Genomic DNA, 144,179 nt, shown 5'->3' with positions numbered 1-144,179 from the left:
TGAAAATAGCTAAAGACTCAGCTGCTCAGGTAGAGTTAGGCAGGTCATTCCACCAGCAGGGAGCAGTCCAGGTAAAAGTCTGTGAAAATGATTGTAACACAGTTCATTTATGTGGGAAGAAGGAGACGGAAACCGGCGAACATTTAAAACACATTAATATATAAAATAAAAGCACAACTAAACTAAAGTAAAATGCACTGTCAGTCATCTCAGTTTCAGATTCAATCCACGATTTAAATAAGGTTTTCAATCCAGAAACTTTGAAATGTGCAACTAGCAGCATGACAAATGTATATACAAAAAGTGTGGAAAGAGCTCTCCCATTATAATCACTGAACTTAGCAAAAACCGCTGTTATAATCAATTAATCTTACAATACTGCAAAATTAATCTCTTATTTACATTGTCTGCATTTGTGAACGTACATTGGTTGAACTTTAAGAGCTTGCTTCTAAACAGACTTCAGCATTTTCAGTGGTCTTGAGTGGGTTTAGAGCAATCTGATTTGCCATTACGTTCACATGCTCAACAGAAAAGTCTGATTGGCTACAGTATTCAACGCTGCAAAAACACTCTTCACCAAGCACTTACACAAATACACACAGGAGCATTAATATTATATCATTATTCACGATATTCTCTTATTTAATTTAATTACTTAATTATTGTGTAGAGTGAGTTTTATCTGTCTGTTTTATTTTGTTCCTCTGTTATCATATTTACCGGTTTTGCATCAGTTTGGGTAACCTTGACGCATAGCGGTGAACTTCGGAACAGCAGCATATCAAGTACCAAAATTAGTGAAATATAATATATACTGGTATTTTTCCAGTACCAGCATACCATACAACCCTAACACACAAGTTGTGTGTCGTCATCTGGTGAAACAAATCTGTTACATGTACATCTCCTGAACATAGCTGACATGTTTGATACTTTTTTCCTCAAACACACACACACACTTTCACATGCACAGCAAACATACGGATTCCTGAAGACAAAGAAGCTGATGACATTTTCTCTAGGTGCCTTTTTATAGCCTGCTGGCGCGTCTGTGATGTCATCTGACTGCAGTAGCCAATCAAAACTGGCGTGTATCATACATGCTTCAGGCACTGGCTCAGGAAGCTTTCCCATAGCATGAACACCATGATGCAGCTTCTAAGGTCCACTTAGGATCTGTCTGTTGGAGCATCAAAATAAAGTGTTAGCAGATATTTATTTCTTCTGCTGAACATAAATGAAGATATTTTGAAGAATGTCAGTAACCAGACAGTTGACGGTAGCCACTGACTTCCACAGTTGGAAAAAAATACTAAAGTCAATGGGGCCCCATCAACTGTCTGGTTACCAACATTCTTCAAATATCTTCTTTTGTGTTCAGCAGAGGAGAGAAATTCATACAGACTTGGAACAACTTGAGGGTGAGTAAATTTTCATTTTTGGCTGAACTATCCCTTTAAGCAGACAATCTAGTGAGTGAGTGAGTAATACTGAGAGTAATAACTTGGCAAAGTTTGATAGGAATGTCACATATTTAATATAATTTTTGCTCTATTGACCGGTGGTGTCTTCCCTACAGCACTCACGTAAGTCCTGATGTCCCAAAAGGTCAAACTTAACATGTATCAGGGTTTAAAACTGGCATTAATAGAGTCAGAGAAACTCACAAAAAGAAATGAATTCCTGAGTCCCCGGAGGATATGATCTGCTGAACAGTTCATTTCCAATTTCTTTGCTCTTTATGGCCATTCCTCTTTCATCTTGAACCTAAATATAGGTAAGCACATGGCATCCCCTCTACAGAGACCTATGCCAAGATTGTATTAGATTGAAGATTGTATTCTGATGCAATCAACAAGTGATGTAATGGATGTGATTTGTGTGGTGTGCAATAGTCTGGCAATTCTGTTCTTTACTTTGAAGTCAGTATTCATTCCCATATTCACCTAGAAGTATTCCAGCACTTTTTGGCAGCGATGAATTAATTACATAAATCATTTACTTGAATCAATACACCGATACTTTTAGAATAGTACTACACTAAAAGGAGACATTTTTGAACTATTTGCTTTTAGCATATATTTGATTGTTAGTGCAAAAAGATATAAATTAGATTTGCTTTTCCTCTATTGCTTTCATCCTCTGTTAAAGCTTTAGCTTCATGTAATACAGCAGTTTACATTCATGTTCTCTAACCTGCTGAATTAGTTAAAATCACCAAACTGGAATATTCTTGTGTGTGTGTCTTGGTGTGGGGTATTTCACTACATAATTACTTAAAGGGATAGATCACCCAGAAAAGAAAATTCTGTCATCATTTACTCACCCTCATTTAGTTGTGTTTGAGTCCCTCAATTGACCCTTCGCCGGGAGTTTGATTGACAAGCGGTCTAACCAATCAGAACGCCGAATCCGCCATTTTGTCTGACAAAGCAGTTAGGAGTTAAAGATTAACCTCGATGGAATTAAACTTGAAAAATTGTGTATATTGACGTCTTCCCGCGTTTGAAACAACATTGATTCTCATGTTCATTCATGTTTATTTGATGCTATAAATGGACTAATTGGAAGAGATGATCGGTTCACGAGCCTCTTGAGCTGAGGCGCTACAGCAATCTGTCACAACCATGGTCACGACACGTTAAAGAGCAACAAAATGGTTTTTATTGTTTGAATTTCTTAAAAAAACTAAACAGTTTGAAAGCTGGGATTTTGTTTTATATCATAAGTAACCTGCTTTGTCTTGTCTGTCGATGTGTTGTCCGTATCTTTTGCTTTGCGTAGTATTTTTCACTGCATGTGCCGTGTGGCGTAAGGGGGGTGGGTCTTTGCGAAGGGTCAATTGTCCTCAGTCTGAAAACATGGATCTCAAAATCATGCAGTCACTGCTGAAAAGGGTTCAAATATGCAAAAGATGCTGGAAAACTGAAGAATCAGCAGGGCCTGAAGGATTTTTCTTAAGAACAGAGCTCAGTTTAACTGCTTAGGACAAACAAAAAACTCAAGAAAAACCATCACAAAGCAAAAAAACAGTCGTACACACACAGTATTAAGAATCAATGGCTCCCAAACTTTTGAACAGGGTTATTTTAATAAATGTAGCTATTTTTTTGTCTTGTGGACTATATGTAAACATCTTTTATGTAAAATATCTTACTCAGAACAGTACTAAATAAAAAAATAACATGCATTTTGTATGATCTCTCTTATTTTGTTAAAATTATTCACATTTTTCACAGATTCTGCAAGTGGTTCACATACTTTTTCTTGCAACTGTATATATATATATATAAATTATATTTGAGAGAGAGTTTATCTCTCTATAGAGTAGAAGCAGTGACAGGAAGTGATAAGTGACGAGCGAGGGAAACTGGATCGGGAAAGGACCAAAACTCCGGTCGCCTGAAGCACTGTTGCGCTCAACATTTTAACAGACAATTCAGTGAATGCTCTTATACAAATTAATAAAATAAAAAAAAAAGTGCTGTAAATCATTTTGTTTTTGTATTACTACTGAAGTATAAGTCTGCAAACCATCACTATCACTGCTCTACATTTTGTTCTAAAAGATTTATTCAACTCTATAGTGATGCCATTTGGAATACATGGTGCATCTGCATGACTGCATCTGTTCAGCGGCTCCTTGGTTATGTCCAGCAGAGAATGAGACACTATTGAGCCTAGAATTTTACAGTACTTGCTAGGCTGACCGTTTCAGTGACGTGTCCTAGACAAACAAGAACAGAGAGTTTAACCTTGAACACCCAGAATATGAGTGAGCTAAGTACAAGTGTAAGAGGGGGCACCTTTAACCACAAGTAGACAAAACAGACCTTAATTGCAACCAAGATTTACAACAGATGTGTTCTGGGTCTTGTTGAGTGGTATTGCTAGTTCAGTCCAAAATTTACAAGATCAATTAGCTACAGCTGTCCAGCTGACAAAACTCCTTACCATGACAGTCAATAAATCAGAAAACTTGAAAGAAAGCCCAGCAGCCATTATCACATTCCAAACTTTCTTTCTTCTGTGGAACAGAAAAGAAGATATTAAAAAATGCCTCAAATGTCTTTTGTTGATGTTTTTTTCTTTTTGTCCATACAATGCAAGTCAATGTGGTACAATGTCTTGTGTTTTGCAGAAGAAAGAGAGTCATAATACCTTTCCAATTATAACTAAGTTTTTTTTTTTTTTTTTTTAACTTAAGGGTTGTATGTATTGCAATTGGGTACAGCACAGATATCAGCAGAGAATTGATATACGGTACTTATGTACACTATATGGGGAAATGTATTGGGACACACTCCTTGATTATTGAATTAAGGTTTTTCAATCAGAAAAAAAAACAAGTCTTGTACCTGCATCAGCAAATTATACACAGAAGTTTAAGTTTGCTTGTTAGTTATTTATTTACTTAATTATTTACTCATTTATTTAATAATTGGCGAAATTTTATTATCATGGGAAATGACGTGCACGAAATGTGAATCATTGTTCATCATTTTGCGATCAACTGGTGATAAAGAAAAATGCCATGTCACAATATTGAAAATATTTCCATTTTAAACCATGAAGGCGAGCTAGTGGATATCACACAAGCAATGATCAAAATTACGTGAGAGTTACGTCAGTGAAGATGTTTCAAATGGCAGTCAATTATTCACTACAGAAACTGGAAGTAAAAACTGACCGAGCTTTAGGCATCTGACGCTGCATTAATGGCGCATATTCTCTCAGAGACGATGAGAGATGAGCCTAATCTATTTTCTTAATATTTCTCTTTTGGCCCAGAGTGAAAAAATTAGTATTTTCATGATTCGAGAAGTATTTTGTGTTAAACAAGTTCATCTTCCTCGCAGCGCATCGTTTATGCTGTGATTCGCTAAGAAAATTTTGCGAAGTAAATTAATCTTTATTTAATAATAAAAGTAGGCTAATAATAATAACTTAATATGCCCTGCGTGCCCATCTGCAATACGTGACTGTGAAGGGCTAAACGGCATCCACCAGTCGCAGCATCAAAACGATTAACTGTTGTATCCAAATCAACATGAATGGCCCGTTCAGTGTTCAGTAGACAACTGCTGCAATGTCCAAGAGTCTCTCCTGTCTCATGGTGTTATGTATGTTTTCAGTCAGTGCAAGCAAGAAAAATTTCTTTCACACGATGCAGTGTTCATTGGCAAAGTCAAGAATAACTTGAAGATGTTGCCAACATTTACAAGACTGGGGGCTAGCTTTGACTCTCTGAACAGAGTTTTATCTGGACTTGGAACTCACTCAGGACGTGTGCTGCCTGTGGAGGCCTGACTCAAGCCCAAAGTAGCCTATACTTCGGCCATCCGTATTCCACAATCCATGTACTGTCCGTGTGATGTAATCAGGAGGGTCTGCAAACTTTCTGCTGATTCCATAGCTGCCGAAGAGTTCCAGACTTCCACTGCCATTAATATCATCACAAAAACTCTGTGGCAGGAGCTTTGTGGAATGGGTTTCCATGGCTGAGAAGCTTCATGCAAGCCTCACATCACCAAGTACAATGGCAAGCGTCTGATGGAGTGGTGTAAAGTATAGCCACTGGACTCTGGAGCAGTGGAAACATGTGGAGGAGGGGTAATGTAGTGATGTTTTGCAGGGGTTGGGCTAGGCCCCTTACTTCCAGTGAAGGGAAAATATAATGCTTCAGCATATCAAGAAATTTTGAACAATGTTATGCTTCAAACTTTGTGGGAACAGTTTGGGAATGGCCCTTATCTATTCTAGCATGACTGTGCTCCAGTGCACAAAGCAAGGTCCATAAAGACATGGTTGGATGAGTCTGGTGCGGAAGAACTTGACTGGTCAACACAGAGCCCTGACTAGAGCCCTAGAATGCAATGTTATTACAATCCCTGCTGGTGTAATACTCAGGTGTCCCAATACTTTTATCCATATAGTGTACATGCTGAATGATATATAGTCATATATTGCCCAAATCATGTGGTAATTTAAGTTTGTAAAGATATTAGGTTAGGGGCACAACTTTTTCTTATATAAGGATAAGATACATAATAGAATATAATATATAAGTGTGTGTATATATATATATATATGTATATGTATATGTATATATATATATATATATATATATATATATATATATATATATATATATATATATATATATATATATATATATATATATATATATATATATATAAATATATATATATATAAATATATATAAATATAAGGTATATATATATATAAATATATATATATAAAAATATATATATATATATTAATAAATATATATATATATATATAAATATATATATATAAATATATATATATATATATATATATAATAGAATATAATACATTTATTTTTAAAACAATTTAATTAAATCATACCTGTTAATCTATAATCACAATAGTTATTTGGGTTAAAAATGTTATATTGCAATTACATGTGTGTGTGTGTATATATATATATATATATATATATATGCCTTTTAATTTGTAGTATTCTGCCTGTGTTAGTTCTTAAATGTTTCCTTTGTCCTTGTTCATTAGTTGCTATGGTTTTTGATTTGCCCTCATGTGTCACAAGTGTTTTGTCATTCATCTCATTTAACTCCTAGTTTTTCCCTGTGTATATAGACCTAATTTTTTTAGTTGATTTTGGTCGGTTCTCGTCACTACTATGTTGGTTTGCTTTTTCTCCTAGTCTCACGTGTTTAATTTGTTGCTAATTGTTAAATAAAACACTGATCCACATACTGTAGATCCTGCCTTAGCTATTCTCTTGCTGTCTGACATATAGCCTATCAAATGTTTTGGGAGATTTGTTCTGTTTTTTAAATAACATAAATTAAATATTTAACATTTTTCAACATTGATACTAATGAAAAGAAATGTTTCTTGAGCAGCAAATCCGCATGATTTCTGAAGGATCATGTGACACTGAACACTGAAGTAATGATGCTCAGCTTTGCATCACAGAAATAAATTACATTTTAAAATATATTCAAATAGAAAACATTTATTTTAAATTCACATATTAAAGTCTTGACTACAAAAAGCTATCGAACATTTCCCGTTTAAGGACATGGACAACAAAAAGTTATTTTAGCAAATACTGTATTGGTATATAGTGAGGCAAGTTGACATTAAACAGCCTCTTAAGGAAAATTTAAAGGGTAAAACAAACATCAAACACAATTTATGAAACATCAAACATGTATAAATATAGAATAAATTTGTATAAATGAATAGCATTTGAAAATGAAAAAAAAAAAAAAAAAAAATTTTCCTTTTCATTAAAATCATCTAGGTTACTTATGTAACCCTCGTTCCCTGAAGGAGGGAAAGGAGACGTTACGTCAGAGACAGACAAAATGGGGTCTCGCCCGAGAGCCCAATCACCTTCAAGTGTTAACAAGACAAGCCAATGATACAAAGAGTATCTCGGTCTGCGGAATTTGCATGCGCAAGCTCCGCTCCACTCTGTGGGTATATAAGGAGCAGCGTGAGCAACTCGATTTCAAATCTTTGCTGAGGAGCCGATCCAATTGACCCGGCCGAACAGCTGAACAGCAATTGTGGCAAGGGGACGTAACGTCTCCGTTCCCTCCTTCAGTGAACGAGGGTTACATAAGTAACCTAGACATTCCCTTTCAGTTGCTGACTTTGACGTTACATCAGAGACTGGCGAAATGGGGTCCGTACTAAAACGCCACAATAGCTGTGTAGCAACTGTGGACGAACCAGACAAATGAATCATTCAGATGATTCTTTCAAAACATAATTCTAATTCAGAATTGGGGTCCGGCTCCGGCCCGTCTGCAGATAAAGCCAGGCTGATTACTTTTACGACACATGCTTCCTGATAGCAGAAGCGACATACCAAAGGGTCACCCAAGAAGACAGAGAGACAATCCAGACCCTTTTGTCTCCTTACTTCACAGGAAAGCCAAAGAGACTGTTGAACAAATAAAACTGCTTCAAAATTGTTTCAACAATTTTAACGGACTTATCAAACATCTTTTAACTACATACATTTTGCATTATGTGTCCACAAGTACTACCTGTAAACAGTTAGGCTTTAGAACACTCACAATTCATGTAAATGTGTTAACTCTTGACTGAATGACTGAAAGTATGCCTTATTTGGACTTGATCTATTTCTTTTCATCTTTCTTAAATCATGGCTTGAATGAAATCTGTTTAAAATGTATCGTATTCCATTTAATAGAAATTATGTTAAAATGGCACTCTCTGCTGAAGCAGAAACAGGATGTAACACTTATGTTTTATTGGGGTCAGAGGAAGGCCCTCTTGAAACAGGACAATGTCTGATTGGCCAGGACTCCTCAGAGGTGTGACAAACAACTAAGTTTAAATGATCATATTGCAAGATAGTGAGGGGGAGAAGTTGGTTGGTAAACGAGAAAGGAGTTGGTCCTGTTCTGGTAAGAGAAGCCAAGACAAGTACCAAGAACAATGGAGTGACAAGAAGAACAGACAAGCCGCTCATTCAAGCCATCCAACCTTCACTCACTTTTCTTTTCTTTACTTAATTCTCCTTTACCGCTGAAAGTCTTGTGTCCTAAGTTTCGCCGCAAAGTTCAACCAACGACTTTTGCCGCTTCAACTCCAGCGACAAAGAGACTTCCTTCATTGTTCCACACGGACCTGATCTGGACCAATCGTCGACTTGGGAAACCCCTCTCTGCACGACGAGGGAAATTCACCTTAGTCAACGCAAGCAAGTACCTCCAGATGAAAACTGAACTGGTGTATTTAAATGAATGATTCATGGTTCGTTCTGGTCTTTGAAATGCATTGATAGGAATTCTGTTAATCAGATCTCTCTCTCTCTCTCTCTCTCTCTCTCTCTCTTTCAAAACTCTTTCTCTCTCATTTCCTTCTTACTGCAACGCGTATGAATGTGTGTGTGTGTATGTGCGTGCCTTTGTGTTAGATTAGTTTGTGTTAGAATAAATAAAATCTCTTGTAGATTTTAAAAGGAAAGTGTCTTGTATTATGTGCTTTATGATTTAATGTCTTAAACTGTGATCAAGTTACCGTGCTCTAATCAGTGTTTTCACGATTGTTGGATATTTATATCCGTTACAAGAGCTTATTACGGCTCGAGCAAATGAACGCTGGACGAATCAGTTGCTCGGTCGTAATCTAAACAACTCTTTATAATTCCCTAAATATTTCATTTGAGCTAATTTTACTTCCTAGGGTGTTTTCCCTACAGTAATGGTGGAGGATAATTCGGGCAGTTTAATCTAAATTTGGAGCACATATCAAGTCATTTTTCTTTTTATCAACGCAAATTATTAAACCCCTCAGTGTTCGTGTGACGTATGCAGCGCGCACGGCGCGGCCCGTTTGAACGAGTGCCTGAATGAGTGAGAGCTTTAACCCCAGTCTGCTGTCTTGTCTCTAAACTCCAGTCTGCAGTAAATTTCAGATCTATGATATCACAATAAGGTAAGAATTAAGCGTGTTCCTTAAATTCTAGAATGCCTTGTTTATAGCTATCCTGATGTCTGCGTGTTCCAGCGTCATTCAAATAGCTATAATAACGTTATTGTGTATCAGAGAGCTGAATCGAAACTAAACTGCAATAGTTAAAATACCTCAGTGTAGGACGAATACTCTCCTCACAGAACGGCAAGATTGAGCGTGTTCCTCGATCTGTTTCTAAATCAATATATTTATAGCTAAGGTGTCAGTGCGTGTTCCACTGTACTCAATCTGCTATTTTCCCTTTGTTAAACAGTAACGCTATACGCTTGCTTGTTTTATTTTTATAGCTAAAGTGTCAGTGCGTGTTCCACTGTACTTAATCTGCTATTTCCCCTCTGTTAAACAGTAACGCTATACGCTTGCTGGTTTTATATATAGCCAAACTGATTATAGTGCGTGTTCCACTGCTTTCAGTGTGCTATATTCTCCCGTTTGCTAAACGCTATACGCTTGCTTGTTTGAGCTCGTGTAACACTACGTGTGTCCGAGCGCAATTTAAGTGATTTGAAACTGACCAAGTGAAGCTTTTGAACCTGTTATATTTTGCGTGCATATAGAGACCCGCCGAGGTCGCGATTTTTCCATCTATTACAGCAGAAAGCTATCACTTAAAGTTTAAGCCCACGTCGTAAAACAGCTAACTTACGAGTGGTGTCTCTTATTTATAGAGTTGAAATGCGCCGACATTTCACGTAATGCTTGATTGTACGTGCATGTGTCTTTCATTTGTACAGTTACATGTATTTGATGTAATTCACATGTTCGCCACTATCATTTTGTTTGGTCGCCATAGTTACAGTCGTGGCACGGAAGTCTTAACCAACGCTTCCGGAAGAACGTCATTGTAAACAAACCGCACACTAACCTCTGTAGTTTTTTTACACCGAAGTTCGTATGCTAAAGCCTTTAGCCTCAAAGCTAATCTAGTTAACATCATTGTGTGAACACAGTGTCTGTTTTAGCAACTATAAAGTGATTTAACCACTTAAAACACTTCAACTTTATGTACACTTGTTGGTCTTTCCTTCATACTTTCACTTAACTTTCTCACTTATTACTTTACCTATATTTTACTTGAAAAGGAAAATATTGGTTTACAATTAATAATTGCCTTACCTGCATTTGACTTGAAAAAAGAAATACTGGTTTACAATTTTTAATTGTCAAATTTGAATTTAATAAAACCAATTAAATTCAAATTGAAATCCTACATTTTACTAGAAAGTAATTTTAAATTATTTCTACATTTCCAAATTTCCATTATTTCTAATTTCACAATTTTCATGAATCTAAAATTCTATTTTAGATCGAATTACTTTAGGTATGAATAAGCCTTGAACTTTAGAAGTTTAAGCAAACTTATTCCACCAAAGTTTTTCCTAATTTTGACTCACATTTGCTCATTGTTTTATTGCGTTATCTTTCTTTTCCTTCGTGGTTATTCACCTAACCACTCTATTTTATTTATTCATTCACCTGTGTTTAACTCCCTTTTCCTTATTTCATCCTGTTATTTTCATTGACTTCATTGTCTTATCTTTTTCCTGTCCTCTTTGTATTCTAGCTTAGGAACGACACACCTGGGCCTCAACAGGAGACTCTGATATCTTTTTACGAGTTTCAAACCAATCAGACACAACCCTCTCTTTACTAACATTTTTATTCTCATGGGTTAGTTGTCCATCAACTACCAATTATATCCTCGTAATTAGACAAAGGCTTCAGAGCCACTTGTGGATCTGGTCTCCTTTCTTCTCCTTTCCTTTTCCTCACGTCTTTCCTGTGCTCTCCTGCTTTCTTCCATCCTATTCTTCACTTTTGTAGGGATCAAGCTTGGACGAACCATCAATCAATTCTATAGAAAGAGAAACACAATCTTTCCAAAGAAACCATTCATTAGGTTTTTGATTTTAATCAAACCCTTTTGTGTTCTCCATACTCCCTGCATTTGTAAATGCAATTTAAATTTTGACATTTCCTCCAAGAACCTTTAACAGAGACAAGTGTTGAGCAACCGTTGCCTTCACAGCATCCCTGGTAAGCAGTTCAACTGAAGGTGTGTGGTGTCAATCCTGTCAAACTAAGAAAAGAGGTATCAGCATTATTATTGTATTATTGTCCTTGCGAACATAAACAATAATATATATTTTCTTTTCTTTTATTTTTAGAAACAGCTTTTCATTAATAGAAAATATTTATTGGAAATAAATATTTCTATAAATTGAAAAAAAAAATCTCTCTTTTTCCTTACTCAGTCGAGTGACAAAGTCCTCACATCACGAGTTGAAAACAGTTTTTCATTGATAGAAAATATTTATAGGAAATATTTCGTCTATTGAAATTTGTTTTAACTTTTCTCTTTCTCTTTCCCTTACTCAGTTGAGTGACAAAGCCTTCTCATCACTAGCCTACCTGTCTACACACTGAGACCAACACGTAGCCACACTTCACTATTGGTGTACATTCACTGAACGACACTTAGCTGTTCCACCACATATAGGCTTGCACCCCACACAGATCTGTGTCAGTCTCTTCTCCCCAGCGTGCCAACATGTCGCAGACGGAAAACCCCACTGCCCAAGATGTGGACGCCTGGCTCAGCGGCATTACAAACTGCCTCATGCCAAAGACAATTGAACTGTTATTATTTTTAATAATAATCATAATTCTGAGAAGATTCCCGACACATGATTCAAGCCAGAACCAAGACCACACTGAACTAAGCAAGATAACCAATTCTCTAAGCATTGCCTTCACAGCCCAGCTGAAACTAAGCGACAAGCACATCACCCACCTGCAGGAGGAGCTGACACGTGCCCAGAGCCGCATAGACAAGCTGGAAGTGAAAGTCCAGGACGACTTCAAGCGTCAGACCACTGAGTTCCTGAGAGAGCTGATGCACATCCAACGCTGCACAGACCAGCACAAGGTGAAAGCTCAAGACAAACTTGCAGAGCAAGAAACAAAGGAACAAGTTGACAAGCTCCAAGAAGCCCTTGCAGTTGCGGAACGTGACAAGCAAGAATTAAAGACTGTCCAAAGTCACCTGGTAAACCAACTACAAAATGCCAATTCTGACATTAAAGATAAGAACTTTAAAATCAATGCTCTGGAAGACCATTTGAAATGGTACAGCACTGAAATGGACCATCTAAACCAACAATTAGACGATGCCAACGGCAAGCTCTACATGGTCAGAAATGAACTTAAGCATGTTCACACACAGAAACCAGAGTCAAGAAGGGAGGGGCCTCCCTCAGCATCACCACTGCTGAGCACAACAGAGTCCCCCATCCAAGAACTGCCATGCAACGGAAGAAGTGAATGGCCACAACCCACAACATCACCGGCCTTCACTACAGGATTGTTCCCTGTCAACCAAAGAGAGCTCATCCATGCAGACCCCAAAGTTGCGCACGAGATGACCCTTAAAGACCTTGACAAGCTGGCTAAGAACATCACACAGTTCAACCCGAACTCCATGGAGAACCACAACATCCAGACTTATCTCCGAGATATTGACTTCTACCTAGAGGTGAGACCCAATGTGACTGACGGAGACAGGTTGTATCTCCTCAGGTCCACATCCAGCCCCGAGGTACGAAGCTTTTAGATCGACAACCTGTTCACGTTAAGCACAACTACCAGCTATTACGTGAGTCACTGATCAAGAATTTACAGGCCCAGAGTCTGAACATGGACTGCTAGTCGCCTTGGAAACCAAACAAGGTCGACAAGAGACTCCCCAAGCTTACTACAACCGTTTCCGACAAGCCTACTTAGGTGCACATCACGAACCTGAACTTGAAGAGGATGTGAACTTCAAAACCCTCTTCCTGAGAAACCTGCACCCTGGACTAAGTCACCATCTTGGCGTCATGGCCTGCCCAAGCACAATGTCAATCCAACAGCTACGTGACTTGACACACAAGGCCTACATCAAACAGAAGATGAACTCAAAGAAAGGTTTGAAAACAGTCACAATTTCAAACTCCGGCAGCCAAGACCCAAGCCGTGCACTGCAAGACGGCCAGTGGCATGACAATGCCACAGCCTGTCATAAAGGACACGGAGAACGTGACCCCCATGCCACTGACAGCTCCCACACCGACAGCTGGAAAATGCCATGGGACCAGCCACACTTCTCAAGAAACCCACCAGAAAGAAACATCTGGGATCCAAACTGGACAGCTAAAGTCCACCAACCAACACATTCAAATGCATCCACTGTGGGTAAGCGACGGCGGAACCCACCTCTGCATCACTCAGTTAAACACAGCACTGAGAACAAGAACGCCCAAGAACAAGACAGTTCCACCTCAGAAGACATGGAACAACTGATGAGGCAAATTACAGCGTTCTTTGCAAACAACATAAACAGCGACGATCACGAGGATGAGTCACCCTTGTTATGACTAGAGACAGAACGGAAGGTCAGTGATCATCTGATCCACCTTCCAAATGGAGATGACTGCCACCTGTTCTACAACAGCACAGAACGAAGCGGTCTCTTGCAGCCAAACACCGCTGAAAACTCAGTAGTACCAGAGAACACAGTTCTGGTTACTCATCACCCACCAATAAACCCAACGAGTTCCCATCTCAATAACCATGCTTGTGCAACAGTAACAACAGTAAACACAGTAAGCACAGGTCAGACAGTCTGTCACAACCAGAAGGCATTACAAAAGGAAGGCACCGTAGGAGACAAAGTTTTGCACCACAGCTCAACACAGCCATGTCAAACTTCCTCCCACCTTCTGCCAAAGAACTTCCTGCCTCACTGGACTGACTCCCATCAAATTAGGGATGATCCCTCGTCCCAAGTCCAAGATGCAAAGAGACAATCTTCATCTAAGCCCTTCAAGAAAAGGGGGGAGCAAGACAGACCGAACCAGATCTGACCATACATACACTGCACTACATTACATTACACTACACTACATTAACATACTCACCAACATGCTCTTCCTACAGACAGATATTAGTTTCAGAACCTAGCTCAACATCGACTTAGCTACATTCACCATAAGAAACATACAACCATCTGCACAACAAGTAGAACACCTTTCATTAAGCTGATACATGACACCTTAGATGCACGCAGTAGTGTTAGCCATACCAGGAAACACTTAACTGTTTTATTTTGTTTTGTTTTTCCTCTTCCTCTCTTTCCCTTCTTTCTTTATAAGGTAAAATACCTGACTGCCCCATAAGGGTCAAGGTCGTGACATTAGGATTGACGCACCACGCCTAAGGTCTGAAAGCCATTTGAAAATTCGAATGTGAGCCAGAGAGAGCTCCATGATGGGTCACATCATTTTTACCACAAATGATGTCACCAGAACAATTTAGAAGAGAAGGAAACAAACAATTTAAATCACACAATTTGATCCAAGCATTAACATACTGAGACAATGTAGAATAACACTCCCAAAATTGAACTTAATCCATCAGTACTCAGATAATCTAATGCCCTGCACCAGTATAGTGGTCAATCATGGAGGTGTTGTTTTGTTGTTGCTTTGTGTGTGTCTGCTTCTGTCCATTTTCCACAGTGTCCGCCGATGTCTTCATCTCAACACATCGCCGAACAAAGGGGGATATGTAGCAACTGTGGACGAACCAGACAAATGAATCATTCAGATGATTCTTTCAAAACATAATTCTAATTCAGAATTGGGGTCCGGCTCCGGCCCGTCTGCAGATAAAGCCAGGCTGATTACTTTTACGACACATGCTTCCTGATAGCAGAAGCGACATACCAAAGGGTCACCCAAGAAGACAGAGAGACAATCCAGACCCTTTTGTCTCCTTACTTCACAGGAAAGCCAAAGAGACTGTTGAACAAATAAAACTGCTTCAAAATTGTTTCAACAATTTTAACGGACTTATCAAACATCTTTTAACTACATACATTTTGCATTATGTGTCCACAAGTACTACCTGTAAACAGTTAGGCTTTAGAACACTCACAATTCATGTAAATGTGTTAACTCTTGACTGAATGACTGAAAGTATGCCTTATTTGGACTTGATCTATTTCTTTTCATCTTTCTTAAATCATGGCTTGAATGAAATCTGTTTAAAATGTATCGTATTCCATTTAATAGAAATTATGTTAAAATGGCACTCTCTGCTGAAGCAGAAACAGGATGTAACACTTATGTTTTATTGGGGTCAGAGGAAGGCCCTCTTGAAACAGGACAATGTCTGATTGGCCAGGACTCCTCAGAGGTGTGACAAACAACTAAGTTTAAATGATCATATTGCAAGATAGTGAGGGGGAGAAGTTGGTTGGTAAACGAGAAAGGAGTTGGTCCTGTTCTGGTAAGAGAAGCCAAGACAAGTACCAAGAACAATGGAGTGACAAGAAGAACAGACAAGCCGCTCATTCAAGCCATCCAACCTTCACTCACTTTTCTTTTCTTTACTTAATTCTCCTTTACCGCTGAAAGTCTTGTGTCCTAAGTTTCGCCGCAAAGTTCAACCAACGACTTTTGCCGCTTCAACTCCAGCGACAAAGAGACTTCCTTCATTGTTCCACACGGACCTGATCTGGACCAATCGTCGACTTGGGAAACCCCTCTCTGCACGACGAGGGAAATTCACCTTAGTCAACGCAAGCAAGTACCTCCAGATGAAAACTGAACTGGTGTATTTAAATGAATGATTCATGGTTCGTTCTGGTCTTTGAAATGCATTGATAGGAATTCTGTTAATCAGATCTCTCTCTCTCTCTCTCTCTCTCTCTCTCTCTCTCTTTCAAAACTCTTTCTCTCTCATTTCCTTCTTACTGCAACGCGTATGAATGTGTGTGTGTGTATGTGCGTGCCTTTGTGTTAGATTAGTTTGTGTTAGAATAAATAAAATCTCTTGTAGATTTTAAAAGGAAAGTGTCTTGTATTATGTGCTTTATGATTTAATGTCTTAAACTGTGATCAAGTTACCGTGCTCTAATCAGTGTTTTCACGATTGTTGGATATTTATATCCGTTACAAGAGCTTATTACGGCTCGAGCAAATGAACGCTGGACGAATCAGTTGCTCGGTCGTAATCTAAACAACTCTTTATAATTCCCTAAATATTTCATTTGAGCTAATTTTACTTCCTAGGGTGTTTTCCCTACAGCTGTCTTCCAGTGAACAGTGTGAGTAATAGTACCTTGCCGTGAGAGCGCGATAGAAAGACCATACAACACAGAGCACACTGGGTAGCATATTCCGTGGAGTATGCTAACAGAATGCCTACTCGTGGAGGCCTTACAGAAGTACCAGCATAGTGGTGATATCCGAGGTAACCAGACACATCAGAATAGCAAGTGGCTTGCTAGGGGAAGACACATGCTCCAGAGGAGACTAAAAGTGGAATACACATGTGGGGTTACCCAGAGGGGACCCACAACACATGGGGGCAACTAGTCAAACGCAGGGGCTGACCAGAGGGGCAAGCACTCAAGCGTAGACATTGACAGTGCTGGAGGAACCCAGGGTTCTGAACAGGAACTCAGCTGAGGAATGACGCACGTATCCAGTCCGTGGAGTGGAATGGCGCAGCAAGCGAATGACACTGAGCAGGTCCAGCTACTGACCCGAAGGGGCGAGTATACAAGAGGACAATGGCTCTACATGAAGATTATAAAATCTCGCAAATGTCGCCCAGCCCGCAGCTATACAAATGTCTGTCAGCGAGGCGCCATGCGCCAACGCCCAAGAGGAGGCTATACTTCTAGTTGAGTGAGCCCTCACTCTCAGGGGGCATGGCAGGTCTTGGACCTGGTAGGCTAAGACAATCGCATCCACTAGCCAGTGGGCTAACCTCTGCTTGGAGACAGCCTTTCCCTTCTGCTGACCTCCGTAACAGACAAAGAGCTGGTCTGAAGTCCTGAAGCACTGAGTTCTGTCTATGTAAGTGCGGAGAGCACGTGCTGGACAGAGCAATGCCAGGGCTGGGTCTGCCTCCTCCAGGGGCAGCGCTTGCAAGTTCACCACCTTATCCCTGAATGGAGTGGTGGGAAGCCGGGGTCTCAAGATAACGTGAGAGTCATCCGGCCCGAATTCTAGGCATGCTTCGTCAACAGAGAAAGCCTGTAGGTCCCCAACCCTCTTAATAGAAGCCAGAGCTATCAGGAGTAGTCTTCAGAGATAAAAACTTTAGCTCAACTGAAAGCAAAGGTTCAAAGGGAGCTCTCTGAAGTGCAGATAACACCAGAAAGAGGTCCCAAGAAGGAATCTGTGAGGGACGGGGAGGAAAAAGCCTCCTCGCCCCCTTCAGGTCGTGCTTCCCCAAAGACCTGCCTTCAAAAATGTCATGATGGGCCGCAATAGCAGCTACATAGACCTTAAGGGTGGAAGGAGACAGCCTTTGATCCAACCCTTCCTGAAGAAAAGAAAGCACAGACCCGACCAGACATGTCCAGGGGTTCTCATTCCTGGAGGAACACCAGGTGACGAAGATGTTCCACTTCAGCGCATTATCCTGTCTCGTAGACGAGGCTCGCGCCAAAGTGATGGTAGCTACCACCTGAGGCAGCAAGGTACCCAACCCCACCGCGTCCCGTCCAGGGACCACACATGTAGTCTCCACAGATCTGGACGCGGGTGCCAGAGAGTGCCCCATCTCTGAGAAAGAAGGCCCTTCCTCAGAGGAATCGACCAGGGAGAGACTGTCGCAAGGAGCATCAGTTCGGAGAACCAGGTCCGGCCGGGCCAATAAGGGGCGACCATCAGGGCTGCTCCTTGTCTTCCCTGATCTTGCACAGAATCTTGCACAGAGTCTGTGCAAGAAGGCTCACTGGGGGAAACGCATACTTGCGTAGACCCTGCGGCCAGCTGTGCGCTAGCGCATCTGACCTGAGAGTGCCCTCGGTTAGGAAATAAAACAACTGGCAATGGGCATTGTCCGGAGAGGCAAACAGAGCATCTCCGAACCGTTCCCAGATCAGCTGGGGATGGAGTCTCCATTCCCCAGGGCAGGACTGCTGTTGTGAGAGCTTGTCGGCTGCACGACTGAGTCTGCCCGGAATGTGAATGGCACAAAACGACTTCAGATGCTTCTGACTCCATAAAAGGAGATGGCGGGCGAGTTGCGACATACGGCGAGAGCGTAGACTGCCAACATGGCGACCGAGTCTATTTCCATACCGAGAAAAGAAATGCACGGGGGGAGAGTTTGCTCTTTTCCCAGTTGACCCGAAGGCCCAGACGGGCGAGGTGTCTGAGCACTAGATCCCTGTGCTCGCACAACCGCTCTCAAGAGTGTGCTAGAATCAGCCAGTCATTGAGGTAGTTGAGGATACGGACACCTTGGACCCTGAGAGGAGCAAGAGCTCCCTCTGCGACCTTCGTGAAGACACGGGGAGACAGGGCCAACTCGAACGGGAGAACTTTGTACTGAAATGCCTGCCCCTCGAAAGCAAACCAAAGAAACGGTCTGTGTCAAGGAACACATGAAAGTACGCGTCCTTCAGGTCGATCGCTGCAAACCAATCTAGTGGATGAACACATTTGAAAATGCACTTGGGCGTTAACATCTTGAATGGGAGTCTGCGAAGAGCCCGGTTCAAGGGCCGAAGGTCCAGAATTGGCCGTAACCCACCTGTTTTCTTGGGTACTATGAAGTATGGGCTTTAAAGCGTTGGGGGGAGTGTTGTGGAACAGTAGAGCACACTGTCAACCGTGCCCTCTTGGGACCCGAAGGGTAGAGGAAACAGCTCTTTTTGTGAAGATATGGGTACCACTGGCAGAGCCAGTGGCGAAGATGGAAGGGTTCTCCCCCGGCCCTCCTGCGGGGGAAGGAGCGGCCCTGCTACAGTCTCCTGAAGAGCTGTCATCTCCAACTCTGGGTCGCCCGTCTCAGGAACGCCGCTTCTTGGCCTGACGCTTTGCAGGTGGAGGGGCGGAGACGGGCTGCGCCACCTTCCCGCGGCTATCTCCTCGTTGCGGGGTGGAGGCTGCTGTTGTGGCCGAGTGGGAGTGGAGGGACCACCAAAGTGGACATCACCTGACCAAACGAGTGCACCTTGACCTTCGTCGCCCGAAGGGCAAGGTCGGCAGCTGTGCGTGCCTCTTGAAGGGCCGATTGATCAGCACCCGCCTCATGCAGGGCCTTGAGCACCTTAGCTATGGCGTGCAAGGCGGAAGCGGCCTGACCCACAGCTCTGTAAACCTTGGCCACAAGCGTGGACGAGAACATAAAGGCCTTGGACGGGAGCTTGGGATCACCACGCCACGTAGAGGCGCTCGGAGGACACAACTGCATCGCAACCGAGTGCTCCACAGGGGGTACCCCAGCATACCCTTTGGCCGCCCCGCCATCGAGGGAGGTGAAGGCGGAGGAAGCACCAGAATGATTTCGGGCAGTTAAAGGTGCCCTCCATGAACTGGTAACTGCCTCATGCACTTCCGGGAAGAATGGAACCGGTGGGGGGCCCTGGCGTTCACCAGAGCGTTCAGCCCCCAGGAACCAATCATCCAGCCTTGAGCGCTCAGGATGGGGTGGAGGATTTCACTCCAACCCAATGCTCTTAGCTGCCTGGGCAAGCATGGCCGTCAGCTCGGGATCTGACTTGGACGAGGCTGCTCTCCCAGAGGGAGGCAACGCAGCCGAATCGTCATCTCTCGAGGACTCAAACCCGCCTTGAGATGCAGCGATCGACATACGATCATCCTCTGGAGCCCCGAATGAGACGCTGGGTCCCCCAGAGGGGGAGGCAGCAGGCCCATCCGGAAACTCTACCGGCTGAGATGCCTGGGAGGGGGGCGCGGCCCGAGGAGGCTGACTCGTTGGGGTGTTCCACACCGTAACCCTCAGATCACCCTGGCCACCAACCAAGATAGCCCCCTCACGAGAAGAGGAACTAGGTCGGGGTGTGGCAGATACTTTTTAAGGTAATCGAGTCTCGATCTAAGCATCTTGATGGTCATATTCCCACAATGAGAACATGAACCATCCACAAAAGCCGCCTCAGCGTGCTGGAAGCCCAAGCACGTGAGACAACGATCATGGCCGTCAAGAGGAGCCAAATGACGACCGCACCCAGAAACGCACGGGCAGTACGACATCTTTAAAAAGATGCGACCTTTAAAACCCGTGAAGCTCTTTTAAAGGAAACACTCTTTTAGTACTGAATCACTCAGGGGAAACAGGCAAGGCAGGAACACTGGAATCCGCTGAAACACGGCATCACACTGGTACTGCAGACTCGTTTCTAAAGAACACCCTGGAGAAGGCAACGATGTGCTCGGCTCCGAAGCAAAAGCTTGAATGCAAGTTGCTCGCGCTGCTCCTTATATACCCACAGAGTGGGGCGGAGCTTGCACATGCAAATTCCACAGACCAAGATACTCTTCGTATCATTGGCTCGTTTTGTTAACACTCGAAGGTGATTGGGCTCTCGGGCGAGACCCCATTTCGTCAGTCTCTGACGTAATGTCAAAGTGACCAACTGAAAGGGAACTACCTTTATTAGATAGCTGACTCTTGCCTCTATGCCAGTGTGGTTTTGTGTTCACAGTATAGCCATAGCAAAAATATGATAATATTGGAATTTTACTTTGGAGGACAGAAGTGACAAAAATGACAATGAATGAGGGGTTTGAACTTGTTTGAAACCACCATACAAAAAATTATTAGATTCAAAACCTGATTATAGACTTTCCTATGTAATTAGCCTGGTGTTTTTATGGGTGCAGTACACGGATGTAAATGCCAATAATCACAATGGTGATTGGACTCTGAATGTCAATGTCAAAAAAAAAAAAAGATTATTCTGAAAGAGAAAAAGAATCAGCCTCTGAATGACCAGAGGATTATTTCAGCTGTTTGTGTAGTTCTATAGCGCCCTCTGCAGGTGATGAAATAACAACTGCAATAAAAACATGCCTTTTTCAATATTTCTAATATATTAATCTTCTTCTGGTCATCTCGGTCCATAACCCAAATATATAATTGGACCTGTAGTATAATATATAAATGGGCACTAGCAAATATTGCATTGAAGTTTTGTAATAAAATAATATTTTTTTATTATTATTTTATGTAGGTTTGGGTATGATTTTTTTTATTGCAGTTATCAAATGTCAGATCTGCTCTTTTTCATACAATGAAAATGCAACTGCAATTTTGCTTAATATTTTACAAATAATAAAATAAAAATCAATTGGACTACTCGACCATCATGTTTCATAGTTATTGGCCTACTCAAATAAATAAATAAATAAACAGTTTAGGGTCCAAAATAAGATAAACCAATAAAACACAATAATGCCTCTTTTCTTATTATTTTATATCTACATACATATTTTAACATATAATTACGCTACAAATACAATTAAGGCAAATATAAAACAGTTGCTAAATAATACAAATATCAAGGACACACATTTCTGTTAAAAGTATTCTTTTAATAAGCAAATTCATTAAGTGTCATCCCTCCTTTAGAGGATATAGTCTCTTGACATATCAGAATGTTGCCATGCAACAAAAATAATAATCCCCTATGGGAGCAGCAGTGATATTGTGAACAGGTGTTCAAATTACAGTGACTGGAACACTGTATTGACCAATCAGAAGCCAAAACCAGAACATGGCTTAACATTTATTTATCATTCATATTTCATGTTTTATTTCTTTATTTATTTTTTAATATTTACAAATTTAATCCTCTATAACAGGGTAGCCACAGACAAAATAGTTTCTATATGTAACATTTTCTTATGAAAAATTAAAATTTTTAAAGGGATATTTTTGTAATCAAAATGCCTAGTTTTTCATATTAATTTACATTTATATTTATTAATTTAGCAGACGCTTTTATCTGAATGACAAATACGCAATACAAGCAATTCATCTTTAATCAAGTACAACACCACTGACAAAAGACCACTACAGCTGATGGTGAATGAAGCTTATTTCTTATTTATTTAGTATATTCTTTAATGAAATTTAATCTCTATTAAATAGTTGCAATAAATTCAAATGAACCATAATAAATAGGACTGATAATGAGTATTCCTGAGGATCCATTTAGAATGAAACCAGTAGATTTCTTATAACAATATCTCACATGTATTATATTGCATGTAATTTGTTCAAATATACAACACATGACATTCTGCTTTTTGTTTTAACCAGTGCATTGAGTGACAATCTATAAAATATTACGGGGTGACCAACCCAAAACCTGTTACAGCACCGACCAAACACTGTCTATCCAATAATGTAGAGTAAAAAAATTTGCTGAATACTTGATGTCTGAAGCTAATATACGTGTTTAAAGGGATAGTTCAACCAAAAATGAAAATTGTGTCTTCATTTACTCACCTTCAAGTTGTTCCAAACCTGTATGAGTTTCTCTCTTTTGTTGAACACAAAAAGAAGATATTTTGAAAAATGCTGATAACCAGACCTTTGATGGTAACTACCCACTTCCATAGTATTTTTTTCCTACTATAGAAGTCAATGGCTACCGTCAACCATGACATTCTTCAAAATATCTTCTTTTGTGTTTAACAGAAGAAAAACTCATACAGGTTTGGAACAACTTGAGGGTGAAGTAAATGAAGACAAAATTTTCATTTCTAGGTAAACTATCCCTTTAAAGGAGTGTGTGGACACACAGATTTGTCAATTTTCCTTACAGCTGTGTAACAGTCTCTTCTAAACTCAATGCTCCTTCTACATGATTGGACACTGAAGGGTGACTGGGTAATTTATTATGGAGAAAGGAATGACATCAGAGGACACCCTTTTCAACATCCACATCCTCTTCTTTCACCTACATGATTAAAGAGACAGATTAGCTGAGAAACACTATAATTTATTGCTGGGTGAATTTTCTCACTCGTTGTGAAGAAATTTATTAGCCGCATAATTTTGTTTCAAAGTGCCCCTATTATGCTTTTTTGGATATTAATATATGTGTAATATAGCTTTTTGTGACTGTAAAAGGATCAAAGTTCAAATGTTATTGTCTCCCAAAAGAAAGATTCTGAACTGCCTGAAATGAGTAGTCAGTAATTCGAACCTATGTACAGTAGGTTTGCATAACACTGCCCGCGAACAACGTAACGGCCATTAATGTTACGTATCACTTTGTATACAAGCACTGAGAAGCCTCCGGTGCTGATATCCAGATATGGTAATGGGTATTACGTTTCCAATATGTGCTGAAAGTGGCAGACCCATCACAACAGACTGGCTCATCTGACCAATAAGAGCAGAGCAGGCTCTCAAACACTGAGAAAAGAGGTGATGCTGCAATCTATATTATGAGAAAGGTGTGTTTTGACATTGGATGCATGTAAACCTACTGCAGGAGACATCCAAAACAAAATTAGGAACCTTTAAAATAGCATAATAGGGGCACACAGAAAATGTGTTGAAGAGTCCTTAACTCCTCACCTGCTCAACTCCTTCCACCTCGGGAACATAGAACTGCAGCATGTTCTGGATGCCACTCTTCAGCGTGATGATGGAGCTGGGACAGCTAGTGCAGGAACCCTGCAGCTTCAGCTTTACAATACCATCCTCAAACCCGTGATACAACACGTCACCGCCATCCTCCTGCACTGTGGGCCTGAGGTAAGACATGCAAACAGAAGAAAGGAAGTTTCTGAATTAAGAACAACATTTTTATTCTTACGATATAAACATAAAAGGATTTGATTACAGCATTCCATTTAGTTTATTCCTTCCTGCTGAGTCAAAATGTCCTTTTTTGAATGAAGCAGTTCAGCATTATTACACTGACGTTGAAAAGTTTGGGGTTGATAAGACTTCTTAATGTTTTTAAAAGTCTCTTATGCTAACCAAGGCTGCATTTATCAAAAATACAGTAAAAACACTTTTTAAATATAAACTATTTTTAAATATAGCCAATACTCCAGTTTTCAGTGTCACATGATCCTTCAGAAATCATTCTAATATGCTGATTTGCTGCGGTGTTAGAAATATTTTATGTCAACATGAAATGCACAGAAAAAAGCAGACTAAGGATTCTCAGGTCAAAGATCATGTAAACTTACTTAACACAGTAGAACTAACAGTCACATGATTAGCTCAGATCATTATAAACCAATCACCAGAACAAATCACAATGAAAAGACTTGGGTGACATTGATTTTTACTCATCTGTAAGGTTTAAATGTGTATGCGTCTTTCTGTTCAGAGACTCGCTCGGTTGTTTTGATCAGTGATCTCCCGGCTATAAATAAAACTTAATTTCTTCAAAGAGCAACTTGGAAGTTGTGTCAGGTATATGCTACGCAGCTAAGAAATAGAAGATCTTAGGCTCAAAAGACAACAAAAGTAACAGCTAAAGTGTGACTGAGGTAGTGATAGTAGCTTGTTGAAGAAATGTTGACTATAAATATATATATTTTTTTATGTTTAAAAATATATAATAATATTAATGAAAATTGACCATTTATCCAATTTTTGCATTTGCTATTTTATTTATATTGTGCTTAAAGAGTATTGTGTAGTTAGCTTAGCAACATGCTAAAGCCAAGTTGCTGCCTATGTAGATTGTTAAAAATCATTTATGTGGTTCTGTTTCAGTTTAATATTGAGTTTTAGCTAAAATTATTCAAATTGAACCAATTACCCAATGTTTGTATATTCTACTATATGTATATTTATGCTTAAAGGATTAGTTCACTTTCAAAATTAGCCCAATCCTAGGTGTATGACTTTCTTCTTTCTGATGAACACAGTTGGAGTTATATTAAAGGTGCCCTAGAACTTTTTAAAAAAAAGATGTAATATAAGTCTAAGGTGTCCCCTGAATGTGTCTGTTAAGTTTCAGCTCAAAAATTTTTTTAATACATTTTTTTAACTGCCTATTTTGGGGCATCATTATAAATGAGCCGATTCAGGGCTACTGGCCCTTTAATTCTCGTGCTCCACGCCCACAGAGCTCGCGCTTGCCTTGAACAGTGCATAAACAAAGTTTACACAGCTAATATAACCCTCAAATGGATCTTTACAAAGTGTTCGTCATGCATGCGGCATGTATGCGTCGGATTATTTGAGTATTGTATACTGTTATATTGTTTACATTTGATTCAGAATGAATTTGGCTGAGGCTGTGCTCCGTGGATAACGGCTAATGCTACACTGTTGGAGAGATTTATAAAGAATTTTTAAAGTTGTGTTTATGAATTATACAGACTGCAAGTGTTTAATAGTGAAAATAACGACGGCTTTTGTCTCTGTGAGTACAGTAAGAAACGATGGTAACTTTAACCACATTTAACAGTACATTAGCAACATGCTAACAAAACATTTAGAAAGACAATTTACAGATATCACTAAAAATATCATGATATCATGGATCATGTCAGTTATTATTGGTCCATCTGCCATTTTTCGCTATTGTTTTTGCTTGCTTACTTAGTCTGTTGATTCACCTGTGAGGATCCAGACGTTAATACTGGCTGCCCTTGTCTAATGCCTTTCATAATGTTGGGAACATGGGCTGGCATATGCAAATATTGGGGGCGTACACCCCGACTGTTACGTAACAGTCGGTGTTATGTTGAGATTCACCTGTTCTTCGGAGGTCTTTTAAACAAATGAGATTTATATAAGAAGGAGGAAACAATGGAGTTTGAGACTCACTGTATGTCATTTCCATGTACTGAACTCTTGTTATTTAACTATGCCAAGATAAATTCAATTTTTCATTCGAGGGCACCTTTAATAAATATCCTGATGCATTCGAGCTTTATAATGGCAGTAAGTAGGAAACAATTAGTATGAAGCTCAAGAATGTGCATCCTTTCATCATAAACGTACTCCTCACAGCTCCAGGGGGTTAATAAAGACCTTCTGAAGCAAAGCAATGCATTTGTGTTTAAAAAAAAAAATCCATATTTATCAAGTTATGAAGTAAAATATCTAGCTTCCGCCAGACCGCCTTCTGTATTCAACTTATGAAGAAAGTGTAACACCTCTCGCAGTTCAAAACGCAACGCTAGTTACACTTTCTTCCTAAATTGAAAAAGGGAGGCGGTCTGACGGAAGCTAGATATTTTACTTCATAACTTCTTAAACATGGATGATTTTCCTTACACAAATGCATCGCTTCTCAAGGACTTTATTAACCGCCCGGAGCCGTGTGGAGTATGTTTATGATGGATGGATGTGGATGGATGCACTTTCTTGAGCTTAAACTCGTTGGTCTCGTTCACTGCCATTATAAAGCTCAGATGCGTCAGTATATTTATTAATATTTCTCCAATTGTGTTCATCAGAAAGAAGAAAGTCATATACACCTAGGATGGCTTGAGGGCGAGTAAAGCTTGGGCTAATTTTCATTTTAAAGTGAACTAATCCAATAATGCAAGTTGCTGTATATGTAGAGTTTTACAAATCAATAATTTATGTGGTTCTATTTCAGTTGGGATGTTGACTTAAAAGGCAGCTGTCTATTTACTGTAGGCAGTAGGCAGCTCAGTAAGTTCTTTATTTATTTATGATTTAATGCCATATCAGCAGCAATGGCTAAATTCATGGCAATCAGCAGTATCACTTCAATACATTGTTTACAATAATTTAACAATTATGCCTTAAAAACAATCACTATACAAAATCAGGCATATATACCAATAACAACAACATTAATAATAACAACAATTACATAGAATCTTTCAATTGATTATTCGACAGAAATTCTAAAATTACTCCAGGAGAAACCTTTTTAAAAATGTCCATTAATGTGTTCTCTGTATAAAACTGTTGTCTAATATTATTTAAAAAAGGACATTCTATTAAAATATGTTTTACACTCAGACCGGTTTGCTCAGTAAGTTCTGAGGTGGAGCATATATGACTTACTAAATTTGTATGCAGCATAAAAAAAAGTTAATTTATCATCTCTACACTGGCTACCTATTTGTTCCGTATTGATTATAAAATAATGCTTCTTACCCATAAAGCACTAAATGGTCTAGTTCCTATGTATTTCACTGATTTATGATGCTACAATCCATCATGCTCTTTAAAGGGTTAGTTCACCCAAAAATGAAAATAATGTCATTTATTACTTACCCTTGTGTCGTTCTACAGCCGTAAGACCTTCATTCATCTTCTGAACACAAATTAAGATATTGTTGATGAAATCTGATGGCTCAGTGAGGCCTCTATTGAGAGCCATTCAAACTCTCAAGTAGGGCTGGGCGATATATCGCATGAGATTGTCACGCGCATTTCGTCAGTAAAGCCGGTTCCCTGATTACCGCTAAATCGCCATCACCTGCTTTCAAATGGAGCGGCATTTAATAGACAGAGCTGTAGATCACTGATAAGCCACGCAATATCGCATTCATATCGCAGATGAATCACCTTCGATAATGAACGGGATATTGCGTGGCTTGTCAGTCTTATTTGTCTTATTTGAAACAGTTCATGTGAGTTCAGTGGTTCTATCTTAATATTATAAAGCAACAAGAATACTTTTTTTGCGCCAAAAAAACCCAAAATAAGGACTTTAACAATATATAGTGATGGGCCGATTTCAAAACACTGTTTCTGAGCTTTGCGAATCAGATCAGTGATTCGGAGTGCCAAAGACACATGATTTCAGCAGTTTAGCCGTTTGATAGGAGATCCGAATCACTGATTCAAAACAAAAGATTCATAAAGCTCAAAATCTTCATAAAGCAGCCCATTTAGATATTGTTGAAAAGTCATGTTGGTTTTTTTTTGGCGCACAAAAAGTATTCTTGTCGCTTTATAATATTAATATAGAACCACTGAGCTCACATGAACTGATTTAAATATGTTTTTAGTACCTTTATGGATCTTGGGAGTTTCATTGGCTTTGCTCTCAATAGAGGTCTCACTGAGCCATCAGATTTCATCAACAATATCTTACTTTGTGTTCCGAAGATGAATGAAGTTCTTACAGCTGTAGAACGACATGAAGGTGAGTAATAAATTACATTATTTTCAGTTTTGGTTGAACTAACCCTTTAAAGGGATAGATCACCCAAAAATAAAAATTCTATCATCATTCATTCACCCTCAAGTTGTTCCAAATCTGTATAAATTTCTTTGTCCTGTTGAACACAAATGAAGATATTTTGAAGAATGTGTTAAACTGAACAGTTTTGGGGCACCATTGACTTCCATAGAAGTTTCTTTTCCTACTGTGGAAGTCAATGGTGCCCCAAAGTGGCCTGGTTTCAAACTTTCTTCAAAATATCTTCATTTGTGTTCAACAGAACAAAGAAATTTATACAAACTTGAGGGTGAGTAAATGATGATACAATTTTCATTTTAAGGTCACAAAACTCTGAACTTTTGGTAGTAACGAAGACATCAAAGTCCACTAAAGGAGGTAGAGCTTTTTTTGCATTTGGCTTCGGAACTCTGGAATAGCCTTCCTGAAATTGCTGGGGGCTCAGACACACTCTCTCTGTTTAAATCTAGAATTAAAGACACATCTCTTTATTCAAGCATTCACATAATGCAATTATGATCATGATCATCTTTTGCTAAATGCTACAAACAGCAGTTACACTAATTTTTCTACCTCAGGAAGCCCATTTCGGAGTAACTACAGATCGCACCAGCTCCAGTTTGGATCCAGCCTTTGCAATATTTTCAGGTGATGGCAACTTTGGAATGACTTTGGAATATTATCCTTATGTTGCAATCATTATGAGCACAAGCTGTAATTACTGCCTAACACGTTCAATATGTATGCTTAACTGAATCCAAGATGCTAACCTTGTATATTATAGCTGTATATTGCAGCCATATGGACATTACTTTGACAAACTGGTGCTGATGACCGAACACTTTCTAAATTGTAACACTGAAACAAGCATTTTTTGTAAAGCTGTTTTGAAACAAATATGTATTGTGAAAAGCACCATACAAATAAACTTGAATTGAATTTAAAGGCTGCTTTGAATTTAAAAGCATAAGTACAGAAATGAACTGTGGTACCTTATGCGTGTGTCCAATAATTCTTTAATCATGGCCACCACCTCGTCATCATCCTCTGAAGGAGCTGCAGGCATACGGCATGTAAAACATTTTTAAAGATCTTGAATTTAGTGATGATGTTAAGAAAACAAGCATGAGAAGAAAAGAAGAGAACGTAATGTTCAACCTGTGTCGGCACGTGGAGCATCTGCCTCATTGACAACAGGAAGTCCAGAGGTGAAGAAGTCCATAATGGTAGCGAAGACGTCTGGTTTGATCACCTTCCACTCCGTTTCACCATCAGCCTGAATGAAAAAGGGACATAATGCTTAAAAAAATGAAGTTAAATTAAAATAGTGTTTAACAGGGCTGGTATTTTACCTTAGTAATGGTTATGAAGTCAGGGCCGAAGAAGACACTCTTGACACCGTCAATTCTGAACAACTGCCTGAAGAATGAAAACAGCATCAGTACAGGGAGGATTCCCTTCAGGAACATTGCACAAGAACATTCTCACAAATATATTTCTGGATTTAAAGCTGTTGTAAGCATTTTTTGGAGTACCACACATAAAATAAAGCCAACATCCTGACACATATCACTCAAATGGGCATCCTGAGAAATCAGATATCCATTATAAGTGGTGTCTATTACTATTGCTTATGTGTTTTATCTCATGACCATTGATGATAATTATATTTATTTTTTCTAACTTTTTTCCCAAAAAATATTATATAAGTCATGTTCCTAGGTCAACATATTTTGTTGATCCTGGAACAACATCCCTGTCTGAAAATTATGTCTTAACCATATCCCTACCCCTAAACTTAACCTTACACATAACTTATCTCTAAAATCCGAGGGAAATGATGGGTGAATAACACTGAGGCAGAAGCACCAAATCCTGGTTCAAGCCTAAACTTGATGAGGGTTTTTGTTTAATTAAATTTAACAGGGTTAAAATTTCAAAATAAATTAGCAAATTACTTGCATACATTCTTTTTTTTGATAACCAAGTCTGTTTTAGTTCATTTTGAGAGAATATTTGGAGGATGATTGCATAAATGTCAATGTGGTGTAACCGTAAAAACTTTGTACCAAATAACTGATCTTGTTTAAAAAAAGGTGAAATTCTCAATAAAAAAAAAAACACTTGAAAATAGTTCCAAATAGTAGGTTAGTTTATATTACATCTTTAATCAGCATCATAAACTAGGGATATTTGACTATAATCCCCCTTAGAACTGAAAGGCTTATAATAGAAGTCAAATGGTACAACCGGTTACACCATCTGACATTTCAATTTAAAATCAAATTTGACAGGCATTATAATGGACACCTATGTAAGCATATGGCCTTGGAGGGAATATTTAAAAAAGTTAATACTCATGTCATATTACGGTTACACCACACTGACTTTTTTGCAATCATCCCCCAAATATTCTCTCAAAATGAATTAAAATCATACATTTTCAACTTTGTCCTCAAAAAAGAGAATGTATACAAGTAATTTATTTTGAAATTTTAACCCTTTTAAAATTAACTAAACCATATGGACACAAAAAAATAGTGTCACGTCATTGACCCACTGTAAACTTGCCCCTCAAATCTGATTGGTTGATTGGAATGTTGCTCCAAGAACATTACACTTGATGAAATTACGTTCACCCATGCTTCTGTTTGCTTGAAATTGCCTTAATGTCCCATACATTTTTAACATACATTCATGTCCCAAAACAGTTTGAGTCAAGTTCAAATTAATGAATAAAAAATGTTAGTCAACATTATCTCTGTTTATCTATCTAAACTTATTTCTAAATACTTAAGAAAATATCTATTTTTTTAGATTTTAAAGCAGATTAAAGTCAGCATTAAAGTTCGACCATCTTTTCTTCCCTACTGTGACGTATTTCTGAGTCAAACGGTTTCTTGAACAAGAAAAATGTAGGGCGGGGCTTGATATTGTTGATGGGGAATTGATTGGATAGTTGAATGGTTGTGGTTTGCTATTGGTAGATCTCAGGTTGCCCCGCCCTCATGCCAGTAAGCACATCATCAGAGAAGAAAAGAGATGTCACTGCAAGAGGGAGGGGAAGTTATTTTGAGTAAAAAAAAAAAAAAAAATAAAAAATGAAGAATAATGAAGTGCACAGATAAATAATATATATTAAATACTACAATACTCCATAAAAATAGGAATTGCTCATTTTGATTTTATGGTGAATTTAAATTTAATTTAATAAAATATTTTATTTTGCTCATGTCTGCAAAAGTTCTGTCAACCAAGTTACTAACCAAACTAAAAAAAAGAAATGTTTATCACAACACCAAGGATTTGCAAGGTGATCATTTGTGTTTATAAAGCATGTACAGTTGTATTATATTTTTTTTTAAGAAAATGACCGACCGTTTCGCTAGATAGGACTCTTATTCCTTGTCTGGTATCGTTTAAAGCCCTTTGAAGCTGCACTGAAACTGTAATTTTGACCTTCAACCGTTTGGAGTCCACTGAAGTCCACTATAAGGAGAAAAATCCTGGAATGTTTTCATCAAAAACCTTAATTTCATTTCGACTGAAGAAAGAAAGATATGAACATCTTGGATGACATGGGGGTGAGTAAATTATCAGGAAAATTTTATTTGAAAGTGAACTAATCCTTTAACCTGTTCAGGAAGATATTATGTGGTTGGCCAGACGAGTCTAAATGGTCAATTTGAACTGTTACCTGCCAACTAATTTACCCTGTAGAGCAAGTAAGACCAGAATAACAGAGTTAAGAATGGATTATTTGGATTTGGGCCAGTAAACCACAACCTATAAAATCCTAATATTGTGGCACCAACTTTTGACCAGACAATCACCACTAACTACAGCTGTCACGATCATGAATTTTGTGCCGACAATTAATTGTCATACAAATAATTACGTGTAATGATTTCATTCTGTTTTTTTCATGTGACTTACAGTGTTTATGTTATAAAATAGGCCCATATGATTTATTTTATTTCCGTGAAAATGTAAATAATATATAATAAGAACAGTGTTCATAACATTGTTTTTTATATTCTATATTCTGTACTCTGTGTCTACCACACTGGAAAAGGTTGCGCAATGTTGCCAAAATGTTAAGCATTTGACTGAAATTCTTTAAGCGCTTGAATTTCACTTATTTGGATGGCAAAATAAGACTGAAATTTAATTATTGCAGTTATCTCAAACAATGGCGATTAGAACGAATAACCACGATCAGTTGATTAATTAATAATCATGACAGGCCTACCACTGACATATTCAGAAAATATATATTTTTTTTAAAAATGCAATTTTGCAATGCCATAACTGGTGAAATCTCTTACATTAGTTGCGTCCCAAATGACACACTATGTACTTATACACTATGTACTCATCCATCCATGTAGTGCATGAATTGTATGAGGTTATTTTATCATTTAACATCAGAGTCTGAGAGCCTCTTCACCTCCACTAGGTAATTAAAGCTGCGACAGTTGAGTGCATGAAGTGTCCAACATTCCACACTTTGTTTTTTCTATTAATTTAGTGCATCATCCGGGTATTTAAAGTGTACTTTTTGGAATTTTCAGTGTGAACGCACTACTCACACTATTTATACTTAAAAACGTCATAGAATAGTGCATAATTATGCGATATGGGATGCAACTATTGACCTTAGCTTGCTTACTGTTAAACATAATAACTTCTCTTAAAGATTACTATGGATCACAATTAATAATGCACATGCAATTAGATCAGCCACCAGAGGGGAAAAAGTGTCTAGACTGGGTAAAAACACAAACTCTACCTTGCCAAGGGTGAACAATAAGCCTCTCTTGGTCCAGCGAAGTCCATAGTCCCCGACTCCATCACCATGCGACCAGGGAGAAACTTCAGGCTGTTTGGGTTTGGAGTGTCTTGGGTCTGAATAAACATGTTTCTGACTGATAAGACGAAAGAAACGTTATGATCCATTCCAGCCAAACACTTTATCATAACGTGTAAACCTGAATATTGGCAATACTTACTAAACATAGTGGTTGTTTGCTGTGGAATCTGCCTTCTACCCACTTTGTGAAGGGGGGGTCTGTTGAGCCCTGCTCCATGATAACTGCACACAGGATGCCTTCGAGCACAGCAAATAATAATATAATTATTGTACTTCAACAGCAGCTGTACATGTTTTTTAATGGGGCATTTTCCTAATATGCCTTAATAACATCAACAATAACATATAAAGTGCCCTCGCAAAAATTATTATAAAATTATATTTACATATTATTATATAATATTAGTATTAGTATAGTATTAATATAATAGTATATATATTATTGTTGTTTTGTTTTTGTTGTTAACAGTAGATAGTTTCTGACAAATAACTACAGTTATTGTTAGTACGATAAAACTATGCTAACTTAGCATGAGAGTAAGGTTTCACGTTTGAAGCAGATCCCGTTATTACTGTGTTTTTTATGCAATTGCTGTGGTAAATATATTTTGGGATGGCTGTTAAGGTCACCATGGTAACTTTTGCAACGGGAGCTTTGCAGTAACCAGCTTTGCATTAACTGTCAGAAATCAGTCTAGAAAAGTAAATATATATCTCCAACAGTGGTGATAACAATGTGTTAACTTATTAATATTCATGACATTATTACTCCAATAAGTACCCTGCATCTGCGTCACTCAGACCTTGTCAGTGACACTGTAAAGTATTATGAAAGTCTTTAAAACTTAAACGCTTCGCACGACTCTAAGCAATCTGACACACATTATTTATAACTCCCCACTGATATAGAAACGTAAAGTAGCATAGTACAGTAACGACTCACGATCTCGTTAAAAGAACAGCTAAATTCCTTCCAACCCCGATGCTCCTGAAAGCGGCCATGCTGGTGAGGGGCGGGCAAGAATGAAAACTGTATTGCGTCACTTCCTGGATTTAATGCGGGGCGGAAATTAGAGTTGTTTTCTGTATATCGTTTAAAATAATATGTGTTCAAATATATAAAACAGGCCATTTAAATTCGCACACATTAGCATGTCCGTAAGATATTGTAAAAATGTAGTTAAAACTATGAGATATTCATGTTGGTTTTATATTGTATTGAAAATAAATAAGCTATCATTTTCAACCACACAAATATTGTTTAGGTCATAAAATTCTCTGTCTTCGCTGCCACAAAGATTCTTGCCACGGGCACCTGTTATTTCATTCATTTCATTTAACAGGAAAAGAAGATATTTGAAAGAAGAATATGGGTAGCCAAACAGTTCATGAATCCCATTGACTTCCATAGTATACTCAATGGGGCCCATCAACTGATTGGTTACCGACATTCTTCAAAATATCTTCTTTTTGTGTTCACTTTTTTTAGATATAAAAAATATATATATCATAGAGTTGTTTGTGGTGGGGTACATTAAATGCGATATGCAGTGACGTCACATTCACGTTGCATTGAGGGATATGGAGCTGCCTAAAGTGTACATATGAAGTAGACTCGCTCCCTCTGTCAAAACTGACGGTCTTTGGTATGTGGAGGAGTTTCTGTATGTTTCTCAACTGGTGAGCTGGAGTGATACTATGAATAATGCCTGCTTCCGGATGGGACTGTATGATGATAATTTATTTAGATTCCTGTTTCCTGCCAATTGTTATAGGTCCATAGCGGACTTTATTAATTATGTCCTAGATTTACACAGTTCAGAATTCTTTGTTGATGTAGCTAATCAGGACAATCAAAGTCATCACTCATTTCCTATCCGGAAGCATGTAGGCGCTCCAGCTCACTCTAAACCAGCACCCTTCACATACATCTCCAATGTATCCATCCCCTTCTGGCCACCTGTGTTTCCTTGAGCCCAGAAGAAGATTTCTAATAGCGCTGACCTGGGAGCCAAAGTTGTGGATCCAGTGTTTACGTCCAGCGCTGAAATATAGCTTCCCTTCTCTGGACCTCTGCCCTAGAATCCACTCCAACTTTCAGCCCAGAGAAAGCTTCTGTCCTCGAATGCAGCTCTGAGAAAGCTTCAGCCCCTCACCAGAGTCAAATGATGGCTTTAGCCCCTGAATGCAACCTAGAGATGATTTCTTTACCCAAGTTTATCCCAGAGAGGGCTTTTGTTCCCAAATTCAGCCCAGAGATAGCTTCTGTTCCCAAGTTTAGCCCAGAGATGGCTTCTGTTTCCGAGTACAGTCTGAGTCAAATACATTTTGCTAAAAATATTTGTTGTTTAAAATTTGTTTTTGTTGGCGAACATAATTATGCCATATGTAGAATTTCGAAAATACAACTAAGTGTATTTGTACGATAGCAGTAACTGTGTAAAGTGACTGTTAATAGGGTAATCAAAATAATAATAATTAGTCTGTTCTTTTGTTTTTATTTATTTTCATTTTTAGTTTAGTGTATTTAACTTCTGCTTTAAAAACATTTTGTTTTCAGATTGTAAAGTTACAATTTTAGAATGTAGCCTAGGCCTAATGCAATTTGACCCCTTTTTTGCACATAATATAGCATATACTACACAGTTACATTCATGTTTGTTTTTTATAGCCTTCAATATGAACATTGTTTCTAGGACAATATTGGGCAGAATGTGAAATATATATATATATATATATATATATATATATATATATATATATATATTTTTTTTATTATTATTAAATACAGATATATTCTTTTTAGATCCCAGCCCTATGGCATGCTTTAAATACTGAATTTTCCATTTTTTTAGATAAGGAGTAATGATACATTATTATATCACTTGTTAAATGATTATTTAACAATTAGCCTATTCATTCCAGCATTTCTTAAAATAAATAAATAAATTGCGCCCCACCAAATTTTTTTTGCACCAGCCGCCACTGGTCTTAAGAACTAGTATGGCCAACTAACAGTTAGTTAGGGGTAATTAATCTTACTTTTCAGTATTAAATTACACCAATCTAAGTTTTTATGTAACTGATTTAAAAAAGTTATGAACAGTCTTAAAGAAAAAAAAATTGATGACTAATTTAAGACTAGACTTGCAGTTTATGCAACCAGCTGGACTCCAGAGTGCAGTTCAGTTGTTCAACTGTTCAATGAAGAAATAAGAAATAACAAGAAATAACATATATTGATTTGCACAAGATCATTGTATGTCTGACAAAATAATGTTTAATTTATTAATAATAATAAAAATTATTTATTAATTAGTATTGTTTTTTATTTAATATTTTATTTACTTGTCTATTATAATTATTATTCATTATAATTAGTTATTACCCATTATATTAAGGAGTGCAGCTGTGAAAGAAGCACATTTCCTCAGACAAACATGACTTGATCGACAGATAATCCTGAGCTGGTGTCATTATGTTTCGGAGCGCTCCTGCTGCTGTGACCCGGATGTAGCGGCGCTCTACCTCCACTCGTCTGATCCTCTTATCAGCGATAAGGCGGCCGAGATGGATGTTGTCAACCAGGTAGGGCATTCAATCAAAGCTATTCACCTAATAAACTCTACAATGTACTGCAAAGTCCTTACGCTTATTCGCGTATAAAAGCAAACTGGCTACTGTTATTTGACTAACATTGATTTTAACAGGACGGATAATGGAGTTATTTTAATGACTTACCAGGACAAGAAAATACCTACGACGTCTCGTTGACTTCCAGGGAATCCCTGTTGGATGCCACCGAATAAAACACTACAGAAAACCGTTAGAAATTCAAGACAATTCGCGTAAAACCGATAACAACAGGATACAAGCAGTGCACTGGGATTTATACTATGATTTATACTATGGTGTATATATATATTATTTATTAAGAATTCCTGAACTAATGCGCAACTATTTTCAAACGAGGAGCTATTTGATTCAAACTTACTAAATAGCTTAAAGTCTTTTATTTTCATGTTGCATCTGTGAGATTAGACCTAAATGGACGAGAGCCGTCTCTGGGTAATTTATCTGTATTCACATTGATGTCCAGTTCGCGAACAAATCGTCTTTTGAACCGGTTCTTTTTAGTGATTCAAACGAACCGATTCACATAACGTTCGTAAAAGTGAGAGCTTTGGGAACAGACATGTTGGAGCCATGCACAATCTATATGACTCAAACTACATAATGCTGCTTTTGACTGACGCCTCAAACTATGAACTACTATCATTAATTGAAACCGCCCGAGAGAACCGAATAGCTAAAATGAATCGGAATTTGCAATACTATTTATTCAGATAGTGTGTGTCACTTATTACGTTGTAACAGAACAGGGATATCACACTCTAGATTACAAAATACGCACAAATATATGGTTTGCATGGGCACTAAAGAGCAAAGTAAGAAATAATTGTGCGACGTTGTCGCTGCATCAGTCTGCAGTGTGCCGCATTCACTCGCGTGCTCTCTGGCCTTATGTCTGCTGTGCGAGTCAAATATATCGGCCTGTAGCCTGCAAATGCTCGCCAGTTGCACTTTCATAAAGGAAACGTTGAGATAAGCAGCTTTGACTAATTCTAATGCTTGCAAAGTCTCCCTCTCCTCTCACGTGCGCACTATTGGTCGCTGCTGCGGCGGGCAGCTCTGTCGTCATCACGACGTAAGCAGGGACAGTTGGGTTATTAGAGTGTGTTGAGAGAGAGTGAAAATTTTATTCATATAAAGGAGACAAATGCACAACACCTGCTGCAATATCCACCAAAATACGCGAGTCTGTGCACAGTGGAAGCAATAAGCTGAAAATATACCTTATGAATTAAGTAATTATAAGTAATAAATAAATAAATAAAGTAGATCTGAATATCCAAATTTGAGTCCACAACAAATCAAATTGAGTAGTAGACCTAGTAGAACTAGTTAACTTAAATATTTAAGTAAGCCCATTTAAAAAACAATATTTATGAGTAATGTGAACTTATTTCATTTGTGTTCACTAATATAATAATTTTAATATAAAGCAGCAAGCGGTTTGTACAGTCTTTGAGGCTTATTTGTTCTTGGCTCGTCCTCAAACTGAAAATTTAACAAAAATATTGAGAATACCTTAAAAATCTAATTTGTTAATTAAATAGTAATTTCTACGGAGCCCCGGACATGACATGCAGGAAAAAAAAAATTGTAGGCTAAATCATGCGCACAATTTACTAATTCGTTCCCTCGATTTACTAAAACGTCTGCATGATTTACTAATTTGTTCCCTCGATTTTCTAATTCGTTCCCTCGATTTACAAAAATGTGCACACGATTTACTAATTCGTTCCCTCGATTTACTAAAACCTGCGCACAATTCGATTTACTAAAACCTGCGCACGATTTACTAATTCGTTCTCTCGATTTACTAAAACCTGCGCACTATTCGATTTACTAAAACCTGCGCACAATTTACTAATTTGTTCCCTCGATTTACTAAAACCTGCACACAATTCGATTTACTAAAACCTGCGCATGATTTACTAATTCATTCACTCGATTTACTAAAACCTGCGCACTATTTACTAATTCGTTCCCTCGATTTACTAAAACCTGCGCACTATTCGATTTACTAAAACCTGCGCACGATTTATTAATTCGTTCCCTCGATTTATTAAAACCTGCGCACTATTCGATTATCCAAAACCTGCGCACGATTTACTAATTCGTTCCCTCGATTAACTAAAATGTGCACACGATTTACTAATTCGTCCCCTTGATTTACTAAAACCTGCGCACAATTAGATTTACTAAAACCTGCGCACGATTTACTAATTCATTCCCTCAATTTACTAAAACCTGCACACTATTCGATTTACTAAAACCTGCGCACGATTTACTAATTTGTTCCCTCGATTTACTAAAACCTGCACACAATTTGATTTACTAAAACCTGCGCACGATTTACTAATTCATTCCCTCGATTTACTAAAACCCGCGCACAATTAGATTTACTAAAACCTGCGCACGATTTACTAATTCGTTCCCTCAATTTACTAAAACCTGCGCACAATTTACTAATTTGTTCCCTCGATTTACTAAAACCTGCGCACAATTTGATTTACTAAAACCTGTGCACAATTTTCTAATTCGTTCCCTCGATTTACTAAAATGTGCACACGATTTACTAATTCTTTCCCTCAATTTACTAAAATGTGCACACGATTTACTAATTTGTTCCCTCGATTTACTAATTCGTTCCCTCGATTTACTAAAACCTGCGCACGATTTACTAATTTGTTCCCTCGATTTACTAATTCGTTCCCTCGATTTACTAAAACCTGTGCACGATTTGATTTACTAAAACCTGCGCACGATTTACTAATTCGTTCCATCGATTTACTAAAACCTGTGGACGATTCGATTTACTACAACCAGCGCACAATTTACTAATTCGTTCCCTTGACTTACTAAAACCTGCACAAGATTTACTAATTCATTCCCTCGATTTACTAAAACCTGCGCATGATTCGATTTACTAAAACCTGCGCACAATTTACTAATTCGTTCCCTCGATTTACAAAAACCTGCGCACAATTTACTAATTCGTTCCCTCAATTTACTAAAACCTGCAGTTAAAATCACGATTTACTAAAACGTAAGCACGATTTACTATTTCGTTCTCTCGATTTATAAATCATGTGCATGATTTATAAATCGAGGGAACTACATAGTAAATTGTGTGCAAGTTTTGGCATTTATTTCGGTCTGTCTAAAAAACAATCACTTTAGTGATATTCAGAGATTTTATTAAGGTACTATAGTTTTTTATTACTGTATTTACAAAGCCACTGAATTATGTCTTAGAATGTACACTGTAAAAAATGAATGTGATTTTAACGGTAAAATATTGTAAAAATGTTACGGAAAAAAATTGTAAATAGGTTAACAGTAAGTTCTCATACTATATACAGGGGAAAACTGTAAAAGCTCTTACCAGACATTTTATGTAATTTTCACAGTAAAATGCTGTAAATTGTAACATTTTTAGAAGTAAAAAAGAACAAATCAATGTAAAATTTATTGTCAAAAAATGTAAACTGATATTCCCACAATTCTCTGCGTGACACTCCACATTTAAAGCATTTTGTTTAAATAATCATGTTTCTTATTAGTTTTTGTTATCAGGTATGTACATTAGGGTTTTATGTTACATCTTCTGTTGTTTAATGAATGTTTATTGCATTATGTAAGTGTTGTGGGTTACCATGATGGTGTTTTTGCGTTTGTGTGAATGACTCTTTGCACATTCTTTATATTAGTATATACTTCAACTTGTGGAAAAACTACTTGTGATGAACTCATTCTTCATGTGGTTTTCTCTTTTACCACCTGCATTATTATGGTGGTTGTCAGTATTTATTAAAGGTAAAAAACAGATTTTAGTAGTAGTATGAATTGTTGAATTTACTAGTTTACATTCAAATTTTCTTGTTTGTAAATTACAGTTTTATACTGTAAAATTTAGAGTTTGTTCTGTAAATGTGTTTACAGTTTTTTCTGTATTTTTTACAATATTATTCTGGCAACCACAGCTGCCAAAATTATTTTGTAAAAACTACGGAATATTTTTTACATTGCATTTTAAACATTGTACTGGCAGATAATATAATAATAATGAAATGAAAGGCCACTTTTGACCACAAAGAGTACATTTTCATGCTGTTTCTTAATACACTTAAGTACACTTTAAGTACAAGAGTAGGATGGATATAATCACAGGCATATTAATTCAAAACCAAAATGATAATCCAGGATAACAGGAACAAACGGAACAGCTTTTCAAACAGTGATAAAGACAATACTGGACAAAAACTAGAACCAAACATTATCATTAATGGTTACCAAACATAATTGGATGTACTGATACCACTTTTTCCAGAATGAGTCCCATACTGATACTTTCTTTTTTAGTTCTTGCCAATACCAACTACCGCTACCTGTGTTTTCATTGCATTTTTAATTTTTAAAATTAAAACTCTTTGGATTGAACATTATATTAAGTTTGCACTGAAGTATATTCTTTTAAAGTATATTATATCCATTATAAGTACTCTTAAAATTATGCTAAGGAGTACTTCTTTTTCTCAGATAGATATACTAGGTTTGATTGTTTTTATAGCAGTACTTTTTGTTTTTGACATTCTCTATTCATTTGTTTTTTAGTTGGTCGCTACTGGGCAGTTCACAGTCTTCAAACAGCCATTAGGATTCATTAAAGTCTTACAATGGGTGAGTAAAGACAGTACTTGCAAGGTGTTATTTTTTTTTATCTTGCTATTTTTAATACATAATGCCTTTTCTTTTCTCTTTAATTCCTATTATTTCCTTCTAAAAACTGTAATCTCTTTAGATATTTGGGGTTGCAATGTTTAAAACTGTAATTTTACCAAAAGAACTGGTATTTCCTACAGGCAGTGCAAATCTAGTTTAGTTTCTCTTAAATATAGCTGGCAGTAAACACACACACACACACACACACACACACACACACACACACACACACACACACACACACACACACACACACACGCACACACACACGGTATTGTGCACATCTTGTGTGGGTGGCTGTAAACACTCACTGCTGTTGCTTACATAATGAGAGGAACAAGAGAGTTTACAAGTGATTGTAAAACAAAACTGTCATTTATGAATCTTTAGATCAAGAGTTCAAGTGCCCCAGTATCTTTAGAAAATGTGTTTGTGCATGTTTAAAGTTGTAAAATAGATTTGTAGGTATATACTGTAGGTATAAGCATTGAGATAGTATTCCTTTATACATTAAAGACTTAAAGGAACATTTTTGTTATTTATTGTATGATATAAAATTGCGATGGTATGTTATGTGAGTTATTTTGCTTCAGCGCAACAGTAAATGTTCTGAAATTTTAAATTTTTTAGGAAATAAGATAGTAGTCAGTTAATGGGTCCTTTTGAAAAAGAAGAAACATTGTTATCTGGCACGTCTGTAGATTTAACATCCTGCGCTTTGGTTCACTGTGATATGTCTTGTATTTGTGCCCATTTCTGTCTAATTTTCTCTTTAAAGCTTGCTCAGAATTAGAGAGATGTTTATAGTCACTGGACCAGAGCTGGCATGCATCCTCGGTTGGTTCTTCTCCAGCAAAACTCAAAATTGCAGAATGATTTTGTGGATGTTATGATGCTTTATTGCATAAATACATTCACTTGCCATTAAAAAGTTCAACTCCCATTTGTCAGGCGCTGTGTAGGCTGTATTAAGCGCACGATCACAAAGTAATTCCACTAGGAACACGAGGAAAAATCACAGGGAAGAAGCTCAGAAAATAACCACGCTTAAAGTCCCCCTGAAATAAAAATTTTACTTTTTTAACTTTTAGTATGAATATGTTAGTCTTAAGGTTATGAATAAGCTGGTGTGTTCCAAAACAATGACAAAATTTGCATTTAGGAGATATAAGCATTCAAAACTTACAGTCTCTCACTTCCACTAAAATAAATCGCGGATTTTCATGACATCACATCGCACTTCAGCTTCTCATCAAATCTTCTGTCCAATCAAATGCTCTCTAGAATCTGAAGTTCTGCCCCCTCATACACTATCAACAGACACTGAAGCTGCGGCTGAAATCGGTCATTTGTTCACACATTTACTAGTTTCTACATGGTAAAGTGCACATAGTGCAATATATCCATGGGTTTCAAAGACATCACTTCCACTATGCCCGTCGCCATATTTGTGACTGGTCACAGCTGCACGCTCCGTTTAAGTCTATGGTGACAGCAGCTACAACTACCAGAGGAAGGCCAACGAAACACTCTCAGAAGGTTCACAACAAATTTACAATATGTGTGGGATATGTGGTGCTGTTAGCCGTTTCAACAGTCGTCAGAACTACAAATTTATTTGATCACAAAGGAGTTAGATCGGCAGAATTATTGGCTTCATTCAGAAAGGACCACACCACTGGCAGCCAAACAGCAACGCACAACATTAATAACTGCTGGGACTGTAATTTACATAAGATTATAATTGTATACAATATTGTATTAAAATATTGTGAATTCTAGTTGCTGTGTTTCGGCGTGTTGTTACAGGATGAACAAATTCACGACACAAGCTGACTACATTATTTAGTTTAAGTAGCCTACATGCGTGCATGATTTTGTGCAAATATAAGTTGTAATTTTATGTCCATCTTGTATAAATATATATGAATTACCCTATATAGGATGTGTTCCTTTGAGTTAATTAACTTTGTTTAAGGGTTATTATTCTCTTCAGCTTCAGCGTGCGCAGCTTAAACAGCAATGATTAAGTTATTAAAATGTTTACAGTAATATTAAAACTTTCATATTTTAAAAAAAATAAAATATACATTATTTTCAATAACTAGCTCTTATATTGTTCTTTTATTATATTCAGCAACACATGGTTTGATTAATAAGGATCACGAACAATAACTGATTTTTTTTCTCAAATCATCTCATTTTGATAGTATTATTTGAGCTGCGCACGCTGAATGAACATCCGTAAAATGAAGCGCTTTAAGTTAATTAACTCAAAGGAACACATCCTATGTAGGGTAATTCATATATATTTATACAAGATAGACATAAAATTACAACTTATATTTGCACAAAATCATGCACGGATGTACTTGAACTAAATAATGTAGTCAGCTCGTGTCGTGAATTTGTTCATCCTGTAATAACAAGCCGAAACACAGCAACTAGAATTCACAATATTTTAATACAATATTGTATACAATTATAATCTTATGTAAATGACAGTTATTAATGTTGTGCGTTGCTGTTTGGCTGCCAGTGGTGTGGTCCTTTCTGAATGAAGCCAATAATTCTGCCGATCTAACTCCTTTGGGATCAAATACATTTGTAGTTCTGACGACTGTTGAAACGGCTAACAGCACCACATATCCCAGACATATTGTAAATTTGTTGTGAACCTTCTGAGAGTGTTTTCGGTGGTAAACACTCATGTTCCAATACTCGTGCAACTCAGTAACAGTCTTTGGATTCTCAGTCGATGAAAAAATCCTCTCTATCACCTTTAAAGGGGACCTATTATTACAAGATGAAATATACTAAGTCTCTGTTGTCTCCAGAATGTGTCTGTGAAGTTTCAGCTCAAAATACCCCACAGATCATTTATTATAGCTTGTCAAATTTGCCCCCATTTGGGTGTGAGCAAAAACATGCCGTTTAATAGCTTGCGCTTCGGTTGCTCAAGAACAAAGAAGCTGGAGAATCTCACGCAGCCAAAATGAGGATTGTCAGTAATGGTGTTCAGACTTACATTGTTCAAACTGGAGTCGACACTGATGGAGAGACTCCATCAACTTTTAGAATGAAACTCAACGTTTCTGAATGGTTAGTGGATAAATTTATGAGTTGATTCCACTCACCGACTAGCATGTGCCATCATGTTCATCTTTTGTGTAAATCCAGCGTTGAATTGACCCTCATTTGTGAAGCAGTCTGGTCTGAAATGACAGCATGGTAACAACACTCTACAACAACTCTTCCTCTTCTCTAAAGCAGCCCAACATGGCCTCACCCCCTTTGCTGCGTGTTTCCAGGGGCGGGGTTTATGAAAAATTTTAGGGTTAGTGATGTTACCAACCCGGGAAGAAGCTTGTTGTAGTCCTTACCAGGCGTTTGTTGTAGTCCTTAAACAGGGAATTCTTTAAAAGAAAATATCTCTTTGCATTGAACTTTGAGCATCATAACTTTGCAGATGTTGTTTATGTTCTAACAGCAACATTACACACTAACTAAAGTTAAAAAAAAGTGAAATCATAATCAACCACCCCTTATAAAATCCTAGTGAGCTACCTAGAAAAAGATTAAGGCTGTTCCAAAGGATATGCAATCCCAAAATTGGGAAAATTTAAGCTGCATTGCAAAAAAAAAAAAAAAAAAGCAAGAATTCAGAAACATATGATTCATTCCCTACTTAAAATGTTGTTAAATTAGTTAAATGTAATTAAAAAGTGGACTTATTTACCAATCGGCACGTGATCAACCTTCAGCTTGTCATTTTCAATGTTGAAAAAACGTTTAAACAACATTAAATGATGAATGGTTGTTTAAAAGGTTAACAAAATACTAATAAATCAATACTAATTTTAATTCACATGTTGAAACAACGTCACTATATCAATGTTGATTTGATTTGCAAAACTGAAAAACAAAATTCAACAGGCATTCAATCTTTATCCATGTTGCTGATTAATTTTGTGTATTTTAAATGGATAGTTCACCTTAGAATTCTGTCATTATTTACTCGCCCTCATGTCATTCAAAACTTGTATGAATTTCTTGATTCTGCGGAACACAGAATGAGATATTTAAAAACTGTCACTGTGTTTACATACAGTTAAGGTCAATGGGGACCAATTTGTGTTCGTTAATGCTTATTAGAGTGTCACGCCATTAGCTTAGCAACATGCTAAAACCAAACTCTACTGAAATAAATCATGCACAGAGGGCTATTTGTGACACGCAGTGATGCTGCCTGTGTAGAGTGTTCCAAATCTGTCACTCATTCAGTGGTGGTTAGGATGCTGCCTTCTAAGGGCAGCTCTCTGCCTTCGAGGCAACTTACTATGTTTTGGAACAGAGATTATTTGTGTGTTTGTATTTGTGTGTGTGTGTGTGTGTTTGTAAAGTGTAGTAGATCATGACAGCGTGTGTAGTGACAGATGGTGAAGCACATCAGAAAGATTAATAGCAGGATTTTCTATTCAATGGGATCTTCCTGCAGTGAAGGGAGGGTGTGGTAAAAATACTCTGACTAACTAATCTGTTTGTGTTTGTGTGTGCTCATGTGGGCGTGTGTGAGTGTGAGCATGTGCCTGCACCATTGTGACACCAGTGCATTTGCTAGGTGTTTTAATTACTGCTTTAATACCAGTCAGTTAACTAATGTTATTGTGATCATTTGTTAACGGCTCATGTTTGTCACCTCATCTCATTTGCTAAGTATCCATGACAACAGGTGCAACACAGTGACAAAGATACAGTAGCTGCATTTCTTTGCACTTGTGTCAGCAATGCAATCTGATCGGGTTAGCAGATATTTTATTTTTTATTTGCTGTGATACAACAGATGGTGAATTAACACAGAAACATGAACCATTCTCATTTCTGTATTTTCTCTTTTCTTTATATTTTATATGAATCTCCCTTCTTTTTCTTGACATTTTTAAATTAGAGGTTTACAAGTGAAATGTCTGTAAATATTTTTTATTTATTTAAATGTTTTTACTTTCATGTGTACCATTCAAAAATCCAGTAAGAAATAAATACTTTTATTCAGCAAGGATGCATTAAATTGATCAAAAGTGACAATAAATACACTTTTAATGTTCAAAAGATTTCTGTTTCAAATAAATGCTGTTTTTTTTTAGCTTTCTATTCTTCAAAGAATAGAACTGTTTTCAACATTGATATTAATGATAAATGTTTCTTGAGCACCAAATCATCGTATTAGAATGATTTCTGAAGGAGGATCATGTAACCTTTAAAATATATTCAAACAAACAAACAAAATTTAATTTCAACTGTATTCTTGATCGAAAAATTCCTTCCATCCTCAAATTTTAATGGGAAGTGTTAATGTATATAATTTTGAATAGTTTACACATTTGCATATTATTGTAATGTCTTGTTTAAGATAATTAGAAATGCTTTTCCTACCCAGTTTGCACTGTGCTAGTAGGCTAACCTGTCTTGCAGGACACTAGCATAATAGTTAAAAGCTTATATCCAGCCTGAATTGAGTTTGGTCAAACAAGAGCTCTGAATCCTGCCTAAAAACAAACAAACAAAAAATATTATAAACCATACCAGCAGTTTGAGTCTGTAATAATACTTTTACTGTATTTTTGAACAAATAAATGCAGAAAAAAGAGACTTTTTCAACTTAATTCCTTCAAATGCTTGACTGGTGGTGTATTTATATTTATTTATGTAGTTTCCAACTTTCCATATATTCCTTGAATATGCGATCTTTGCTTCTTGGGATTTTTTTTTTCACATTCTATTCAGTTCATGCTAATTGCCATTCTAGACACTTATTCACTTTAACAACTGTCTCTCTTTCTTTCTCATTCTCAGTTCTTTGCCATCTTTGCGTTCTCCACCTGTGGCGGTTACTCTGGAGTGTTTCGTCTGAGCGTTGAGTGTAAGAACCGCACAGAGAGTGACCTCAACATTGAGGTTGAGTTTGGCTACCCGTTCAGGTCAGTGTTCCCTGCCATATCTGTCCAATCAGATCCCAGTACAGCAGCACAAGTCCTAAATAAATATTGACAGTCTTCCATTCTTTAATTGATGTGTTTGATTCACACAGTTCACACATGGTGCTGTAGGTCAAGCGTCCTGTCAGTTTTTTACTGTACAATATAGAAGTCGAAAACACTTTTAAAAATAAGGGTTCCAAACAGCGTTTTTTTTTTTTTGCAAAAACAACACTAAAAAGTTCAGTTCAGCTCTAAGAGAAGTTTTCATTTTCTTTAGTATGTCTAGCATTCATGTAACTACAATAAACCTAAACAGAACAAAGTATCTCTAGAGAAGTTTTATATGTTTAAACAGGAAAATGGCAAAAAGCAATGCAATTGTCAAAGACATTCATATATAGTGCATGTTCATCTAGGAAAACAGTGTGAAAAACACTTTCGGTGTGAATGGCCACTTATTCACATGACACAGCAGGACTGTAGCTGAATTTTCTCAAAGTTTACTCTCAAAAAGTAGCCTTTTGTTTCAATTGTTTGTAGGTGAATATCCACTTCATCCAGCGCTGCTTGCAGGGTCGGCCCTAAGCAGATTTTCACATGGGTGTATTTAAGTATTTGGTGTTGTTTGATAAACACCAAAGCAAGTAAAAAAAATCAGAATGTCTGTTTGAATACATGTATTTTCATGTCAATGACATGACATGCATATTTTTGTGTCCAAGTACATTACTTCCTTTTAAAATAATTTGATAAATTCATGACATATATCACTTTTGTTCTATAAAAAAAACTATTTAATTTGAATTCATTTTTAGTACATTTAAATAATACATACTATTTTATGTTTTGTTATCTTAAACACCCAAAATGTCAGGTGGTGCAACTGTCCAAACAAATGAACAGACTAGGAAAACTATTTAAAATGGTGTCTTAATAATACAAAATAATGGCATCATTTTAGGTTTGAAACCTTTCATATAAACAAATTTTATAAATATCAGTAGTTTTAAAGCTGTTGAGATAATTGAAAAACTTTTGCCCAGTAATGTAAATGTCAGGGTGGCACAACTGTAAACATGGTTCTTTTATTATAAATTGACAAGGAGGACCCCAACTGATCCTTGTGGCAGAGTGAAAAGGTTTGTAGATCTCTCTCAAATACTGGTAAAAACTGTTAATTTCAAGTATGGGTAGGTTGGTACACTTTCCATGTCAGGTGGTACAACTACAGTATATACATACAACTATTTGGTTGTACCGCCTGACTTAAAAACAGTCAAAAAATTAATTTAAACACTTTGAAATGTTATTTAACAACTAAACTTGTTTAAACACATTGTTCATGACATTATGAAAATATACATTACATCAAAGATAAAAAAAAAAAAAAAAAAAACAATTTTGAAGCTTTATTTGTCAATGACACAAATACTGTTTGAAGCTGGTGTCAAAAACAGAAAGTTGCGCTTGTGCTGCTTTGTGTACTAGGGTAACAATGGTATTTCTGTTGTTCCACAAGCACCACCTACTGCCAGAGTGTGAATTTGCATTTTCTTTCAGCACGTCTGCTGCCTTTGCTCAGATCAATGCGAAAATCAGAAAGACTTTTTATGCAGCAAATATGCAGTGTTGTAAAATTTAACTGGTTGATGAAAAAGAAGCTAATCTGTGATCTACAAATCTAAACAATTTGGATAAAAAGTTATCTAGAATCATTCACATATTTGAAGTACCCACGATAAAAATCATCATGCATGTGCTTTACCGCAATATGGATGAGATTGACACTGTTACATTGGCACGGCATCTTCAAAGCGCTTATGAAATGCCTAATTAAATTGATATGACACAATGCAGCAACTGCCATTTCAACAATATCTTTTCCAAATTAATCACTTCCACTTATCCTTATTCTTTTTCCTCTTATTATCTGAACCCCTGCCATGTGGCCCCCTGGTGGCCACAGTGAATGTTCAACAATAAATAAAAACAAAATGAAAGTAAAGCGGCAGTCCCTCATGGACTGCTGCACACACATAAGCAAAACATAACGTAAAATAGTCCAGGCCTTGTCCTCTCTCTTTCACTCAGATATTCATCACAATAGGAAAGAAAAGACTATTGCAACCTCCATTTTACACTGTTTATGATTTCCATAGGAGAACCTTTTAAACATATTCACGTGAACTAACATGCACATACATTGGTCAAGCGATTTAAATCTCTGACAAACATTTACCTTTTTCCACAGACTGCACCAGATATGGTTTGATGCTCCTACATGTAAAGGGCCGGAAACTGAACGTCTCTTTCTGGTGGGAGACAACTCTTCCTCTGCTGAGTTCTTTGTCACAATTGGTGTCTTTTCCTTCCTTTACACAATGGCAGCCATTTCCGTGTACATCTTCCTCATGGAGAAGTACCGCGAGGGAAACAAAGGCGCTCAGGCTGTGAGTCTTCTTGCAGTCTCTTTCCTGTGAGGCAGATAGCCTTATGTGCCATTTTGAAATCATGAAATTAAAATGTGAAATTTCAGCTGATTGACATCTTCTACTTTGATTCAGCATAAAATGTAATGGCTGAAATGAGAGAGAGAGAGAGAGAGAGAGAGAGAGAGAGAGAGAGAGAGAGAGAGAGAAAAAAAATTGGTAACACTTTACAATGAGGTCCTATTCCTTAATGTTAGTGCATTACCTAACATTCACTAACAATGATATATACATTTTATTTGGTGTGTATATATATATTTTGTTAACCCTGTTACATTACAAATATAATGTTACGAGACTGAAGATCAGTGGAAAATGTCTGACAGCTTTAACTAACAAATCTGATTGAACCATGAAGCCTATCCCTTTAAATATTGTCAGAAAGATTTTTAAAGGGTGAAATGTCACAGCATCATATGATGGCAGTAAAAGCATATTTAATTTTTAATATCATATAACCCATTAAAATGTAATAGTGATGAGTATTTCAATGGAAAAAATATAAATAATTTGGTTTTATTGTTCTACAGGATTTTGTGGTGACAGCTATTTTTACCTTTATGTGGTTGGTGAGTTCAGCGGCGTGGGCCAAAGGTCTCTCGGACGTTAAGGGGTCAACTGACCCCGATGAGGTCATCAATCTCATTGATGCATGTGATCGTGAGGAAAACCGCTGCAAAGAAATCCATGAACCTGTGGTTTCTGGCCTGAACACATCTGTGGTGGGTACAGTCACTATAAATAATGTTATTGTGCACATATATGATATGTATTTCTAGAATTTCATAAGTCTTAAAAGTCCCAAAGACAAAGATGAGGCAGAAAATTCCAACACAAAGGTATTTAACAAAAGAATAAACACAGGGTAATCCAAGGCTACGTAACAGTGTGCAAGATACACAAACGACAACCAACCCTGAACTGAGGAAACAAAGAAACTTAAGTATACACTGATAACAAACTAAAAGACTAAGAGGTGTGATGATCAAATGATTTGCCATAGTAACTAAAGAGAGCGGGAAACTAGAACAAAGACAACAGGAAATGAATCAAATCAAACTAAAAGTCCATGATAATGAAAACTAAATGTCTGGGAGAAAACAAAAGACTGAGAGTTCCTGAAATTCCCTAGAAGGCACGGCATTGCACCATGGTAAGGGAGAGGAGGTGGTTTGGGAGGCAGGCGGAGGGCTGGTTGGCAGGAGATGCCAAAGACGAACAGGAGGCGGTAGAAACCAGGGATGTGATGATGGATGTGACCAGGGTGGAGCAGAAGATGGTAGAAGCCAGAAAGATGTGATGGGATGACAGGATGATATCCAGAAGCCCAGCCAGATAGTACCCCATGGTGGCATTGCAGGAGGGAGAAGCCACGGTGCTTAAGTAGACAACGCCACCATGGGGACGGACGACGGAGACACTGCCGATAGGGAAGGGGCCCAACCCAGGCCGAGCTGACAAGTCGAGGGAGCCCGATGACGTTGGAGGCCCAATGGTCAACAGTGGAGCTGAGGGAGGGAGGAGTGGCGGTGGAGGAGTAAGGGCGATGAGCTGAGGTTGAGTGGTGGGGACAGCGGCCAGAGGAGGATCCAGGGAATCCCCCAGACTGGGGGTAGAGCTTCTCTAGACATCGTAGAATGGCCTCCCTTCAGTCAAATTATGTGACTACTGTAAGATACGGTAGTCATGCATTGATAATCATTCATTATACTCCATTATACATTGTTATATACAAACTCAGCCTGCAAGTGACCAACCTTAATGTTTTAATGTGGTTAAAATAATGTAAGTTGTTGTTTCAACATTTAGTTTCACCTATGTTTTATCAAAGTTGATTAGATTTGCAGAATTCAACAGTGATCAGTGTTGTTACAATAAAAAATAGTTTTCGTTAACTGGAAAAAAAGAAGAAAAAACCCTGAAATAAAATATGAAAAACTTGTGGATTTTGCCTAGGCAACTAACTGAAATGAAATAAGTTGAAGTACTAAAATAATGTGAAAAAAATCACATAACAAATAACGTCTCGGTTACAAAGGTAACCCTCGTTCCCTGAAGGAGGGAACGGAGACGTACGTCGGACAGACCGACGAATAGGAATCTCGCTAGAGAGGCCAATCTACTTCGAGTGTAACTAAAACGAGCCAATGCACATTGGCATGCAATCATATGCATCAGCTGCTCGCCTCGCAGCGCGGGTATATAATGAGCAGCAGGTGAGTTGCATCTTTAGGTTTTCGCTGAGGAGCCGAACCGGATAGGCGGCAGCATCAGCGGGGTACAGCGACTGCTGCGACGGGACGTACGTCTCCGTTCCCTACTTCAGGGAACGAGGGTTACCTTTGTAACTGAGACGTTCCCATTCAGTCGGTCACGTTCGACGTACGTCGGACAGACCGACGAATAGGAATCCCTACCAAAGCGCCACAGGAGCTGCCCTCTTCCAGCGCTCTGTTGTAAGCCACCTGAACCCCTTTGCCTGAGGATGGTGGGACAGGGCTAACACAGAGAGAGTCTATCACTGCTGTTCCCCAAAACCCATTCAGTGAGACTATTGGATAACGCTGGGAAAGCGTACCCTTTTGCTGGGAAAGGAACGCTGCGGAAGCCACATCCTTCCCCGAAGGAGTTATGTGGAGAAGTACATATGGACTAACCCTGTAGGGCTGTGCTACATATGGAAGAGCTGGGGTGACTCCAACCCGATGAAGGGTAGGTTCTCCCAGAGGGAAAGACACGGGCTTCGTTTAGGAGCAACCGTGGAACCAACCATATGGGATCCCCGTAGGGTCACACATATGGAGCCCAGCCTAAACCCGGTTCTCAAGGATACAACGGAGTATAGGCCTGGCGCCAGACGCTCCACCACGTCGGCTGCCGAAGGGATATCGGAGGACTCGACAGGGTCTGCCTTGTAGGGACTCTCTAGAGAAAAGAAGCGCATGTAGTGCAGCAAGCCGACACTAAGCCGGGGCCTCTCCGTGCCTCTGACCTGTGGCGAGAACACGGGAGGAGACCGGCTCGACACGAAGGCTATAGTATCTAGAGAACGTGTTAAGTGTCGCCCAGCTCGCAGCTCTACAAATGTCTGTCAGCGAGACGCCACAAACCAGCGCCCAGGAGGATGCGACACCTATCGTGGAGTGAGCATGCAACCTGAGCGGGCAGGGCACACCCTGAGCTTGGTAAGCCAGGGCGATGGCATCCACTATCCAGTGGGCCATCCTCTGCTTGGAGACAGCCTTTCCCTTCTGCTGGCCTCCATAACAGACAAAGAGCTGGTCTGAGGTCCTGAGGCTTTGGGTTCTGTCTATGTGCAGTCGCAAAGCGCGAACTGGACAGAGTAAAGCCAGGGCTGGGTCTGCCTCCTCCGAGGGCAGCGCTTGCAGGCTCACCACCTGGTCCCTGAAGGGAGTGGTAGGAACCTTGGGCACATAGCCAGGCCGGGGTCTTAGTACCACGTGGCTATCACCCGGCCCGAACTCCAGGCACGATTCGTCGACCGAAAATGACTGCAGGTCCCCTACCCTCTTTACGGAGGCCAATGCCACCAGCAGCAGAGTCTTCATAGACAGAATCTTTAAGTCTGCTGACAGCAAAGGCTCAAAGGGAGCAATCTGAAGTGCTCTCAGCACCAGAGTGAGGTCCCAAGAGGGTATGGAGGGGGGACGAGGAGGATTTAACCGTCTCGCCCCCCTAAGGAACCTGATGACCAGGTCGTTCTGACCAACAGATTTGCCATCCATGTGGTCGTGGTAAGCGGATATAGCAGCAGTATGGACTTTGAGGGTGGAGGGGGACAGCCTACGCTCCAACCCTTGCTGCAAGAAGGAAAGCACGACTCTGATCGAGCATCTTCCTGGCGAGAAGAGCACCACTCGATGAACAGGTTCCACTTCGAGGCGTAAGCACGTCTCGTAGACAGTGCACGTGCCAAAGTGATGGTGTTAAGTACCTCAGGGGGTAAGTCACCTAGAACCTCTGCGTCCCGTCCAGGGACCAGACATGGAGTTTCCAGAGGTCTGGACGCGGATGCCAAAGAGTGCCCCGTCTCTGAGAAAGAAGGTCTTTCCTCAGAGGGATGGGCCAGGGAGGGGCTGTCGTGAGGAGTGAGAGTTCTGGGAACCAGGTCCGGTTGGGCCAGTAAGGCGCAACTAACAAGACCTGCTCCTCGTCCTCCCTGACTTTGCACAGGGTCAGCGCAAGTAGGCTCACTGGGGGAAACGCATATTTGTGCAGGCCCTGGGGCTAGCTGTGAGCCAGTGCATCTGTCCCGAGTGTCCCCTCGGTCAGAGAGTAAAACAACTGGCAGTGGGAGGTTTCTGGTGAGGCAAACAGGTCTACCTGAGCCTCTCCGAACTCTCTCCAGACCAGCTGAACCACCTGGGGGTGGAGTCGCCACTCTCCTGGCAGCGCAGCTCATGATAGCTCGTCGGCCACACGGTTGAGCCACACGGTTGAGCACACCGGGAACACTCAGATGCTTCCGACTCCACAGGAGGAGATGGCAGGCGAGTTGCGACATGCGACGGGAGCGTAGACCACCTTGACGGTTGATGTACGCAACGGTCGCAGTGTTGTCCGTACGGACCAGTACATGCTTGCCCCGAAGCAAGCCTTTGAGGCAGCTCAGAGCAAGGCGTACTGCCAGCAACTCGAGGCAATTGATGTGCCAATGCAGATGGGGTCCCGTCCAAACCCCTGAGACTGCATGCCCGTTGTACAGATGCACAGAAGCATCTGTGAAAACCACAGCATGCCGGGACACTTGTTCAAGGGGCACACCTGTCCGGAGAAACAAAGGGTCCGACCACGGACTGAAGGTTTGGCGGCACTCCTGAGTGACTGGCACCCGGAACGTGCCGCGCTGCCACGCCCATCTCGGAACTCGGCCGTGAAGCCAGTGCTGAAGCGGTGTCATATGAAGCAGACTGAGCGGTGTTACAGCCGCTGCAGCCACCATATGCCCCAGGAGCCTCTGAAAGAACTTCAGTGGGACCGCTGTCCTGCCGTTGAACGTATTCAGGCAGTTCAACACCGACCGAGCACGTTCCTCTGTGAGGCGTGCTATCTGTTCGACCGAATCCAACTCCATACTGAGAAAAGAGGTCCTCTGCACTGGGGCGAGTTTGCTCTTTTCCCAGTTGACCCGAAGCCCCAAATGGCTGAGGTGACTGAGCACCAAGTCCCTGTGTTCACACAACTGATCCCGAGACTGTGCTAGAATGAGCCAGTCGTCTAGATAGTTGAGAATGCGAACACCCTGTTCTCTCATGGGAACAAGGGCTCCCTCCATGACTTTCGTGAAGACGCGGGGAGACAGGGCCAGCCAGAAGGGTTGGACTCTGTACTGATATGCTCGACCTTCGAACGCGAATCTCAGGAATGGCCTGTGTCGCGGAAGAATCGAAACATGGAAGTACGCGTCCTTCAGGTCGATCGCTGCAAACCAATCTCGGGGACGGATGCACTCGAAAATGCGTTTCTTCGTGAGCATTTTGAACGGTAGCTTGTGGAGGCTCAGATTCAAAACTCGCCGGTCCAAGATCGGTCGTAACCCGCCGCTTTTCTTGGGTACAATGAAGTAGGGGCTGTAGAACCCCGACCTCAAATCGGGCGGAAGGGACCGGCTCTATCGCGTCCTTCGCCAGTAGGACTGCGATCTCCGCACGCAGGACAGGGGCATCGGCATCTTTCACTGTAGTGAAGAGGACGTCCCTGAACTTGGGGGGGATGCCGGGCGAACTGAATCGCAAAGCCGAACCTGATGGTCTGAAGGAGCCAGCGAGACGGACTGGGGAGCGCTAACCAGGCTCGCAGAGACCGTACAAGCGGGACCAAAGGGACCACCGGTGAACCCGCAGCAGGGCAGCGAGGTGGAACACAGGGACGCGGCTCGGGGGGCTCTCTTTGTGAGGCGGCCCGAAGCGGCGTCACAGTGTGATAGGCAACACTTACCTGGCTTCACGGATGGACAGAGGGAGCAGTCGAGGCTTTGGCTGCCCGCTGCTCGCTGCTGTCCGCTGGCGACAGAAGAGGGGGATGGGAGTGGTGAGATTTTTCTTCTCCCACTGCTCTCCAAACCCTCTTCAGACCTGGAAATGGAGGAACTGCTCTTTTAAATTTGGGTACCGCTGCCTCTTGGGTCAGTGGCGGAACAGAAACGAACCCAATAAAAGGTTTTACCACCCGGCCCTCCTCCAGGGGTGAAAGAGCAGCCCCACCCATCTCTGGGTCGCCCGTCTCAGGGGTGATTCTCACCAACCACTTAAACAGCTGCAGAGACGGGAGGCGTCATCTCCCCGCAATGGACACAGCAGAGCCTGCTGGGCCGGAGTTTCTTGCAGGGGATGACACCCTTGGCGACGAGCAGACTGAGGGGCGGCCCAAGAGGAACTCAATGGTTTGTCATGGGAAGCTCCCCGATCCGCTACTAACTGAGGAGAACCGCTCGGCTCAGTCCTCGACAGTGTCACCAAAAAGGCCACCTCGTAAGATGGGAGCATTGAGAAAGCATTTAGCTTGACAACCTCTCACACCTCACAAGGTAAGCCAGGGGGCACTTCTGGACCACTGAGGTGGACATCGTCTGGCTGAGGGCCGGCGCTGTGACTTTGATCACGATTAGTCAACAAGTGCAGCTCAACCCCAGCACAGAACTACCCTCATGCAAAAAGAGTGCCTTGGCCTCACATGCAGGGTGGGTGTGGTCTGTGTACAGCCACCCCATCCAAGAGGGTAGTGAGAGAGGAAAAACTTATGCAGATTTTGGCACCTTTGACATTCCATATTTATGGCACCAATATACCCCCATACTGCCAAGTTTTCCATGCACATCTGGAAGACCCAGGAAAGCATGGCTGTAAACTCCGAATCTGAGTCAGCATAAGCACACACCATTACAGTGGCTAGCGTCACCCTCATTACCAGAGCATAACAGCACTCTCTCCGATGCTGCAATCGACGTCTGTCCTTCAGCTGGAGCTCTGAATGAAATGCTAGGTTCCCCTATGAGAAGGACCAGCAATCCAAACCAGAAACTGCACAGCTTGCAATGCGCTAGAGAGGGAGGGGCCCTAGGGGGTTGGTTCCCCGAAGGAACCCCTCAACCTCATGTCACCCAAGCCATATCAGCAAAGTAGACCTCTTCTGGTGCACCAGAGATGGTGCTACAATGGAGATTATGCAAGGGAACCGCGCATCTAGAGCGCCGAGCGAGCGCTGGGTTGCTGTGACAACCCGCGCTGCAGCCCGGCAGCTCGATGGCACACGACACACAGAGGAGCGAGAGGTTTGCTCTCGTTGATCTCCACGGTCTCCCAGAGTGTCGGGCAGACCCGCGGCTGTGCTTTTACATATTACTATATTACTACTATATTACCATATTACTTCCCGGAGAAAGAGGAGTCACGACCGGCGTGTCGACGTGATCATGTTCTCATATGAAAACATGAACACCCACGAACATCATTTCAGCATGCGCCCAGACATGTGAAACGGTGATCGTGGCCGTCAGTGAGGACAGGAATGACCGCATCCAGAAACACAAGTAGGATGTCATCTTTAAAAAGACGCAAATCTACTTGTGTAAGCTCTTTCAGGGACTTTACTCTTTTAGAAGTGCTGAAGCACGCAGGGGAACGGCCACCGCAACACAGACAGGGATTGTGTGCAGCCTGTCGTGTGCTCTCTCTCTCTCTCTTTGAAGGCGCTCACTCTTACCAGCCGTAAAAATGGCTTTTCAGCACTCAAAAGCGCACAGTACCGGCCGTGAGAACAGCCTTCTGACGCTGTAAAACAGCTATTTGCTCAAAAACGGCAAACGAAACAAAAACAGAAAAAGAGAGGACTTCGACCCCGCTGCTGTGCTGTTCAACCAAAAAGCTTGACTCGTCTTCTAGCAGACACTCGCTTGCAGAGAACAGGAACAAACACCGTTCGGCTCCGAAGCGAAAAGCTACAGATGCAACGCACCTGCTGCTTATTATATACCCTCGCTGCGAGGCGAGCAGCTGATGCATATGATTGCATGCCAATGTGCATTGGCTCGTTTTAGTTACACTCAAAGTAGATTGGCCTCTCTAGCGAGATTCCTATTCGTCGGTCTGTCCGACGTACGTCGAACGTGACCGACTGAATGGGAACTAAAGGGAAAATTAAAACTGAAAATACAAAATGAAAGCTAACTTGGTATAGTAATAAATACTATAATTGTATATAAACAATACTAAAATAATACTGAAAGTGATTCAATCTTGATCCTTGATGCTGACTCATCTGTGAATAAATGCTGAAATTCCAACTGGAAATGCTTTTCCCTCCAGAATGTTCATTTTTAATGACAAAAAAACAAATTAGATGACAAAATAAAATGAGGACTTTTTTACTGTCAATATAGATCTCATTTGTGAGCAGACTTTAGAAGGTTATGGCCAGTTATGCAGCACCAGTACCACTAGGGCAACAGCTACTACAAGATGAGTTGCAACGTCCAGTGATAAAATCAGTGTATGTATGTTTAGCCTAATGAAACTAGCAGTATTTTCATCAGGTAAAACAGGGTGTAGATGTTTTTGGGTATACAAATGAATGGATACAGTATGTACAAGTAACCATTTTGCTATTTTCTCTGACTCCTGCAGGCGTTCGGGTTCTGTAATGTGGTGCTATGGGCAGGGAACCTGTGGTTCGTCTTCAAGGAAACCGGTTGGCTTGGAGCCTTTGCTGGCACTTACATGCCCTCTGGAGAGAAGCAGCCAGCACCAGACTCCTTTGGCCAGGGTGGGCACAACTGAAAGGCTGAAAATTAAAGCATGGAATTCACAAGAATTCTTATGCTCTCAGTGCATAACTTCATATAAGTTTATGTATTATCACTACCAAGATTTTTATTGCTGTTATAAACATTTATATTTAGGTTAATGTGAATCTCAAGAAGAAATTCAGTATTACAGTAATGAGGATCAAGGAATGTGATTTGAATAATATACTTAATTGTCATTATACTAATGTCAGGGCAAAAATCTAATTTGAATGATCCTACAAATAGGCTTATTTTCTTTATCCAAAATATCTCTCTTTTTTGGAGTGATTTCTGACATATTCTTGACAATTTTGATTCACCCTAATAGAACTTTCAGGATAATTGTCATTTGAAATATTTGACATTTTGAGGCTTGCAAAGGTCATCCTATTTAATTATATTCTCTTTTAAATGTGTTTTTCTAGGCTATGGACAAGAAGGTTATGAACAGGACCCTTATGCCAGCTCTCAGGGCGGGTACCAGCCTGAATATGGCCAACAGGGTGGTGGATACGAAGGCGGTGGTTACAACCAAGGAGTGTATGGTCAGGGTGAGCCCACCTCCTTCTCCAATGAGATGTGAGTCCGGCTCCGCTGGCTGAAGCTCTGCACTGGTGAGTGAACAAGCTGTAAGCTGTAAGTGTACAAGCATATGTAACCCCGGTTCCCTGAGAAGGGGAACTAGACGTTGTGTCACGGAGTTGACAATATGGAGGATATTATCAGCGTGACTGGGGTTTGAAAAGGGTGCCTGTAATGCACATAATCAACTCTTTTGTCTGAAGGAGACATGCAAGCAAGCCCTAGGCATAGCAACGAGGTGCAGCATCTCGTTCCCCTTCTCAGGGGACTAGGGTTACGTACGTAACCTAGAGCTTCCCTTTCAAAGTGTTACTTCGATGCTGCATTATGTGCATTTGCCTGCCACTGAGTTGACGCTATGGGAAACATCTCTGTTACTATTGGAACATCTGTTCCCTTATTGAGGGAACGAGACGTGGTGTCGATGACTGACACTAGGGGTCACACTTGGGAGCAGGTGAGTTGTGACATGCATCATGAGCGTAAACCGCTTATACACTACTGCCATTGTGTTGACCGTCAGGACCAACATGTGCCTGGATCAATGGGCCATCAATATCGCTAGCAATTCGAGGCAGTGATGTGCCACTGCAGATGATGTCCTGTCCAAGAACCCAACACTGTGTGCCCATTGCACACAACATCCCAGCAAGTCTTGGATGCTCCTGTTGTGTCCAAAACACATCTGAACATTAGTCTGAGGGGACTAACCCCTGCCCTTAGAAATGCAAGGTCAGTCCAAAGGGCTGAAGAAGCAACAACAAATCAGTATGATAGCCACATGATGTGTGCCTCTGTTCCATGACTATCTCAAGTCTGTAGCCAATGCTGAAGCTGTCTCATATGCATTAACCCGAGCACTGTAACTGCCGCTGAGAATGCCATATGCACCAGAAACCTCAGAAATTGTTTCAGTGGAACTGCTGTTTTACTCTAAATATCTTCAGGGAGTTCAGCATCAACTGAGCGAGTTCCTCATCATGATCTGTGAAGTCATAGAGACTTCAGCTCCATCCTGAGAAAAGAGATGGTCTGCACTGGGGAGAGCTTGCTCTTTTCCCAGTTGACCTGAAGCCCCAAATGGCTAAGTTGTCGGAGCACCAGGTCCCTGTATGCACACAACAAATCTCGAGAGTGAGCTAGGATCAGCCAGTCCTCAAGATAGTTGAGAATGCCAATGGCCACTTCCCTTAACAGGGCAGGGGCAGCCTCTTTGACTTTTGTGAAGACCCTCAAAAGCAAACTGAAAAACGTTCACTGTTGATGCAGAATCGAGGCATGGAAGTACCCATCCTTCAGGTCTATCGCCGCAAACCAATCCTGTTGGCGAATGCATGTCAGAATGCATTTCTGTGATGACATCTTGAAAAGGAGCTTGTGCAGGGCCCAATTCAAAAGTCACAGGTCAAAGATTGGGTGCAACTCACCGCTTTTCTTTGGTACGATGAAGTAAGAGCTGCAGAACCCCTTCTTCATCTTGGCTGGAGGCACAGGCTCTATTGCGTCTTTCGCCAATAGGACTGCAGCTTCTGCACGCAGGACAGGGGCGTCTTTGCCTCCCACTGAGGTGAAGAGAACGCCGCAGAACCTGGGTGGCTGCCTGGCGAACTGAATCACGTAGCCAATCCTGTGGCTGTGGGAGTACTGCAACACCTAACTTGCTCTGTAAGCCCTAACTGGAATCGGCCTGTGAAGGTTGAGGAACCTGCCTCTGAACGGAGTACCCTGACGTGTGCAGGGATTTGTGTGAGTTGTGTCCGCACATTGAGGAAGTGGTAAGTCTGCGACCAACATGTCAAGGCTGCAAACTGTGGCCCAGAGAATGAAGAAGTAGCTCTTTCTTTGAAAATATGGGTACCCCTACCACTTGGGGCAAGCGGTGGAACAAAAATAAAATAAAAGAAGATTCTCCACCTGGCCCTCCCCCGGGGGAAGGAGCGGTACGTTCACCAATTCCTGGGAAAGAGCAGCTCCTCTCATCTCTCAGCTTTGAAGCCTTCTTGGGGTTCTTAGAGCTCGCCTGATGAGAAGGCTAGATTCCTATCCCTCGGTAGAGAATCATACAAGAATCAAACAAGAACATAGTCTCTTACCACGGATGTATCATAATAGCCGCGTTTCCACTGCCCGGCCAAAGGCGGGCGTGCTAGTGCGTGCCAGGGCTGGTTGCGTTTCCACTGTCACTTCCGGGGCTTGATCGTGCCTCTTCTGTGCTTCCTCAATGCCAAAGGCACGGTTTTTTGGCCCGCTGAAAACTTTGGTCCAAAGTGGGCCAGCTGGGGCTTGAGGCACGGTCGAGGTGAAAGGCGGAGCTAATCGTAGTCAGGTGATGGTCTACACACTGAAATGGGTTGGGTTGTGTGACATTTGATCAAGGGAGGTGTGTTTAAGGGTGGTTTTTAGATTAGCGCTGTGGAGCTAGCGGACTGACAGTGGAAATGCATCTTGATTTTGGCCTCGGTGCCTAAGGTCTGTGGCCATAGGCCCAGCCCGGCACGCTGTTAGCCCTGGCTCGCACTGGCCTGACAGTGGAAAAGCGGCTATTGAGTGCATCCAGCTCTCTCAGGAGTGGAACCCACTCCAACAGTGTTATCTTACATGCGCACATGAACAAGTGGCTCCTGAAGACAAAAAAGCTTGTGTATTACAGGCACCCTTTTAAACTCACAGGTGCTCCACATATGACATAATGAACTACTGTATGCCAATGATTATTGGCTTTTGTTTCCATATGTGAACTCCACATACAGTATATTCACACATGAACTCTCTCTCTCTCTATAATTATATATCTTTACAATCAACATTTTAAAGGGGTCATTTTATAAATTTTACATTGGACACTACCGATCAAAATTTTGGTTCAGTAAGATTTTTTCAGAATGTTTTTGAAAGAAGTCTTTTGCTCACCAATGCTGCATTTATTTGATCAAAGAAACAGTAAAACAGTAATATAATTGTGAAATATTATCCGAAATTAAAAACTGTTTTCTATTTGAATATATAAATAAAAGTTATGATAAATAAACATTTAAACGTGTCGTCTTTGCAGATCACAGCAAGAGGACGGTCATGTGATCAGCCAGCATGGAAACTACTAGCTATGTTTCCACTGTCTTCAGTTGGTTTGAAGAGAAGGGGGTGGGTGGGATTGAAGCACATTTAAGAAATTTTATCAGGGTTGATATTAACATCATAACCAAGAGGAGACCCAGGACATACTGTCTATTACATCGAATCTAGCAGGAGATTATTCATCCTATTATGATGAGGAAAAACTTGAATATGCTACCAAAAAATGAATGAAACCTATGATGTATATGTTATGTACGGGGAGCCATTTGAATGAATTATATAAATTATAGTAATACACTGAATGTGTTTGTCTGTGGTGTAAATATGAATTATATTTAATTAGATATACTGTATTGTGAATTTAACTTATTGTTGCTTTTTTTGTGATTCCAGTTTTAGCCCCCACATTTGTTTTTATTTTCCCTATCTTACCACTTCACCACCTCAATCATTCAACCCATGGTAAGAGATCTGACCTTAAACCTCCTACTGAATGTTTTTTTTCTTTTTTATTTGTGTGAAACATTCTTTGAAGGTTCACGAGAACACAAAGGTTAAATAGTATAAAAGTTCTGTATCAATCACTACTAGAAGTGTTAACAAAAGTCAGTAGTCTTAGATAAAACTGGTAGGGAGAGAAACTGAGTAACAGAAAAGCTAAGAACAAAGTGAAACAGGAAGTACAGGCCACTATTCAACAAAATGTGAACAAATTATGCACATGCACAAGATTTATTTCCTTTTATGTTTTGGTTATATGTCCAAACCTTTATAAGCTAAAGCACAAATATATTATTGGTGCTATAAAAGGGTTTGTAGGACATTGTGAACACTTACAAAAGGCAGTCATGGGTGCTTCAGTACTTGATGTTTTGTTTTTCTAGTCCTTTGAAACGCCACTGATGCTCTTATTCAGACATGAGTGTGAATGAACCCTTTATATTCTTTCTGAAAATTCATTTCTATGTGTTTTGGCTTTTTGTTCACACTGATATGGGTGTTTTTATGCTGTCTCTGTCTATATGCCTTTACTTGAAGGTCCATATTGCTTTCTTTCTCTCCCTCATTATAACATCTTATAATGCAAAATAAAACAATGTTAGAGAATGACGAGTGTGATGACATTAATGCTCCAGTGTGTTTGTTTTTAGTAGTGCTTACTTTTATGAATTCTAATGTCTTACATTTTTGAATGACAATTAGCCATTGTAATTTCACTATGGAGTTAGAGAGAAGTGACAAGAATAATGCTAACTTTTGGTTAAAATGATTATTGTAAAGTTGAAACATTTTGAGTTCTCTAGGGATGAAAGATATATCATTCTGTATCATATTCCTGATCATACAACAGACATGGCTTTTGATGCCTTTTAACACCAGAAGAGGGAGACATTTAGTCATTTAAGTGACATGAATGGAAATTTGACTGTTGAAACAAAATAAAAGGCATTAAAGCTAAGTTAGTAAATAAATCTACTTTATTAATGCGCCATTGACAAAAAAAGGTTTTTAAAAGTCTAAAAAAGCATAAAGGAGATATAATACATTTTGAAGTTTATTAAGTGTTACCAATGAGATTATATGGTTTTATAATCAATTAACACTGCTTTTGTCACTAATTTGGACAAAATTTGTCACCAAAAAAGTCATTTGGTAAAACCAAAATTTCAGTTTTACCGAATGACACTATTGGTTATACCGAATGATGCTATTTTCATTGCTAACAGGCTGATATCTATCTAGCTAGCTAGCTATTTAGTCTGCTAGATAGCTGGCAAAAGGACAATCAAACATTTTATATTTAGTACAAGTTTTTAAAATATTTTCCATGTTTAATAGCGGTTGTACTGAATGACCTGATGTTTTGGGACATGCATAGGAGCAAGTAAAAACATGAATTTTTTAAATAGTAAAGAGAGAGTTAGTTACTTTGCTTCACGACCATGTGGTCCTTTGCAGGCATCTGAATGATGTCACATCCTGTCACATGTTATTGACCGCATGACTTGAGGTGCATTCACGCCATATTGTAATTACTGTAACTACAAGATTCTGGCTCATAAAAAGCATTCATATCCTCCTAGAGCTCGTAATTACAGTTTGTAAACTGGGAGTTTACACGTGTACCACATGGCCATTGTACCACCTGACTGCTGTAGATTAATTTAGGCGTTGATAGTGGTGCCATAGAAACACATACAGTAATTTCCAGTCCGAGGACATGAACATCTCTGAATATAAGGTCACATGTTGTCATCTCAAGATTACACTAATTATGCAGTGGCGTAAATGCAGCATTGATTCAAAATGACCCCTATATATTGGTTACTCCGAATGACATCAATGAAATTATTTTTCCTAACATTTTTTTCATAACAAAGCAATGACTTGTACATATCTTCTACACATAATATTAATACCATTTTGCACTGTTGATATATGATGTTATAAAATCATGCCAAAATAAAAAATATATACATTTATTACATTTTAAGATATTTTAATCATAAAATGAAATGGCTGTATTGGCCTTTGGACGGTTAAACCGAATGACCTTTTGACACTTCAGAATCTTTAAAATACTTTTATATGTAGCAAAATATAATTAAAACATTTTGGATTCAATAAAAAATATCTACAGTAGTTGTACTACCTTACATACTTTGGATGTCATATCTTTGTTTTTTATTATTATTAAGGCCTTTGGACAAAAAAAAAAAAAAAAAGACCCGTCATGTCATTGACCCTAATGCAGTTATTGTGCTTTTCTTGTACACTACTGTCAGTAAGATTTTTTAAATTAATACTTTTATTTAGCTTGAACAAATAAAACTGGCCAAAAATATATTCAAATATAAAACATTTCTATTAAATTGTAATAATATTTCACAATGTTACTGTTTTACTGTATTTTTGATCAAATAAATGCAGCATTGATGAGAATAAGAGACTTCTTTAAAAAACATTAAAACATCTTTCTTTTGAATGGTGTGTGTGTGTGTGTGTGTGTGTGTGCCATCAGTTTTACTATTTGTCTTTGTTCAAATTCACTGTAAACATGAATTAGTGTTTCTTTTAGATAACTGTATTTAATTAGCATCTGTAAGGAAAGGTTTATAATAGCTTGCATTAATGTTACAATTGCTACAGTATAACAAATAGTATTCAGCGAGGGAACAATGATTGATATCTTGTAAGATTCTTATCATCTGTGCAATCTTCTGAAATAGGCCCAAAGCCAGAAAAGTGTGGTTTCCTCCTGCATGCGGCAGCACATTTGTTATGCTCACTCACTTGTGTTGCCAAAACAAGGCCCTCTGTGTGTCTGCCCACAGGATGATCTGCCAGGGAGGGCCATCAACAGGGACCCAAAGTTCTTATGGCACAGAATATTTCCACATGTCACTTAAAATCAAATTGTAACCTATAAACTATAGTTTCCATGAGATCTCGTGGTATGTGTCAGTATACACTCCCTGTAAATCAGGACAAACACATTCCAGATGTGAAGCATTTCAAGAAAGTTTCCCCATTCAAAGCCATTTATCACAACCCTCTGCTTCTCCTTCTGCTCTTAAACTGTAAACAAATTAGCAAGAAATAAAATGTTATAATAATAAAATTAATTATAATATAATATAACGGGCAAATATTTGAAAACTTTTTAGTTATGAATGTCTTCCAAAGAAAGCTCAGCACTGCTATTCTGCTGAATGAACATTTCTTCAGCTCGCAGTTATGAATATTCCGGCTGTGTTTCAAAACCTAGCGCGCTTCCTACTTAGACAGCATTTGTAGGCAGTTCAAGTGCTAAATCGAAACGCTATTAAAATGCTGTCTAGGTAGGAAGCTCAATAGGTAATAAAACTCTCCCTTTAGTGGTTTTACGCTCCTTCTTCGTGATTTACCCGCAAGAAACTAACGTAAGTATACTAAATCCTTAGCCAACGCCCCGCACATTCACTCTTTCCTTTCGCAGGGACCGATTCGGACACTCTCAGGAAGTTCATGAAGAAGCTTAAAGCTGCGTCAGAGTTGACCGATTAAATCAATAACTACGCTTTTATTTTCGCCACACGGTGTCTTTGAACGGAATCTTCTTTGTGAACGTTTGCTGATACGGACACTAGGCTTCCTAAAAAGGCGTTATTTCATAGGAATAATACAGCTGCAGAATGGCAGAAACTGAGGCAAGTCCGTTCGGAGGCTGTTTGGAGAAAATGAAGAACTATGTGCGAACTCGGAAAGGAACGATCCTGACTGCTGAAATAGTAAGTTATTAACATGGCTGTGGCTTTAATTTAACTATAATTTCATTGTGTAAGACGCTTGAATAACATTGAGAGAGCTAACGTCATTCATTTGGCTACACATCGAAAGTGTGATAAGCAAAATGCTGGTATGAAATAAATGAACTGTTGCCATGGAGACGCTCCCACTCGTTAAATAAAAATAATACACCTGTTGATTCACACACACTTTTCCGCAGAGACAAGACATACTGTACTGCATTTGTTTTTATTTCATATATTTGGTCTCTGAGACCACCAAACACAAGCAGAATTGTTATGGAGCACGTTTTAGAAAATAAACTCTTGTTTATAATCAGTTCTCATACAATTAGTGAAAGTCTTGGGTTACCAACCCGTTAGTCAAATGTTAAGTAGGCCTATGTTTTTGTGCTATTAAAATGAGACCCCAAACAGAACATGCATGGGGTAAACATTGTGTAATGTTGTTTAAAATGTCTAAAAATGTATGTGTGAGTGACACTTTAACTCTTAGCTTTTGACCATACCACTTACTTTTCACTTTGAAAGCTAAAAAAAATATGTGAAGAAAGTGTCAGATATGTGAGAAAACACTCAAACAACTGTATCCAGTAACATAAAAACTGTAAATACAGTTATAAAACTGCAGCAATTCAGAAATGTTCACATACATGTCACCTCAGAATATATTCAAGTAGTTCTTATTGTGAGAATATATGGCTAGTAACAGAAGTGGGTGAAAAGAGTATTAATAGTGCTGTTGAATGAAATACCTCCCATCACGGAGCCATTTGAAACTTCACACTGACACACAAGTGTGTGTGCTTTTGGGAGTAGGTGGCATGGAATGCAGACCATGTGCTTGATGGTGTGAGGTCAGAGGGCGCGAGGTTTCACCCATATGCTGGAAAAATAGAGGCCAGGCTGCTGTTCTCTCTTTTATCATGTGTCAGTCCTCAGAAAGCAGAAGTAGTGGATTGTCTAAAGATATAAAGATATTGGAACCTTTCTGACAAAATTCTTAAAGGGTTAGTTCACCAAAAATGAAATTGCTGTCGTTTATTACTCACCCTCATGTCGTTCCACACCCGTAAGACTTTCATTCATCCTCAAAACACAAATGAAGATATTTTTGATGAAATCCGAGAGCTTTCTGTCCCTCCATTGGGAGCAACACATTCAAGGTCCACAACAGTAGTAAAGACATTACAAAAGTGAATGACATGAGGGTGATAACTAAATTGAAAACAATCTCTATTGTTTTGTCTATCTATCTATCTATCTATCTATCTATCTATCTATCTATCTATCTATCTATCTATCTATCTATCTATCTATCTATCTACAGTTGCAAGAAAATGTATGTGAACCATTTGCAGAAAATGTGAATAATTTTAACAAAATAAAGGAGATAATACAAAATATACAAAGCAACAGAAGATACTTTCATGTTTCCCGGAAGACAAATTAAATACAATTTACCTTGATCTTCAAATTCCAAAAGTTTTCACCCCCCCCCCCCCCCAGTTTATTAATGCATCTTGTTTCTTTCTGGACCATCAGTGAATGTTTGAACCTTTCAGTGTGAAAAGATGGATCTCAAAATCATACAGTCACTGCTGGAAAGGGTTAAAATTTGCAAAAGATGGTGGAAAACGGAAGAATCTGCAGGAGCTGGAGGATTTTTCTGAAGAACAGAGCTCAGTTTAACTGCTCAGGACAAACAAGAGACTCATGAAGAACCATCACAAAACATAAAAACATTCATAGATCATCAGGTAACCACACACAGTATTCAAGAACCAATGGTTCACATACTTATAAATGGGGTTATTTTAATAAATTCAGCAATTTTTTGTCTTGTGGACTATATGTAAACCTCTTTTATGTAAAATATCTTACTCAGGACAGTACTAAATAAAAAATAACATGCATTTTGTCTTATCCTCCTTTATTTTGTTAAAATTATTCACATTTTCACCGATTCTGCAAGTGGTTCACATACTTTTTCTTGCAACTGTATCTGTCTAATTTGAACAATTATTTACTGAAATTCTCAAATCTCCTTCTCACTAGTGCATATTAAAACTTGGCTGTCAAGACACATCAAACAGCATTAATTCTTATGTGTCAAGTTGTCGAATATTTTTTTTATCTTTTTTGGAGCTTGATCACTATTTGCTTCCATTGTATTCTGCTTTTGTGCGCAACGTACAAAAGAACGCAAATCATACAGGTTTGGAATGACATGAGGATGAATAAATGATGACACTTTCAATTTTGGGGTGAACTAACCCTATAGCCAGTAACAGGACACTTTTTTTTATTGCCTTATTGCCCACATATCTCACATTATCAAATATTTTAATAACAATAATAATCATAAATTAGGTATTATTCGAAAGCTATTTTGCAATTGGACATTGCAAAATAACCATTATCAACTTCGAATTTGGAAGTAAAAACTAAGACATATGGCTTTGATTTTTCTTTGTTTTGTAAAATATATATTTTGTATTAAATATATTGCTTAACAGAAAACTTAAGCTTCTATAACTTTTCAACACTTTTTATTTTTTTGAAGTGCTTCCACTTCTGCAGTAATCTGCTGACGAGTGTCTTCTCTAAAAAGCCAGAACCAACATTATGTCTGTATTTCAAATGATTCATGAATAACAACCATTCAAGTTCAGATCTGCTCAAAACGAGAAGTGACAGTTAACTGGTTAAGCTAAGCATATATTTCTATAATAGCTCTCAGTATTGTAAAAACCCATATTATAGCAAATTTATAGCAAAGGCTATAAAAAGTTCTTATTAGCAAATTTGTTCAGAGTGAATGATTTTGGAGACCCATAAACTCTTTGTATACAAGACAAACTATTAGAGAAGACAGTAATAAAGTCCTGAATGATAAACCAGCACTCCTCTGTCATTTATTATTATGCATTAATGAATCTTTCCAAGTTCAAAACATTTCACATGCTCAACTTCCTGTGTCCTGCTTAAATATAACATGAGCATATTGTGTCTTTATCAAAAACATGTTGCTTAGCCTATCTCCCGATCGGATGATGTAATAACAGCCTTCCTTGAGATGCTATTGAGTAACTAACACAGAATACTGTGGTACCAGTAGCAGTAATAGCATGTTATATAACTAATTGCTGGTTAAGGTCATGAACGTTGGACATGATACACTCATTTTCAAGAGTTCAATTTTGTCATGCAGACACACCCACATCTAAACATGTAGAGTCATGGTCAAGTGAAATGACACACCTAGCGTCTTACAGTAAGAAACCATGCATGCTGGGACTTTTACTGAGAATTAGATGAGTGATGTACTGTATAGCTCTATTATATTTTGCTGGTTAAAACAAATGTAAACACATGCAAGAATGTTTGCTCTAGTGTGATGTGAACAAGCTGTAGGCGCCTTGCCATCACTAAGTGTGTCTTTGTGCGTCTTTGCCAAATGATCAGTGTTTGGGTGTTGAATATTCTTCATATACTGTACGCATTGCAAAGTGCTTTGTTTATTTCAGTCGTGATTTATGTGTACGCTGTATTGTAAAAGTGTCTCAATCAGTGTTTTTCGTGTATGTGCTTTTAGGTGTTTTTTTTTTTATTTCTGGTGTTTCCTTATTTATCTGTTCACCCTCGTGACCCTGTTCAGCTCGGAGCCCTCAGTAGTGGGTGTTCTTAAAGGGGCAGCGCTGCATCCTTGAATAGAGCTTCATTGTGTGCTGGCTGGAGTTCAGTCTGCTTGTGAGGCTCATAGAGGCAGTTTGTGCCAGTCCCCACAACTCATAAAGCTCCGATACATATGTGCATGAAGGAGGGGTGCCTGATGAAATCATGCTGCCCGCTCCGCTCCTCACCGCCCACAGTCATGAGCCCGGTGTGATGACTCCCCTTCTCCGGGCTGGTGTACAAACCCAATTCCAAAAAAGTTGTGACACTGTACAAATTGTGAATAAAAACAGAATGCAATGATGTGGAAGTTTCAAATTTCAATATTTTATTCAGAATACAACATAGATGACATATCAAATGTTTAAACTGAGAAAATTTATAATTTTAAGGGAAAAATAAGTTGATTTTAAATTTTCATGGCATCAACACATCACAAAAAAGTTGGGACAAGGCCATGTTTACCACTGTGTGGCATCCCCTCTTCTTTTTATAACAGTCTGCAAACATCTGGAGACTGAGGAGACAAGTTGCTCAAGTTTAGGAATAGGAATGTTGTTCCATTCTTGTCTAATACAGGCTTCTAGTTGTTCAACTGTCTTCGGTCTTCTTTGTCGCATCTTCCTCTTTATGTTTTCTATGGGTGAAAGTTCTGGACTGCGGGCTGGCCATTTCAGTACCCGGATCCTTCTTCTACGCAGCCATGATGTTGTAATTGATGCAGTATGAGGTCTGGCATTGTCATGTTGGAAAATGAAAGGTCTTCCCTGAAAGAGACGACGTCTGGATGGGAGCATATGTTGTACTAGAACTTGGATATACCTTTCAGCATTGATGGTGCCTTTCCAGATGTGTAAGCTGCCCATGCCACACGCACTCATGCAACCCCATACCATCAGAGATGCAGGCTTCTGAACTGAGCGCTGATAACAACTTGGGTTGTCCTTGTCCTCTTTAGTCCGGATAACATGGCGTCCCAGTTTTAGCCAGCAACAGCGAATGGCACGGTGGATTGTGTTCACCGACAGTGTTTTCTGGAAGTATTCCTGAGCCCATGTTGTGATTTCCATTACAGTAGCATTCCTGTATGTGATGCAGTGCCGTCTAAGGGTATGGTTTGGTTTTCCGGCCTTGACCCTTACGCACAGAGATTGTTCCAGATTCTCTGAAACTTTGGATGATATTATGCACTGTAGATGATGATAACTTCAAACTCTTTGCAATTTTTCTCTGAGAAACTCCTTTCTGATATTTCTCCACTATGCAGCATTAGGGGAATTGGTGATCCTCTGGCCATCTTGACTTCTGAGAGACACTGTCACTCCGAGAGTCTCTTTTTATACCCAATCATGTTGCCAATTGACCTAATAAGTTGCAAATTGGTCCTCCAGCTGTTTCTTATATGTACATTTAACTTTTCCGGCCTCTTATTGCTACCTTTCCCAACTTTTTTGGAATGTTTAGCTCTCATGAAATCCAAAATGAGCCAATATTTGGCATGACATTTCAAAATGTCTCACTTTCAACATTTGATGTGTTATCTATATTCTATTGTGAATAAAATATAAGTTTATGAGATTTGTAAATTGTTGCATTCCTTTTTTATTCACAATTTGTACAGTGTCAAGCAGTTTCGATTGAGTTTCTGTTTATGTTCGCTGATCAGTGTTTATATGTGAGTAAAAGCCTAAATTAAAATTATTTCTCTTCAGAAAATTTGGACCAAACTGCTCAATTCATATAGATTTTTTTTTTACAATCTCTTTATGAACTTTTTGCATCAAAGTGGTAATATAGCTGTCAATGGAGGGACAGAAAGCTCTCAGATTTGATCAAAAATATCTTAATTTGTGTTCCAAAGATGAACGAAGGTCTTACAGGTGTGGAATGACATTAGGGTGAGTAATAAATGACAGAATGTTACCCTTTAACCCTGGGTATGTTTCACACTTGTAATTTAAAAGCAGGGTTAGCATCACTTTTGGATGTGTTTTGGACAGTCACAGAAAAAACATGCGTTGTGTAAACACAACCTTTATAGTCTGACAAGTCTGCAGTGTACAGAGTGAAACGGCAGCTTATGTATACCCAGAATTAATTGTTAACCCTGGGTAAATTACCTCATGTTTAGAATGAACCAGGGCTATTTCAAGTGTGAAAATCCATTATGATTTGAAAGGATAACCGAGTAAATTCTGGTAGTTTGTATATGCCTAATAAATCACTTAGTTTGTGTATGCTTTGTAATAAATCAATAATATTAATAGAAAAAAATAAATAAATAACCCATGGCATTTCTGTTGTTTAAAAACATTTTTTGTGCCATGACTCTTCAACCCTATAACATTCAAAATGTTTTGGGGTCATTAAATGGGATAATAACATGCAAATTTGCTGGTAGTCTGAGGAAAAAATATATTTAAATGTATTTTTTTTATTTAGTAATGTGACAAAACAGCCTGTAAAACTTTAAGTTTGGGACAGTTAATATTGCAGAGCAAGTTGTAGTCACATAGCATGAGCACATCTTTGTGAACATCTGAGAATGTAGTGTTACACGTTTGTCAAACTAAGCAAAGTATGTTGAAGCCAAACAGCAGTCATTCTGTTTGGCAGTAACATATTTACGTGCCCAATGCTGGCTTCATTTCAAAGGCATGGAGAGATAAGATTGTGCGTGTTTACAACTGGCTACCCTAATGGAAAAAATGCCTTCCTCTGGTATTCTGAACTTAGCTGAAAATGAAAACTGTATGTGCTAAAAATGGTTTAGGTTTACGGCTTAAGTGGTTTTAGGCCAGAAATTACCTCAGCTATTAACCTCAGTCTGGTTGCGCTTTTGACTGGCTATGATATGCAACATGTGAAAGCACTAGTAGTTGTGTTGTGTATTTTGTATATAAAATAAGGCCAGTAAGGGTCACCTCAGCAACATCACTTCCGGGTTCATTTCACGCCCCCAGAAAAGAACTGCATTTTATTTCCGGTTCGCTCAAATTGAGCTGAAAAAGAGCTCATGTGCTGTTTGTGGGGTTAAAACACCTAATTTCCAGTTAGATTGCAAGAGTTTAAGGCTTCTTTTTATTTCAGTTAGTGGATTTGTGTATCAATACATCACACAAACCCTCACAAATGGCTGATTTTATCTTTTAAAGTCAGCATTAAACAGAAGTTGTGATAGTCTTTTCTTCCATATTGTGATGTGCATCTGAGTGAAACAGCTTCTGGAATAAGAAAAATGTAGGGCGGGATTTGATTTTGTCTTTCGGGAATCGATTGGATCATTGCTAACTAAATGGACACAAATCTAAATTTGCTGTCTGTTGTGGAGGATATTTAGTCCAACCCTCTGCCGAGACACATGTCATGACTCATGAAGGGGTTTCAAGGGGAGGGGAGGTTACCGTTTTTGATTAAAGATTATGAAGGCATATGAATTTCTTTAAAAAATAATGAGGCATAATAAGCACTGCAACATTCTGTAAGACAATAAAAATTGACGACTTTAAAGCACTGTAGTGTCAAATATGAGATGTATTACAAATATAAGCCTAAGTAACATCAGTGATGTAACATGACAGTTTCAGCATCACTGCGGGATAGGGGCGCACGATATTGAAGAAAAATGCGATAACTTGTTAAATAATGCGGTATTTAATATGTGCAATTTAAACCTTGTGTGTCAATTAAAAAAAGTTACACATAGGTCCAAAGAGGACAAAAATGTCCAAAAACTTGTCCACACAAATATGGTCTCATTTTAAAGAAGACCCTTGGCAGATTACTGTTGAAATAATAAAAGTTTAAAATGTGAAATAAGAAAAAAGTTAAAAGGTTTAAGTTTATGATAATGATTTATGAACAATATTTTATATTAAATATATATTTCATGAAACATGTTGAACTCTAAAACTGCTAGAAAATCAAAGCCATAAATTTAAACAAGTTGTGTTCAATAAATTTCAAAAATTGAGCTTTCAGTAAGATTTTGTTTGGGTGCAGTACCAAATCTTCCCCATTTGGTTCCCCCACCAAGCCGACGATCGGCCATTTGGCAGTTTTTGTTCGTCGGCCGACTAAGTTTTCTCAGTGTGTTCCACACCGTCGGCTGAAGTTGGTCCGCGCTGGGGTTTTTTCAGCCGATTCGAAATGTTGAATGTTTCACATTAAAATCAGTAACATGCAAAAATGAAAATTCATAGGGGAATTTTCATTTCATGTTTCTTTTAATGTTTATGCAAGATATTGCCAAGGTAACATAACTTTGTTGTTTCCCCAAGTGATGGTAAACAGGAAACAAGCCTCCTTACACACTGAGAATCTTAATCTTCACACTTGTGTGTGTTTTAGCCATTGTTACTGTGGCAGCAACACAAACACAAAGCACAGGTGTCTGACGGTGGCATGTGTACAAATCATTAGTACCACGACAAACCATGGCAACATAGATAACACTTCAAGAGGAACTGAACCCTGTAAGAACATCAAATAACACATGTACTGTCCTCGATACTATTGAAATATAAGTATTAGTTGTGTTTGATAAGGCAGAGACATACTATTATGTTTGTAGTTAATCAGACATAAAAAAAAAAAAAAGTAATAGAAAAATCAATTTAGAAGAAATGACCAGAGCCATATTAAGCGGCCAGAATAGAGCACTGCAGTGTATTTTTGTAGGCCAGCCCTTAATTTATCATCACCCTGGTTCCCTTTTTTTACTTTTTATGTCAGGCGGTACAACCAAATATTTGAATGTATATACTGTAGTTGTACCACCTGACATGGAAAGTGTACCAACCCAGTCTACCCATATTTGATAGAGATCTACAAACCTTTTCACTCTGCCACAAGGTTCAATTTCATTAGATGATGCATTATCATGTTTACCATTATTACCTTGTCAAAACATTTTCACTTAAATTTGAGTTAGAATAGTCTGCAAGAGCATAATTATAACACAATGAGGTTGAAAAAGTAGACTAGTGAGTAGACGAGTTTACCTGTTCAGCATGATGATATTTAATGTCTTCGACATTTGCCACTTGCAACCACATTTTTCAAGACACACAAGAGGATATTAATGATGTATTATGTCATAAAATAAAATGTGGAAATTGGTAAATTTGTGGTAGCTTGTGTTAACCACAGACCTCATTTTAGTCATTTAAAAACATTCAAAAATACCCATTGACTTCAGCACAATGGATCTGGAAGTGCTAAAATGCTTACTCATTTCCAGGTTATATGTCATCCCTGCAGTACTCTATACCCCTGACTTGTGTACCAAAAAAAAAAAGAAAGTGTGCTTATTTGAAAGCTAGTAACCACCTACCAACCACTTAACACTTTAATAACTGCAAAGAAATGGCCTGGCAGCAGTCCAAAAATTCCTACCATTATGTCACTGAGTACTGCACAACTCACATTTTCTAAATACTTAGTCACAAAAATGAAGTCTGGTTACTTAAAAAATTAAAAATAAAAAAAAGAATGTTTTGTTTGGCTTGTCGGTAGAATTTAAACTTTAAGCATGTGAAAATCTCAAGGCCAGTCATTTTTTGTCAGACTGCAAATACTTGCTTTTCTTTTATCGTCTTTACAGAAACTAATATCTACTAATGTCCACAGGAGGAACAAACCTTTCCTGTAGTAGTTGCTGGCAGTGTTTATTTGGATATTTTTGTTTTTATGGCAGCAAATGCATGTATCGAGTGTTTGAGTTTAAGGGCTGATTTGATTAGACGTTCATAATATTTGTGTACTCCCAAAAGTATTCTTATAATAGTTCTTTGTTTATAGCCATATAAGGACCTCGTCTACTGCGCTCTGCATGAATTGTGCTGTGTTTACACCCATGCTGTATTCCTCTCTTTAGTCCCCACCACATGTTTTAGTAATCAAGGTTCAAAAAGCTTCACAAACTCTAAAGGGATGTGAGAAATTCAGAGCTCCACTGTTAACTGACACCTTGAGCAGATGGTATGTTCAGATGAATTGTGGGTAGTGAACAGTTGTAGAAAGCTTTGGCAGTTTGGAGGGAAACATGGGTGACGTACTTGAGAGGGAGAATTTCCATAGTTAAAAGCCAAGACATTTGGGAAAATAGTAAAGAAAACAACCATACACACGAACACTTTAAGAAAATACAACTAAAGTTATGGATAGTTTTTTTTTTTATAGTTTCACTTTATAAAGTTTTTATTGTAGTTTTACAATTTTAGGGCTACCAAAGTTAACTGGTTTCATTTAAAAACATTTATTTCTGTCTAGTGGCATTATTGTGTTTAATGTAGGCCATTTGTAATGGTTTCCATTTTAATAATGTAACAAATTACCATTTATCAAAAGGTATATTTAGTTTTATTTATTATTAGTTTCAGTTTAAAATACATTTAGAAGATGTACTTTAATTTCAATTTTTCTCAGTTATGTTTTTTTCCGGTTAACAAAAACCTTTTCATTTAGTTTTCATTTTAGTTTTTTAAATTCACCATCTATTTTTGTATCTGTTTGTTTGTGTGAACAGTTCATCCATGTATATGTTTCATGCTTTGAAATTTTTTTAGGGGTTCAAGCTCGTAGTGAAACCCTATTGTAATTGTTAAAATTTCCAAGGATCAGCATTGTCCCCTAAAAGTTGACTTGAAACTTTGAGGGCTGGTAGTACTCACACCGTCTACAACGTCACCCAGGCCTGCCCCAATCGGCCTGAAGGGAGCGCTACTGCAGTCAAAAGTATGAAATGGCTCATAACATTCTTAAACCATTATGCGTAGGCTCAAGTGTCTTATATCATTGGAATCCTTGTGATCGTCTATCACGCAAATTTTTGCGCACGCCCACGACATTCGTACCGCATGGTGGAGCTCCACATTTTGAGCAACTTTGCCTCTAGGACAACGCTGTCCATCGAATCGTTCATTAAATATTGGAGATTATTTCAAAAACCAACTTTGGCTAACTAGTCCTAGGTTTTTGCCTTGACCTAGATAACTGTTAAAAAGCTTTAAAAACCATTATATTTCCTATGGTAAATTGCCTATTTCGCCTGTAAATGGTCTTTTCCATGTATAAATAAAACATTTTACCTTTCTACACATGTGCTTAAAGGCCTTAAAGAACTTGAACCCAGATAATTGCTGCTCGCAGCTATATTTCTAACCTTGTAATATTTAATCAATCTTGTTACACTGTGTGACATAATGTCAGACTTCTCTCTGGTGACGAATGCTGAAATTTCTCTAGTCAGTCAGCTTAAACCTCTCCCTTCCACAATCGACTGCATGTTCACGTTAATTTTTGAGTGCAACGGCAACATCTCAAAATCCAACCAATAACCGATGGATAGACCTATATATTTTTTTCTTTTTCATAACTTTACACTCAGATGCTTGTCACAATATAGAAGAATAGATTTGTCACTACTTCCATTTCTTTGTGACTTTAACGATAGCAGCACTGCAATAGAAAAATCGTTTTGTCTGCAGAATGGTGTGAGGGGCTAGCGGCTAATGCTAACCATCTAAACCTTCAAAACTATGTTCACATCCTTAAACTACATGTTCTACACTGATGTAATCAATTTTTAGTAAACTAAAAGTTAGTAAACTTTTTTTGTCTGTCTGTTCTCTGTAGCTCATCAGTTTCATCATCCTCATCTGTTATGCCGCATCAATGTATGGAGGGTACACAGCTGTCGCCATATGCGAGATGGTCTTTGCCATCATCTTCTTTGTTATCTTCATGATGGAGCTGGACAAACAGTTCCTGGTGGTGAACTGGCTCTGGAGCGTAAGTATGAATTCACACACACTTGCATCATGATGGTAAGTTTTTCATGAGCAAGTGACACTCAGATTTTCTCTGTTTGCCCCTTCAGGATCTGTTCCGAGCTATAATCGGTGCAGCGCTTTATCTCATTACCTCTCTCATCTGTGTGATCGGTGGAGGTGGGGATGGGGCTCGCATCGCTGGTGGGGTGAGACATCCAACGTTCAGCATCAAAACTTACCATTCTTTCATCTTTTTGAACAAATCTGATTTATTAGTGATATATCCTTCTCTGATAATCCCTCTGCTATAACAAAGGTCACCTTCTCTCCTAGGTGTTTGGTCTGCTGGCTGGGGTCTTGTTTGCTTATGATTCCTACACAATCTTCTTGGACATCAAGAGCAACAGACAGCACACAGCTGCTCCCACAGGTGCATGAACACACTCATTCATTCATTTAAAACATTTTAGAAAGTACACTGGCCTCAAAAGGTATTTGGACACTTAAACCACTTTTAAAGGGGTCATGATTTTTAATTATTTTAATGTTTCTTGAAGTTCACTTATAATTTTAATAAAGTTTTTTTTACACAAAAAAAAACAAATAAGACACAGTATCAGTGCCTACTTGCTATTGCATGTAAGCGTTTTGAAAACACAATTTAAAACCATCATTTACAGACAAAGCATTATGAAATCATTTACTTACGGCTTGTGATGCAGCTGCTGTCGGACCCAATACAGTTGCTGCTTCATCTTTCAACAAAAGTTTCTTTTGCGAACTCCCAATTACACTGTGCCTCATTTACAAAACAAAATGCTCCGAACAAACATAATCCTCCGACGCAATCCAGAACGCCATTAAAATAAACCATCCACTTGTTTCCGACACCGGGATCCTTTTGAAGTCTGTACAGATAAGCAAATGCTGTTTAAACTGGACACATCAAAGCGAATGTTCTTTCACTCTCCCATTCATCCTGCTGTCGACAGACTCAAGCGTATTATGTCAGTAACTGAACGCGCATCAGTATACTGTATCCAGCGTAGACAGTGTTAGTGATTATAATGGGTTTTGCTTTTGACGTGACGCGACGCTCACATCCAATGTAGGTAAATGTCAGCCGTTAAGTGAGTGAGTGAGCCAGTGGGTGGGGCCTATGTGCGATGATGTACAACTATTCATCGATGTCTTGCTCTGGAGGCAGTCATATGCAGATTATTTTGCTAGTGTGACATCACAGATCCTTCAATATCAAAACAAGCTGTTTTTGGAGCTTAAAGGATCAGTTCACTTTAAATTAAAATTACCCCAAGCTTTGCTTACCCTCAAGCCATCCTAGGTGTATATGACTTTCTTTTGTCTGATCACAATCTTTTGAACACAATTGGAGCTATATTAATAAATATCCTGACTGTGGATGTGGATGGAGACACTTTCTTCAGCTACAAACTCGTTGGTCTCGTTCACTGCCATTATAAAGCCTGGGTGTGTCAGGATATACAGTATATTTATATAACTCTGATTGTGTTCATCAGAAAGAAGAAAGGATGGCTTGAGGGTGAGTAAATCTTTGGGTAATTTTAATTTTAAAGTGAACTATTCCTTTAAGTAAATGCTTTGTTTATAATAAGGAGGACGTTTTAAAGGGATAGTTCACCCAAAAATGAAAATTTGATGTTTATCTGCTTATCCCCAGCGCATCCAAGATGTAGGTGACTTTGTTTCTCCAGTAGGTCACAAATGATGATTTTTAACTCCAACTGCTGCCGTCTGTCAGTCAAATAATGCTAGTGAATGGGAACTTCTTTTATAAGAGTAAATAAAACTTGCATAGACAAGTCCAAATTAAACCCTGCAGCTCGTGACGGCACATTGATGTCCTAAGACACGAAACGATCGGTTTGTGCGAGAAACCGTATTTATAGACATCACTGCCATTGTCAGAGCGCAATCAGACCTCACTAACCGAGTGCTGAACGCAGTTGGACATAGTGGTGTATTAGAGGTAAAAAATTATATAAATTCTGTTCGGTTTCTCACACAAACCGATCATTTTGTGTCTTAGGACATCAATGTGTCGTCACGAGCCGCAGGGTTTAATTTGGACTTGTCTATGCAAGTTGTATTTCCTCTTATAGCAGAAGTTCCCATTCACTAGCATTATTTGACTGACAGACGGCAGCGGTTGCAGTTAAAAATCATCATTTGTGACTATCCCTTTAAGCCATGAAACTTACAGGATATTTTAATGGTACAAAGACCTCATATGTCAAAAGATCAAGGCAAATCTAAGTTGTCACGTCATGACCCCTTTAAAAGTCATTGCATTAGACATAAAATATCAAACCAAGTGTCATCAAATGCTGCAGAAGTTTTTGCTCTGTGAATTTAGTGGATGTACTATGTCAGTTTAGGGCTGCACAATATTGGAAAAAAACTGACATTGCAATATTTACTTTTTCTGTTGTATAGTATCTGTCAAAAGTTTGGAAACATTACAATTATTGAATTTTTTTTAAAGAAGTCTCTTATGCACACCAAGGCTGCATTTATTTAATCAAAACATACAGTAAAATTATAACATTGTAAAAATTATTAATTTAAATTGTTTTCTATTTTAATAAATTTAAAAATGTCATTTATTACTTTTCTGTCCTTCCTTTGAAAGTCCATTCCACCAAAACCTCGAGACACCATCACTTTATAAGATGAGCAGATTTCATTTAGGATTTATTCACATGTAAACTTTGATCAACGCACACACATCGAGCACATCAAATATGGTAATCGGAAGCTCAAGCGCTCTTGCTTGACATGCGTTGTTCTTGGGTTAAGCAAATACGGTTGATCTCCCATTACAGTATTTGATGTGCTCTGTGCATTTGCGTTGATCAAAGTTTACATTTGAATAAATTTGTTCATCATATAAAGTGATTGTGTCTTTTCAGAAGACTTGGGTAAAACTGCTTGATTCATATGGATTACTTTTACAGTGTCTTTATGGATTTTTTTCAAACATTTTTTTTTTGGTGAAATGGCCTTTCAGTTGAGGGACAGAAATCTCATGAATGAGATGAACAGAAGTTTTAAGGGTTAGGGATGACAAAGATGATTTTATTTATTTATTTTTTTGGATGAACTATCCCTTTAAACGTGTTCTCCCAGCAGCATTCATGCCAGTTGTTTGATGATGAAGACAGGTTTAAGCCTCTCCCTAGATTTTAACTAAAGGTGACACATGTTGTAACTCTCTTTGAACAGGTCGCTGAAGGCTGTCTGTGGGATGTTTACAACTGACATTTGGCATTTGAGCCAAACAGTTATTCTGATAGAGACACCAGTGGCAACACTGGTATCTAACCAACCAAAAGCTATGCCGTTTTACATGTCCGCTTTTCATTTCGTGTAACTATAACAACTTAACCTAACTAACTCCCCAGTTATTTATTTTGCGTCTCCCTTTTTGTTTTCTCTCTTTGTTTTTTAACAGATGACACAGTTTGAAAGCTACTTTCCTCACTACAACATTAACAGCAACCAAAACATGGAGAACAACTCTAAAAATGGCAAAAGGAGAGAATTCCTGAGAGTTATCGCAAAGTTACCATGAGAGATGAAGACCAGAGGAATGCAAAAGGGATGAAAACATTACACAGAAAAGAAGTTTATGTACAAAAGGGGTTCAAAAGTGAACTGTTAGATTGTTAAAGAATAAATTGAAGGAACAGAATATATGAAGGAACAGAAAGCTGTTGGCATCCAAAAATTCATTACTGTCATTTGGTCAGGTGGCTTGTTACCACAACATTTTTTGATCAGATTGGTTGGATACAAAAGCAAAACATTTACAACATTTATTAGAAGAAAGGGCTAATAAAATATCAGATCAATCTGACAACTCCAAAGCAGTTATCAAGAGTTTCAGTCAGTTGTCTTCTAATTCTTTACTAGAGAAAGACTAGTTTTGACCCAGTGATTTTAAATTAAGTCATTTTATTATTATTTTATTGGGTAATTATTATTACTCTGTCTGGTGCTTGTTTGATTGTTTTGTGTTATTTGTATAAGTTTTTGATGATTTCAAACAGGATTTGGGTCAGTCTAACCAGTTTATAGATATATAACTCAGGTGCAGTAAAAAAAAGAAAAGAAAAAAAAGTCAGTTTTCAGTTAATTTAAAGGGATTTTCTCATTGTTCAAACTGAAAAGGAAGGAATCTCAACCCTAATATTTTCTAAGGTGGTACAAATTTGTACTATAACAACTTCAGATGTCCATGTGTTGGTAAAATATGTTAATTTTTATTAATCTTTCATACGCATTGCCATTTAACCTGTTTTACCTCAAAGGTTTCTCACATCTTGATGCCATTAGAGTTTTTTTTTATTATTATTCTATTAATAAACCAATTCATATATTACATATCTTCATTTACAGCCTCTCTTCTGTTCAACTCTATTGAGTAATGTAAAAAAATATACTGCCAATGTTTGTCATCGTTTCCTCATTCAAGATTTGCTGAGAAAATACAATGAATAAAAACTGTTTACTCAACTGTGTAATAAGAAATTATTTTGACATGCCTTGAAAGAGATCAATGAGTAACCGGACTGCCAGTTACTCCAGTTATTCAAATGCAGTGTGTCATCTTCACGCTTAAATAAGCAGAACTTCTCAACAGATTCTGAAACAGGAAACTATCATTCTGACCTAACACCTGATTGTTGTAATGCCATAAGCACAACAGTTGTAATTTTACTGTAAAACATGACAAGCTTGTCTAAATCAGAAATTCATAAATCTTCTGTTTTATTAAAAAAAATAATAATTTGACCTGTTTTGTTTAGACAAGTGGGTCTTTTTTCTGTTTGGAAACCATTTATAACATGTATAAATTGTTGTAACAATTTATAAATTTGAATTTGTGAAGACTGTTTGCCTGTTTTGTCCTCTCATGTCTGTATTTGTTTTTGCAGCCTCAGCTCTACCCCAATGATTACCCGACAGGATTTATTTGTAAGAGATGGTCAGAAATGCCATCAGTCCAGTAAAAAAATGATTAACTCAGGATGTTCTGGTCGTTTAAATCAGACATATTTTCAGACAAACATTTTTTGCATGTTTTTGTTTTCAGACGTACAGCATGTACAAGTAACTCTGCAGGATTCATGTCTCTGTCTAATTGGTGTTTCTGGTATTTTTGGAGTTCAACATTTAATAAACGGCTGTTTTAACGTGTTCTACTTTTAAAAATGTTTGTGTGGACCCTTACATCTGTATGAATGAAGACATTTGAAGAAAAGGCACAGTGAGCGAAGATTACGGTGCGCATAGCGCCACCTGCTGGAAAGTTACGAATGATTTCGACTGCCAATAATATAACGTTTTATAACAACACGAATTTACTTTAAATATATAGTCTGTCTGAGGAATTACTAAGACTCAATCAATTCTTTAGTCAAATGTAGCATTTATCAAAATAGTTAACAGACTTTATATATATATATATATATATATATATATATATATATATATATATATATATATATATATATATATATAGTTGCAGATGAAGAATTGACTTTAAAAGGTTAGTTCACCCAAAAATGGAAATAATGTAATTTATTTACCCTTGTGTCATTCTACGCTCGTAAGACCTTCGTTCATCTTCAGAACACAAATGAAAGGATAAGTTCACTTTCAAATTTAAATTTTCCTGATAATTTACTCACCACCATGTCATCCAAGATGTCCATGTCTTTCTTTTTTCCGTCGAAAAGAAATTAAGGTTATTGATGAAAACATTCCAAGATTTTTCTCCATATAGTGGACTTCAATGGAGCCCAAACGTTGAAGGTCAAAATGACAATTTACAGCGATCCCAGACATAAGGGTCTTATCTAGAGAAACCATTGCTCTTTTTCTAAAAAATAAAATTTTAAATTTTATACGTTTTAACCATAAATGCTCATCTTGAACTAGCTTTCTTCTTGTCTATTTGAATTCCGGCAGTGTAGACACTGCTAAGTGTAATACTGCCCTCCTCAGGTCAAAGTTTGAACTAAATTGTCATATACAATATTCTAGTGCAAGTATATAACAATTAGTTCAAACTTTGACCTGAGGAGGGCAGTAATACACTTAGCAGTGTCTACACTGCCGGAATTCAAATAGACAAGAAGAAGAAGAGAGCTAGTTCAAGATGAGCATTTATGGTTAAAACGTATATATTTTTTAAAAAAATGTAAAAACAAGTGATGGTTTCTCTAGATAAGACCCTTATTCCTCGTCTGGGATCGTGTAGAACGCTTTGAAGCTGCAGTGAAACTGTCATTTTGACCTTCAACCGTTTGGGCTCCACTGAAGTCCACTATGGAGAAAAATCCTGGAATGTTTTCCTCAAAAACCTTCATGGCTCAGTGAGGCCTCTATTGAGAGCAAAGACATTCAAACTCTCAAGGTCCATAAAGCTACTAAAAACATATTTGAAACAGTTCGAGTTCTGTCTTAATATTATAAGGTGAAGGGAATACTTTTTGTGCGCCAAAAAACAAAAACTTTTCAACAATAGTGATGGGCCGATTTCAAAACACTGCTTCAGAGCTTTACGAATCGAATCGGTGAATCAGAGCGCCAAAGTCACATGATTTCAGCAGTTTAGCCGTTTGATAGGAGATCCGAGTCACTGATTCGAAAAGATTCATAAAGCTCAGAAGCAGTGTTTTGAAATCAGCCCATATAGATATTGTTGAAAAGTCGTTATTTGGGTTTTTTTTTGGCGCACAAACAGTATTGTCGCTTTATAATATAAAGAACCACTGAACTCACATGAACTGATTTTAAATATGTTTTTAGTACCTTTATGGACCTTTAGGGCCTCACTGAGCCATCGGATTTCATCAACAATATCTTCAATTGTGTTCAGAAGATGAATGAAGGTCTTACGGGTGTGGAATGACATGAGGGTGAGTAATTAATGACATTATTTTCAGCTTTAGGTGAACTAACCCTTGATAGCTATTGGAGAAAAATCCAATATTTGTCACTAGATGGCAGCATCTACATTCATAGAAGTTCTGAGGAGTTTACAGTTTACTGTAGGCTTTTCTGCAAGGGTAAAGACTAGTGAGAATGCCATTCGTTTATTTTGAAAACAAGACAAAAACAGTGGTAATTAAATGGCGAATATAGATAATATTAGCCTAACTTTACAACTTTTTAAAGAGGTCTCAAAATATGTTGGCTACACTACTGTTCAGGATTCAATTTTTTATTTTTTTTTGCAATAGCCTACATTTAGCTTATAAAGATTTCGGATCATGTAACAGTACATAACTATCGTTTTTAAATATACAAAATAGAAAATTATTTTAAAAAACAATAAAATTGTAGTAAAGTATTTTAACTATTTTGATAAATGCTACATTTGACTAAAGAATTGATTGAGTCTTAGTAATTCCTCAGACAGACTAGATAGATAGATAGATAGATAGATAGATAGATAGATAGATAGATAGATAGATAGATAGATAGATAGATAGATAGATAGATAGATAGACAAACCGTGATCACATTCCACAATAGCCACACTAAACACTTTATACAGTAGCCTGCCCTTACACACAACACAAGTATTTTCAATACCTAAACACATTCACAAATCAATTTTGAGTACGTTAGGGGGTGTAATGCACAAAGAGACTGCAGCTGACTGTTTTTGTGATGAGAGTATAAGGTACAGTGAACAGGGGGTGGTCCTCATAAACTACAGTTAAACACTTGTCCTGTAGGTGTAGCCCGTCTGGTTAGACGTTCTTACGGGCAACTTCTTGTGGAGTTGTTGCCAGCACAGAGATCTGCAGGCCAAAAACCAGACCTTAGAGACGAGCGAAAAGAAGTTACGTTATATTCAAGGAAACTTCAGCGGACATATGAGAGTATTCGCGTGAATCCACGCACGAGACGTTACAGCCGCCGACATGTTCACGCGCGGATCAAAGAAGCGACGCTCCAATCGCTCGGTAAGTTGCTCTCATGTCGTGGCATCCTGCTTTTAACACAATCTAAAGGCATTTTATCCTTTTCTACAGTCTGTCCTCGGGTATTTGAATGAACGCAGCGTGGTTTGACGTTTAAAGGTCATTTTAAACCTATGTTGATGGTCGAAAGTTGCTTTTGTGTCTTGCACTTATTTTACCTGAGGAGACTGTTTTTCATCGCAAGTTTAAGACATGGAGTTAACATATTATAACGTACACTCCTGTATTTATTTTTAATTGTATCAGCAGTAAGTTTTGGTTAGTTATCAATCATTATTTTGCCCCTAATCATTAATGAGGCATTTTTCGTGATCTTGTTAACTATTGTATTGAGGAGGCGTGGCTTATTTGTGTCTACGTCACCGTTACCTGTGCAGGTGACGCCATCGGTTGAGGATACCATTTCATAATTATAAATAAATAAATAAATGAGATGTTTTAGTACGGCAGTTAAGTAATTCAATTTGAATTTACTCAAATAATGTGCGTTTAAGTTTGTCTAAAATAAAATAAGGTCAAATTGCAAAATCTACAAGAATCAAACAAATTAATTTAGATTTAGAGTTTTTTTATTTGCCATTCTACAGTTTTAAGAATATTACAAAACGTTAGTCATGAAGATCTGCATCAGTTAGCATCCTATCTGAATGCTTCATATTACGATTTATTGTGTTTTCCTTCCTGAAGGTAGTGCTTTACGTTGAGGAAATGTTCCTCAAATGTCTGGAAAGGGAAGACAGGGAGATAAGTGGACGAAAAGTAAACACAACCTAAAAACATCAGGACATGCTTAGACCCATTTTCATTGAAGATGCTAATTGGATTAGAATATTTTGAATGGATTAGAACAGGAAACTCTTTGTTTCCTGAAGCTGCTCTCTGTTATGTGTGGATTCAAATGTGTACCAGATGATCTTAAGGGTCAAATAAATCTTCTAGTTATGTATATTAAAATGAAATGAACGGAGATAATCTGATATTGTTCTATTAATTTTGACGAGGACTCACAAGCAAGTATCTTTTCATACAGACCCTTGACCATTTGACAGTCAGCCAGTGTTTTTTCACTTGTAAGTGCTATAGTTATTATTCAGAATGTCCTTCTCAGGACAGACCACCGAATGCACACTGATCTGAGCATGAGGAAACAATGATGGTGGGCCTCATAAAACTTTTAAAAGTTTTTTTTGAGCTTTTGACCTCTTGTAACTGTTGTCATGGTCACAATCGAGAGGAAATTTCCCCTGAGGGTGTGGACAGGAAGACACCCAGAGGGCATCCTGTCTCACCGTTAGAGACGGGACACAAAGGTGACTCAGTTTTCTACATAAAACTTTCAGGTCATAGTATGTTTCTCTGCATTTACTGTATACGTCATGATTTCTTTTGAATTATGCTTTTTTCACATTATCTTTTCTCTGCAAACATCTGCACAGTAATCTGCACAATAATAACCACTGAGAGATAACTAACTCTGTTAAAATGATCACTGGCTATTAGGTCATTGTTTTGTCTTCAGGAAAGTAGTTTTTTGTACTTTTGTTGCTTTCCGTCCATTCCATTCTTCCCTTACTTGCATTTTTATTTACATTTTGTTCTGCACAAGTTCAAAGAAGTTAAACTTATTATATATACCTGTAGAAGTTAAACTTAGAAAACATATTTCTAGACGTTTTTTTTTTTTTCATTTCACTGACCTGCGTCTCACATTTTTAAAGGGTTAGTTCACCCAAAAATGAAAATTCTGTCATTTATTACTCACCCTCATATCATTCCACACCCATAAGACCTTCGTTCAGCTTCAGAACACAAATTAAGATATTTTTTGATGAAATCCAAGAGGTTTTTTTTTTTTATCTTCCATTGAAAGCAACAAAATTACCACATTCAATGTCCAATAAAGTAGTAAAAACCGTTAAAATAGTCAATGTGACTACAGTGGTTTAAACAAGCTGTGCGTTCACACCGCCGCCAGCGAGAGCGTCAAAATTCGCCTTGGCTGTCCTGCCAACAACACTGTACTGTGCATTCAAACCGCTGCCAACAGGAGGGTTAAAGTAAATGACAAGTTGTGTCAACCAATTGGAATCCTCTCAAGTGAGGACCTCTACACTGGTTGCTGCTGAACCACGTCATAGCTCATTACCATAAAGTTGACCTGACTTCAACTCTCCTCGATGCTCTCACCGCCCAAGACGCGCCGCTCGTGTGAACACACGATTAATGTTATGAGGAGAATACTTTTTGTGCGCAAAAACAAAAATAACTTTATTGAAGTTTTTCCGCTTCCTTTCAGTCTGTTAAAGCTGTAAAGCAAATGCAGTTATTTGCGGAATTATTATCGTTACATGGGTTGTGTATCGGCATGACTCCTCAATGAGGATGAATCTAATGTTGTCAGTCTTGGAAGTATGACCAGAACAATTATTTTCACTGGAAAATGTCATCTGAACAAGTAACATGTCTGCTACTTTTGTTCTGACCAACTGAGAAAAAAAAGCATTAGCCTACTATAAATAGCGCTGCCATTGGTGATTAATGCTGCGTTCCAGGCAACCCGTAACCCGTGTTTTTCCAACCTTCTACCCGTGAAAGTGCACTGGAACGGCAGTCAAACCTGTGACTTCCCAACCGTGAACTCGTACTAGATCGATCGATGTACTCCCAGTTACGGGTTCTGACGTCACATGAAACAACAATGCGGTGTTTATGCAAGTGCACGGTAAAATAACGTAAAATATAACAGCTTCTCTTGCCTTAAGCGCCATTTTCCTCATCCGTTTCCCTCAAATAAGCAAGGAGTAAGCACCTTTGGCGATAGAAAAAATTGAGCATAAGCCCCGTACGGTCCGCCATGCTGGTTTGTTTACACTCAGTGAGTTGCCTGGAAGTCATGAGTCGTGATTTGTCTTGACTTACGGGCTCAAGAACCTGCCTGGTACGCAGCATAAATCTAACGAGTGTTTAACTCGGATCACGTCAAACCATGCAAATTATTAGTATTGTTATCATTTGTTCTCAAATTGTTAATGTTAACAACATTAGCATGGCGTGACTAGGTTTATTTAGTGTGTATTAGCGTTACCTGTAGATTTCTGTAGTCACTCCGCAGTCCGAACACTTTTGCTTTTGACTACAGGTGAATCTCCAGTTGTCATTGATGATTGTCTTTTGGATCTTTCTGGATTACAATCCGACATCAAAATGATAACTTTAATTATTGCAGCTGCTGTGAAAAAACGCTATAAATGATCCGCTACAAGCAGTATCCTCACATGATATAGCTACTAGCTAGGACTCCTTCCTTTCTGTTTACAAATGGGATGTAATACAAAATATAAAAACAGTTGTGGATCACACAGGTAAAGCACACAGTATTAAGAATCAAGGGTTCAAACTTTTGAGTGGGTCGTTTTTATAAATTCAGCTATTTTTTGTCTTGTGGACCATATGTAAATATTTTTTATATAAAATATCTTACTCAGGACATTACTAAATAAAAAAAATAACATGCATATTGTATGATCTCTCTTATTTTGTTAAAATTATTCACATTTTCACAGATTCTGCAAGGGGTTCACAAACTTTCAAGCAGCACTGTATATATATATATATATATTATATATATATATATGAAGACTTCAGATGCAAAAACCTCTAAGTGCCGTCTGAAATTTTCTTCTAAAATAAGCATTTTTATCAAGCTCGTTTGTTTATGTTCAGTTATTTCACTTTAATGGCAATTAATAGGTCCTTTTCATTGCCATTAAAGTGGAATTACTGAACCTAAACATATGAGCTTGATAAAAATGCTTATTTTAGAAGAAAATTTCAGATGGCACTTTGATGCTTTTGCATCTGAAGTCTTCATATGTATATATGTGTGTGTGTGTTTCAAACCCACTTTTATTGTATATGCAGCCTTCAGTTTTTTCAGTTCATAATAGTACATCCATGAATCAAATCCATGAACTTTACCAGCTTTGGACCTGAATGGCAGGTTTTTCTGTCTATAAATACTCCAGTTTGATGCCAGATGTCAATTTGTGAACATGGCAATTTAGTTCTCAGAACTCTTGGCCTATCTACAGTTTTGTCTGTACAAGGCAACACAGAAAAAACGTTTGTGAGATTTTTTTCCTCATACTTCCCCCTTTCCTTCTCTCCTATTCATTCTTTGAAACAGGCTAATGCAATTAACTATTCAGCGAAGAAAAAACACTCAAAGATCCTGTCCACTCTCTCTCTCCCCCTCTCTCTCAGCAGTGAATAGCAATGCTCTGGTCTCGGTTCAGTGAAGTGTTGGAGTTCACTGATCTTACAGGCAGTGTTTGTTTTAGCACGCGTGTTTCCATAGATCTCTCGTTCCTGGCGACAAGAGGCCGCCGTCCGGCTGCAGTTTCTCCCTCGCGCTCGCTCATCCTGACTGGACTTTTTACAAATGTGCTTTCATAGTACACAAAGCTTGTTAGTGTTTCTTGTCTGCATTAATCTTGTCTTAAGAAATTCAAATTATATTTAACAAAAGTGTATTGTTGCATTTCATTGTCATGATTCACAAACTTGTTTTGTCAAATTATTTTGTACTAACCCACGTGTGCAACAGATCTTGCTTGTAATTACGAATACAAATTGTACCATGGTAAAGTGATGGTATGCTTTATTTAATATAAACAATTTGTAATACATGACATCTTTAAAAGTTTCTCTTGATATATAAAATACTAATTTCTGTCCTTATGTAGCCTATCTGAAGAGCAAAAAGCAGCTAGCATGCTATGTTTCTGATAAATTTTTTTGTTTTTTGTTTTCAAAGTGATTCAGACACTTTCACACACTTTTTCCTAGGTTCCCTTTCAGTGTTTGTGAGAGAGCCAACCAAGTGTTTCAGTTTTATGGCAGTTGTTTTGCTGTATATAGGCACGTCAAAGATTTCAAACACCCTAATCACGTCACTTGTAGGTTTTGAAGAACAAGTTCTAAGTTTTATTGCTTTATTTGTTCCCACAAACAAGCAGAAGACCTTGAGGCTAAACTAAGCCTGAACTGGAGTTGAACAGTGTATAAATCTACTTATGCTGCATTTCAGCATTTTAGTACTGTGTGTTTTGTTGGAGAAATTATTGTTGGACTCTAGGCCCAGATTAAGAACCCATAGAGCCCTGGGGCTAAAGCAAACACAAGGACCCCTTCATAGTAGCCTATCTTGGTGCCACAACATTTTCTACCGCAGGAATAATTAGTATTTAAAAACAAATCAAATCTCCAACATACATACGAAGAGTATGCATACTCATTTATTTATTACTTAATTAATTAATCCATTCATTACTATCCCAGGCTACAACACATTAAAAGCATAATTTATACCAGATATGAGGTCAAAGCAAGCATGTTTTCCAGAAACAGCAACAACTTTTGTGCATATGACTGCCTTAAGGGGTTTACTTTAAATCATTTTATCATTAGAATGTCTTCTTTCTGTCCCTAGAAGAGGAGAATCATCAGGACTGGACTGTGACTAAAATTCAGCCCATCTGGCCTATGCGTTCCTCTGTAAATGTTTTGCTGAGGTTAGGGCCTTTAAATTGGAATAAATAAATTAATGACAGAAACCAATTATAATAGATATTTTTGAAAACGGCAATGAGTTTAACAATATTATTGCATTATATCTAGGGCTTGACATTAACACCCGCAAAATGTGGGTGTATTTCAGCAGTGATTTTTCGATACATATCTGTACTGAAATATCCGAAACGCTTCCAATATTTATTTTCCGCCGAATAGATACACGATACCAGCTGCGCTTTCTCTCTCTCTCATCTCTCCAACAGCGAGCTGACAAACAAACCCACCTCCTCTCACTCACTCACTCATTTCATTTGCTTCTGATGAATATTTTGGTGTTACAAGGCTTGAATTGCCATGTGGGATTGCGTGTACTACGCATAATTTTTCTAATTTCCGCAGATTTTGTTTTCACAACCAAAGTGCGCACACATAAAGCCGCCTCTCAGTACAAAATTAGGTTAGTTTTCGCTGCGTATTGTGTATTAACAGTCAAATACACACAAAATAATGTCAAAATGCTGGTCTTGGCCAGTATTCATGTAAACACAGTTATGTTTTAAATGAACATAAACAGTTGAAAAAGAAATAGCATTTGTTACAGAATAATGGATCTGTGCTTCAGGTCTTAAAGTGACAGCAGCCTAATATACCTGCTGCCAAATTATGAGATAATATTAAAAATATCTATATGGCAGGTTTTCTCCATGGTCTCAATGTCAAAATTGTGGCCAGTGAAAATGCTGAGTGGCTAGTAACTTTGGAAAACCACTAGCCACAGTGGTTGGTGAGCAAAAAAGTTAAAGGGTTCACCCAAAAATGAAAATACTATCAATGATTACTCATCCTCATGTTGTTCCATACCCATAATACTTTCGCTCATCTTCGGTACACAAATGAAGATATTTTTAATGAAATCCGAGAGCTTTCTGTCTCTCCATATAGATTCAATGCAACTACCACTTTCAAGCCCCATAAAGGTAGAAAAGACATCATTAAAGTAATCCATGTGACTCCAGTGGTTTAACATCAATTTTATGAAGCGACACGAGTGCTTTGTTTGCGCAAAAAAAACCCATAATTTACCACTTTATTTAAGAGAATATTGATCTGCGACGCGCATTCACGAGAGCATCACAATGCATGTGCTTTGGATATTATTTTCTAAATAAAGTAAGTATGGTTTTTGCGCAAACAAAGCACTCACTTCGCTTCATAAACCACATGGAGTACTTTAATGATAATAATTTACTTTCCTACCTTTCTGGACCTTGAAAGTGGTAGTTGCGTTGGATCTCTATGGATAGACAGAAAGCTCTCAGATTTCATCAAAAATATCTTAATTTGTGTTCTGAAGATGAACAAAGGTCTTACAGGTGTGGAACAACATAAGCAATGACCAATTTATGCAGAAATCCTGGTAAATCCATACATTCTTTTAAATAGGAGGTTATAAATTAAGAAGTAAGTAATATCTAAAATGTCTATAATTTTCTCTCCCAGACAGAGGACGAGGATCCGGACAGGGGGCAGCCATGTATGCGCTGTGGAGAACAGTGTCCTGGCTTCCGCATGCACGGATGGAGGTAAGACTGCGGTGCTAAAACAGTTCCATTGAGGAAAAATGTAGGACATCGCAAAAGATTTGTCAACACAGAAAACACTTCACTGGATCGGATTTCTTTTCATCTTTTGAAAGTGTGGTTTATGTCATCTGCATGTGGTGGGCGCCTGTCAGAGAAGATGAAGATGAATGAACACCTCTGATTGGCCATTGTGTTCGACGCGCTCAACAGATATGACTGTGATTGACTACAGTTATCAGCGCTTCAAAAAACTGTAAATTTGACGCAGCCATCTATTAGCAGATCCATGTATCAGCGGATATATTAGAGATCCCATGTGTATCTGTGAAAGCACTCTGAAGAGTGTCAGAGATGTCTTTTTACAACATGTTTTTGAAGAGTTGATCATTGTAGCCAATCTGTTGAGCGCATGAACACAGTGGCCAATCAGAGGCGTTTAAGAATCCGCTCAAAGTTTCAGTAGCGACTTGGTACCAAAGAGGATACTTATGACAACCCTACTCTAGCCACTAGGCCACGGATCTGACCCTTGACTTGCTTTTGAAGGACATTCGTCTCAGCCCTGACAATGTGCAGACGGAAACATAACATCCTCAGACATAACATCTTGGATTATTGTTTTAGTTATGCGTTTGTTTTGAAATTAAGTTCCTCAAGGAAAAGGAAAGCATTGAAGACGGTGCTGATTAACTGCGGTCTGTCAAGATAAGATATGCGTGTGCGTTGTGTGAGACCTGGGATTCTTGTGTGTAACACGAGACGTCTAATCATATTTCCAGAGCAGGTAATGAGAGCCGCACAGTGTTTACACGAACCACACTTCACTGTACGCCATTAGACAAGCCATCAGCTAAAGAACGATGAGCTGTAGTGTAGCTGTACTGTGTGTTTGCGTTCTCTGCTTTCACTGTTCTCTGCAAAATTCTTGATTTTTACTTCTGCCAACAAGTTTATGAGGCAGCCAACATTATCCACACTTCAGATAAGACCCATAAGTTTTAGTCCCATCAACCAGTAGATGCAACATTTCTGAAGTCATGCCACTAGCACACTGAAATGTAGATTTGGAAATATTTATGTATTTCAGAGCTGGTTCAGAGCTGTAGATTATGTTTCCATCAGATTAATTTTAGATGTCAGATATAAGAATCCAAAGGGCAGTTTGTGACGTTAATACATGCCAGCTGTTGATTTTTTTTCTTTTTTTCTGTCTTCTTAAAAAAGCCCCATTACAAATAGACCATATGTCTGCTGTAGTTTAGCTGTGATGTCTCTCTTTTTCAGAAAGCAGTAGAACTGACTGATTGATAGATTGATCAGTCACATGTCAATTACTTCTTGTTGTGCACCATTTTACCACTGTAAAAATCCCTAAAGAATTGTCCAAATAGTGCTTTGGACAGACATTTAAAATGATCAAGAACTCTCATGAGATGAAGGCTGTAGTCATGGTCTCTAAAAAAAAATCGGTTTTATTCTATTCTTATTGATCACATAACCAATCGAATACCAGATGCTTTGTCTCATTAACCCCCCCTATTATATTGAATGTAGCATAAGTAGGTGGCAAATACACAGCTTTTGCTTTTGAGTGATGCAACATCCACACCAGTAGGTGCCAGTATGCAGTCCAATCCAGCACAACATAAGTATAACAAAACATTACTTGCATATCTTTAATATATATTTAACTGAAAGTACAAAAGTTTGTCCTCACGGTCAGGTCACATTTGGACCATGTGTTCAAACACACACACACATATACATACTCACATGCTTCAGAAACACTTACCTTCTGCTGCCAGTGGGTGTGTGAAGAAGCCAGACAATGACCTGGAACAAATGCTAAAGGACATGAGGCATTCCAGTGAGTTCAAAGGTGAATGGTGTGTGTGTGTGTGTGTGTGTGTGTGTGTGTGTGTGTGTGTGTGTGTGTGTGTGTGTGTGTGTGTGTGTGTGTGTGTGTGTGTGTGTGTGTGTGTGTGTGTGTGTCTGTGTGTCTGTCTGTGTCTGTGTGTCTGTGTGTCTGTGTGTGTGTGTGTGTGTGTGTGTGTGTGTGATTTATGAGGACACAAATTTGTATAATGACGGGTATTACACTGGTATTACAACGTAAATGTGAAATATGAGGACATTTCATGAGTCCTCATATTTAAAATAGCTTTAAAAACATACTAAACAAATATTTTATTAAAAATGTAAAAATGCAGAATGTTTTCTGTGATGGGTAGGTTTAGGTAGTGTAGGGGGATAGAATATACAGTTTGTACAGGATATAAAACCATTAAGCTTATGGAATGTCCTCATTTGATAGCTAAACAAACCTGTGTGTGTTGCATAGCTATACAATGGGGTAAAAATTGTCTTAAGAAGTTAGATAAAACCTTCAAAGTTAAAAATGATTCTTAATAAAGTTAATAATATTGGCGGTAGGGTTAAGGTTTGAAGCAGTGTTCTTATTATTAACTAAAATTATTTAAAATTGTTTTTGGCAATTGAAATAAATCTGAAATAAAAAGAATGAAAAAGCTTAAATTAGAAATGTTGAAATAAACATGTTTAAGTTGTACTAAAACTAAAATAAAAATAAATTAAAGTAAAATAGAAATGGTTATACAAACAAAAAGACAAAAGTAGAATATCAAACCTAATAAACTAAAATGAAAATGAAAAGTAAAAAACATAAAAATAAAAGATAATTAAAATATAATAAAATAAAATGTAATACTAAAATTTCACTGGTTTGAAGTGGCATTAGTCTGATGTCATTATATTTCCATAAAAATTGCAGAAGTCTATGGTATGTCCTCATTTAATAAAGGTTTGCATGTATAAAAACCCATGAAAACTTGATGTAGCTTGTGCAAAAAATATCAACAACAGATCTAGTAACAGTCTTTTGAGGGTTGTATCATTCAGATGCACAAAATAGATTTTTGCAGGAATGCCTAATGAAAATATAATTTCAGACATAATTTGGTTGTGCATCAGTGTTGAACTACTAAAGTAATTTGGGTTTGAAATTCAGATTTATTTTTTGTATAAAACTGTGAGGCAGTTTCTTTAATATGTTAATTATTCTTTTTAACTCATACAATATCATTCTGCAGTTTCGTGTTTCTCACACACACATACATCAATTTCCTTCCATCAATTTCCAAATAATTACTGACCCCTATATATATATATATATATATATATATATATATATATATATATATATATATATATATATATATATATATATATACACACACACATACACACAGTTCGATCATGAAACTCTAGATGGAGCAGGCTGATGGGTCCTTAACGCAAGCTGATGATAATTACAGCATTAACTAATTTTTTTTGCTTTATTTGTAATAATTTGTACTACCTTTGCATATAGGCCTATATACAATCAAATAAATACATCAAATAAAATGGTATTTCTATAGAGCAGCATGCCTGACATTAGGCCTCTTTTTAGGAGATGTATCAGGGACCTTATACTGCTAGGTAAATGAATGTTCTGTTCTCACCTTTAAATTAGTGGGACAGCACAAGCTTTTGGCATTGTTGGTCTCTTTAAGTCCCCTGTGTGTCTAAATTAACAGAGCAGAAAGTAACCATAAATCTTCTTACTGCGCTCTTCACTCTCACGCCTGCGCTTCTGTCCAGAGTCATACATCAACGTCAGTCCAAATCTAATCTGTTGCCCATTCTTCAACTTGAGCACTATTCATATGCTATAATCCAATCCAGAGCACAGAAACAATCACATCTAGATCTGCTCATCATTTTAATCTGACAAGGTGTTGCTTTAATCCAGTGGTTCTCAAACTTTTTAGCGTGGAGTACCCCCTGAAGGGATTCCCATCCTTCTGCGTACCCCCTTCTCTTCCACTTCAACTGCAGTCACACCTTTTCCATTAAGGGACAATATTTGCTCCCTAAATTGATTTTCCAGTGCATATTTTTACGTTTATGAATTATGAACGTATATACAATGATGGTAAAACAAAGTGATACTTTTAAATATTAAACTAAAACTGCCAGTAGGTGGCAGCAAGTCACTGTTTTATGAGTGAGTCATCGAGTCATTCATTCAGTAACGAAGCAAGTGGCTTTGAATGAATCATTGAATCATTGACTCTCACGATTCGTTCAAAGCCGCATTCGTGTGTTATAGTTCTGCTCTGGTTTTATTTAGAACTATTTTTTCGTTGAAAAATAGAGTAAATACAATACTGACAGTACTGTGTTTAAAATGTACGTTTTGTTTTGACCTGTTGTATAATAATGCACGTTTGCAGTCATGTGGCTATTTGGGTACAATTGCATTCTTCCTCGTTATCAACATTAAATATAAGAACTCACACAAGGTATGTTTTTGTATCGAAGAAAGTTTGAGTCTTAAATTGATATAAATCCACTATCTGTGTCTATTAGGGGTGTGACGAGACGGGTATCTGACGAGACGAGACAATATTTTTACACACTATTTTTAAGAAATCCTCAATGGCGAAATACATATTCTGCAGGTGTATTTGAAATGTTTTAACTAATCATCTTATAATGAATGTCATTCAGTTCTACTTTCTGAGTATGAATTATCATATGCAGTAAAAGACAACAATACAGAGCTAAGAGATGGTTAAAACTACACTGCCCAGCCTAAAATAGCTTTCATATTGAGAGATATTTGCATTCATCAGAGAGCCGCTTTGAAAATGCGGGGTATTGAAATCGCGTTTGAATGCACGCGCGTTTACTTTCACTTTCAGCGATCGCGCATACTCTTTAAATATGGAGCGGCGGCGACCGTTATCCAACTTAATTAAATGTTTTTTCTATTTAACACAAAGCAAAAGGACAATGGAAGCGTAATGTAAACGTAGCGGTGGCATATTCTTTCCTAATCATCCTAACCACTCTGTCATGGCAACATCACAAGACTACTTTTCGCCTCGACGAGAAATTTCGTCACACTTTAGTCTTGCGAGATCTCGTGACACGAGATCTCGTCACACCCCTAGTGTCTATTTGTTCTTCATTAGCGCGATTTAAGGCAGCAGATTCGGCACGCAATCTATCATATGCATGCTGCTTGTGTGGATACAGTCATTTTAGACTGCAAAACATGAGGTAAAACATTTTGCCAGTTAGAAATACATGCTCAGTTAAATTAACTACTCCGCATTTTGTTCGCGTACCCCCTTTTGTCACATCACGTACCACAGTTTGAAAAACACTGCTTTAATCTATGTATTCAGATTGTGCTCAACAAGCGTTGTGTAAAAATTCAATGTTCGTCGCAGTGACATTATCGTAAGTCACTGTAACTTTACTTTTTCTCAGATTCTACCCATTCTGCCTCGTTTCTTCACAGACTCTTTTCCCCTGTCCACCCGTCTGGCCCCCTATTTTGTGTCCTAATCCCTCCTGTCCAACTAATAAGATTAGTCCTTTCAGGTCCTTCTGCTGCCAAGACTGCAGGAATAGAGCCATCAGACTCCCACTCTTACCCTCCGCTCTGCATTTCCCTCTTCTGTCTCAGTGCTTCTTATTTTAGTCATTGACTTGCTCTCTTTCACTCATTCTCATTTCCCTTCATTATGTCACACTCTTTTAATCTATCTTCAGGTTCAGATCAGTATTTGGAAGTAACTAAAAGTAGCAATACTACTGTTGTGGCAAAAAATCAACCCGACTCTACGACTCTAAGAGACAAACATGTCCAATTGTCTTTAAAGGTTTTATTTCTTGCAAGAAAGGTCAGACAGATCATACAGGAACAGAAGTAGCTGCAGAGTGTAAGACCAAGAACGAAAGCTTCCCCTCACTTTTATATCTCTAACCTCCAAGGCCGAAGCATCTGTCCTTTTACCATATTAGGAACATATCTTAGTGGCTGTAACTTTCCACACATTGTTAGCACAGACATGTTTTTAACATACATCTTGCATGTCCCCATACCATATCTTGCTCATTCTATTTCTAACATCTATGTTAAACATTACCACTTAAGCCAACATCATACCATGTTCCATAAGCATCATATTTCACAAGAATACAGGTAAAAATCATATGAAAAATTAAAATTTCCACAACACTGTATTAGCAACATTTAGCATTAGTGTTTCCAGTAACTACTTTGTGAGCTTATTCAATTTTAATTTCCAGAGTGATTTTATTTATAATAACCGTTTAAAAGTTTAAGGGTGGTAAGATTTGTTACATTTTTTTGGAAGAAGTCTCTTTTGCTCACTGAATTTATTTGATGAAAAATACAGTTAAAACAGTAATACTGTAAAATATTATTACAATTTGAAATAACTGTTTTCTATTTTAATATATTTTCAAATGTAATTTATTCGTATGATTTTCAGCATCATTACTCATCTTCAGTGTCACATGATAATAGTATCATAATAATATCATAATCAATGATAGCTTTAAATAAGTTTTTGTTGAATATTTTTGTGGAAACTGTGGTACATTTGGTCAGTATTGTTTGATGAATAGAAAGTACAAAGGAACAGAATTATTTTAGAGATAGAAAAATATGTTGAAATAAAATGCTGCTGTTCATTATGTTTTTGATTTAGTTATAAATTAGGGTGTATTTAGTTGTTACATTTATGTATTTTGTTTTATATATATTTATGTGGTGGTCACTTTAAAGGATTAGTTCACTTTCAAATGAAAATTTGAGGAAAGTGTAAATTGGTGTCACGTCAGTTAAGCTTTTTCCGTAAGTTGAATAGGGAAGACATAGGACGTAGCGTACACTTTTTGAACTGTGAGAGTTTTAAACTTTCTTCCTAAGTTGAATACAGAAAGCGGCCTGGTGGAAGATAGATATTTTACTTCATAACTTGTTAAATATGGATAAACGCATTGTTTTGCTTCAGAAGGCCTTTATTATCCCCCTGGAGCCGTGTGGAGTACGTTTATGATGGATGGATGTGGATGGAAGCACTTTCTGATCTCGCTCACTGCCATTATAAAGCTCAGATGTGTCAGGACATTTATTAATATATCTCTGATTGTATTCATTAGAAAGAAGAAAGTCATATACACTTAGGATGGCTTGAGATTGAGTAAAGCTTGGGCTAATTTTCATTTGAAAGTGAACTAATCCTTTAATGCAAACAGACAGTTGAATCATTGAAATAACTAATTGTAATAAACTAGCACTAGCCCTAAAGGGTGGCTTGACTGTAGTTGAACTACTTTTAATGACTAATAGCTTGTAACTCGGCAAAGTACAGTTTCAAAGTAGCACCTCAACACAAATATTCATGTATAAAATCTGATGTTCAAGGTTTTATCAATTCACAAGTACACATGCACACACATTCAGCCCTTCAGGCAAAACACAACACTCACTGGATGACAGTATAACATTGCATGCGGACAAGAAATGCATTTCTGAATCAACAGAGATGCATGTTTTTGACATGAGCACCAGAGGCGATCTCGCCTTGTTTTGAGTAGTATTTATTTATATATAGCAGACCGTAGCGTTAGATAGGATTCATTTTAGCAAACTGGTTTGTTTGAAGGGTTTGTTTCACTGATGTGGTAGAAGGGATCACTCAATGTGTGGTGAACTTCTCTTATTCAGCTGTTTTATAAAAGTTATATGTTATGTTTGGCATTGTTTGACTTCAGCATGTCAGCTACCTAAAGGTCACATTTATAGTTGTTTGGCAAATTTTCACAGGCTAAAACCAGTCATTTTAATAGTTATTGGAACAATCGTGAACTTCACGTAAGGGCAAATGATTTCCTCATGCTGATTTTGCAGTGGGTTCAAGTTGGTGATGCAAATTCGCTTGGTTTGAATGACTTCTGTGCGAGCTGTGCTTCATACATTGCTACAATGGACTTTTTTTCTTGCAAAACTTTGCTAATGTTACCGCACCTTAAGAGTGTTTCTCATAAAGTTCTATCATCTGGTAATGTGATAATCTGTTATCTGGTAAGTATCAGTTCTGTCAAAATAAAAGTCCCACGTCCAACACTTATTAGCCAATCAAAAAAAATTATCAGCGTTGACAATATATTGGTCAACCACTAATACTAATAATGTATTTCTGTGTATTATGTACAATGTTTTAGTTTTAGTATTGTGTTCAATATGGGGATATAAAAAAAAAAATTTATAAATAAATAAAATGTAAGTGCTACAATCTGTGATTTATCAGCAGCTGTGGATGGTAGAGGAAAAAAAGTAAATTTCCCACCCTGAATTTATTAGCATGAACTAAAATGACCTAAACGTCTTTATTGCATTACTTACAGGGCCAAATTTAATTTAAAAACACACCAAAAACTCCATATTTATGTGACTTAATTAGGTCTGAATTAGCTAGAAGGTGATTTTGCCTGCCAGGATGATCAAATGCCTGTGAATGATAGATTGGTCCCAGAATCCTTGCCAGCTGAGCACAAGCAGACAGCCAGAGCACCGGAGAGAACGTTGATCTTGTCATGCGTGTCTGTTGTAGTACAAATTAAGATGTTGTCCAAGGCAGTTGTCATGGAGGTTGTCCAGCTCTTGTGAGAATTTGATTGAGTTACCAGTGAGCTCCTGGCCGTGATAAGAGAGTCTGGCAGGATATGGTAGTTGAATTACCAGTGGAGAGCCAGGCAGTTATTACTCAACCGCTAATTGCTGCCACCATGAAACCCACACCAAAAGTGTCCATCTGTTCTTAAAAACGTATCCCTCGATTACTCACTTTTACAATTGCAACTCTTTAGCACAGCACTATGGAAGCTTGTTTCCACCACGGAATAAATAAAAAAGGTAATTGCACATTTTTATCACAATTCTAACTGTTTCTCACAATTGGGAGTTTATATCTCACAATTCTGAGAAAAACAGGATTGTGATAAAGAGCTACAATTACCTTTTTTATTTTTTAGTCCGTGGTGAAAACACATGCAAATAGAAAAAAACACCAGCAAACTAAGAAAACATCTCCCAACTCCCAACCCAACTAAATACAGAAACGTGCTGCAAATGCTCCCAAAGCGACCAAATACAGAAATGCACTGCAAATACTCCCAATGCAACCAAATACAGAAACGCGCTGCAAATACTCCCAAAGCAACCAAATACAGAAATGCGCTGCAAATACTCCCAATGCATCCAAATACAGAAATGCGCTGCAAATGCTCCCAAAGCAACCAAATACAGAAACGCGCTGCAAATGCTCCCAATGCAACCAAATACAGAAATGCGCTGCAAATGCTCCCAATGCAACCAAATACAGAAACGCGCTGCAAATGCTCCCAACGCAACCAAATACAGAAACGCGCTGCAAATGCTCCCAACGCAACCAAATACAGAAACGCGCTGCAAATGCTCCCAACGCAACCAAATACAGAAACGCGCTGCAAATGCTCCCAACGCAACCAAATACAGAAATGCGCTGCAAATGCTCCCAACGCAACCAAATACAGAAATTCGCTGCAAATGCTCCCAACGCAACCAAATACAGAAACGCGCTGCAAATGCTCCCAACGCAACAAAATACAGAAACGCGCTGCAAATGCTCCCAATGCAACCAAATACAGAAACACGCTGCCAACACTCCCAATGCAACCAAATACAGAAACACGCTGCTAATACTCCCAACGCAACTAAATACAGAAACGTCAGTGGTATAAGAGAGAGAGAGAGCTTTTTTGTGGTTTCTGTGTTTAGTTCCTGTTTACTTTAGTTGCTATAGTTTCTAATTATCTCCCTTTTAGTTCACCTGTGTCTTGTTAACCGCTTGCCAACGTGGGCAGTTGTTGTTGCAGTCTTGGGGAAATTGTTGTTCCATTTCATTTTCATCTGTGAAACAGCGGCCTGGGCCCATGTCACCACCTTGTGGACAAACTAGTAAGTGCAAAAAAAATCTGCACAGGCTACAGAGTACTTCCCATTAGAAAAACGTACTGCAGGCATGTACAGTACGCTCATACTATGCTGATAACACAATTTGTCACATGTACTGTACGTATACCCAAGTGTACACATATAAATGATGTATACTTTGTTCTTAAAATGCAAAATCTGTTTATAAATTGTCTGGCTTGTTTCGACTAGACTGGGACCACATCAAAGATTCAAAGATTGACAAGAATGAAGCTGACAGAGGCCTTGTTAAAACATTACAGTTGACATTACGTTTATTTTTCAATTGATTGACAAACTTAAAACACACTCCCCATGTTGTTTGGGTTTGAAAGCAGTCTCTTAGATGAGTGGTTGATGTAGTAAATCAAACAAGATTTTTACACTTTCTGAATAAAATGTGAATAATATCTGCAACAATATTGGTGTTGGCCTGGCTATAGTATTTACTTAGGTGTGTCGTTTCCATGGGGTAGTTAGTGTGTTTTGGGTGGTTTATAGGGTGTTACTAAACTCCTCAATAAGCTACATTATTTGAGGTATCATAAATAGCACAAAAAGAGTGGCCTTGTCCAAAACGAGTGTAACAGTAAGAATGTGAAATATTAATACTTGCTTTAGCAAACACCTGTAAACACCTGACTTTTTTTTTCCTGGTCATTATTGTTATTTTGTTTACACAATAAACTGTATTTAATTTAATTTCTTTTTAATTCATAGTAAACTACTGCATCTTCTGTCACAGGAAGGAAAGACTAAGAACATTATTTGACATATTATTCAATATATTTTACAAGTATAAGGGTTATTATAGTTAACTAAACCTAAAACCAAAGAAATCTTCATTATTTGAAATAAATGAACTGAAATTAAAAAGTAAATATATATAAAATGTAAACTTATTTTATTTAATCTAGTTTCTAAGCTTTACCTTAACCTGAGGTATTAAAATAACATAAATAAAAACTTAGACATTTAAAAGTGAAAACTAAAAGACATAAACACAAAAAAAATAAAAAATCTAAAACTAAAAATCAAATCTAATTAAATTTTAAACAAAAACTATAGTACCTCAATGATAAGTGTGTCAAACCCTGAAATATGCTGAATTTTGCTCTTTCGTATCTTTTTGTACTTGAACTGTCAAAAAACGTCTGCTTTGGTGAGCAAAGTACAGTTGGGTGAACATAAACAGTTTGGGGAATATAAGATGTATATCAGCGTATAGGATCTGTGTATTGTTAGAGAAATGCTTTATGCATTACAATTTAACTAAATTAGATTTTAGTCGACTAAATCTACTGTAGATTTAGTCGACTAAAATGTTATGATATTTAGTCGACTAAAACTAGACTAAAACTAAATGGCATTTTAGTCAAAAGACTATGACTAAAACTAAATCAAAATTTGCTGTCAAAATTAACACTGTTATTAAAGTTCTAAAGCTGTTTAATTAATCATTTTTAGTCATTTTAGGGTTTATGGCATTTTGTTGTCATGGCAATGGAGGTTTTGGATGTAACTTTAAAGGTTAAGTGAATTTTTCACATGAAAAGCATAGTTTGTAGTTTATGCATACAGTTTACATCTCTCTACTATTGAGTATTTTAATGTTTATGAATCGGCCTTACTGTAAACTAGATTTTTGCTTGTTTATAAAGTGGAAATTAATTTTTGTGGTAATCACTTACATGATGTCCAGTGAGCTTAAAGGTGCCATAGAACGTCTTTTTAAAAGATGTAATATAAGTCTAAGGTGTCCCCTGAATGTGTATGTGAAGTTTCAGCTCAAAATACCCCATATATTTTTTTAAATTCATTTTATTTTTAACTGATGAGTGGATGACTGCGCCGATTCAGGCTGTGCAGCCCCTTTAAATTCTCATGCTCCCCGCCCCCGAAGCTTGCTCTTGCCTTAAACAGCATAAACAAAGTTCATACTAATATAACCCTCAAAATGGATCTTTACAAAGTGTTCGTCATGCAGCATGTCTAATCGCATAAGTATGGTATTTATTTGGATGTTTACATTTGATTCTGAATGAGTTTTATCGTATGCTTCGTGGCTAAAGCTAACATTACACACTGTTAGAGAGATTTATAAAGAATGAAGTTGTGTTCATGAATTATACAGACTGCAAGTGTTTAATAATGAAAATAGCGACGGCTCTTGGCTCTGTGAATACAGTAAGAAACTATGGTAACTTTAACCACATTTAACAGTACATCAGCAACATGCTAACAAAACATTTAGAAAGACAATTTACAAATATTACTAAAAATATCATGTTATCATGGATCATGTCAGTTATTATTGCTCCACCTGCCATTTTTCGCTATTGTCCTTGCTTGCAGCCATACTGGCTGCCCTTGTGTAATGCCTTGAACATGGGCTGGCATATGCAAATATTGAGGGCGTACATATTAATGATCCCGACTGTTACGTAACAGTCGGTGTTATGTTGAGATTCGCCTGTTCTTCAGAGGTCTTTTAAACAAATGAGATTTACACAAGAAGGAGGAAACAATGGTGTTTGAGACTCTCTGTATGTCATTTCTATGTACTGAACTCTTGTTATTCAACTATGCCAAGGTAAATTCAATTTTTAATTCTAGGGCACCTTTAACTTGTATTAAACCCAGAATATTTCTTTATGATAAAAGCATAAAAAAGATGCAGCTTCATACTGTACATCCTTACTCTGACATGAGCTGTTATAGATGAGAACATGTTTGAAAAAAGAAATCTGAAACATGTTCTTGCTGAGGGAGGGGCTGTGAAGGGAGCACCTATTGTTTGGGCTCAGTGTTGGCTTCAGCGGCCTGAGGGGGAAGAGTCAAGCAATAGAGGCAGAGAACGAGAGACGACTGTCATTTGACTCGGCTCAAGCGGGATGACGTTTTGTTCACTACGAGGTCATTGAAGAATGGCTAACTTTCTTAAACCACCTTAGCTTTGAACAATTCTACATATTACAACTCTTGAAAAACGGATTTTGCACAGTCAGGACTACACTGTGATCAAGGTAATATACTCAACGCTGGGTACTGATCACTTAATGTTCGGTTACCTATGATCTTGTGAAGTGTATCAATTTAGTTTTGTGTTTGAACTAGTCTGACAGGAAGTTTGTTCAGAATGACAATCATAACGGCAATAGCAGTGATGATGATGATGTGTGTTAGCGTTAGTTTGGCAAAAGTGTGATTATGTGCTTGTGCCCCCAGTTACATGATTATTGTATTGCGGTTTAAAAAAAAAAAAACGTCTAAAAGTGTCGGATCATCGTCAGGTAAAAGATTAAAATGGAGTCAATGTTTAATTATACTTAAAGAGATTTGTCAGTGTATCTGTACATGATTTGTAATCTTAATAAATATACAACATTATTACTGTGCAGCATTGGTTTTATTCCTTAACCTTAATTCCTTAAAAGTCTTATAGTCTTAATATAATCTAATTCTCAATATTTGTGTGGTTAGGGTTTTATTTGTTCAATCAGAGGAATCAAACGGCTGTTGTACCCTATATTCAAATTTTTCAATGCAAAATCTAAAATAACAATGTGTTTACAAATATTTAATGTGTTAAAAAAGCATGCAATTACACAGTTTGTCACTAAATGAACACAGAGAAGAATTATATGGTAAGACTTTACAATGAACATTACTTCCACAGCATTTACTAATACATTTTTAAGATCAAATAGTGTGAATCAGCTTTTTGAAATAAAATTTAAAAAATCATGACAATATTCACAACATTGGTTAATTTGGTATAAACAACCAAATACAATCGAATATATTGCACGTTTTCAAATATTGCTCAGTGCGAATGTGCTGATAAAGACGACATTCAGCCATTTGAATGATGCTGGACTTCATTCAAATCAGTGTGAGTTGAGAGACTGCATGCCTATCATTTTTGATTTATTATTGACCGTACTGCACTATATTACAGATGGTTTCTGTGTAAATACGTGCATAGGATGAATTAATGGATAAGCAGCTGTGTGTGACATCATCATGTGCAGTCATACCATCTGCACATGCAGCGTGTCTTGAGGTCACATCTGGCAGCAGATTGCATGTTGATCTTGGGTCAGAATGGCTTTTTCCAGCAGAGCTTAACCAGCATGGGTGAACCTGCTGACCAGTGCTTATGCCCGAGCCGTAACGTTTTCACACTGTATTTGTAGTGGGTTAATCTTTGTTTGTCCCTTCTGGGAACAATAGGACAAAATATCCCATTTATGTAAGCCCTCCTGTAAGCTCTCATTCAGAGATTTGTGGAGTCATATGAATATTATTTATTATTCTGGAAGATTTGTGATGCATTTAGTGGTTTTTGGCATAAATGCACCTTTTTACCAACTTTTGCTTTAGATTAGATTCAACTTCAATTAAAAATTTCTTGATATTACAGTGGCCATATTTTATACTTTTACAAGAGTCTTGAATTTTTTTCTTTCTCAAAGTTGAACTTTTTTATATTTTCATTTTTTTTTAAAACATATGTACATTTATAACACTATACTTAGTATTTTATTACCTTTGCATCAAATTACAATCACTCTCTATTTTTTTCCTCTTTTTGAAAGTTGTGAAAACACTATTATGGAGTTTTTCTTTTGCTATTTGAGCAAATGGAAGCACAAAAAATATATTTAATGTATTCTCTCATTCACCGCTATAGAATTTTACCCAACTATGACGACTTCCGCTTCTGAGAAACCCGGAAATGTGAAAAGGGTCTATTAAGTATCAAAGTATCAATTTGTTACAAAAAACAGAACGGAAGAGTATATCAAAACAAATTTATACTTTTATTCTTCAAGGACACATTAAATTAATCACATGTGACAGTAAGGACTTTTACATTGTTTCAAAAAAAAAAAAATCTGTTTTCATTCAGTGTTGTTCTTTTAAACTTTCTATTCATCAAATAATCCTGAAAAAAGTATAGTGGTTTCCACAAAAATATTAAGAAGCACAATGTTGATGATAATAATGATAATAAGAAATGTTTCTTGATCAGAAAATCAGTGAATTTCTGAAGGATCATTTGACTGAAGACTGGAGCAATGATGCTGAAAATTCAGCTTTGATCACAGGAAATAAATTACATTTTAAAATTAGTTAAAAAATCATAACTTTTTAAAATGTCAAGTTAATGTTATTGCTTGTCATGTCACACACCGCAGCGCTGTATGACTGATGATCTGCTTTTATTACAGTTTTCCTTTTTTATTCAAAATATTCACTAATTTGTTAACTATAACATGACATATCTGATATTCCGATTGTCAAATATGTGAAAGTGGATGTGTTTTGCTGTTTAAACAACTTTATAATGATTGCATTAGTTGAGGTATACAATTTTAGGGGCGTCGCCATGTTAGTTTGTGCCACAGGTTCTGTTGGATTCACAACATCTTATATGTATTTAAACATCTGAAACCTAAAATAAACATTATGTGGTTGAAAACACTGCATATTTGTGATATATGAAAAGTGCTGCGCGCATCCATCTCTGGTTTAGAGATGGACGCGCACATTTTAATTTGGCAATAGGCCTATTTACTGTTTGTAAACATTCGGGATGCGTGCGCATTATGGTTGCAGAAAACCCGGGAGTGATAACCAGTACGACTAGAGAGTTACGAAGAAGCGGTTCAAAGTAGTTAAGATTTAGAAACATTATAGAATATTTTGATTTGTTATTTTTTTAAAATGTTGTCGGCATATCACAGCAGCTTCACCGAGTCTTCAGCTTACCGAGTGGGATCATAGAGTGGGATACAGCTTACGGATCCGTTTGCCATAGCACCTTGTCAGTGGTTAAATGACGAAACGAAATGGCCAAGCATCCAGTGGCCAGAGATATATATTTACCTGATTGACACCTCAAGTGTATAGCCTATACTCAGGAGAAGCTAAAAGCGTATAAGTCTCTTGACGCGTGCAACTTTGTTTTTTGTTTTGTTTTTGTTTGTCACGAATTAAAAGAATAAAAAGTTAATTTCGAGTTTATATCTCACAATTCTGACTTTTATTTCTCGCAAATCTGAGTTTATATCTCACATTTCTTACAAAGAAAAACAATTGTGAGATATACTCGTTATTCTGTCTTTTCTGAATTGCAATTTATCCCGCAATTCTGACTTTTTCCCCCTCAGAATTGTGAAATAAACTCACAATTGCGAGTAATAAAGTCCGAACTGGGAGTAATAAACACGCAAATGCAAGAAAAAAGTCAGAATTGTGAAACTAAAATTGTATAGACTGTTTAAAAGTTATCTATGTGAAATGTTATTGGTTTAAAAATTATTTCAATGCTGTAACTGCTATGTATGTATGCCCTCTGAACTGTATATGTGTATATTATGTAGACTTACTGTTTACATCAAATTCCTGCTTTAAATAGTAGACTAATCCTTGCAGGTGTCATCAGTCCAGTCTGTGAAACGTCTCCGTTTAGCTTCAATGGTTTTCTTTAAAAATGAATATTTTGAATATATGAATATCTATATTTTTTGCATTCCGATTCCAACATCCAGAGGCACAACAAAACATTTTTCTCTTACTCTGTGGATTTTGCACATTTTTCTCCAATTGCTACCACAATTTTTCTGCAACCACTATGCGCGCGCAGCTGCAAGTGACGTCATTGTGACGTCGGCTCCAAAGTGGTCTATAGATCACGTGATGCACTGCACTGAACGTTCTAATCACACCGGTGTGATCGTACGCGTCAAAGGGATAAAGTAATAAAGTAAAATAATGAATAATAATTATATAATAACGAAAAATGTAAATACACCCCCCCCACACCCCCGACGATATCATCGTCCATCACGATGTTTTACTGTAAACATCGTCAACTGCCAATTTAGGGGACATCGCCCAACCCTAGTGTCCATCATTTTGCGAGCAACTGGTGATAAAATTGTCACGTCACAATATTGAAAATATTTCCATTTTAAACCATGAAGGCAAGCTAGTGGATATCACACAAACAATGTGCAAACTTTACGTGAGATTTATGCGGGCGAAGAAGTCTCACACTCCAGTCAATTATTCACTACAGAAATGTAGCGGCTCCTGGCCATGAATATAGTTACGGCAGATATGTGTGTGTGTGTGTATATATATATATTACAGTCCCTTATGCACTAAGGCTTTATTTATTTGATAAAAAATTCAATATATATATTGAATTGTGCTCAATATTATTCATACCCTTGGTAAATATGACCAAAGAAGGCTGTGAAAATAAATCTGCATCGTTAATACTTTTGATCTTTTATTTAAAAAATCTACAAAAATCCAACCTTTCATTGGAGAATAATAATTTTAAATGGGGGGGAAATCTCATTATGAGAGAAATGTTTTTCTCTAATACACATTGCTCACAATTAATCATACCCTTTTATTCAATCATTTTTGCAACCTCCTTTTCCCAAGATAACAGCTCTGAGTCGTCTTCTATAATGCCTGATGAGTTGAGAAAACCTGACAAGAGATCAGAGACCATTCCTTCATGCAAAATCTCTCCAGATCCTTCAGATTCCCTTTTTTAAATAAAAGATCAAAAGTATTAACGATGCAGACATGCAGACACATAAATATATATTAGGGCTGTCAAATCGATTAATCGCCTCTAACATAAAAGTTTGTGTTTACATAATATGTGTATGTGTGTGTGTATATATGTGTATACACAGAGACACACACATACATACATATAATATATATAATATAATATATAAATATAATATTATATATACACATATATTATGTGTAAACAAACTTTTATATTAGATGCAATTAATCACAATTATTCTATTTGGCAGCATATATATGTGTATATGTATATACACATATATATGCTGCCAACATAATACACATTTAAAATTGCTTTATTAGCATGACTGTAAATAATACAATATTTCCAAAGCTTGGAATACATACATATATAAAATAATAATAAAAATGTTAAAATAATAGAAGAAAATATTATAACATAACTTAAACTTAAATAAACTAACAAATTAGAACATGTCTGAACATGTGTATCTATAGGAATACAAAAAAGTTCAGCTGAGGACATGGAGTGGCAGCTTATCCGGAGAAGAAGGGATTGATTGAATGGAGTGGTGAATAGGTGGAGGAAGAGAGTAAAATCAGTGAAAAGCAGCTTTTGTCTTCCATCTGTGCTTGTGAGCGTTCATTCTGCCCCGTCACCAAAACCCGTCTGAGGTGTTATACAATGGCGAGAAATACACACAGACATACAGATATAGTGAATTTTTTTTTGTTTGTTTGTTTTAGTATGCACTCATCTGCTTTCTTCTTCTCTATTTGACATTGTAGCTGTAGCTGTCCATTAAAATGAACTGATGTCTGACATTAAGAGAACAGCAGCGTTTATCCCATAACTCTACTGAGAAGGATTAAACCCCCATCCCTTCCACATGCACACACGGATCGCCACAATATTCGCATTTCACCTCCGTGTGGACATGAAGACCGGGCTTTGACCTCATTTTCAGCATGAAAACTGAGATCAGGGCTGATCACACAAGTGGTGTGATATCATCAGTGCCGCCCAATGAGCGGACCTTCAGACTGAGACGCGCGTCCGCCGCTCATCAGTCTCTAGCAGCGCTCAGTCGGAGTAGGATGTTTGTTTTGTTGTGTTGTTGTGGGTCAGAGACAGGACAGAGGATTAGAAAAAAGTGTGTCGCACCTGGACTGATTCTTGAACTGTATTCAGTACGTATTTGTTCTTTTAATCTGATGTTTTAGAGATTATTGTTGATTTATTAAAGCAGTGAGGCTGTGCTATATTGTCTACTGACTTACTGCATAATAAAAATAATAATAAAACATTACAGAAAATAATTAGAACTTTATTTTATTTAACAAATTTGTTTTGCATTATTTCATCAAGCAAATTAAAAAAGTGATATTTAAACATCTCAAACTGTATAGGCAAGTCAATGTAAGAATAACTTTTATATTGTTATAATATTTCAATATCATTATATATAATATATTCAATATATTTAAAGATGAACATTTACTTAGGTTTACATGATTATACATACATACATCACTTATTTTTTAGAAAAATGTTGAAATGTGAGTATCAGATATGATAAATCAGACTTTTGAGGAACATTTATCACATTTACATTTATCTCTCAATAATTATTGTATTGCATTGCATTATGTATTGTCCCCCATAATAACATCTACAGTTTTGCAAATAAAATTAAAAATATCACCTTACTATGACATATTACTGGGAATTTAAAATGTCTTTTTACTTTTTGGCCATATAAATACCAGAAACTTCACCAGTTTGTATATTTCTGCTCAGTTTGGGCCTTGTATATTTCTGCTCAGTAAATGTTTTTCCTCCTCCCCAAGTATGAACTCCATATTCTCACTATATCATACTATATGAGCCATTAAATCCTGATATATCAAATTATACTCTACAAAAAAATAAACAGATTTGGTCTAAAATGTCAGTATATTGTATCATTTCAAAAAATGATCATGCATTACAGGATTTGTTCACCCGGAAATGTAAATTCTGTCATCAGTTACTCCTCATGTTGTTCAAAACCTTTCTTTTTCTTCAAAATAAGATATTTTGAAGAATGTTTTTCATGTTTTTCTTTACAGTGAATGGTCCAAACCAACATTGGCCCTTAACGACTTTCTTTTTTCAAGGTTTCACAGGTTTGGAACAATATGAGGCTAGGTAAATGATGACAGTATTAATATTTTTGGTCTTTTTTTTTAAAATACAAAATAAAATGAAGATTAGGTTGGTTATTATTTGTAATTGTGTAAATTGGTGTATTCTTGTGGTTTAAAGCTTTTGTTTGGCATGGGTTTCACTGTGTAGTGTAAGATCAGAACATGCTGCCGTGTCTCTAGCCATTGTTCCAGCAGTTGCCATGGATTAACCTGCTGTGCCTGTCTTCATCAGAAACATTAGATCATGCTGTCATTTATAGATGTCCTAGATGCCATTAATTAAATTGCTGTGACAACAGCAGGTTAAGTAATACAGGGTGAGGTGTGAATCCAACACAATGGGACAGGCCTGTCTGCATGTACAAAAAATGACACACTGCTTTCCTTTTCTCTTTCAAATAGTATTACACTTGATTGTATGTTTGTTTACATTCAGTGCAGCGTTATTCATTTTCAGATATTTATGTGAAATGTGTGCACGGCTATCATCGTGATTTAATGTGCGATTAGATGTATTGTTAGATATGCGATTAGGTCTTATTTATTTTGTGGATGAATAGGACACCAACATGAAACGCCATTTGCGACCCAGATTTATTCCGTAAGTTGACGTACTTCTGAGTTAAACAAGGACACTGATTTTATCAATCAGGAATCAAATAGAAGATTGCCTGAAAAATAAGAGTGCTTGGAAACATCAGCTGGAAAAAAAAAAGTCATAGTAAAGGTGGAGCAAGTTATAACATTTAGATTTGATTTTGATGAAGACAAACATTTTCTTTGGCATGATGTGCTGAACGATAAATTGTTCACAATAAGACCAGTAACATGTCGAATGTAAAGAGGGGTCATTTAGATTGCAGGGTTGGTTTCAACATTTGATTTCAGCATAAAGTCAACATGAGATGATGTAACACCATTTATGCGCCAGTGTGGTTTAAGTCATGAATCACCTGCCTGAAATTATTGTCTGTTTTGAGAAGTAATAATAGGTATAATGAAGTTGGTTGTGTCAGCTAGTGCTCAGGAATGTCGGTGACAGGGTTTGACCAAATTCAGAAATGTAGAATCCGATTCCTAGAGGTTGACTGATATAAATTTTTTGATTGCCGATATCTTAGAGAGCAGGGTGGCCGATACACCAACAGAGATATGAAACAATTTTGGTCTGTTTGTCACGCAAAGCTATCATATGACCTTAGAAGACATGGAATATAGTTGTATTGTAGTGTTATGCCCCTTCTATGGCCTTTTTGGAGCTTAGTCTGCATTCACTTTACTGTGGAAATGAGGAATCTGGACATCTACTTGGAAAAAAAAATAGTTATTTTGCAGCATGACTGCAAGAAGATTACGGTTTTATTTTTGAGAGAACTGTCCTTTTAAGGAAATGCTGAGGTTGCAGAAATGTATCATAGGCAGTGCCATCTCCCTCTTTGTCATGAATATAAAGTCTGCTTCCCTTTTGCCATGAATGGAAGATTTTGTTTGCCTGAACAGTTGAAATAAACATTTTATGAAACTTTGTTGTATTCATTCTAGGGCTGCAGGATATACTGAAATAAAACTGATGTTGAGATATGGCGTAGTGTTATTGTCATATCGTACAGGCTGTGATTTAATTACGTAAAAATGTGCTAGCGGTCTCAGAACAGCTTGTATCATTTACTGTGAACTTTTTTTAATTTTTTTTTAATAATACAGCCCTAAAAGGATTTCGATCTTAAAACCATTCTTCAGAGTAAAAAGTAATTGTTCAACTTTTTTTTTTTTTTTAGTTATTTTTGATGCAGATGCTCCCCCCAACAAAACCACCCAAATCATTCCAGAATGATCCTTTCTTTCCAAGTAGAGTTATTTAAAGGGATAGTTCACCCAAAAATGAAAATGATCCCATGATTTATTCACCCTCAAGCTATCCTAGGTGTACAAGACTATCTTGTTTCAGATTAACACAATCAGAGTTATATTATAAAATATCCTGGCTCTTCCAAGCTTTACAATGGTAGTAAATGGGGCTCCTGATTTTGAAGCCGAAAAAGTGCATCCATCCATCATAAAAGTAATCCACACTACTCCAGTGGGTTAATAAAAGCTTTCTGAAGTGAAGCAATGGGTTTTTGTAAGAAAAATATCCATATTTACATTGGTCAGCATAAATCAAATGTTGACAAGACTAAGTTTAATATAACCTCTGTTTAACTTATAACATGAAAGTAAGGTTAATAAAATGACTTAGATTACACATTTTACAGTTTTACTCAAATTAGGGTGATGCAAAAATGAGTACACCCCACAACAAAAACTATTACATCTAGTACTTTGTATGGCCTCCATGATTTTTAATGACAGCACCAAGTCTTCTAGGCATGGAATGAACAAGTTTTGCAAAGTGTTTAGGATCATTGTCATGTTGGAAAAGTGCATGAGGACCAAGGGCATGGAGTGATGGTAGCATCTTCTCTTTCATTATAGAGCAGAACATCTGTTAATTCATGATGTCATCAATGACATGCAGCTCCTGACACCAGCAGCACTCATGCAGCCCCACATAAGGACACTGACACCACCATGTTTCACTGTAGGCACCATGCATTTTCTTCACCTTTGCGAAGCCATCAGTTCCAGAAACATTTATCTTGGTCTCATCACTCCAGAGTCCCAGTAGTCTTCATCTTTGTCAGTAAGGGCCCTGGCAAACTCTAGGTGGGCTTTTTTTGTGCCTGTGCTTTAGGAAAGGCTGCTTTTGTGGATGGCACCCATGCATGCCATTCCTCTGCGGTGTACGCTGTATTGTGTCACAGGAAATAGTCACCCCAGTTTGGCGTTCTACTTCTTTAGATAACTGCAGTGAACTTGCATGCTGATTTTCTTCAACGCTTCTCATCAGAAGACGCTCCTGTCGAGGTGTTAACTTCGATGGTCGACCTGGACGTCTCTGTGAGATTGTTGCAGTTCCATCTTTTTTACATTTTTGTACCACTTTTGCTACAGTATTCTGACTGATAAGTAAAGCTTTGCTGATCTTCTTGTAGCCTTCACCTTTCTGGTGTAAAGAAATTATTTTCTCAGGTCTTGTAACGTTTCTCTTCCATGTGGTGCCATTGCTGACAGCATGAAATGGGAAGGGATTTTAACACCCTTTTATAGTCAACTGTCTGCTGGACATCTGTGTAATGAATGATTAGACTCACCTGTGGTTGAATTCTTGTTAAATTAAAACATTTGTAGTCTAAAATTAAGCTTTGCTCCAGAGACTTTCAGTGGGGTGTACTTATTTTTTCATCACCCTAATTTGATTAAAACTGAAGATTTTGTTCTCCAAGTTATATTATTAACCTTACTTTCATGTTATAATTTAAACAGATGTTATATAAAACTTAGTCTTGTCAACATTTTGGAAATTGTTTTTGTGTTCATTTAGATATCGTTTAAAACGTTGCAAAGGTGAGGAGTACAAAGAAATATTGCATGGTGCCTACAGTAAAACATGGTGGTGTCAGTGTCCTTATGTGGGGCTGCATGAGTGCTGCTGGTGTCGGGAGCTGCATTTCATTGATGGCATCATGAATTCACAGATGTACTGCTCTATACTGAAAGAGAAGATGCTACCATCACTCCATGCCCTTGGTCCTCGTGCACTTTTCCAACATGACACACAACACACATCTAAGGCCACTGCTGGATTTCTGAAGAAGAACAGGGTGAAAGTGATTCAGTGGCTCCTGATCTGAACCCAATCGAATACCTATGGGGAATTCTGAAGAGACAAGTTAAGCATCACTCTCCATCTTCTCTAAAAGAGGTCATTCTTGAAGAATTTAAAAATATAGATTTTGCAAAATGTCGCCAACTTATTAATTCCATGCCTAGAAGACTCGGTGCTGTCATTAAAAATCATGGAAAGCCGTACAAAGCACTAGATGTAATAGTTTTTGTTGTGGGGTGCACTCACTTATTATGTGGGGTGCATCACCCTTTTGTTGAAGATTTTGTTCTCCAAGTTATATTATTAACCTTACTTTCATGTTATAAGTTAAACAGATTTTATATTAAACTTAGTCTTGTCAACATTTTGGAAATTGTTTTTGTGTTCATTAATTGTTTAAAATTTGACTTTTCAAAGGGGGTGTACTCATTTACGCTGAGCTCTATATTATATATAGCAGAAAAACAAAATATTGCAATGTCAGTTTTTTTTTTTTTCTTTCCAATATGGTGTAGCACAAATTCATTCCCTTATTTCCCTCCAAATCCTAAATCCTAAACAGTTGTGTTGAAAGTGGTATTTAAAGTTTGTTTGGATTGGCTCTGTCCACTCAACACCTCCACTGCTGACCTGTTTCCACAGGAAGATCTGTGTGCACTGTAAGTGTGTGCGGGAAGAGCATGTGGTGCGCTCGGTGCCCGGCCAGCTGGAGAGAATGATGATGAAGCTGGTGTCAGACTTCCAAAGGCACTCCATATCCGACGACGACTCGGGCTGCGCCTCGGAAGAATATGCCTGGGTGCCGCCCGGAATCAAGCCTGAACAGGTGAGGAGAATCTATAGATACAATGACAATAAAGTTAAGTGTTAAGTAAGTGTTTGGTCTGAATCAGCCAAAGCCTCTCTTACATTCACTCAAGCAGAGCAGCTGCTCTTTTTCATACAATGAAACAAGACTGTCAAGCTTCAAGAAGGACAATAAAAGCATTACCTCAGTTGTCCTGTGTAGCACCAGTTTTGATTTTTCTGTTCTACATTTAACTTTATTCTGGCCAGTCACTGCCCATTTAGACCAGGGGTGGGGAACGCTGATCCTGGAGGGCCATTTTCCTTTTAGGTCCAACCCTAATTAAACACACCTGAAGCTAATCAAGGTCTTCAGGATTACTAAAGTTACAGGCAGGTGAGTGTTTTTTTCAGGGTTAGAGCTAAACTCTGCAGGACAATGGCCCTCCAGGATCAACGTTTCTCACCCCTGATTTAGACCATTAGAGACTGTACCTACATGCAATGCAACTAATCAGTTCATGCATGTTTTATTTATTTTTTTAGGCAAATCTGAAATTGGGCATATGGATTTATAGCCCTATAATTCTTTTGCAATGAGGCAAATGCTAACAGAATTGCAGAATCCAGTCATAAAAATTCCCAGTATAACGTGGAATGTCATGGAATTTGGCAAATTTTGTATCAACAAGTCAAAACTAGGGCTCTATACTTTATCAAATTGTTATATGATTAGTGTCTGTGAATATTAAACCTCAATAGAGTGCTATTTAAATATAAAGTGTGTATGTTCTGCATGTGTGAATGAGCTTGTGTGATGCTCTTGGTGTTTCTAGCATCTGCCGTCTTACTATATGATACAAACTTCATCATACAAAGTTCAATGAACTGCAACTCAAGAAGTGCTCTGAGAGTCACTTCACCAGCATTTCACCATTTAATTTGATAAAACTCATCATCAGATACACAGAAACTCAAAGGTCTTCACTACAACCCACCAAAATAAAAGTCTGGCTTGACTTTAAAGGATTAGTTCACTTTCAAATTAAAATTAGCCCAAGCTTTACTCACCCATCCTAGGTGTATATGACTTATTCTTTCTGATGAACACAGTTGGAGTTATAATAATAAATATCCTGATGCATCCAAGCTTTATAATGGCAGTGAACGGGATCAACGAGTATGAGCTGAAGGAAGTGCTTCCATCCATCATAAACGTGTACTCCACACGGCTCCGGGGGGTTAATAAAGGCCTTCTGAACTGAAGCGATGCATTTGTGTAAGAAAAATGTCCATATTTAACAAGTTATGAAGTAATATATCTAGCTTTCCGCCTTCTATATTCAACTTACGAAAAAAATGGAACTGACGTTGCGTCAGTTAAGCTTTTTCCTTAAGGCAGAAACACACCAAGCCGACAGTCGGGCAGTTTTTGTTCGTCGGCCGACTAAGTTTTCTCAGTGTGTTCCGCATGGTCAGCTGAAGTTGGTCCACGTCGGCTTTTTTTTCGGCCAATTCGACATGTTGAATCGCCGTCTGAGCTCGTCGGGCCATCTGATCATTCTGAATGGCTTTTCATATACTGCCACCTGCTGGTACGGAAAGGCATTTCATCTCACGCAGGTGTAGAACTGATGTGCTACTTGGCCGTCAGCTGTTGAGCGTTGGTTTTGTGTGTCAGGGCAACTTTGGACACAGACGCTGCCGACGTTAGCCAACCCCACAGTTTGTTTTCGTCGCCACTAGTTTGTCGCCGTCGGCTTGGTGTGTTCTGGCCTTTAAGTTGAAAAGGGAAGACGTTGGATGTAGCGTAAGCTTTTTGAACTGTGAGAGTTGGAAGCTAGATATTTGAACTTGTTAAATATGGATATTTTTCTTACACAAACACATCGCTTCGGTTCAGAAGGCCTTCATTAACCCCCCAGAGCCGTGTGGAGTACATTTATGATGGATGGATGTGGATGGAAGCACTTTCTTGAGCTTCAAACTCAATGATCCCGCTCACTGCCATTACAAAGCTCGGATGCATCAGTGTATTTATTAAAATATCTCAGATTGTGTTCATCAGAAAGAAGAAATTCATATACACCTAGGATGGCTTGAGGGTGAGGAAAGATTAGGCTAATTTTCATTTGAAAGTGAACTAATCCTTTAAGAAATATATTACTAGAGTAGAATGTATTTCTCAATATAATAATAATAAAATAATAAGATTATTAAATTATTAATAATAACATTATTAAAACTTTATTTAAGGAATTTAAAAAAGGAATTGTTAAATTTTCATTTGATGAAAAAAATTTTTTTTTAAAAAATAAATAAAACAGATTTCATAAGGCCCCAGACATAATCTGTCACACTATTATATGTGTGTATTTGTGTTCTTGTATGTTCAGGTTTATCAGTACTTCAGCTGTATTCCAGAGGACAAGGTTCCCTACGTGAACAGTCCAGGAGAACGATATCGTATCAAACAGCTCTTACACCAGCTGCCAGCTCATGACAGTGAGGTAAAACTCATTATGCTGGATGCACTTCATGTTTGACATGTTTTCATAAATGAAATTCACCATCCATATTGGCCTGAATACATTATTGATGTTGATAATGTCATGTTGTAAGTCTGTGTTGGTCTCGTGTGAGCTGTAACAGTACTGTAAATGTGTGTGTGTGTGTGTGTGTGTCTACAGCCTCAGTACTGTAACTCTCTGGATGAAGAAGAGAAGAAAGAATTGAGGTTATTCAGCCAGCAGAGGAAGCGAGAGAATCTGGGCCGCGGCATTGTACGACTTTTTCCGGTCACCATGACAGGAGCCATCTGTCAACAGGTAGAGAAAAAAGGAGACAAAAATGGCACAGTCTGCTGATGAGATCAGTCCAGATACATCTTTTCAACTGTAACATCACCTTGAAATGACAACTGACTGCTTCCTTGCATCGGAAATAGTGCATACTTAGCTGAGTATCACTTCAGCTCAAGTATGGAGTGTGTGTAGAAATACTTGAGCTGAAGAGGCACTCGTCTGGCATGTGGTTTCTGGAAACTTTTTGATATGCTGTGATAAATTTAAACTCCAGCCTGACCAGTGCCAAAACAGATACCATATGTACTAGATAAAACCGCATACTTTCCATACACCCCCTGCGATATTTCATGTGTTTTGCCACATTTCAACACCCATAATGCACTCCAGCTGATGAGTAGCTGCCAAGAGGGTGTGACTGTGTTGAGAAGAGGCGGATTATGTCTTGTTCTGTTGATTTGTGTGAATACCCAGTCTTTTTATGAAACACAGAAATAACATAATTAGTATGTATCTTTCTATATGTATCTAGTATGTATCGTTCTTTCATATTTCTACTTGTGAAGTTTTTCATTTTTACTTTTTTTTTATAGCTTTTTATTATAGAGTTGTCACTCTGCTAAAGAACAAGGACAAAGTTAAAGGGTGCTAGACATGTATTGAAGCAGATTTACCCCTTTACTCATGGTAAAATCAAATAAAAATAATGGTAAAAAATAATGTAATTTATTACTCACCCTTATGCCCATAATACCTTAATGTTATAAAGTGACGAGAATTATTTTTGTGCGCCAAAAAAACTAAATAACGACTTTTCAACAATATAGTGATGGGCTGATTTCACAACACTGCTTCAGAGCTTTACGAATCAAATCAGTGATTCAGAGCACCAAAGTCACGTGATTTCAGCAGTTTAGCCGTTTGAATAGAGATCCGAGTCACTGATTTGATTCGTAAAGCTCTGAAGCAGTGTTTTGAAATCAGCCCATCACTATATTGTTGAAAAGTCATTATTTTGTTTTTTGGCGCACAAAATTATTTTCGTCGCTTTTTAATATTAAAGTTGAACCACTGAACTTGCATGAACTGTTTTTAGTACATTAATGGATCTTGAGAGAGGAAATGTCATTGCTGTGAATGCTGGCCTCACTGAGCCATTGTATTTCATCAAAAATATCTTAATTTGTGTTCCGAAGATGAACAAAGGTCTTACGGGTGTAGAATGACATGAGGGTGAGTAATAAATGACAATGATATTTTCATTTTTGGGTGAACTAACCCTTTAATATATAACCTTTATATAGGCCTATTGATATCTAAACTTGCATGTTTATGTTTTAAAATTTAGTTTATGGTTGAAAAAAAATCAATCACTTTAGAAACACTTGGAAGAACTCAAGAATTCCTAAAGTATTTCATAGGGCCTTGGGTGTTTCAGCATGGACATCAAAAATATTGATTTCACACACAAAATTTTAATAAATTATAAAAAAAAAAAATCAAATAAATATTACTATGGTATTAATTTTATTGTACTGTGAAATAAACAATATATATTATTATATAAAAATATTTTAGCAGTACAACAGTACAATGACGATATTTATCTCAATTTCTTTGCTTTCAAATGTTAAATCATAGAGCTTTATTTTATTATTATATTATTTTTACGGAAAGGTAATATGTTTTATCTCTGAAGTAGAAAATCATAAATCATCATTTCATGGGATCTTTAACTGTTACTGCTTCTGCTATCTTGGTTGTTTTATATGACATCACAGCGGTCATGTGGGAGCGGTCAGGGCTTCCATAAAATGCTGAGTTTGCAACTTGTAATTATGAGTTTGGAAACTTTCTAAACCTCTCTTTCCACCCTACTCTTTTCTTTTTTCCTATCCCTTTCCTCTATGTCTGTTGATCAGTGTGGAAGGCAGATTTGTGGCGGTGACATAGCGGTGTTTGCGTCACGGGCGGGTCACGGCTCCTGCTGGCATCCTCAGTGCTTCCAGTGCGCTTCCTGTAACGAGCTACTAGTAGATCTCATTTACTTCTACCAGGACGGACACATCTACTGCGGCCGGCACCACGCTGAACGCATCAAACCCCGCTGCCAGGCCTGCGACGAGGTGAGCGCTGGAGTTCAGCTCTCATCCCTGAATTGTTCACCCCGTTCCTATTTTCATCCTGAATTTGTTGTGTAGGGGGTTATCAGACATGTGCCAGACACACTAAAACTTGGTGCTCATGCAGGTTTAATCCTGGCCTTCAACAATCCCATTCTATTCTATTTTATTAAATTAACCAAAAATTGAATTTGATCCCAGCCCTGCATCACTTACTCAATGGAACTGAAACAGAGATGATGTCACATAACCTTACGCAATATCTTCCTCAGATCATCTTTGCGGACGAGTGTACGGAGGCTGAGGGGCGGCACTGGCACATGAAGCATTTCTGCTGTTTTGAGTGTGAGACGGCACTGGGAGGTCAGCGTTACATCATGAGAGAGAGTCGGCCTTACTGCTGCTGCTGCTACGAGTCACTGTACGCAGAATACTGCGACACCTGCGGAGAACATATTGGTGAGGACAGACACTGTACACCTATATAGTCTTTGTTAAACGATTAGTTCACTTCTGAATGACAATTTCCTGATAATTTTCTCAGCCCCATGTCATCCAAGATGTTCATGTCTTTCTTTCTCCAGTTGAAAATAAATTAAGAAATTAAAACATTCCAGGATTTTTCTCCATATAGTGGACTTCACTGGGGTTCATGGGGTTGAAGGTCCAAATTGCAATTTCAGTGCAGCTTCAAAGGGATCTACACAATCCCAGATGAAGAATAAGGGTCTTATCTAGTGAAACAATCGGTCATTTTCTAAAAAAATAAAAAATTATATACTTTTTAACCACAAATGCTCATCTTGCACTGTTCTGCGATGCGCCATGCATTACGTAATCACCATTATAAAAGTAACATAGGTGGAAGAACTGAGCAAGTGTTTACAAAGTGAACATGCAAAGATTAAGCCAAAAGCCCTTTTCAAAAAAAGGTAAAACAAAGATATCGGACAATTTTGTTGGAGAAAATTAGATGATGAAGTTTTTCACCCTACCTTGTACTTCAGCGAACCTTTCAGCGTAATGCGTGGCTTTGTGGTTAAAAAGTATATACATTTTTATTTTTTTTTAGAAAATGACCGATCGTTTTGTTAGATAAGACCCTTATTCCTCGTCTGGGATCATGTAGAGCTCTTTGAAGCTGCGCTGAAATGGCAATTTGGTCCTTTAACCTGTTGAACCCCACTGTAGTCCACTATATGGAGAAAAATAATGGAATGTTTTCATCAAAAACCTTAATTTCTTTTCGACTGAAGAAAGAAAGACATGAACATCTTGGATGACATGGGGATGAGTTATCAGGAAATTTTAATTCAGAAGTAAAGGAAGAACTAATCCTTATATATTTGAAATAAAAATTTTTTTTTACTTGCTATTAAATCAGCTAAAAAACTAGTTCATGACTTCAGTGTTACACTTTCAAAAGAATGAGCTAGTTGCATTTATAATGCTAGACCTTTGTAATTGTGTTAACATAAACACATTTCTGGAGCACTAGTCAAAGTTATTCTGCATAATTGACATGGTACATTCCTGTCAATTATGGCAGTAAAAAGATAAGTAATTACAGAAAAATGCTGTGGTTCCTTATTGAGATGTTACATGATTAAAGGGTTTGACAGAGTGCTGTAACATTTGATTTTCCTCACTCTCTCTCTTTCTCTCTCTCTGTCTGTAGGTATAGACCAGGGCCAGATGACATATGAAGGCCAGCACTGGCATGCTACTGAAGCATGTTTCTGCTGTGCCTGCTGTCGGCTCCCCCTGCTGGGCAGACCCTTCCTGCCTCGCGGGGGACTCATCTTCTGCTCCCGCTCCTGCTCGCTGGGGGAAGACCCAGAGAACTCAGACTCCTGCGATTCTGCCCTACAGAGCAAATCAGTGTCACATAAGCCTGTTCATAATCCGCAGCGTAGTTCCACACCAAAGCCACAGGGGGGAACCAGTGTCACTGCCGCCACCGCTAAAGTTAGCACACAGAAGAATGCAGTTATACCAACTACTACTACAACAACAACAGAGAATGGGGGTCATTTTCCTCTGGAGAGCAAAGGTACAGATGTTATTATCTGTTTTGTTTTTTTTACTTTTCTCTTTTTTTTAATTTTTTTTATGATGTTTCACACGTTATTTTTTCATTTAAGCTCAGCATGAAATCACTTAATTGTTTTCATTGTGCACATTTTCTATCTGAAGGTTTTATTTATTATTATTTTTAAATAATAAATGGTGATTAAGACTTTTTCTCCCTGAATTTTAATTCTTTCATTGAAAAATAAATAATATTTTAGTAATTCTCTTTCATCACAATGGTGATTTAAACACAATTAACTCTTTTCCTGGCATTGACAGAATTTTCCATCATTTATGAGACAACGCTTCCCTGCCAACTGACCAAAATTTCCATCTTTTCTGTGTTTTCACTGTTATGTGGTAGAGGGCGCTATTACGCAACTTCTGAAAGAGTGCAAAATCTCTGAATCAAAACAGGCAAAAAAAGGAGCAAAAACAAGCGATATCGTTGCACGTTGTAGTCTTTGAAAAATGTGATTTTCTCGAGGGAAAAAAAAAGTGATTTTCTCAGCTCTTTGTTAAAAAAAAAAAGTAAGCAGAGGCTCTTTTCTTTCTTTTAATATATTGCATGTTCAGATATTCATATAACAAAATATTCTGGGAGCCATGAAAGTTTTGTGAAAATTATCAAAAATGCTGGCGGAGAAAGCGTTAAGCACTTTTCTATGGAAGCCTGTTTCCGCCACTAAAAAAAAAAAAAGTTTATCTCACAATTGCAAGTTATAAAGTCAGAATTCTTAGATATAAAGTCGCAATTGCGTGATAAAAAGTCAGAATTCTGAGATATAAAGTTGCAATTGCGTGATAAAAGTCAGAATTCTGAGATATAAAGTTACAATTGCGTGATAAAAGTCAGAATTCTGAGATATAAAGTTACAATTGCGTAATAAAAGTCAGAATTCTGAGATATAAAGTTACAATTGCGTGATAAAAGTCAGAATTCTGAGATATAAAGTCACAATTGCGTGATAAAAGTCCGAATTCTTAGATATAAAGTCACAATTGCAAGTTATAAAGTCAGAATTCTTAGATATAAAGTCACAATTGCAAGTTATAAAGTCAGAATTCTTAGATATAAAGTCACAATTGCAAGTTATAAAGTCAGAATTCTTAGATATAAAGTCGCAATTGCGTGATAAAAAGTCAGAATTCTGAGATATAAAGTCACAATTGCAAGTTATAGTCAGAATTCTGAGATATAAAGTTGCAATTGCGTGATAAAAGTCAGAATTCTGAGATATAAAGTTACAATTGCGTGATAAAAGTCAGAATTCTGAGATATAAAGTTACAATTGCGTAATAAAAGTCAGAATTCTGAGATATAAAGTTACAATTGCGTGATAAAAGTCAGAATTCTGAGATATAAAGTTACAATTGCGTGATAAAAGTCCGAATTCTTAGATATAAAGTCACAATTGCAAGTTATAAAGTCAGAATTCTTAGATATAAAGTCACAATTGCAAGTTATAAAGTCAGAATTCTTAGATATAAAGTCACAATTGCAAGTTATAAAGTCAGAATTCTTAGATATAAAGTCGCAATTGCGTGATAAAAAGTCAGAATTCTGAGATATAAAGTCACAATTGCAAGTTATAGTCAGAATTCTGAGATATAAAGTTGCAATTGCGTGATTAAGTCAGAATTCTGAGATATAAAGTCACAATTGCGTGATAAAAGTCAGAATTCTGAGATATAAAGTCACAATTGCGTGATTAAGTCAGAATTCTGAGATATAAAGTCACAATTGCGTGATTAAGTCAGAATTCTGAGATATAAAGTCGCAATTGCGTGATAAAAAGTCAGAATTCTGAGATATAGTCACAATTGCGTGATTAAGTCAGAATTCTGAGATATAAAGTTGCAATTGCGTGATAAAAAGTCAGAATTCTTAGATATAAAGTCACAATTGCGTGATTAAGTCAGAATTCTGAGATATAAAGTTGCAATTGCGTGATAAAAAGTCAGAATTCTGAGATATAAAGTTGCAATTGCGAGTTATAAAGTCAGAATTCTGAGATATAAAGTCTCAATTGCAAGTTATAAAGTCAGAATTCTGAGATATAAAGTCACAATTGCGTGATAAAAGTCAGAATTCTGAGATATAAAGTTGCAATTGCGAGTTATAAAGTCAGAATTCTGAGATATAAAGTCACAATTGCGTGATAAAAGTCAGAATTCTAAGATATAAAGTTGCAATTGCGAGTTAAAGTCAGAATTCTGAGATATAAAGTTGCAATTGCGTGATAAAAAGTCAGAATTCTGAGATATAAAGTCGCAATTGCATGATAAAAAGTCAGAATTCTGAGATATAGTCACAATTGCGTGATAAAAGTCAGAATTCTGAGATATAAAGTTGCAATTGCGAGTTATAAAGTCAGAATTCTGAGATATAAAGTTGCAATTGCGTGATAAAAAGTCAGAATTCTGAGATTTAAAGTCGCAATTGTGTGATAAAAGTCAGAATTCTGAGATATAAAGTCTCAATTGCAAGTTATAAAGTCAGAATTCTGAGATATAAAGTCACAATTGCGTGATAAAAGTCAGAATTCTGAGATATAAAGTTACAATTGCGTAATAAAAGTCAGAATTCTGAGATATAAAGTTACAATTGCGTGATAAAAGTCAGAATTCTGAGATATAAAGTTACAATTGCGTGATAAAAGTCCGAATTCTTAGATATAAAGTCACAATTGCAAGTTATAAAGTCAGAATTCTTAGATATAAAGTCACAATTGCAAGTTATAAAGTCAGAATTCTTAGATATAAAGTCACAATTGCAAGTTATAAAGTCAGAATTCTTAGATATAAAGTCGCAATTGCGTGATAAAAAGTCAGAATTCTGAGATATAAAGTCACAATTGCAAGTTATAGTCAGAATTCTGAGATATAAAGTTGCAATTGCGTGATTAAGTCAGAATTCTGAGATATAAAGTCACAATTGCGTGATAAAAGTCAGAATTCTGAGATATAAAGTCACAATTGCGTGATTAAGTCAGAATTCTGAGATATAAAGTCACAATTGCGTGATTAAGTCAGAATTCTGAGATATAAAGTCGCAATTGCGTGATAAAAAGTCAGAATTCTGAGATATAGTCACAATTGCGTGATTAAGTCAGAATTCTGAGATATAAAGTTGCAATTGCGTGATAAAAAGTCAGAATTCTTAGATATAAAGTCACAATTGCGTGATTAAGTCAGAATTCTGAGATATAAAGTTGCAATTGCGTGATAAAAAGTCAGAATTCTGAGATATAAAGTTGCAATTGCGAGTTATAAAGTCAGAATTCTGAGATATAAAGTCTCAATTGCAAGTTATAAAGTCAGAATTCTGAGATATAAAGTCACAATTGCGTGATAAAAGTCAGAATTCTGAGATATAAAGTTGCAATTGCGAGTTATAAAGTCAGAATTCTGAGATATAAAGTCACAATTGCGTGATAAAAGTCAGAATTCTAAGATATAAAGTTGCAATTGCGAGTTAAAGTCAGAATTCTGAGATATAAAGTTGCAATTGCGTGATAAAAAGTCAGAATTCTGAGATATAAAGTCGCAATTGCATGATAAAAAGTCAGAATTCTGAGATATAGTCACAATTGCGTGATAAAAGTCAGAATTCTGAGATATAAAGTTGCAATTGCGAGTTATAAAGTCAGAATTCTGAGATATAAAGTTGCAATTGCGTGATAAAAAGTCAGAATTCTGAGATTTAAAGTCGCAATTGTGTGATAAAAGTCAGAATTCTGAGATATAAAGTCTCAATTGCAAGTTATAAAGTCAGAATTCTGAGATATAAAGTCACAATTGCGTGATAAAAGTCAGAATTCTGAGATATAAAGTTGCAATTGCGAGTTATAAAGTCAGAATTCTGAGATATAAAGTCACAATTGCGTGATAAAAGTCAGAATTCTGAGATATAAAGTCGCAATTGCGTGATAAGTCAGAATTCTGAGATATAGTCACAATTGCGTGATTAAGTCAGAATTCTGAGATATAAAGTCGCAATTGCGTGATAAAAGTCAGAATTCTGAGATATAAAGTCGCAATTGCAAGTTATAAAGTCAGAATTCTGAGATATAAAGTCACAATTGCGTGATAAAAGTCAGAATTCTGAGATATAAAGTTGCAATTGCAAGTTATAAAGTCATAATTCTGAGATATAAAGTCGCAATTGCGTGATAAAAGTCAGAATTCTGAGATATAAAGTCGCAATTGCGTGATAAAAGTCAGAATTCTGAGATATAAAGTCGCAATTGCGTGATAAAAAGTCAGAATTCTGAGATATAAAGTTGCAGTTGCGTGATAAAAGTCAGAATTCTGAGATATAAAGTCGCAATTGCGTGATAAAAGTCAGAATTCTGAGATATAAAGTTGCAGTTGCGTGATAAAAGTCAGAATTCTGAGATATAGTCGCAATTGCGTGATAAAAGTCAGAATTCTGAGATATAAAGTCGCAATTGTGTGATAAGTCAGAATTCTGAGATATAAAGTTGCAGTTGCGTGATAAAAGTCTGAATTCTGAGATATAAAGTCACAATTGCGTGATAAAAGTCAGAATTCTGAGATATAAAGTTGCAATTGCGTGATAAAAGTCAGAATTCTGAGATATAAAGTCGCAATTGCGTGATAAAAGTCAGAATTCTGAGATATAAAGTCGCAATTGCGTGATAAAAAGTCAGAATTCTGAGATATAAAGTTGCAGTTGCGTGATAAAAGTCAGAATTCTGAGATATAAAGTCACAATTGCGTGATAAAAGTCAGAATTCTGAGATATAAAGTTGCAATTGCGAGTTATAAAGTCAGAATTCTGAGATATAAAGTCACAATTGCGTGATAAGTCAGAATTCTGAGATATAAAGTCGCAATTGCGTGATAAGTCAGAATTCTGAGATATAGTCGCAATTGCGTGATAAGTCAGAATTCTGAGATATAAAGTCGCAATTGCAAGTTATAAAGTCAGAATTCTGAGATATAAAGTCACAATTGCGTGATAAAAGTCAGAATTCTGAGATATAAAGTTGCAATTGCAAGTTATAAAGTCATAATTCTGAGATATAAAGTCGCAATTGCGTGATAAAAGTCAGAATTCTGAGATATAAAGTCGCAATTGCGTGATAAAAGTCAGAATTCTGAGATATAAAGTCACAATTGCGTGATAAAAAGTCAGAATTCTGAGATATAAAGTTGCAGTTGCGTGATAAAAGTCAGAATTCTGAGATATAAAGTCGCAATTGCGTGATAAAAGTCAGAATTCTGAGATATAAAGTCGCAATTGCGTGATAAAAGTCAGAATTCTGAGATATAAAGTCGCAATTGCGTGATAAAAAGTCAGAATTCTGAGATATAAAGTCGCAATTGTGTGATAAAAAGTCAGAATTCTGAGATATAAAGTTGCAGTTGCGTGATAAAAGTCTGAATTCTGAGATATAAAGTCACAATTGCGTGATAAAAGTCAGAATTCTGAGATATAAAGTCGCAATTGCGTGATAAAAAGTCAGAATTCTGAGATATAAAGTTGCAGTTGCGTGATAAAAAGTCAGAATTCTGAGATATAAAGTTGCAGTTGCGAGTTATAAAGTCAGAATTCTTAGATATAAAGTCGCGATTGCGTGATAAACTTTTTTTCTCGCAATTCTGACTTTTTTTCTCACAATTGTGGGAAACATTATTTTTTTTAGTGGCAGAAACAGGTTCCATACTTTTCTTCCCAAATTCTTATTGTAATAAAAAAAAAATAATAATAATTTTCTAAATTGTAAAGTACAATGAGTATACATTACTGATTATCTTTAATTTATGATAATTAAAAAAAAAGTTTCCAGACAAGATGATTAGTGTTTAGGTACTAAAATAGGCTACCGTCAAAAATAAAGTAATTAATTTTTTTTTTTTTTTTTAATGACATCAGCATGTTTAGTTCAGTATGTGACGCTTGAAGACTGGAGTAACGGCTGCTGAAAATACAGCTTTGCCATCACAGATGTAAACAGACAATAGTTATTTTAAATTGTAATAATATTTCATTTCAAATTTTTACTGTATTTTTGATCAAATAAATTCAGCCTTGGTAACCTAAATAAGAGACTTCTTTCAAAATTGACCAAAATTTGGAACAGTAGTGCATTTTTATATCTATTTGATGTCTTTTGATTTTGTGGTGAACTATAACTTTTGCATTTCTTTGCATCTCTAATTATGCGTTGGTCATTTTGCAGGTGTTCACACATCATTTCCTCCTATACCGAATGGTGAACCTCCACCGTATGGACATACTTGCACACAACACTCACATTTTTCCTCTCAGCTCTGTCCAATAGCCAATGACAAGGCAGCATTACATTGCAAGGACCAATTGAGTATCAGCACACACCAAGTGAATCACCAGACAGCTCTGGAGTTTACAGTGGAGCTGAACGGATACGCAGAATTTGGTCCTTTCCCACCAAACTGCACGTCTAGGGGGACTTCCACTGCAAAGGACTGTGGGAATATAATCAAAAGCAGTTGTACAGGTATGCTTGATTTCATAAAGTCAAATTAATTAAAGCAATAAATCATTTATCATGTCTGAAGCTGTATTTCTTACTTTGCTCCCTCCAGGAATTTCCTCTCAACTTGAGTCTTCAGATGTATTTGATGATCTGAATGACTCCGACTCCTTTCCACCCCCTCCGCCCCCTGTTTTCTTTGAGCCGTCTGGTTCGCCGACCCCTTCGGATTCCCTGCCCGTTGTCACAGATGCCGAAGAAGTCCCTACAACACCTGTCCGCAGCAGCACAGCCAGGGTCAGCTTCAGAGAGCCAATCAGCTGTAGTTATTCAGTGGAAGTGGAAGAATGGGAGGAAGAGGAAGGGGCAGAGATGGAGAGAAGAGAGTTAGAGGATGAGGAGCAGGAGGAAGATGGAGAAGAAGTGGAAGGAAGTTTGGGACATAGGTTGCGCTTTTGCACTGAAGTACCATCTCAAATGGACCTGCTGGGTAAGATCATAATGTTCAGTAAACAATTTGCTATTATTATAGGCTATTTAGTGGCTTTTCAGCATTTGTCCTAAGATCCTAATAACACCATACACCGATCAGGCATAACATTGAGACCATGTTCCTAATATTGTGTTGGTCGCCCTTTTGCTGCCAAAACAGCCCTGACCCATCGAGGCATGGACTCCACTAGACCCCTGAAGGTGTGCTGTGGTATCTGACACCAAGATGTTAGCAGCAGATCCTTTAAGTCCTGTAAGTTGCGAGGTGGAGCCTCCATGGATCCAGACTTGTTTGTTCAGCACATCCCACAGATGCTCGATTGGATTGAGATCTGGGGAATTTGGAGGCCATGTCAACACCTCAAACTCGTTGTTGTGCTCCTCAAAGCATTCCTGAACCATTTTTGCTTTGTGGCAGGAGCATTATCCTGCTGAAAGAGGACACAGCCACCAGGGAATGCCGTTTTCATGAAAGGGTGTACATGGTCTGCAACAATGCTTAGGTAGGTGGTACGTGTCAAAGTAACATCCACATGGATGGCGGGACCCAAGGTTTCCCAGCAGAACATTGCCCAAAGCATCACACTGCCTCCGCCGGCTTGCCTTCTTCCCATAGTGCATCTATTCTGACACTTTTTTTATATCAGAACCAGCATTAACTTCTTGATCAGTTTGAGCTTCAGTAGCTCGTCTGTTGGATCAGACCACACGGGCCAGCCGTCGCTCCAATGTACATCACTGAGCCTTGGCCACCCATGACCCTGTCACCACTGTTCCTTCCTTGGACCACTTTTGTTAGACACTGACCACTGCAGACCGGGAACACCCCACAAGAGCTGCAGTTTTGGAGATGCTCTGATCCAGTCGTCTAGCCATCACAATTTGGCCCTTGTCAAACTTGCTCAAATCCTTACTCTTGCCCATTTTTCCTGCTTCTAACACATCAAATTTAAGGACAAAATGTTCACTTGCTGCCTAATATATCCCACCCACTAACGGGTGTCCTGTCAGTGCTCATAATGTTATGTCTGATCGGTGTATATAACGTGTTGTAAAGCTACATACAAAACCAGTGCTAGAGAAAACGATCTTTAAAACAATACTTTATATTTGTACTTAACTTAAGAAAGCTGTAAGAAAAATGATCTAAGAAATAGAGAAAATAGAAATGCTGATAACTTCAAACCAACATTTGGTTCCAAACTAGCCCGTACTGGGTGACAAATGTAGGCTTTATGGGAAATTCAAATGCATCACTAACTACAAACTAATATTTCGTCCCAAATGTTGTCAGTTTCTTACGGAAGAGGATTAGGGCCAAGCAATAATAAAAAAATAAAACCATCTCGAGATTAAAGTTGTTAAATTTCAAGAAAAAAGTCGAAATAAAATGTTGAGAATAAACTCGTTAAATTATGAGAAAAAAGTTGTTAAATTACGAGAACAAATCCATTAAATTACGAATTTGTTCTCATAATTTAACAACTTTTTTCTTGTAATTTAATGAGTTTATTCTCAACATTTAATTTCGACTTTTTTCTCGAAATTTAACAACTTTAATCTCCAGATGGTTTTATTTTTTTATTATTGCTTGGCCCTAATCCTCTTCCGTAGTTTCTGAAGGTAAATTAAGTGGATTAATATTTTCCACCCTGTTCATGGAAAGTGTTAGAAATGTTTTAAAAAGTCATAAAATGCTTTCTGAGACTCCATGTGTCCCTTGGAAAATGACAAGGTTGTGTGGGAAATGCTTAAAGGCAGGGTTTCCCAAACCAGGGGTTCATGAGGGAACTTCAAGGCATTCATGAGTTCATGAAAACTAATAATTTATTAAATCCAATGTAGCATTAAAATAAACCAATGTGTATGCACTGTTATCAGAATAAAACTGAAGTAGCGAAAAACAGTGCCTTGCGGAAGCTTTGCACATTTGCATTTGGGGATGTTCTCCCATTCTTCTCAGGTCTTCTTAAGCTCTGTCAGGTTGCATGGGGACTGTCGGTGGACAGACATTTGGAGGTTTCTCCAGAGATATTCGATTGGGTTCAAGCCGAGGCTCTGGCTGGGCCACTCATGGACATTCACAGAGTTGTGCATAAGCCACTCTTGCATTGTCTTAGCTGTGTGCTTAGGGTCATTGCCCTGTTAGAAGGTGAACCTTCTGCTCTTCTGAATGCTCTGGACTAGGTTTTCATTAAGGCTATCTCTATATTTTGCTGCATTGAGCTTTCATTCTACCCTGACGAGTCCCCCAGTCTCTGCCAGTGAAAAACACCCCCACGGCCTGAGGCTGCCACCACCACACTTTACTATAGGGATGGTGTTGCACAGGTGATGAGCAGTGTCTGTTTTCCTCCATACATAAAGCTTAGAACTGAGGTTCATTAGACCAGAGATTCTTGTGTCTCACAGTCCTTTAGATGTTTTTTTGCTGTTGCAAATTTCAAGTGGGTTTTCATGTGTCTTCACTGAGGAGAGGCTTGAGTCTGGACACTCTGCCATAAAGCTCAGATCAGTGGAGTGTTGCAGTGATGTCTGTCCTTCTCTAAGTTTCTCCCATCTCCATATATGTTCATGGAGCTCAACCATCAGCTTCTTGGTAATCACTCCAACCAAGGCCCGTCCCCATCGATTGCTCAGTTTGGCCAGAAGGCCAGCTGTAGGAGGAATCCTCGTTGTTCCAAACTCCTTCCATTAAGTATTATGGAGGCTACATGCTTTCATTGCAGAAGTAATTCTTTTATTGAGAGGTGTGTGCCTTCCACATTACGTCTGTTCAGTTGAATTTGCCATACAGTAGGTTAACTCTAGTCAACATGCATTAACATCTCAAAGATAATCCAGTGTAATTGGAAAGCTCCTGAGCTAAATTTCAAGTGTCTTGGAAAAGGGTACAAATACTGATGCAATGTAATTATTTCATTTGTTTTTTTTTTATACATTTGCCAAGTTATCACAAATCTGTTCTTTGCTTTGTAATTATGGTGTATGGAGTGATGTGGCGGGAAAAAAAAGTAATTTAAAGCAGTTTAGCATAAGACTGCAACATAACAAAATGTGAAAAAATGAAGGGGTATGAATACTTTCGCAAAGCACTGTATCTTATCAAACCATGACTATCAATTAAAGGATGCTACTTCATACGTTTAGTCAGTTAATTTAATAAGTATAATTAGTTGCGCTGCGTGTTTCAGAGTGAAACATTGTCAGTAAGTAGTGACTCAGTCATATATTATTTAAGAAAAGACACTTTTGTCTAACATAATTAAAAAGAAGCATTTAAGTAGGCTTTTCTTTTAAAAAGTAGGCATTTCAAGTCACTACCTGCTCACTTTTAGTCACAACTTTCAGTGTTTGCTGTTGTTTCATCCAATTTCTGGTGTGGACAGATGGATCTAGTAGTGATGAGGAAAGACTGAAACCAGGGAGCCAAAACAAGAAATTCAAGAAGTTTATCCTGATTCCTTAAAGTTATAGTTCAGCTAAATTAAACAAATTTAGTCAGCATTCACTCACCCAACAAACATGTAGGACTTTCTTCTGTAAAACTTTAAACATAAAAGGAGATTTTTTGAGTGATCAATAAAATAAGATTGAACAGGATTCTCGTTGTCAAGTAAATACAAAAAACTATTCAAAAACACTTTGAAATTATGCTTTTTGTGAAGAAGTTTTTGATGGAGAATATTTAAGTCATTATCCACTGATAATCTGTTAAACCAGCAAACTAGAGAACTGGATCAGCTGGTTTGTTGTTCATTGCTACCTCTCTCATGAAAGAAAATTGTGAGACTTGTAGAAAGGGTGAGTGAATGATTCACACTTAAGTTATAGAAAAATGTTGTTATGTCTGTTATACCAGATGGGTCGTACCACCGCAGTTTCCGTCGGGGAAGTGGTGGCCACCATCCCATGGAGAAGCACATCAGACGTTCCAGAGGTTCACGAAGCGACAGACCTCGTCTGGAAACTCTGGAATGGCGGGAAGGGGACCGCAGGCGGTCCAGCAGCATCCTGGATGGAAGTCGAAACGGCAGCCTTACCCTGCACTCCACCCGCTCCAGACACGAAGACTCCTGCTCCACCTGCTCCTCTTCCTCAGACTCAGAGGAGGAAGGCTTCTTTCTGGGCCAGCGCATTCCTCTGCCGCCACAGCTGACGGGTGGAGAGAGAGCAGGAGAAGGACAAAAAGAGGAGGAGGACAAGAGCCGAAGAGGAAGTTTCAGGAGGAGAAGGACACAGAGTCTCAGTAGAAAAGACAAGGACAAGAACTGCATACTGTCCTGAGACAAAGTTCAAAACTGGAAATTATGGAGCGATGAAAACTCATATCACATTACAACTCTCTGAACCTCAGCTGCTCTGTCAAGAACGAAGTTTATGAGTCACATTTCATATGATAAAAATAGAAACTATCTTACAGTCTGTGTACCAGTATTTTCATAGAGGTGATGTAATATCTAATATATCAGTATCAAGATGCTTAGTCAAATTTACTGGCATTATTATTTGGGCCGACAAACAGTTCTAATCTAAATTTTGTACACTATAAGAGAAGTAGGACTACGATTTATAAATGTATGTGAAAAAACTAGATAAATTATAATTTCATTTTACATTTCTTTACAGCTAAATGTCTGTTCACACCAACATGAATATTTGGCATGAAAATTCAGTCAGATTTAGGGGCTGTTTACACAACACCGTTTCAAAGTAAAAAAAAAAAAACAGAAAACTTTTTACGCACTTTTTACATCATTTACACAACAATGCGTTTGTGGGACCTAGAATCGCAAACTTTTGAAAACAGGTTTTGTAAAACGAAACTGTTATTGTCTCTGTTTAAACTACAAAAAAGTGGGGAAAAAACATGCGTATTACGTGTTCAGTCGATAGGCCCGTAGTGTTTCTTTACAAAGAAACATCTCCACCTACTGGCCTGGCATACATAATACAGCATATTTAATCTTTTTTTGTAGATCGGTTTGACATCTATATGCGAAAAATAAGAGAAAAACTTTTGTATTCGGATTCTTCCTCTGCTATTCATTGCTGTTCAAATAGTCTGTTTGTGAGCGTCACCAAGTCACAGTTTTATGTAACTGCAGCGCTCTGGGCATTTGACCAAAAGTGTGTTGGCCAGCCTTATTCGCAGTGCAATGGAAAAGAGTAAAGAGATTAAAACATTTAAAACAACAACAACAACAACAAAAAAAAAAAAAAAGAGATTAAACCAACAATTCCAATGAACTGACGGCATGCAGCATTGATGGAACACTCATGTCCGTCCAAACAGATGCGTTAACAGCCGTTCGTTAAAAATTAAATTGTTAATTGCACCAAATTTTCACACAGAATATTTGCCTTGAATCAGAGCCAACGTAACTATGTTCAAAATGGAATATAAGCATACTGTGCAGTATACACCGTGTCCTGCCTACTATTTTTAAATAATAGTATGCAAAACAGTATTCTTTATGTAACAATAAACATTTGCAACAGTAATATGCTTGCATTACCTCATAAAAAGTTATCCAACATTTTTAAATTTAATTTTGTGTTAATATATCTAGTGCTGCACAATCGCGATCAATCGTTTGCAAAATAAAAGTCTGTGTTTACGTAATTATGTATATATAAATACACACATACATGTATAAATTTAAGAAATATATGTGCATGTATAAATATATATTTAAATATATTTTATATTATATTTATATATAAAATACTTATGTATATTTAAGAAAAATGTTATATATAAATATATGTATGTGTTTGCATTTATATATACATAATTATTATACACAGAACACACACATTCATTACGTAAACACAGACTTTTATTTTGCAACCAATTAATTGCGATTAATCATTGTGCAGCCCTAAAAATATCATTTGGCAATTTAAAAAAAACAAGATGTTAAAAAATCGCAGCAGATGTGACTTGCAGTTCATTTGTAACACTGAAAATGTGAGGTCAATTCACACACTGCACATTATGACAAATGTTGTACATCATCCAGGTATGCCATACATGGCATATAGCATTTCTATGCACAGTATACAGTGCTAGTACTCTATTCCAAACACAGCCTGTGTGGGGGTAAAAAAATAATTCCAGTCATTCAGCAAAAACATTATTAAAATCACAGAAATGAGTGTTGTTATAGTTCTGAAATATGTTTAGTCCTTAAAGCCCCGCATCTGCTAAAGCCATAGTACAAGTTAACATTTGAAATGCTAAACCTAAAACAAACTGCTTAAACAGGTCAATCGTTGTTGCTTGTTTGACAGGTTTTGAAAGGGCTGTGTAATTTGCACTTGCTTAAGGTTTAACTAAGTGAAACTAATTGAAATGCAAACACTATGTTGAGTTATTGTATTTGAGCATATACTGTAGAACAAACAGAAGTCAGCATGGCCGTATCATAACAGAATGTGGGAAAATATAATCTTTGTCTCTTCATCAACTGTATTATATGTAAATATTGATATGTCAAACCTCTCCGTGTGAGAATGAGAGTTTAAATAAAGATGACTTTCACTCTGTGTACTGCAAAATAGAGATCAAACGTTTGTATGTTAGAATTGTATTTTTATAAACAACACGGTGATGGTTTTCTATTCTTGTCAAGATGCTTTCTGGCTTAATATAATTTTTTAGAAACTTTGAAAAAGTGATCTTTTTGAATGAGAACAAATAAAACACTTGAACCTGAACAATATATTCTTTTTTAAAGTAAGCGTTTAAGCAAAACTGATGATTACATTCAAATCCTGTTTCTATCATGTACATTTTGCTACACTGTCTATAAATAACTCAGAAATACAGTACCTGCATTGTTTTTCTCATTATCCTTAGTTCTGTTTTTATTAATAATTAGGAAAGTAAATATATATATATATATATATATATATATATGGTAAAACTCATATACAGAAATACCTGCAATGTTTTTCTGATTATTCTAATTGTTTTTATATGGTCAAATATACTGTATGTTTTTAATAGAAATTCCTGAACAGACAAAAAGAATAATATATTGTATTATCAAAGAGAACTGACTAGCAACTAATTTTATGTCACAACTTGAAATTGTGTCTTCTCTATTAATAGAACAACGCTTAGAGATCACAGACAAAAGGTGGCATGGAAAAGGTAGGCCTTTCCTTTTGTGATCAGGTGACTCAAAGGGCATATGGCACATACTTCCTGGTGTGGGAATGAGTTTCTGATTGGATGGGACAAGAAAAGGGGCAGGAGGATTGTTTGGGGAGAGAATCAAACCGGTCTGGCAAGTTTTACTTTCTCCTTAACACAAACACATGCGTGCACCATCTGCCCCGCTTTATTTCTGCTCTCTGACACACACAAAAGCCATTGCTGACTGAATTCTGACTCTGTCCTACCTGACTCAAACTTTAGAATTAAAGAGGAAACCATTGCTGTTGAGTTTACTGAGGCAACCACAGGTATGTGTTTGGCTGCGTATGTGTGTATTGTCTGCGTATGTGAGTCAATGCTATCTATACCTTTAAACAATGAGGTTAACACACTTTATTGCTTCATTCTGTTATCTGCTTGTCTTTCTAATTCCCTATAACTGTTGTTTTGAATCTAGACATAATCCTGGATCATGTAGAGACATGCTGTATCCTGTCCCTGGAATCTGTAAGTGAAAACTTTTGTTTCATTTATTCTTGTTGACCTGGTTTTTTCTTGCCTTAAGGGATCGATTTCATATTTACTTTATCTTCAGTTATAACCATTTGTTGTGTGTAAAACTGGTAGAAATATAGGGAGAGTGAGGTCAGAAAGATTGATTGATTGATATATGGAGACAACTGGAGAGCAGAGGATGAAAGCATGGAATAATATACAGATCGTAAAAGACGGGAAAGGATATGCAGTGCACTTTAACCTTAGGTGGAGCACTGGCTGTTATGTTAATGGAATGATAAACATTTAGTCAATGAGCGGGTGAAAGTATCTTCAGATCATTGATAAAAGCAGCACTGCTGTCATTTATTAACACAATTGGGAAAAAATTCCAGTCTGAAACAAAAAGTCCCTTGAGTTAACCAGTGACTTCAGTGGCACATTTCTCCCTGCGAGGACACATTCCTATTGGGCATTGTATCACAATCTCGGATAAATGTTTTCATATCAGTCAAGATGGTTCTCTAAATGGAGGCACATTGAAATAGATGTGATTTATAGTTATTTTAGGAAGTATTCAATTAAGTATTCAATCAAAAAATCAATGAAGTGAATGTTAGTTTCATTAATATTCTAAAAGAAAGTGGTAGCCTTTTAGCCACTGCTAATGGAGTTTTTTGAGAATGGCTTCATGATGGTTTCAACATACATTAGCAGCCTAAAGGGCTCATTAGTGGTTTGCTAGAGCAAATATTACCGTTACTATTGCTTCATACTTTGGCTTAGGGATTTGATATAAAGTATTTCATTTAGAAGCATAACTCACCCTTCACCGTTTGTTCTATGACCGTGAATGACAACTGAAATAGTGCTATCATATTTCGTTGATACTGCTAGTTTTTTCCATTGTTGTGCTGAAAAATCAAAATTCATCTTAAGTGACCAAAACAGTCCAACTTGTATAGTTCCCTTGTCCGGAGGTTAGCAATCCATGCTTAGAAATCTGTGTGAGAGTTTATATCATACCATACTGAATCAAGTTCTAATGGAAATGCTACTGGTACTGTCACTCATCATGCCTATATATATATATATATATATATGTTTGCTGTGCTTTGCTTGTAGGGCCGCACAATTTTGTATGATTGTTTATCAATAGGTCTCCTTTACTCCATTTAAAGGGATAGTTTACTCAAAAATGAAAATTCTGTCATCATTTACTCACCCTCAAGTTGTTCCAAACCTGTTTGAAATTTTCTTTTTGCTAAACACAAAAGAAGATATTTTGAAGAGTGTCAGTAACCAAACAGTTAATGGGCCCCACTGACTTCCATAGTATGGAGAAACAAAATACTATGGACATCAACTGTTTGGCTACCCATATTTTTCAAAGTATGTTCATCAGAAGAAAGAAATTCATACAGGTTTGGAACAACTTGAGGGTGAGTAAATGACAGAATTTTAATTTGAGTGAACTACATTTATGTACATTTACATATAGCACACATTTAAACTAACTCACTGTGTACACTTACTCCTCTGGGCTTACAGTGAGTATATATTACTGTGAGAGTGAACGATTGTTGCTTGCTTTTGGGATCTGAGGAAACAATACTGCATGATGTCAGACTTGACAACTTAATAGAGACTTGGGGGTGGGCTTGGGCCAGTAAGCTACCACCCAAAATGCTTAGCGACAATCTTGCCAATCTTCAGCAACTGCATAGCAAAGCCCTGGCAACCAACCCACAATGCTCTAGAATTGTGGTTGTTGACTTGTGTAGGCAAGCGCCACTCCTGTTATCCTCAGCAAATGTACTTCTACTTTCTACTTGTACTTAACATTGCAATGTTGTTAGCAGTTTGTTTGCATAAAAGAGTGGGCTGTCTAGCATGATGTCTAGCCGGTTTTTGCAATTGTCCATTTGTCAGAATTTGGGGCAGTCGTGGCCTAGTAGTTAGAGAGTCAGACTAGTAACACAAATGTTACGGGTTTGATTCCAGCAGGAAATGACTGAGGTGTCCTTGAGTAAGGCACCTAACCCTAACTGGGTTACCATACTTGGCCTTCACATGTCACTGTCACTTTTTCACTTTCACTTATCATTTCTGTTCCCACAGGTATCCAATGCATTAATGTGGAAGAATACTAACAATAAGTCCATCATCTACGTTTGAGCAAACCAGTGCAGAAAAAAGAAAACCAAATAAAACAGCTGAAGTTTTTCAAGGATGTCAACTGACGCTGTACAGCCTTCTCCACGGAGAATAATAAAGCTGGCTGTAACTACTGGCACACAAAGTCGCAATCCAGAGTTGAGTTGTCCAGTCAAATCATCTCAAGGGATACGCAAACCAAGTGCGGTGGAACGCTTGGAAGCCGACAAGGCCAAGTATGTCAAGAGTCAACAGGTGGCTTTGAAAAAGCAGCAGCCAATCACTTGTTCCTCCAACAACAGCCAGAGTGGACAAGGTGCTCAACAGCCATCGAGGAAGATCCCTGCAAAACCCACTACGTCTGAAACGGCACCCCTTAACCTGGAACATCTTTGCAAACTAATCGATGGAGTTCGCGATACCACCGTTCCAGTCGTTTCCACAAAAGCCAGCAGCACTGAGAAAGCTCAAGATGTTACAGACCCATGCAAGGCCATCTCTGAAACACCAAGTCTGTTGGAAGAACCTTCTGTTGGGTCAATTTCAAGTCAAGGAAAAGCTGCAGTAGAAGCCTTAGGGGTAAATGGATGTCCTACCATGACAGTGCGGCGAGTTGATGTCAGACCGCAGTTACCTCAAATGAGAATGGCCGGTAGACCACAGCTACAGAACCGCTCACAGGTCCAACTGGGCACGCCGCAGGTCCCAATAAAACTTCTGCACTTGCTTAGACCCTACACACAGCCAAATCAGCAACCAATTGATTTCAAAAGGCTCCACAATGTCACAAACGTCACCCGAGGACCCATTAAACCACCAAACGGTGCTGCACAAACCTCACCTTCTTCTAAATCCTCATCTAGCCCTCTCCCCATAAAACCAAACACAGAACCATTATCACGTACCTCTCCCACTCCACTTACTCCAACCTCCGTTGCTTCGTCCCTAGCCAAAAATGACTTTCAGTCCCCACCATCTCCAGCCATCACTCGTCAGTCCTCGACAAGCTCCAAGAAGCGTCCTTCACTGACGCGCTCAAAATCTGATGTCAGCGACTGCTTTTCACGAGCCGGGGTAGAGCTTGAGCGCTTCTTTAACTATTGTGGCCTTGACCCATCAGATTTAGAGGAGCTAGCAAGTCCGAGTTCGGACATTGTGTCCGTTTCACGTCTTCGTAGCGCCAGTGCCCCAGCATCTGAGCGTACAGCTGAAGGTGAAGATGAGGAAGAAGATGCAGCAAAAGATGAACGTCCTGTTTATGGTGTTTCCGTCATTGAGAGAAATGCTCGAGTGATCAAGTGGCTTTATGGAATGCGCCAGGCCAAAGAGAGTCCCAAAGTGGCCAATATGTAACAGACAACAAGGGACTAACAACCATAATTTAGACTGAAATCAAATGCAATATGTGCTGTTCAAAGTGCTTACCATGCTTTTCCCATTCAGTATTTTGTCTGTTATCCATATACTTTAGAGTTGTCTAGTTGAATCTACTGTGCCTGTTACCCCTTTTCCACCAGCATGAACCGGGTGCTAGTTCAGAGCCAGTGCTATTGCCGGTTCGGGGTTGGTTCGATTGACAAGCCTTTCCAGTTTGCCTTTCCAAGAGCTACAGAGCCACCACAGAGCCAGGTCTTACATCACTGTATACATCTCATCTTTCACAGCAACACAAATGGCAAATACAAACACACCAGGCTTGTTCACTACAAAAAACGCTGTTCTTAGTTAGAGTTTTTGTCTTGTTTCTAGTCAAAATATCTTAAAGTTCTTAGATCAAGAAGCATTTTCTTGACAAGTAAAAATTATTTTCTTGTTTTCAGGAAAAATAAGTCAAAATTTTCCTTAAACCAAGCAAAATAATCTGCCAATGGGGTAAGCAAAATAATCTTATTTCAAAACAAAAATAAGCTATATAATCTTGTTTTCAGTTTGAAATAAGATTATTTTGCTTACCCCATTGGCAGATTATTTTGCTTGTTTTAAGAAAAAACTCACTTAAATTTTGACTTATTTTTCCTGAAAACAAGAAAATAATTTGTACTTGTCTAGAAAATGCTTCTTGATCTAAGAATTTTTAGATATTTGGACTGGAAACAAGACAAAAATTCTAAGTAGGAACAGCATTTCGAGATGCATCCGTGCCGCACAGACCAATCAGTGCACGACACAAAGCACCGCAAGAGCAATCCAAAAGCACAAGTAGTCTTTTGCTCTACAAACATTTCCGCGGCACTCCGATGTCATATGCCGATCAGTCTGCACAGCTCCGATGCATCTTGAACAAGCCATCCATCAACAATGGCGGACATTGCGTTACTATTGATGCTCATGGCTTTGCAAACATACATTGGCATCCAAACATGGCAAATCCAACACGTTCGTGCAGCTCACCGTAATTTGTATAGACGGAGATTACAGTCGAGCTGCTATTAGCTCGATAAGCTGCTATTTCAAAAATGGCAGTCACAAGTTTCTTGTTGGTCACAGTGAACCCGCCTCCAGCCCCTGACGCAAGCGTTCTTCTAGACCAGCAATGTTTTGGTGCTACTTACGAACCACTTATCCTGGTTCAGAGCTGGTGCTTTGGGTGTCGAAAGACAAAGAACTGATTTGAAACTAGG

The 144,179-nt window shown here is 37.7% G+C and overlaps 5 protein-coding genes across 9 annotated transcripts; 4 read left to right on the top strand and 1 right to left on the bottom strand.

The window, feature by feature from the left end:
* Positions 1–21,801: 21,801 nt before the first annotated feature.
* nfu1 (NFU1 iron-sulfur cluster scaffold homolog (S. cerevisiae)) lies at positions 21,802–34,408 on the bottom strand. The gene is made up of 8 exons (XM_067394039.1): positions 34,312–34,408; positions 33,508–33,605; positions 33,288–33,423; positions 29,848–29,914; positions 29,654–29,771; positions 29,488–29,551; positions 23,932–24,106; positions 21,802–23,305 (listed from the first exon to the last, which is right to left on the bottom strand). Exons 1-8 carry the CDS (start codon positions 34,368–34,370, stop codon positions 23,264–23,266), a joined length of 759 nt encoding a protein of 252 aa, XP_067250140.1. The 5' UTR covers positions 34,371–34,408; the 3' UTR covers positions 21,802–23,263.
* Positions 34,409–36,875: 2,467 nt separating this feature from the next.
* Positions 36,876–62,734, top strand: sypb (synaptophysin b). Its single transcript, XM_067394038.1, has 8 exons — positions 36,876–36,956; positions 41,613–41,678; positions 47,574–47,698; positions 49,950–50,148; positions 50,718–50,909; positions 58,830–58,968; positions 59,416–59,604; positions 62,625–62,734. The coding sequence occupies exons 1-7, from the start codon at positions 36,939–36,941 to the stop codon at positions 59,571–59,573; spliced, it is 897 nt and encodes a 298-aa protein (XP_067250139.1). The 5' UTR covers positions 36,876–36,938; the 3' UTR covers positions 59,574–59,604; positions 62,625–62,734.
* A 3,780-nt stretch (positions 62,735–66,514) lies between these two features.
* On the top strand, positions 66,515–83,324 carry plp2b (proteolipid protein 2b). 2 transcript variants are annotated; one of them, XM_067395402.1, is made up of 5 exons: positions 66,515–66,918; positions 78,253–78,408; positions 78,497–78,595; positions 78,723–78,819; positions 81,654–81,876. In XM_067395402.1, the coding sequence occupies exons 1-5, from the start codon at positions 66,823–66,825 to the stop codon at positions 81,659–81,661; spliced, it is 456 nt and encodes a 151-aa protein (XP_067251503.1). In that variant the 5' UTR covers positions 66,515–66,822; the 3' UTR covers positions 81,662–81,876. The 2 variants fall into 2 exon arrangements, with proteins under 2 accessions (XP_067251503.1, XP_067251501.1); XM_067395400.1 differs by lacking the exon at positions 81,654–81,876 and adding an exon at positions 81,883–83,324 and having other exon boundaries at positions 66,552–66,918.
* Positions 83,325–86,262: 2,938 nt separating this feature from the next.
* prickle3 (prickle homolog 3) lies at positions 86,263–138,574 on the top strand. Of its 4 annotated transcripts, none has more exons than XM_067395395.1 (11): positions 86,263–86,413; positions 93,506–93,588; positions 117,618–117,801; positions 120,158–120,271; positions 120,452–120,589; positions 122,488–122,691; positions 122,961–123,147; positions 124,367–124,741; positions 130,974–131,270; positions 131,359–131,736; positions 135,601–138,574. In XM_067395395.1, the coding sequence occupies exons 1-11, from the start codon at positions 86,372–86,374 to the stop codon at positions 136,023–136,025; spliced, it is 2,427 nt and encodes an 808-aa protein (XP_067251496.1). In that variant the 5' UTR covers positions 86,263–86,371; the 3' UTR covers positions 136,026–138,574. The 4 variants fall into 4 exon arrangements, with proteins under 4 accessions (XP_067251496.1, XP_067251497.1, XP_067251498.1 ...); XM_067395396.1 differs by lacking the exon at positions 86,263–86,413 and adding an exon at positions 91,973–92,004; XM_067395397.1 differs by lacking the exons at positions 86,263–86,413; positions 93,506–93,588 and adding exons at positions 106,218–106,515; positions 111,866–112,267.
* Positions 138,575–138,740: 166 nt separating this feature from the next.
* fam110a (family with sequence similarity 110 member A) lies at positions 138,741–143,419 on the top strand. The gene is made up of 3 exons (XM_067395399.1): positions 138,741–139,214; positions 139,364–139,413; positions 141,523–143,419. Exon 3 carries the CDS (start codon positions 141,634–141,636, stop codon positions 142,909–142,911), a length of 1,278 nt encoding a protein of 425 aa, XP_067251500.1. The 5' UTR covers positions 138,741–139,214; positions 139,364–139,413; positions 141,523–141,633; the 3' UTR covers positions 142,912–143,419.
* Positions 143,420–144,179: the final 760 nt, after the last annotated feature.

This window comes from Chanodichthys erythropterus, chromosome 9 (assembly GCF_024489055.1).
Source record: "Chanodichthys erythropterus isolate Z2021 chromosome 9, ASM2448905v1, whole genome shotgun sequence".
NCBI lineage: Eukaryota > Metazoa > Chordata > Actinopteri > Cypriniformes > Xenocyprididae > Chanodichthys > Chanodichthys erythropterus.
The sequence above is the reverse complement of the archived record's forward strand: the minus strand, read 5'-3'. Positions and strand labels throughout refer to the sequence as shown.

Excerpts from the sequence above, each read along its gene's own strand:
- sypb (XM_067394038.1), top strand. Across the intron at positions 50,149-50,717 it reads GAAACAAAGGCGCTCAGGCT|GATTTTGTGGTGACAGCTAT; the intron begins GTGAGTCTTCTT and ends ATTGTTCTACAG. Across the intron at positions 58,969-59,415 it reads ACCAGACTCCTTTGGCCAGG|GCTATGGACAAGAAGGTTAT; the intron begins GTGGGCACAACT and ends GTGTTTTTCTAG.
- nfu1 (XM_067394039.1), bottom strand. The coding sequence starts at position 34,370 with ATGGCCGCTTTCAGGAGCATCGGGGTTGGAAGGAATTTAGCTGTTCTT. Across the intron at positions 33,606-34,311 it reads GCTGTTCTTTTAACGAGATC|GCATCCTGTGTGCAGTTATC; the intron begins GTGAGTCGTTAC and ends CTGTGCTCGAAG. Across the intron at positions 29,915-33,287 it reads TATTGTTCACCCTTGGCAAG|GCAGTTGTTCAGAATTGACG; the intron begins GTAGAGTTTGTG and ends TTCATTCTTCAG.
- fam110a (XM_067395399.1), top strand. The coding sequence starts at position 141,634 with ATGTCAACTGACGCTGTACAGCCTTCTCCACGGAGAATAATAAAGCTG.
- prickle3 (XM_067395395.1), top strand. The coding sequence starts at position 86,372 with ATGTTCACGCGCGGATCAAAGAAGCGACGCTCCAATCGCTCG. Across the intron at positions 117,802-120,157 it reads CCGGAATCAAGCCTGAACAG|GTTTATCAGTACTTCAGCTG; the intron begins GTGAGGAGAATC and ends TTGTATGTTCAG. Across the intron at positions 120,590-122,487 it reads CAGGAGCCATCTGTCAACAG|TGTGGAAGGCAGATTTGTGG; the intron begins GTAGAGAAAAAA and ends TCTGTTGATCAG.
- plp2b (XM_067395400.1), top strand. The coding sequence starts at position 66,823 with ATGGCAGAAACTGAGGCAAGTCCGTTCGGAGGCTGTTTGGAGAAAATG. Across the intron at positions 78,409-78,496 it reads TGGTGAACTGGCTCTGGAGC|GATCTGTTCCGAGCTATAAT; the intron begins GTAAGTATGAAT and ends TTGCCCCTTCAG. Across the intron at positions 78,596-78,722 it reads GGGCTCGCATCGCTGGTGGG|GTGTTTGGTCTGCTGGCTGG; the intron begins GTGAGACATCCA and ends CTTCTCTCCTAG.